This window comes from Berghia stephanieae, chromosome 3 (genome assembly GCF_034508935.2).
Source record: "Berghia stephanieae isolate SIO BIC M18660-M18661 chromosome 3, UCSD_Bste_1.3, whole genome shotgun sequence".
Taxonomy (NCBI): Eukaryota; Metazoa; Mollusca; class Gastropoda; order Nudibranchia; family Aeolidiidae; genus Berghia; species Berghia stephanieae.
Window position 1 is genome coordinate 64,141,077 of NC_088362.1, and position 144,179 is coordinate 64,285,255.

Below are 144,179 nucleotides of genomic sequence, written 5' to 3' on the forward strand. Positions count from 1 at the left end.
AAAAAACGGATACCATCAGGAAAGAACTCTCATCTGAATCGATCCAAACAAAATTTGACAAGTGTCATGGTGATTCATTAATATTTTTTCCAAAGATCACTGAAGCTGACTAACGTGACTGCATTATGTCGCCTCAAACTAAAAGTTGTGATTTAGACCTCGTAAATACTGCCATGCTTTAAAAATGCATTGATGTAATTTTACAATAATTCGTTGCAGTCAGGTGCTGTACCAGACATTTACAAAGTTGCTCATGTCAAACCCCTTGTGAAAAAACCTGATCTAGATAAAGAGAACTTTAAAAAAATGATCGCCCTGTCTCTAATCTTCCTTTTCTAAAATCTTGGAAAAGCTTGCTTTGAACCAATTACTGTCTCATCTTAAAAATACAAAAATGTAATTGTCTTGAAGAAAAATTTCAGTCGGCTTATAGGCAATATCATTCGACGAAAACCGCACTGGTACCGCGCTTGATTGGTTTGGGTCATATTTGTTTTATCGTAAACAGATTATTACGGTGGATGAATATAGATCTGAGGAAACCATTCATGATTGTGGGGTTCCCCAGGATTCAGTACTTGGACCCTTTCTTTTGCTTCTGTACTCTCTGTCTAAAATCATCAGAAGTTTCGGTCTGTCTTACTATCAATACGCTGAGGATACGCAACTATACGGCGCCTCCAATACGAGAAAATTACAATAAGTATCAGCCATTAGTAAGAATTGTATCCAAAATGTTAAGAAATGGATTAATGAGAACAGATTGAAACTGAATGACGATAAGACGGAGGTGCTGTATGTGGGGAACAGGAAGTGGAAAAGTAAAACAAATTTGAAGCTACGGGATGCTTCCATTCAAATTGTTGACAAAGTGAAAAAAACCTTGGCACATTCCTAGCCTCTGGACTGTCGATGGGGCATCAGGTTTATGATTTGGTTAGATCTCTCTTTTTCCAACTAAAATAGATTGCTTCCATTAGACGATTCATATCTGAGGATGTGACCAAACGAAATTGGATTATTGTAATGCTCTGTTGTTTGGCGTTTCGCAATATAATCTGAGGCGTGTTCAGATTGTTCAAAACAGCTCAGCCAGACTAGTATTTATGAAGTGTAGGTGAGATTCTGCCAGACCTCTGCTTCATGACCTGCATTGGTTGCCTGTTGAGAACAGGATTAAATTCAAAGCTTGTGCTTTAGTGAATCGTTGTCTTGAATGTACTGCCCCTTCCTACCTTTCAGAACTAATTAAAAGATACTCAAAACCCCGCCCCTTACGTTCGGCCAGTGATTCCACTAAACTAGTTGTCCCTCGAATACGCACAAATGCTGGAATGAGATCCTTTTCTCCTCATTAGGACCCGCTGTTTGGAACGCCTTACCACAGAGCAAAAAAGAATCTTCGTCTATTTTTAAACGTTCGCTTAAAACATATCTGTTTCGATTTTAGATGATATGAGAAGCAAGATAGGTCTAGTTTGTATTGTGGTGTGTGTGTGTGTGTGTGTGTGTGTGTGTGTGTGTGTTGTGTGTGCGTGTTTTTGTGTATGTATGTGTGTATGTGTGTGAACTTGTGTGTGTGAATGAGTATGTTTCAGCCAATGTAATTTGTAATTTAAGTGCTAAGAGTCTGGTGTTTCGGAGTTATAGCGCTGTATAAGTTTTCACCATTATTATTATTATTATTATTATTATTATTATTTATTATTATTATTATTATTATTATTATTATTATTATTATTATTATTATTATTATTATTATTATTATTATTATTATTATTATTATTATTATTATTATTATTATTATTATTATTATTATTATTATTATTATTATTATTATTAAAGCATCTGAACCATAACCGGAAGATACTGGGTTTTGGTCCCACTCGCAACGTGCTTTAGAAATTTTAATTCATCTGCTGTGGTATTTAATTTATGAACCATCAAAATGATTATACTTTATTATAATATGCTAGACTTAGAGTTCATTGTCAGTACAACCCCATAAAATGTCAAACAAAATATTGAGGTTTTAATTATAGGCACAATTATTATTCTTTTTAATCCACGAAAATCCACTTTACATCATTTACATGACGTACTTCGATCGCATGAAAGAGGACAGTACAGTACTTTTCCGTCTATCTAGAAATTAAAACCAGATGATCAAAGGTCTTAACTAACATCAGCGGTTGAAGTTGACATCAGAGGTTTGATTATCTTGAAGTTGACATCAGAGGTTTGATTATCTTGAAGTTGACATCAGAGGTTTGAATATCTTGAGGTTTGATCAGCGGACTGGCAAAAACGCTACTTTAGAGGTTCGATAAACGGGCCATCGATATGAAGTAAACAAAAATGTGTTTTGGGTCGTTTTAGGCAGAGCTGTTAGATCGGCGATGTTTACGTAAATTGATTTGAAGACCCAGTAATAAAAGTACTTAAATCACATTTTCATGATCTTTAGCTCATCAGTGATAAACTTACAACAAGAAATGAAGTGAGTAGGAAATCAGAAGACGAAGGGAGAATAAAAATTTCGCGGCGGCGACGAGGGCTTGAACCCGCGATCTGACTGGCACGACAACTCCGCCTGGCCGGGGAGATCGTGACTCTACCGAATGAGCTATCCACGACCCCAAGAAAGGTCGCTTCTAACCCTAGTCTTATTAGAGCCTTTTCTCCCCGACTTCTTGAGGTCATGGGTTCAACACACACCAACGCCGCGAAGTAATTTGGCCAGCATTTAAGCTTAATAGCCAATATTCTCAATAACAAACATGTAACATAGAAACGATTGAGACATTGAGTATGATAACCTTAAAGGATCATCACCTCAGTTCACTTTCCAATTTTGTTCATGATAAACAGTCTTAAGTTTTATATCTCAATGATACGGATGCTACGTAATACCGGAAACGACCGGAAATGACCGGGAATGAGTGGAAACGAGCGAAAACGAGCGGAAACGTTATGAAAAGTTGTCAGCAGTGGGGAATGAACCAGGGAGTCCGGGAAGTGTAAACCAGCTGGGAGTGAACCTGGGATTTTAAGGAGGAAGATATCAGAGGGAAATGAATCTGGGAAACATAGGAGATGGTTACCAGTGGGGAACGAGTGTAAATGACCAGAAACGACCGGAAAGAAGATTATGTAATGATGCTATGCGCTGAGGTAAAAATTTTCACAACATCCGCCAGCCGGATATCACGCACCAAAACAAAACGGGTGATTTTTTTTTACGAATCTCGCTAAAACCTGACGAAACCGACCAAAGTTATGGGAAGTGTACACCAGTGGGGAGTGAACCTGGGACTATGTCAAGAGGATATATGAGGGAAATGAACCTGGGACTATAGAAGACGGGTACCAAAGGGAATTGAAGCCGGACTATGGGAGGTAGGCATCAGAGGAGGTACTTACTGTGTCTTCTATCCCCCTGTATCCTGGGTGGGGTTCCTGACCTCCCATAGTGGGCAGGGAGGTACTTACTGTCTCTTCTATCCCGCTGTATCCTGGGTGGGGTTCCCGACCTCCCATAGTGGGCAGGGAGGCACTTACTGTGTCTTCTATCCCCCTGTATTTGTTGTCCAAAAAGCTTTCTGTCATTATCTTGGGATGAGATTACTTGATTTTGTCCTGGCCCTGGCGGGATACTCTAGCTGGGAGGGAAACAACTGTTTAGTTAAGTTTTGGGAGATGATATTTTTTGTCTTGTAAATCATCAAATGTTCGGCAAGTTATAAAGATAACGATTGATACCAATATATATATATATATATATATATATATATTATATATATATATATATATATATATATATAAATATATATATATTATAAAAACAAAAACCATGATATAATGCTGCTCAACTTTTGATAAAAGGAGCTATTTACAAAATATTTCAAGTATAATTATGATCAACTTCTACAATATTGCTTCGAGCGTTGGTCAGGGATTCCTTGTAAAGCGCTTTGAGCACATTTAGTGGATGTTGACCTATATAAATGCTCCAGATTTTTTTTTTTTTCGTCTTTTTCTTTGTTTGTTTGTTTGTTTGTTTTATTGCAACATATTTTTAATTTCCTAGAACGACGTATACCCATTTTGCAGGTGGTCCGATCGCCCAAATTAATATTTGCCATGGTTGTATTAGAACTACTTTCCAATCAACAGAAAATATTGTCCATTACACCAGTGTTAATTCAAGCCCATAGTTGCACTGGGGTATCAGACTTGCAAAATATGTAAACGTAATCTTAGAAAGTTTCTTCTTTTGGTAGCAGACTTTTATTTCTAAAATCAATTAGTCATTATTTAACCCAGGGAAAAAATTTATTAAAGGCTACATTTTTTCGGTGAACCATGAATTCCAGTTTATTTCTCGGATTTTCTAAAGGCAAAATATCTTGACATAAATATAAAAACACACAAGCCTGACGCGGCAATGCTACACGTTCCCATTACTGTGTATCCAAATGAGTAGCCTTGGTGCTGAATCAGCATTGAGCCTATAATCAGAGGCCCCGCAATGGCTCCGAAGTTATAGGTGATATTAATGATGGTTGACACAGCAGCATAAGTATCTGTGTTGTCCTCCCAGCCACATTCTGAGACTCCTAGTAACGCGGAATTAACTGTTGGAGTAAGACAACTTGGGAAACTTATCCCGATGAAAACTAACCCAATGACCGCAGTCCACTCGGCTATCTTCAAAAAAGGAAACATAACGCCTGGTCCGAGAAAGAAAAAAACCTAAACTGGATGTGAGTTGTCCAAACACATAAAGATACGCTTGCCCTCCTTTTTCATCCGTGAGATAGCCACAAATCGGGGTCGTGATGATAAAAAGGCAATGGATTATGGTAAAATATAAACCAATCGTCATTGTCGACAGGTTCAGAGAAGCTAAATGACTGGCTAACGTTGCTTCTATGAAACAGAAGCCACAATACGCAGTAGTCGTATTCAAAATGGAGGCTTTCATTAATCCGTTGCACAAAAATGAACGTTTAGTCACTTTTTTCGTTTCTACTGTTGATGTAGAAAGTTCTGGTACAACCTTGATTAAAACCAATCCGTTTAGAATCATGACAGCTCCGGCAATGAAGAAGGAAGAACCATAACCACCGAGTTCGTACAAAAACCCTCCAACAACTGGGCCTAACATTAGACCCACTTCACTTGCAGCCATAGTGAATGACAGTGATGTTGAAACATGGCCGGGGAACTCGCTGGCTATAATTGTCAACGCTGCATTCATATAGGCAGAAAACCCGATCCCTTCTATAAAACGACATCCCAAGCTGGTCACAATGAAAGGCGTCCACGGGGGAGATTTATCCAAGAGCCCATACAGACCATTACAAACGCCTCCAACAATTAAGCCCGAAACGACCAGAAATTTTGGACCAACTTTCGCCATGTAGAAACCAAAAATTGGAGCTGTTATTAAGTTGAGGGCTGGGAAAAGGCTGAATGTGACACCGATCAATACAAACGACATCCCCTTTTCCTGAGCCACTTCCGGAAAGAATGGCGCCAGCAAAGATGTTGAAAGTCCGGACAAAAAATGACTGAATATGCAACTAAGTAAGAGATATTTTTTATAACGAAAGAGATCTCCAAATTTGAATCTTCCTTTCAAATTTTTCTCTTGTCCAGAATGACACATGACTTGATTACAATCATTTTCAGGGTTAACCAAGCCGCTTTCTCCGTCAAACGTTCTATGAGAGACGGCAGCTCCACCAGTCGATAAAGAGCATCCAATATTATTCTTTCCATTAGGAACCGAGTCATCCACATGTTGAACATTATCTATGTCCACATTTGATGTTGTTTGATATTGATTGAACGGTTTATCAGACTCCCTGTCAATTAAATTATGTTCATAATTAAGAAGACATGAAGTTTCATTTGTCTTTAAAAGTTTTGCTTCCATTTTTAGTTCTGATGTAACTGATGTCCTGATTAAATTAAAAAATTAAAAAAAAAATAATTAAAAATTAAAAACTGATTAAATTATGTTCATAATTAAGAAGACATGAAGTTTCATTTGCCTTTAAAAGTTTTGCTTCCATTTTTAGTTCTGATGTAACTGATGAAAAGATTGTGAAAATGAACAAAAAACAAAACAAAAAATTAATAATATTTTGCGTTTGAACTGAATATAACACTAGACCAGATTCATACATTTATACATATGACAATAATAAGTAATCCATCACTTCATCACGATAATTCACGCCCATTCAACAATAAATGGTGATAATTAACCATTATACCAAATTAAAATAAACAGTATTACAAATTAAGGTCTTCTTGCACAACAGAAGCAGCTACGCCATCATAAAAAGTAATAAACAAAAATGAATATAACAGCTTCAAAAAAAGAACAAAATACCAAACATGGAACGTTTCGGGCTCAAACCCTTCTTCAGCCAACAACAACAAAAAACAATAAAGACATAAGTACATTACTAAATTCCAGATAGACGACAATTTTTGGTATTTTGTTCTTTTTGGGAGCTGTTATATTCATATTTGTTTTTTTACTTTTTTACCGTCCACAGCTTCGAGCAGCCTTGTATCACTAAGCCATCATAATAAATGCACTGATCACCGTGAACAGTTCATGTCAGAGACTTTATATAAAAAGAAATCAAATTAATTTGTAACAGGTGGTTGTTCTGTAATGACGAAAGTGAGTTTAACTTTATTACTATTAGTTCCATTCAACAGTGTATATTGTCAATCTGAATAGGATTAAATAGTCTGACGTCACGTCCAACCAGCAGCCAGTACTGCTACTGGTTCTAAACAAAGAAAATCGATACTTTTTATTCTGATCTTCATGCTGGCGAGAACTTTTCCCATGTCATGTGATCAAAATGTATAAAAGTCAAAACAAGATCAGCTTTATAATGATTTTCTCCTCTGGATACTCTTTTATGTTCGTCGAAGTATTTCATAAGGGCGGTGATGGAGATAATGGCGTCCGCCACTGTTCCGATAGTTTAGAACTAGTTACTATGCGTCATTACGAAAGAATTGACGTCACGAATGTTGAACTCTATTGAAATGGTTCATGGAAATTGAACAAAATATGGAATAAATTTGTGATGATAAATAAATGCATAATGAATTTTTTGCCTATAATTTTTAATTTGTCTATTTAAAAAAAATTGTTGGTTACTACCTAGATACTTTGTTTTGTTTGTGCGTTGATTTTTTTGTTTTGTTTTGTTTTTTTGTTTTTCTGCTTTTGTTGGGGGGTTTCGTATTCGTTATTTGGGATTTTTATTTGGGGAGGGGATGTGTTTTTTGGGGTTTTTTTTGTTGTTGTTTTTGTTTTGTTTTGTTTGTTCTTTTTTATTTCTTTTTTTTTGTCGTCGTTGTTGTTGTTGTTGTTGTTGCTGTTGTTGTGTAAGCAAGCAGAAAATAACCCATGTTTCATTTCTTTAGCACTAAATTCAATTTTCCTTCATCTATTATATATATATATATATATATATATATATATATATATATATATATATATATATATAAAGACATTTCAAGTATAATTATGATTATTTAACTTCTACAACATTATATAATATTTCAAGTATAATTAAGATCAACTTCTACAATATTGTTTCTCAACACTTAACATTTAGGTTCGGTGATAGTACATATTTTTCAACAGAGACGACGCTGTTAACGGCCAGGTCCTCATTTTACACCTGAGCACGGTGAAAAAAAATTGAGTAAAGAGATTTTTTCCAAGGAATCAACTATGCACTGCTGAGAGCGGAACTCAAACCCTGGAGCTTCCGATCCGAAGGCGAGTGTAAAACCACTAGACCACATAGCCACACATAACTGCCTCGTCTTCACTTTTTGACATGTTGAGGAGTTGCCTTAGCTGGTCGTTCAGACTTTGATTTACGTGTAAAAAAAAAAAAAAAAGAACTTGAGCTTTTATATAGGGCAATATCCACCAAACATGCTCAAAGCGCTTTACAAATTTTAGGCCACAAACCTGTGTTATGTCGGGGCCGACGTCTACTTATTTACAGGTCTGATAACCCATCTTATTTTGGTCTCATTCTAGAAGTGTGTGATGATGATATGTAAAAAAGTAAGAAACAAACGTGAATATTATACCAGTTTCAAAATAGAACAAAATACCACACACGATACGTTTTGGGCTCAAAACCCTTCTTCAACCAATGACAAAACAAACAAACAAACAATAATAACATAAATATATTACTAAAAGACAAAATTGACGACTAAATGTTTCGTACGTCCTCTTTGTTGAAGAAAAATCTTGGAATGTAAACTAACGGACGCGGTCGCTGGGTAACTTTTATTTTTTTTTTTTTTTAAATGATTCCTTTAGAGCCATTGGGCTCAAAGGCCGGAGTTTATCCCGGCTTCTATAGTGTGAAACGGGATTTAGTGGTGCTTTTGCGAAAGGGATTAATTATTATTTATAAAATGCCATCAATCACAAAGTGCTTTCCGTCAGATCGAACAGACCTACAGACCCACGAGATACCGAATGACTATTGGGTGGATATGAGGGGTGAGAATAGCATTCATGTTTACTCCTAGACAAGAAACCGGGTTCTCTTTGGTTTGGAGGCAAGTGTTGTATCCACTGAGCCATCTAAAACCTCTTTTTATCTTTCATGTAATCGCAAAACGCCTTTTCTTCCTTTTGGCCAGAAAACTCATAGAATTGATCTCACATCTTTTAGCCAGCCATTTTTGTAATTCGTTCTCACTAAATTGTATCAATCAGACAATAAACGTTTAGGGTTACACATTGTTTTGTGTGTTGGCACGTTATATCCGCCTGGCGTAGTTATTAGTTGTTTTTTTAATAAACGCATAGCATCAATAGATAGTTCGAAGATGACGTCACTCAGGTCTTTGTTATTGTTTTTTTTTTTGCCATCCGCGTTTATGAGTAATGCTCACTGAACTGTATTAACCCGACTATAAACTTTCATGGATACACACAGTTTTGTGTGTTGGTCCGTTATACTTCCGGATGGCAATGTTATGAGCTTCTCAGTCAAGCGCATACTATCTATACTTCATACTACAAGGTCTGTCATGCAGCTATGTGACCTAGTGGTTCGGACACTCGCCTTTGGATCGGAAGGACCCTGGTTCCAGTCCAGCTTTGGGCGGTGCATAATTGAGTTCTTGGAAAAAGGTTCTCTTACGTTTCTCTCTCAGCTCCCAGGTGTAAAATGCTTGGCCGTTAACAGTGCTGTCTCTGTTCGAAAATCTCTAATATCATCGCCTAACAGGCGTCATGTTTCGCCTCACATGTTAGCTAGGAACCCTTTGTAAAGGTCTTTGAGCACGTTTTGTGGATATTGCGCGATATAAAATCTCAACTTTTTTTTAATACGGACACTTAATGGGTACTATAACGTTAAAGTAAAATCTGCACAATGTAGGTGTGTATATAGATATTGTAACAATGATGATGATGATGATGATGATGATGATGATGATTATGATGATGATGATGATGATAATAATGATGATGAGGTGATGGAGAATAACACATTTGAAGTGCGATAGTCCTTGATCAAAGTGTTGTAATAAGACGACGTTGCTTCTTCGGTCTTATGTGTTACGTTTTTGTTGTGATTTTGAGAAATTTCTGTTCGCCATTTTCTTTCAGCACGACGGCGCTCAGCTTTTGCTTTTTTGATGTCGCTGTTCATTCATGGAGCAGATTTTCTACTTGTGACGATGAGCGTCTTAATGGGGACAAGATTGTTATGGAGATTTCTCAATTCATTGTTGGAAGAACCGATCTTGTCTTTGTTGACCATGAATTTTGGAATTTTATTTATTAGTTCTTTGCTGAAAATTTCATCGTTTATTCTTTCTCTTGATACGATTGCTCTTCCTGGTTTCGATTTTTCTGCGTCTACCTCGAAAATGATGGCAGAAATGTTCGGAGATACATTTGTCTGTTACAGTTATGTTGTAGAGCGAAGTAGTTTGGTCGGTAATAATCCAATCTAAAGTGTGACCTAATTTGTGAGTGGGAAAATTAATGTGTTGAACGAGGTTGTGAATATTTATTGTCGACTTTATTTCTTTCACTTTTGAATCTTGGTTATTGTCAAAATGCATATTAAAATCTTCGACAATGATCGGTTTTGTCATATTAGTTTCTTTTCAAGTAGATCCTTGAACTGGGGTATTAATTTCGAAATTTTCAATCCAGTTTTAGAATTTGGTGGAGGTCTATATAAACAAATAAATTTGATGGACTGTTCTTTTAGGTGGATTGTGCATTCACAACATTCGAATGTCTTGTACGATTTAATTTCTTTAAATTTTGGAATTACATTTTCTTTAACTACAACGCAAATATCCCCACTATTTCTCCCACTTCTTGACATTGATGTAGGATGATAACCTGGTGGTCCTAGATCTGCTATGATGACGTCATGTCCTTTGGGCCGCAGCCATGATTCAAGAAATAATGCAATATCAGACTCTATATCTGTGATTAGATCAATTAGTAATGAGCTCTTATTTCTGGCTGATTGAGCATTTAGTACGGTGAGTGCTTTGAGGCGGTTTCTTGGTCTTTAGTAAATTTTTAATAAGGTTTTTTTTTGGTTCGACGCTTGACGATCTCGCGTTTGTCAGGACTACTTTCAGCTTGTTTACAAAAGTAACCGTATGTTGCTGTTGTTTTTGTTGTAGTTGTTGCTGTTGTTGTCGTTGTAGTTATTGGTAATGTTGCATTGTTTATCATGTGTAATCAAATTTGTCACCGCCGCTTCTTTTGTTGTTGGTGGCTGCAGTGAGACGGAAGTTATTGACGAAGGTGGTGGTGGTGGGTGGGGGGGGGGGGGGTATCTATAACTTTAAGTGTGGATATTGGACGAGGCCTGCGTTTGTGAGTATTGGTCGATGTCCATGCATAATTAAAACGCTATGATGGAGCTGTTGATGTTGTTGTTGTTGTTGTTGAAAACGATCTCCCACCATAACATAAAAAAAATAAATTGATTCGTTGTTTGATTGGTCAGGTGAAGGCCGTCGCATTCTAGATGGAAAAAACATTTTTAAATTCAGTGACATGCCTTGGTGCTAAATCATTGAGGCATTTAAAACAGATCTTATTATTCAACCCTTTGTTTTGTTACAGGTAACCAGTACCCCGTTTATTCAATTAGGAAAAGGTAATGAATATTTAAATCTCCTTTGTTTTGGTATCAATTTTGCAGTTGACAAGTAAAGCCCATTTTTTTCAGTTTTATTTTTGAAACGTCCCTATTACTATTAATCAAGTGAAGTAGTTTTCTTGATCCAAAGAGGTTCTATTGATTATATTATTTTTTTGTCAAACCAAAGTCTGAACATCGGTAATCAATGAAACACATCACGAAGTCACTCAACATTTTTACCAAACAATTGAAAGGTCGTCAATATTTCACTGGTGTACATTCTCGTCAATATTTCATTGGCGTCGAGCCTCGTCACAAGGAAATTGTATTAATTGTTACCCGACACCTAGGTGAACAGACAGTAGGTCACATAGCCCGGAAGAGAATCGATTCTATTGGAGGCCTAAAAACTGGGCCTCAATGAATCTGTACGAATTACGAAACGTTTAAAACGCTTTTTAAAAGTGCCTCTCTACAACTATTTTTATTGAGAAATTATATTTTTCATGATTCTAGTTTAAATACATATTACTCTGATGATAGCTAACCTTGATTATAATTGCTTAAATCACAGATGGGTTAATTAAGGGCAATTCAAATTGATAGTTATTATTTTGTAAACAGTACGAAATATCAAGAAGAAACCCCATAAAATCTGAATATTTCTAGTTCTATGACACATTGCCATATTTATGGACAATAAAGATCTACTATATTATTATTATTATTATTATATATTATTATTATTATTATATATAATAATAATTAATAATAATAATAATAATAATAATAATAATAATAATAATAATAATAATAATAATAATAATAATAAGGATGATTATCATGACATGATTACTACTTATTTCTAAGAAGACTATATCTATTTCATATTTCATTGTTATTAGTTGTTAGTTCATATTCTCCATTAGCACTGACATGTACTTTTAATCTAAGTCTATTAACTTAAGAGTAATAGTAATGAGGGATAGAAATGCTATTATTCACATTGTTGGAATACAACTTGACAAGTAGTCTAGTAAGAAAAAGAAAGTGAAAAATATCCAAATCTAAGGGTGTCTACTTACATGCCATGAATATCACAACCACAAATTAATCCTCAGAAATATTTATCCAAATAAGAAACACACCATAATCTTAATCCATTGGAAGAATAATCCAGATGATTCCATTTCATGATACAATTTGTCCCTCACTCTGCGTTTAACGGGCTTGTGACCGTCACAATCAAAATGTGGCCGCATTAAGGTTTTTTTTTTTTTTTTTTTTTTAAATTTTTTATTTTTTTATTTATTTTTTTAATTTTTTTTTTTTTTAAATAAATAAATACATAGAAATACATACATGGCCCTGTAAGTAATATTGGCGATTCTGAGGATATAAGAAGAAAATTATTTGAGGGTGTCTCTGAAATTCGAGAATTAATATTCACATTCATGGACATAAAAATTTAACATTGGGGCATGGGGGGGGGGGGGGGGGGGAGAAAGGATGCTTGATAATGATGTCTTATGTTGAGGTCAGCTTTCTTATCTTCCTTGCACTCCGCTCAACATTTCTTTCCTCCACATTTTCCCTGCAATAATTCTTTAGCAAAATATTAACGAGTCTTGAAATTGCAGCGTCTGGTATGGAACAGTCCAATCTGAAAAAACGAGGAAATTCTTTGAATAAATTAAGATATCTACGCCTACATGATAGCTCCACTGTCTGTCTGAAAAATCCAAAACACAAGAGAAATTGAAAAAGTCCTTCTGAAGGACAGCTCAAACCACCACGAGAAAGCGTTGCTGTAAAAGAAGTAGTCTCAGTGGGAAACGATGACATGTTACCTTGGAGATCCGGGTGTTTCGATGCAATATAACCTGCAATATAAAAAAGAGGCATTGTCTCATCAGTTGACAGTTTACTAGGAAAGTCTGGAAGTGAATCTAAAAGCAAATATCATTGTCATAAAATGGAAGGTCACATAAATTACAAGCATGCGGTGCTCCACTGTAATCAACATCTGTTGTCATGCTCTCCAGCATGAGCTTGGCACGATCAATGGTATTGGTATGTGAGGCATTCTCTACTGAAATGTAATAGTTACACCCTGCTGATCTGCGTAAGTGACCAAAATGGCTTTCAATATCATCCTGTTGAAAAAAACCAAGAGCGACATAATCATGATGGAGACTGTTATCTGAGGACAATAGAAAATTTGCCAAATCAATAAAGCACTTGCAGGTCCAGAAGAGAGCCTTGGCTGTATCTGCTGTAAGAGAATGCATACGAGGATTAGAAAGTGGAGTAAGACGTAATGCGATATCTGCCCATGAGTTCAGAATATCCAGCTGGTGATGCTCCTCATCCCTGATTACTGCCATATCAGGATCTCGAAGTCGAGTCTGTCGGAGAGGATCTTTTGTATTGAAAACTTTCCATAAACATATCACATTATCAATGAATATAGCCGTATCTTTCCATGACTGTGTCGAAGCTGATGAAGACTTGAGGGCTGCACTTGTTTTTTCTGAAAAGACATCAAGAACAAGAGAAACTTTCTGCTTTTCGATGTTAGAAGGCCTAAGACAAACATTATTTAATTTAGACATGCGCAATGAAAATTCAGATGTTTCATGATCATATAGTGCGATCAAATCAGACCATTTAGCCATCTTCTTGTCTGTGGGGTCAGGACTATCTAAAGGTGAAAAATCAATGGTACCAGTTCTTTCTGAAATCCAATTATTACGTATGTTCTTTAACAGGTGAACTGGATCATAAATCAAAAAAGAGGTTTGTGATTAGTTGAGATTGGGGATTTAGCAATCCAAGGCTTTTGCTCATCATCTCTGTCAAATTTCTGAAAAAATGACTGATTTACTCTATTATTATCACATACAATGGCGACAACATTTCCTCCACATTCCTCCACAGTTGTAATGACTTCAGCAACCTGTTGAAATTGAAATTCAGAAGTTAATGAATGACACGGAACAAGTCTGGCAAGGAAAGATTTTGAACCAAAAAAACATTTCACCATAATACCAAGCATTGTTGTAGCTGCTCTGTCAGGATAATCATGAGCATAACCAAAGACTTCACCACCACGATACGACAAAGAGGCTTTGATGTAAATTTCATCCACAATCAATATACATCCCCGGTTGCGCTCACTGATGCTCCTGAAAATAGAGGTAAATAAAGCTGCATCACTCATATTTTTGCTGACAGCAGTAATTTTCTGTAAAGTAGAAATGGATGGTAATTGTAAATAATTCCTAAGCTGTGAATATAGAGAACGAGACAATGAATACCAACTAAAAGCAGTAAAAAGGTCCTCTGTGGAGTAAATGCGTTTATTTTTAGAGGCATTAAGAATGTGAACATTACGTTGTAGAAATTTCACCTGTGGAACATCTTCATCATTGGAAATGACATACTTAATCAATGCATCAAGCCCACTCCAACACTTCACTTGCTTGTCACTAGAAATAAAGTCTGGATAATTCTTTATTTTTCTGACGCCCTTGTAGCATTCAAATGATAAAGCCAGAGAACCTGAGGAAGATAATATATTAAAAAAACATAGAAAAATCACAGATTGGACCATCTCTACGTATACTACAGAAAGTGTAGAGCCCTCTTGCCTTTTCAAATCCAACAACACCTCCTACAGGATGGTCAAGAAGCATGTCAATAAAGCGTTCATGAAAATCCTTTCCATCAAGCGAATCTCTTGCACGAAATTCAGCCATTTCATCAATAACAACAGCTCTTGACTCTGCTGTTGCTCTGTCTGTAGTACGACAAGTATGTCTGCCAGCCTGTAGAGGGATACAAGATTTTGGAACGTTAGGGAAAATAGAAGGTGGATTAGCAGGTCGAAAGGCTCTTCCGACGGTTCGAATCATTTCAGTGTCTTTCGGCCAATGTAAAGAACACACGCCCATGTTATCAGTCACATCCTCAAATTTCAATACATTAGGCAGACGTGAAATCCAAAGCCTTTTTGTTTCATCGTCAGTTGGAAAACGATAAACAGAAATCTTTTCATCTGATGCGGATGGTGGATTATGATCGCGAGTGGGACGATATCCACTTCGACAATTTACGACTGAGCACTTCCTCCCCATTTTATATTAAATCCTGTTGGAAATCACAAACAAATTAATCCTGAAATGTTAGAATGCTGTGGAAATAAGAATCATTTCATAAAAATCATTCTAAAAAGGGAAAAAAAATCAAATTTAACAGACTCTCATCAAAACACGCCATGTCTGATAACATTGGATGAGAAAGAGAAAGTAGAAATCTTGAGCCTTGACAAAACGAGGTTTCACTGCGGATTCTATGTCCGGTATGTAAGAGCTCCCTGCCCGACACCTGTAAACGGTTTTGTGTCCATGTGACCAAAATGTTGAAAATTGAATTCATAGACGAAAATATGAAAGTTGGTTTAAATTTGTGTGAGTTAGTGACGTGATTAAACAAAATGTTATTCTTATTGCCTATGAAATACAAACATTTCGTATTTCTGTCCATTTTAACTTAATAATCTTTTTCTTTTTAATGAATCCTGACATATGACAACACCGAGGTGATGGGTCACATTTATGATGGTCGTTACTTTAGGCATCTCTGCTATTGTTAGTTTGTGTCTGGTGTTCTTGGCCCTGGCAGCTTTGACTGAACGTGTTAAGATTTCTATCTGAAGATTTCAGAAAAGTGAGTGGAGCAGGAACTTATCTTGATAATAACCAGCGGCGAATAGCTCAGACAGTAGAGCCACGCTCTCCCCGGAGTTGTTGTACCAGTTAGGTCGCGGGTTCGAGCCTCCATCGCCGTCGCGAAATTGTTATTCTCTCTTGTCTTCTGGAACATTCCTACTCACTTCATTTCTTGTTCTCTGCAGAGTTGTAAAATGTTCAACCGTCACGTTATAAATGTTGTGGTATATTTGATATTGGCTCCGTTTTCTTGGACTGAACAAGTGAAATATATAAATGTAGCGTTGAACTAACCAACCCATCAATCCTCCACCTATGAAAACAGTAAGTTATATATACAATTAACATTAAAACAACAAGAAAATGCTATCAGATTATTTATTTTAAAGTTCATTTTTGTATCTGACTCAACGCCTCAATGTATCAATCTGTTGTGAGGAGCAACATGGCGAAACATGAATCATATCATATTATATCATTACTTTATAGCAAAAAATATCAAACGTAGTCGTTTGGAACCAATGGGCCCATGGAGTCGGAGATTATCCCGGATACGATAGCGTTTATTTGCTACCCATTGGATAGGACGCGAGTCTGTTGCAAAGTACTTTCCGCCAAATCTAACACCAGCAAACCTAGCTACCTAATCACTACTGAGTGGGTCAGACATTTATTTTGACTTCACCCTGGATCACAACAACAAAGCTTTGAGGAGACATCTCTCCGTCCGCTTTGTCACGCCAGCCTGATGTCACCATCAACAAACCTTTATGAAGACATCTCTCCGTCCGCTTTGTCACTCAAGCCTGATGTCATCAACAACAAACCTTTATGAAGACATCTCTCCGTCCGCTTTGTCACGCCGGCCTGATGTCATCAACAACAAACCTTTATGAAGACATCTCTCCGTCCGCTTTGTTCTTGCAAAAGGATTATTTACTCACATTCTTTACAATACTGATGTGTAAAACGAGTACCTTACCGTTTACAGCGTAATCTCTATTGGAAAAAATGTCATATTGCGTAACAGCCGTCATGTCTCGTCCTCCATGTTTTGTGTTGTAGTTGGCTAGAGATTATTATATAGTAAATATTGCGCTATTTAAATCTTTACGGGTTTTTTATCCTCACAAAATGGATCTTACTGCATCAGGTTTATACTGTATAATACCATTTTGATACAGTCAGCGTGCACTTAGTTGCAAGTCTGATAACCCAAGTCCTTATGAGCTCATTGTTGTAATGGAGATCCCCAAAAAATGACACAAAATACTGTCCATTACAATAATCTTAAACTAGGCCCATAAGTGGGTTCGGATGTTAGCCCTGCATATATGGAAATGTCAGTTACGATGAATTAAATACGTCACAAAAACAAAACCCTGCAAAGATAATGGTCCTTGGATAAAGAACCGATGACCGGTAATCAGAAGTTCTGAGGTTTGATCCTCAGTCGAGGCCGACTGACTTTTGGGATGTTTTTTTTCCTTGTGTTTTTCTTTCCTTTTTCTTTGACACCTTTCATACTCACTGTTCAGTTCTTTATCTTACACCAGTGCCTGCTCCTTAATTTCTAAATGATCCTTGGGCATATCATTGGATCGTTTTTTGTTTTATTAATTATTTGTCTATGATCAATTTTCAGGATATTCTTATCTGGCAGTCGATGGTAACAAAGACCCTTTCATGTCGAACAAGTCTTGCACCCATACAAGGCCATTTGCTAGCGCGTATTGGATTGTGGATTTGATGTGTTCATATCCAATCCGCTCTATCAACATCACAAACAGATTCCACAGCAGTGAACGTCTGAGTGATTTCTCTATCTTCATCTCTAAAGAAAATCCCAACCCTATCCGCTTTGGAGAAGGAGAGACTGTTGAGGGAGAACTGTGTGTGGATCTTCCTGGAAGTTTTCCGGCAGGTGGACCTCATTCCGTGGAATGTGCGCCAAAAGCCATTTATGGTAGATATCTGTACGTGTACAAACCCCCGAAAAAAGTACTTTCTCTATGCGAGGTTGAAATCTTCGTAAAGGAGACAGAAATGAACTATAAGGAGATAGGTTTTTATGTTGTTCAGGGAAAGAAGAGCCCTATAACTCCTTTTTTTCTCTACCGTAATAGAGAGTTCTTTAAAATTGGACTGCGTAAGAATGTGCTTGTCGTTGTCAAGGGGGTGTGCTACCACCGTGCAAATGGAGAAAGCAACGAGAAAATGTGAATGTATTTAGGAGAGTCGCTTGAAGCCAGTTGACACAGACATTTCTAGTGTTGGCTGGTCTCTAATGAAATCGACAGGAAATTGATTTTTTTAAAGATAAAAATTGAAAAGACGAATCCTTTTCTTCTTCTGTTTGGTTTGTTATAACATAACATAACATATGGCAAAGGGCGAAATAGGATAAAATCCCCTGAATGCCCTTAATATTAATTGTAATTCTAGAAACCTATTGATTGAAAGATTACAATAATTAAGCACGTGGTAAAGATAGTTTATCAACTTAAATGTACGCATGTATGTATGATGGACAAAAATATATCTTTAGCCGTGCCATTCAAAGCACACACACACGCACGCACACACACACACACACACACACACTCATGCATCCATACATATAGAATATAATCATAATAAGGTAACAATTCATAATATTTACATACAAGATTGAAAGCCATGTCAACAGCAGAGCAAACAAGTTTAGTATTATTCGTCATATATAAATCTCTCATCATATAATTCCCTGTCTACTAACATCTTGAAATAATCCATAGATTTTGCATTCTTTGTTTCAAAAATAAAATTGTTCCATTTCTTGACAATACGAATACCGAACCAGTTTTGTCTTATGTTTGGTTTGCATCTAGTGACAAAAATCTTCAACCTGTCCCCTCTAGTAAAAGTACATTAAAATGCGAAAAAAAATCTGAAAATTCTATCCTATCCAGACCATGTACCAATCTATAAACCTGAATTAAATCCCCACGTATTCTTCAATATTTCAAACTTGGTAAGTCAAGAAATTCTAACCTTTCCTTAAAAGATAAAAACTGTATGGCATACATCTTTTAGGTAGCTCTCCTCAGTACACTTTCAATACTAATAGATTGTCTTTTATATAATGGGCTCCAGATGCAATTTCCGTATTCTAGAATTGGTCGAACGAGCGATTTATACAAATATAAAAATGTGGTTTTATCAAGACTTATAAATGTGCTATATATTATTCCCATCATTCTGTTTGCACGGCTTACACAATTATCAATATGGACATCAAAATTAAAAAATGAATCAAAAGTAACTCCCACATCCTTTTCATAAGGCACACCGCTAAGCAGAATTGATACATTTGGCACATTCATGTGCCAATGTACAGTCATACTTTTTCACAGCACCGCTACCGTCATAAAAAAGTCTCGCGCCGCTACCGTCATAAAAAAAGGTTACGCACCACTACCGTCATAAAAAAAAGTATACGCACCGCTACCGTCATAAAAAAGTCTAAGCACCGCTACCGTCATAAAAAAGTCTACGCACCGCTACTGTCATAAAAAAAGGCTACGCACCGCTACCGTCATAAAAAAAGGCTACGCACCGCTAACGTCATAAAAAAGTCTACGCACCGCTACTGTCATAAAAAAGGTTACGCACCGCTACCGGCATATAAAAAGGCTACGCACCGCTACCGTCATAAGGCAAAATGGGGGACAGAGAGGTCTTATCAAAATTTGAGAATTACGTCAAAGACTTCGATATGGGATATTTAAAGCGTGTCTAATAAAACAATTGTCAAATAAATATTTCTCAATAAATGTTTCTGAAATTTTGTGTACAAAAAGTTTAATAAATTGGTTTGATTATGGTGAAATGTCAGACTTGCATAAGTTATGGTCGGCAGTTACACGTGTTTGTTTTGTGTTGTTCCCTTATATATGAGTCACATTTATTCGCTTTATCTTTCTCTCCATTTTATTGGCTCATTTAGGCAACTCTAGTTTTGGTTTTTCTACTTAATTTGCCTACTACTCCTTGTATTCGTATGTGTGATACGTGTTCAATTTATATGAAACCTTCTTTATCTACATACCAATCATGGTGACATCTACATTGTTTCCACATTTGACAAAATGTGATATTTTGTAACCTGACATATTTGTGTTTTTTTTTTTGTTTTTGTTTTTTTTTTTGTCTCCTGACGAAGTCCAATGGCCTAAACATTGTTTTGTGTTGTTCCTTTATATATGAGTCACATTTACTCGCTTTATCTTTCTCTCCACTTTATTGACTCATATAGGCACCTCTAGTTTTAGGTACAGGCTTCTAAAATTTCCATTTTCATTTTTCGCACATGATATACGCGTCATTATTCATGTGGATAGCGTAGTCGAATGGATAAGATGTCTCATAAGTCTCATAAGGCTTGCCGAAATCAAAGCTGTGGGTTCAATTCCTGTCATTTTGGTCATAAAAAAAGTCTACGCATCGCTACCATCATAAAAAAAAGTCTACGCACAGCTACCGTCATTTAAAAAAAGTCTACGCACCGCTCCGTCATAAAAAAAAAAAGTCTACGCACCGCTACCGTCATAAAAAAAGTCTTCGCACCGCTACCGTCATAAAGCAAAACGGGGGACAGACAGGTTTTATCAAAATGTGAAAATTACGTTAAAAAACTTCGATATAGGATATTTGAAGCGTGTCTAATACAATTGTCAAATAAATATTTCTCAATAAATGTTTCTGAAATTTTGTGTGATATTTTGTAATCTTACATATTTGTGTTTTGTTTTTTTGTCTCCTGACGAGGCCAAGGGCCGAAACATTGTTTGTTTTTGTTGTTCCCTTATATATGAGTCACATTTACTCGCTTTATCCTTCTCTCCATTTTATTGGCTCACTTAGGCACCTCTAGTTTTAGGTACAGGCTTCTAAACTTTTCCATTTTCATTTCTCGCACTTGATATATGCGTCATTATTCATGTGGATGGATAAGATGTCTGTCTCATAAGGCTTGCCGAAATCAAAGCTGTCGGTTCAATTCCTGTCACTTTGGTGGTGGTGGTGGTGGGGGGGGGGGGTGGGGCAATCGCTTCACAAGCTAAGGGACTGAGATTATCCCAGTTGTAATCAAGATTGTTTTCTGACGTCCCTGGCCGCCCAGCAGTGATTGGGTAGCTGGGTCTATTTGAGTGGAAAGTACCTTTGCGATACACTGGCAACCTATCTAAAGGGTAGCAAGCAATTGCTTTTGTCCATTTCACACTATAGAAACCAGGATAAACGTTAGCTCCATGGGCCTAATGGGTTTGAAGGACAACTGCCCTGAGTTCGTTTTGTATACTGTATTATATAAGACAATAATATGAGCAAGAGGCCCATTAGAAAACAAAATTGTCAGCCATAGTGAATTGGATAAGGTCATGTTTATGTTTGTTGTTTTTAATGGTTTCACGGCGCTTGCAACACAGGTTATATCAGCGCCAGTAAAAAGGAAGAAAATGCGATAGTAAAAAGTTCTGGAATTACAATTAAAGCACCCAAGAAAAAGTAAGACAAAGGGGAACTAGGAACAAATATGGATCAGATGTAGATTCCAACAGCATACCACCAATGTACTAAGTTTGAGATCACCTATAAGTCTCATCAGGACACAAGCACAAAATCCAACTAAGAGGAATACACTCAAATGCTTACATTATACAATAAAAATAAAAATTATAATAATACATAACAGAGAGATGATTTACAAGGAAAAAAATATCATCTCCCAAAACAATAACTATGCATTTGACTGTTTCCCTCCCAGCCAGGACTCCGACCAGGGACAGGACAAAACCAAGTAATCTCATTCCAAGACAAAGACAGAAAGCATGTTGGAAAACAGATAAAAGGGGATAGAAGACACTCACAGTATGTACCTCCCTGTCCACTATGGGAGGGATAAGGTCATCATCATAGCTTGTCGCACCAACACCGAAACCACTCCACAGCATCTGGATAAGGTAAAATAAGAGAACTGGACTAAAATTATAGATTTAATATAGCGAATTAAAGCGTTTTACAAGGGGTCCCAAGCCAACAGAAACACTGAGCATATAGGACGAGACACGATCCCTGGAAACATTTATTTTTCATCGGAAACAATACAGACTTGTTGTCAACCTGGTACTCATTTTATACTAGAGAGAATCAGAGTAAAGAGCCTTTTCCAAGGACTCAACTCAATGCTACTCATTGCATGAAGAACCCGAACCAATGACCTACAGGTCCAAGGGCTAGCGTCGTACCATTGAGACCACAAAGACACACAAGGGATAGGAAAACAAATTAAAAAAACAAAAAAAACAAAATTGAGCTTTTATATGGCGCAATCTCCACTAAATAAGCTCAAAGCACTTAACAAACAGTCCCTTACTAACAGCAACACGTAACATGTAGAACAGACATGACGTCTGTTAGGTGATATTACAAGTTTTTCCAACAGAGGCAAGGCTGTTAACGGCTGAGTATGGTGAGAGAATATGAGTAAAGAGTCTTTTGCAAGGACTCAGCTATGCGCCGAGCGGGCTGGAAGCCAGGACCTTCCGATCCGAAAGCGAGTGTCATACCACAAGACCACATAGCTTTTTTTTTTTTAACAGTTTTCCGGCGCTTGCAACACATTAAGGTCATATCAACGCCAGTAAAAAGGAAGAAAATGGGACGGTAAAAAGTTAAAAAATTACAATTAAAGCACCCAAGATAAGGTATGACAAAGGGGAATTGGTTCAAAAAGGGAACAGATGTAGATTCCAAGAGCACACTATCAAAGTACTTAGTTTGAGATCAGCTAGAAGTCCCATCCAGACACAAGCACAGGTCCCCACTGAGAAGAACACACTCAAATGTTTTATAACTTATGTAATATGTAAACAAAAATAATAGAGTGCATAACAGAGAGATGATTTACAAGATAAAAAAATATTATCATCTCCCAAAACTCTTACTATGCAGTTTACTGTTTTCCTACCAGTGTATCCGGCCAGGGCCAGGACAAAACCAAGTAATCTCATTCCAAGACAATGACAGAAAGCATGTTGGGAAACAGATATAGGGGAATACAAGACAAGATAATTGCTCCCTGTCCACTATGAGGAGAGGTCAGGAAACCCGACCCAGACATAGCCGCATTTAAGGCATAAAACAACTCAGATCAACTACATAGTTCAGTGTAAAAAGATTTATTCATTCCATCTCCAGACAAAGCCTGAATTAATAAAAGAGGTAAAAAAATATAAATAGTTTGTCATCAATAATTGATATAAAATATTTACAAAATAACTAGCGGAAATTATATGGAACCTTTATGGAACCACTCAAAATGTACATTATATATACTGATATGGTTGATAATATCCTACAGTGCATCTAGAGTTGTATATAGTTAAATAGTCATTGACTAGTCCGATGTGGCGAAAGAGATAAAAAAAGTATGTGACCTTTGAGAAAACAAAAGCTATTCCACACAAGATATATATATTATATATACTATATACCATATATATATATATATATATATATATATATATATATATATATATATATATATATATATATATAATATATATATATATATATATACACACCTATATGACACAGACATTTATAAATGTGGAGAGGGGAAGCAGGATGCCACACATGTTTTACAGGACTGTACAAAGTACAAAGAGCGACCATTTGGACTGAGAAGTCTACACTAAAGTCGAAGTTCTATAAATCTCAGCAAGAGCTTGGGAAGACCCAGCGTTCCTGCATCTTGTTGACCTTCAGCCATTAAGACATCATGAAGGTTTAGAAGAAAATGAAGAAGAAGGAGAAGAAGAAGAAGAAGAAGAAGAAGAAGAAGAAGAAGAAGAAGAAGAAGAAGAAGAAGAAGAAGAAGAAGAAGAAGAAGAAGAAGAAGAAGAAGAAGAAGAAGAAGAAGAAGAAGAAGAAGGAGAGAAGAAGAAGAAGAAGAAGAAGAAGAAGAAGAAGAAGAAGAAGAAGAAGAAGAAGAAGAAGAAGAAGAAGAAGAAGAAGAAGAAGAAGAAGAAGAAGAAGAAGATACTTATAAATGTTGACCCATCCACCCACTACAGTGTAAACTCAGTATGGTTTGTGTGTACAGAGAATCAAACCTTAATCATTAGAAATGGATATTTGACACAATATCGTTTATCGAGTTTTCAATCCACTCAAATACTGATGAAAAGGTGAAAATGAAAAGCATTTGGATGGGAATGATACAGACAATGGACGTTTTGGGTAAACTTGTACTGCAATTTATACTCTATTTTATTCTATTTGTTTTCCACCTTCCTTTGTTTATTGTTGTGCTGATGAAGGGTTTGTACCCGAAACGTCAATTGTCTGCACCGTTCCCATCAGAAGCCTTCCCATTTTCCCCTTTTCGTTAGTATTTGTATTTTCATGATCCAAGGCTTCAGGCAGCTCCCATTGCTATTAATCCATTCAAATAAGTTCATGCCACAGAAGATAAACTATTTTTTTTACACAGTATCAGTAAACAAAGACAAACAAACGAACCAAAACCTCAGCAACTCTTGAACTCTTTGTTTCGTTTTGACTCATAAAATATAGATAAATATTGACGCTGTTTTAAAGTCTTTGATCGCAGCTCCCAAATGAAATACAGAAATCAAATGAATCACAAATAAATTATGTCATACATTTTCTCAAACAAAAGGTCTGGAATTACATTTGAAATAAATTTTGGCGGAAGATGATCTCTCAAAAAAAGAAAAAAAGAAAATAAACGTTTATTTTTGGCATTAAAAATATTTTTAAAAAACAAAAAAGGAAAAAAAAACTCAATTTAATTTGTCCTATCTTATTGGACAAAGACAAATGGTGTGGACGTTTCAGATTTCTCCTTTGTCAACAAACTGGACAATGAATTAAAAGTACAGATCTGTAAATTGTCACACCATTGACTTGAAACACACACACACACACACACACACACCCACCCACACACACACACACACACACACACACACACACACACACAGGTGTCATACATTCCCTAAAAAAATTTCAGACAATTTTGTCAGCTGTCACTTGTAAGTCTGAATATAAATTACTTATTATTTATTCCACCCCTCTCCCTAAATAGTAACACATAATGATAATATTTACAATAGTAATTTACGACATCAGATTATAAATCGTAAATTTCACTAAAAATCAGATTCTTTCAAAAGAAGTATTATTTAAATGTTTTCAAAGATGTCTTGCATTCAATGACGACAAAATAGGAATTGATTGGGGGATAGAATAAATTATTTCTTACACTCCTGCGTGATGGAATTAGAATTTGTTCCCAACGCACAGTCGCAAGTGTACAGCGGTTGGGATCACATCCGGAATTCCAAAAACCAAGAGTGTAAGAATCATAAAATATTTAATGTAAACAAATTTGTTGAAGAAGAGGAAATTCATGGCGTCCACATCATTTTTATTTGATTACAAACTACATTCAATATATTCAATTTCTTCATTTTAAAATAAAAGCCACGTTTGCATTAAAAACTTAAGTAAAAGTCACAAAATCGTAAAATACAGACATGCAAAATGTCAGACAATTATCAGATGTCTGATGATATCAACAAACACAATCTTTTTACTTTTTTCGTCCTTAACATTTTACGATCTTGACTTGATACACACATTCTGTCATTGTTTTTAACAACACAGAATCTGCAATGTTAACCGAATAGCGCATACTGTGTTCTTTAAAAAAAAAACCTGGCAGCATAGGTGTCGTATGTTGTGTGAAAAATGATCGAATTTGTTGGCTGTCTCTTACAGCTTTGTTAATATGAAGTCTGCCTTCCTTCTTTAACTGTTATCAAAAGTCTGGACTCGAACACTATCACCTTAATAAAATGTCTATTTTGTCAACATTCTTTCTGAGATGATACTGGAAGTCTCGGGTTTGAAACATCAAAAATGCACGGATGTATTTTGTACACACAGTGAAGTCTATCACGTTTATGTGGGGTGTATTTATTAATTCCTACCATGCTCTATGCGCTTTATTATGATTATTATTATTATTATTATTATTATTATTATTACTATTATGCTATAAATTATAATCACCACACAAGAATAACTTAAATGACCAATATTTGATAATAGAAAAATTATGCAAAAAATAAATAAATATATATATTTATTTATTTTTAAAGGAAGAAAAAAAAATGATACGGTTTTTTTGTATTTTTTTTCTCCACCTCGGCTTTCCCAGCTGTGAAGTCTACTCTGGAATGTTTATGAATGAGATTTTTAAAAGTTTATATCTGTTTGTTTATGGCATCTCAATGTCCTACGGTCATGTTTTAACAAGTAGTCTTCCATACAGCCAGAAATTAACTCCAGCTTCTATAGCATTATACAGAAAGTAGCAACTATAGTCTATCGCAAAGTACTTTCCACCAGACCTAATTGGCCTAGCTACCCAATCACTGCTTATGGGACAAGGGTATCAGAAATCGGGACATTGAGAGACAACATTTCTCAATTCTTTTCAGTATTAACTGTTTATCTAATGATCTAATGTACAAACTATACACTATCTGTATTTGTATAGAAAGATAATTCAAAGATTAAATGACATCTAAAAAGTAAAATCGTGCCAACATTTCAGTATTTCATTTCTCAGCATTCTAATATTGACATGAAGGGCATGGCATGGATGCTCATCGTGACCTCTGACCTAAGTAACACTGGCACTGTGGCTACCGTAACAAGACAACAATCTGTACACACATCACTTCTGGACTCATCAACTGTTACTGGCGCTATAATGTTGGTGGTGCTGACGTAGCCATTCCTTCTGCTCGTCAAGCCGAGATTGGATGGAAGAGTAGGCAGGTCTGGAGGAAAGATGGAAATTCTCTCTGCAAGGGGAGATAAGAAAACGTTTTAAGGGTTTAAGTAACATGGCCATTTGTAAAACTCCTCTTCCTGAAATGCACAAATCACTTAGTAGTATTCAAACCATTTATGATGTGTTCAAACCACTTATGATGCATGCAAACCACTTATGATGTGTGTTTAAACCATTTATGGTGTGTTAAAACCACTTATGATGTGTTAAAACCACGTATAATGTGTTAAAACCACTTATGATGTGTTAAAACCACTTATGATGTGTTAAAACCACGTATAATGTGTTCAAACCACTTATGGTGTGTTAAAACCACTTATGATGTGTTAAAACCACTCAAGATGTATGCAAACCATTTGTGATGTGTTCAAACCACTTAAGATGCATGGAAACCACTTATGTGTTCAAACCAATATGATGAGTTCAAACCACTCATGATGCATGCAAACCACTTATGATGTGTTCAAACCACTTATGATGCATGTGAACCACTTATGATGCGTTCAAACCAATTATGATGTGTGCAAAACCACTTATGAAGTGTTAAAACCACTAATACATGCAAACCACTTATGATGCATGCAAACCACTTATTATGTGTTCAAACCACTTATGGTGTGTTAAAAGTTCTACAAAGAATTTGTCAGACCTACACTAGAATATAGTAGCCCTGTCTGGGACCCTCACCACAAATCAGAAATTTAAGAAATCGAACAAATACACAACAGAGCAGTGAAATTTATAAATCAAAACAACAAAGATAAAAAACATGAAACTGAATTGAATCTCGAACCACTACAACAAAGAAGAAAGCATGACAAAGTAACAATATTTTGCAAAGGCCTACACGATCAGGTTAAATTACTCCTCGGTGATATTCAACCAAATAAGAGGAAGACATCCAAGTTTATGGTTCTCCACTCAAGAGTTGATGCCCACTTGTACTATTAATTCTTCGGGTTCATTTTCTTTTATGTATTTTTGTTGTTCTTGATTTTTTTTTTTTTTTTTTTTTTTTTGTTTTCATTTGGTTTGAAAAAAAAGATTAATTGGTAATACAAATCACCGCTTAAATGCCAAGAACTAAATATTTAGTCAGAAGCCAAAAATATACTTTATTTGGATGGTATTAGAGGATAAATAGGCTAGTCTATAAATTTTCAAAGCTTTTGTGTCAACTTTCTCTCCCTTTTTTAAAGTCGTCCAAACCAAGTTTCAATCATCATGCAATGTCAGTGTCAGTGTTTCATGACAACCCTCAGAATCTTTAAAAAATGTCTCATCTTTATATAAAAAAAGTCGAATAGTTTTGAGACTATTTGGACATATTCTAAGGAGAGACAGAAATATTCCAGCTAATAAGGCAATGGCATTATTCTTTACACCAAGCGGACATAACAAACACAAACACAGACTCACAACAAGCAAAAACACTACGATAGATAAAGACCTCAAGGGCCTCAGTGACACACAAGAACTGAGATGCGAAAATGATTTAGAATGCCTGAGATCCATCCATCGCAGCAGACAGTCATCAGTGGAAAGCAGAGAAGCTGCCAAAGTGTCCCAGTCTGAAGATTAGGAGGCGGTTGGCAATAAGTCAAATCTAATATTAATATGAAGTTAAATACGTGTCCAAGTATCTCTGCCATAACTTTTTTATAATGCAGGCTATCCCTCTCCTACTTTAGACCAAACATTCAACAACAGCCAAACAGTGGAACCTGCATTAAGTTAACACTCTTAGTCAACTTCTGCTTAAACTCAACACCTCTTGTTGTCCCAAATTTTCTGTTTTTATTGCAGTGCGTTCCACTGATAATGAATAAAATCAACCTTGCTTCAAGTCAACATCAATCCAGCAGGTCTGGCAGAGTTGGCTTTATCAGCATCCACTATATTTGCTTTTTTTTGTTTGTTTGTTATGGGGTAGGTTTTTTTTTTGTTTTTTGTTTTTCTGTATTGAAAAAAATATATATTATTATTTGACTTGTTTTTGTTTTTCTTGTCCCCATATAAATGTGTGTTACCTGGAAAGGCTGGAGGTGGAACCAAATCCTTTGATGGAGGACAATTGGGAAGGTACGGCTGTGAAAGGAGGACGTCGGTCTGGGTTGGATAAGATGGAGAAGATAATAAATATATAAGATGACTGGCTATGTGGTCTTATGGTATGACACTCGTCTTCGAATCGGAAGGTCCTGAGTCTGAGCCTCGTTCAGCGCATAGTTGAGTCCTTAGAAAAGGCCCTTTTCTCACATTCTCTCACCATACTCAGGTGTAAAATAAGTACCTGGCTGTTAACAGCGTTGTCTCTGTCGGAAAAAAATTGTAATATCACCTAACAGGTGTCAAGTCTCATTTTACATGTTAAGGGTTATATCTGCTAGGGACTCTTTGTAAAGCGCTTTGAACACATTAAGTGGATATTGCGCTGTACAAAAACTCAAGTTTTTTTGTTTGTTTATTTTAAAATAACAAATATATCTGACCATCAATGAACGTTTTACATATAAAGTTGCAGTAAACAGTTATGGCTACATCGTCTGAATTATAAAAATGCATTTTTAAGAACTTTGTCAGTAGGATAAATCTTCTATTTTAAATGCTAATGTTACAACTACAGCAACATATTTGCTGTATGTTTGTCAAAACTTTTTGAGGTTTCTACAATCGAAAAAAGAAGAACATCTACAACGACAAAGACAAAAACAGCCATCACCACCAGTATAATTATAACCATCACCACTGTTGTTGTCTTTATCATACAATATTATCATATACATAACAAGTGATACAAAATATAACTCACATATGATAACACTATTTTGTTTGTTTTTAAGGGTTTTTACGGTGCTTGCAACACATTAAGGTCATATCAGCACCAGTAAAAAGGAAGAAAATAAGATAGTAAAAAGTTCTAAAATTACAATTAAAGCACCCAAGAAAAGGTAAGACAAAGGGGAATTTGTTCAAATAGGAAACAGATGTAGATTCCAAGAGCACACCTAAAAGTCTCATCCAGACAAAAGCACACGTCCCAACTAAGAGGAACACAAATGTTTACTAATCATATACAATATGTAAACAAAACAATACAGTGCATAACAGAGAGATGATTTACAAGACATATCATCTCCCAAAACTTTAACTATACATTTGACTGTTTCCCTCCCAACTAAGGTATCTGGCCAGGACCTGGACAAAACCAAGTAATCTCATTCCAAGACAAAGACAGAAAGCATGTTGGAAACAGATATAGGGGGGATAGAAACGACAGTAAGTGCCTCCCTGCCCACTATGAGAGGTCAGGAACCCCACCCAGAACAATATTTTATAACAGTGAAAATGTGTATAAATATTTAAAGACAGAACGTACCACCGAAATACTTTCTCCATTTCCTCTCTAAGGAGTGTTCAGCAGTAGCTACCAAAGTGGAATAATATTTGGACGGGGGTTGACTGGAATGAAGAGAAAACGTATAAAATAATTGGAATTTGAAATCAGTAAAGATAATAAATCGAAAATAATTCATGGAAATGGAAATTATAATTTTGTTGAATTGGGGAGAAAAAAAGGTCACATACAAAACCGGGTAAAAAAAAAATAAATGAGATTTTAGGCAACGCGATATCCACTAAATGTGGTAAAAGCACAAGGGGTCCAAAGCTAACAGTAACACTCATCATAAAGGATGATAAATGATGCCTGTATGGCGGTATTGCAATTTTTATATTCTTTTGGGGAGAAGGGGGGGGGATAGAGTCAATGCTATTACTCGCTAGCTACTGATTTTACACCTGAGTGTGGTGAGAGAATGTGAGTAGAGATCATTTTCCAAGGACATGATTTATTGAATTTCAGATGTTAATTTGGTCTGCAGAAGGAGCTAAAATTCGTATTTCTACGGAATGTTCATAAAGTTGGCAGGTCTGCATGTCTTGTCCTAAATCTTTAAAATACGCTGCTATGTCATCAGAATTTTTTTTTAAATTGTAAAATGCTTTTAGAGCAAGATAAAAAAATAAATAAATAAATAAATAAAATTCCCTTTATGCATCCCAGGGGAAATTCATCTCTAGGGTCTATTCCAATGGAAGACTGAAATAACCCAGGCGTCAGCTGCAGTGCAGTGCCGCAAATTAAGCTAGGGCAAGGTGACTTGCTCAAGGCCACACTGCACAGAGGTGGGTGATCGAATTCGGTACCTTTCGGATATGAAGCAAGGACAGTACCGCTGAGCCACACTGCCCCAAGATGTTTACATTTGGTGAACAAAATATAAATCTAAACTTTTAAAACAAAAATAATGTAATCAAGAATTTAAAATAGCTAAATAAAATTCTTTGAAATAGTTTCTTCAATTTTTGTTGTTGTTGTTTTTTTTTGTTGTTGTTACCTTGGGGGATGAGGTGTCCATTGGATCCCTTCAGGTAAACCCTGGTATGGAACCTCAGACCGCTGAGTAGAGGGAGGCCTGGGGTGGTGGAGCGGTGTACCTGGATGGGGGTGACAGTGATATGAGATGACGTGAATCTGACTGAAACAAAAGCTGTAAATTCCAACAACATTCCTAGAGGGTTCCAAATGATTTACCAAATTCTTCCAAGAACATTTATATAGTTTATACCAACAAACCAAGTTACAATGATACAAAGATGCTAGAAGTTGTGGACTTTAAAGACTCATAAACAAAAAAATGAATAAAACAGCTTAAAAAAGAACAAAATACCAAACACAGAACCATTTGGGCTCAAAACCCTTCATCAGCCAACAACAAAAAAACCCCCACATTTTAAATGGTATAAATTTATGTCAAAATGCCAATAGAACAGAGAAAATATCTCTGCATGTCCGGTCAGAATATACGATGGTGGACATCCCATCATCTCATCCCACATTCAGCTTTAGTGTCTTATTCATTTTCTATTCTGTCAACAAAGGGGGAACCCGAAACATCCACAACATATTTTAAAATTAAGGTTCTATTCTACCTTTTCCTTATTTTTTTTCTAGTTTGTACAAGAGTTTTGAGCCCAAAAACTTTTGAATTTCGTCCTCACCTAAAACGGATTCGCCGTCTTTTCCTATGACACTGAGTACGTGTGACAAGTCATGGTTGATTCTTAGAAGAGCTCGAGATAAATCGTCCCCAACTGGTCCAGCACTGGAACCCAGGACATCGTTTGTTCTGGTGGTGCTAGAAAACTGCTTGTGACGCCCAGCTAAGGATATGGAAATATAAATAAAAAATACAAACCATCAAATGATACGACATTCACACACTTGTGTTTTTATTTGTTTTGTTGTATTTGCTTTTTCTTGCTATATCTATGCAGATATAATCACTCTACATAATATATAATATCTTTTTTAAATAATTTATGTTATAGATGCACTCTTATTTAGGACCTTGTTTAATAAATTTCTGTAAACATGATAATTTATAATACTTATATATAACTATTCTTGAATTTCACATTTGTTAACTCCATCTCCTTAATAAGAAATAATCTATTTATCTATTCATTTATTTATTTATCTCTCTATTTTTTGTTTACCTACTTTTTTATCTACTTATTTATAAAAATGCTAGTAAAAACAACAAAAAAACAAAACAGTGCCTAGCGGGTGACTTAAACTGTATGTCACGAAAATTCAATTCAATGTGAACTGCTGAGGTTATGAATAAAGCATGTTAAATTTTCAACAACAACATTTTTTTCATGCACAAAATAAAAGCACACATTTCTATATCAGCAATAAAAGTGAATATCTCCTAGTTCTTACCATGGAAATATCCATCCAAACTGGCCTCAGAGCTGCTCACGCCACTACTTTCATCCTCACTTAGGTCAATGTTGGGAATTTGGACTCCGTGGAAAGGACGACCAAAGGGATTGTACTCTGATTCATCTTCACTATCATTCTGTGTTGCAGTTGTAGATATTTAAAAAAATTAATTAATCAATACAAAATAGATTATCATACTACCAGCAAAACAACATTTTGGAATTCAGAGAATGACTGTTAAAGGATTTTTAAAAATTGATTGAATAGTTGACTATACAAAACATAGAAACAAAGAATAAAATATCTAATGATGAACAAAAAAAGACATGCAACCTGAAAAGAAATTAAAGAGTGATATAGATTTGTGATGGATTCAATAAGGTGATATTCTTGTTCCTGACTTATGATTCTAGTTCATGTTTTTTTCAGGAAATCGGAAATAACAACATTGCACTGTGACTCAGAAGGTCCAGGGTTCGAGTCTTGCTTCAGGCACTTTCATTTTTTTCCCTTGGGCAAGATTATTAGCCCCCGATTTGCTCACTTGGACAACATGGGTGATTCCTGTTGACATCACACATCTTGTTTGATGAATTATCTATATTCCTTTGTGGAATGCCTAGACAGCGATGTCTTATGATGTCGTGGTGGAAGGGCATAATTATTTTTTAAAATCTAAACAATCCAAACTCATTATCTCATGATTACCTCTTTTGTCAGACCTTCTAGACGACTGTAGTTTTCCTCTTTCTCCTTCAGCAGTTTAGAGTCCGTGTCCAGCTTGGACTGCAATGCATCGATTTGAGCCCTTTCGGATTCCAGGGTGTCTCTCACTTTGTCCAGCATTTCTGTCGCTTCATTGGTGGGATTCTGGGGAAAAGGAAAAGGAGTGACAAAATTGTAAAGTAGTCCTTCAGAACCATAAGAATTATAGAACTGATAGCCCGCAACATACAAAAGCTATTGCTTGTAATCCTTTGGATAAGACACAAGTCTATCACACAAAAAAAAAAAAGATCTAAAAGACCCAGCTACCCAATCCCTGCCAGCTGGAAAGGGAGAATGAGGTCAGAGGTCAGGAAGAAATCTCAACTGAACCTTAGATCGTCTTTGGTGTTTCATTCATCAGGTTTTGTTGACAAACGGCAAACTCGAAACACCCACATCATTTATCTTTGTAAAATAAATTGCAGCTTACATTTCATGTTATCATTGTTATTGATTTCTTCAAGCTTTAAGCTGCAACATTTGTATTCATTCCCCCTGGTCACATTTTAAACATTCAGATTGAGAATCTATTTGTTTTGTTTATTTTTAAGGGTTTTACGACACTTGCAACAAATTTCGATCATTTCAGCGCCAGTAAAATGGAAGAAAGTAAGATAGTTTAAAAAGCTATAGATTTACAATTAAAAGCACAAAAGATCAAGTAAGACAAAGGCGAATGGTTCAATTAGGGAACAGATAAAATTTCCAAGAGCAACATCATCAGTGTACTTAGTTTGAGATCACATAAAAGTCTCATCCAGACACAAGCACAGGTCGCCAATAAGAGGAACACACTCAAATGTTTACAATTCATGATATATATTCAAAACAAAAAATACAATAGTACATAATAGAAAGATGATATACAAGGAAAAACTAATATCACCTCCCAAAACTAACACTATACATTTGACTGTTTCTCTCTCAGCCAAGGACTCCAGAAAGGGCACAGAAAAAAAAACAAGTTATCCTATTCCAAGACAAAGACAAAAAACAACTGAAAAGACAGATATCAGGAGGATAGAAGACACAGCAGTGACAAAAACACTACCCAGAGATAAAGAAACTTATCAGAAGAAAAAATATATAACATGAATCCCACAAGTTTTCACGATGTGCTTTCGCACATTCTGCTCCCTCTATATGGAACGCTTTTTCAGCAGACACCAGACACCGTAATTCCCTGTCATCCTTTAAAGCCTCTTTGAAGATGGAGTACTTCCTTTCAGTTTTCAATGAGTGAATTTATATATATATGTCTTTGTATAAGCACCTCTGAGCACATTTTGTGGAAAGGGGCGCTATGGAAATTATGATTTATTATTATTATTATAAATGCCAAAGTGTAAAGGACTTACAGATTGTTGAAGAACACTACTGTCTTTATTCAGCTCTTGTTTAGCTGCAGCCAATGCAGACTGTCGTTGTTTTAGAGTGCGTCGTTGTCTTTGTAAAAATGTTTTGGCCCGAGCTATGACCAAGCCTTCCTTGTGCATGTAATTCCTGATACCACTGTGTGAAATAGAAACAAAATAGAAATTTTCCATGAATTTATCACTTTTATCCGTTCTCAAAATAATTCCAATTTTTCTCTTTTCAGCTATCCCTGTCTTTCTTTTAATAATATGGATGACCATGAAATAAATAAATAAATAAATAAATAAATAAATAAATAAATAAATAAATAAATAAATAAATAAATAAATAAATAAATAAATAAATAAATAAATAAATAAATAAATAGATAAAAATTAAATAAGGGTAAATTTCGAAAACAGACTTTAGATTATATACATATTTGTGAAGACAAGTATAGCAATAATTCTACCGGTGTAAAATGACTATAAAATTAGAAGGTTTTTTAAATAGATAAACAGGCGGTACTCCATCTGACTGTGTCAGTCGATTGTTTAAAGGGAGAATTCATTCAGTGGTTCATGATGACTCACCTCCTGTCGTTCCTGTCTACGTGGACACTCAGGTCATCGGGCTCCATGGACAGACTGTTGTACCATTGGCTGGACAACTGGGGAACCAAGACATACGAGTTGTAAATCAACAGTTTGGATGGATTTAGACTGATCATAATATTCTTCTGCATCAAAATATATGTGTTTTTTTTAATATTTTAATTTTTTGTCAAGGTAGTAAGGTAAATAATTTTTCTTTTCCTTTCTTTTAAAAAAAAATAATTATACTTTAGAAAATAATGATATCTTAAAATGAAGCAGTGAGAAAGTTCTTTTAAAGGAATTTGATGTTTTCCTAAAGAAGTAAATGGGGTAATTATAAAATTTCACTAAAACAAAATAAACACACTGGCAATGAGAAAGCATTGATATTATTGTAAATAGAAGAAAAAGAAGAAGAAGAAGAAGAAGAAGAAGAAGAAGAAGAAGAAGAAGAAGAAGAAGAAGAAGAAGAAGAAGAAGAAGAAGAAGAAGAAGAAGAAGAAGAAAAAGAAGAAGAAAAAGAAAATTATAATAACAAAAACAACACATTTGTATTGTGATCTTTGTCAAGGCCTCGGAGGACATCATATGGTATATATGTGTCAGTTTTATTATATAATTTGGCCTCGGAGGACATCATATGGTATATATGTGTCAGTTTTATTATATAATTTCATTTGTATGAATGTTAATGAGGAACCCCTGTTCATTTGATAATCCGAGACCAAAATTTAAAAGCAAGCACAGAAAACATGAAAATGAGAACACAAGAAATGAATTTATGTTGAAAACAGAAATTGAAAAATAATAGGATAATAATTGACAGTACCTTTAAATCTCCAATCCTTTGAAGGCCTGTTGGACGAAAACAGATGAAACACATACTTTAACTCATGGAGGCCTTTGAATATTATTTGTTTTTTTTTTACATATTTTACAGTGAAAAAAAAAAAGATTTTTTTTTTTGGTCTTGTTTTTAACTTAAATTATGCTTAAAGATATTCAGTATGAATATTAGCAAGAATGAACAAAATTTGCATTGCACGACACCTTTTGAGTATAGGCATAGGCTATAGGCATAGAATCAACACAAAAATACAAATTCAGAATTAAAGATGGCGTCTCATCCTGTCATAGTTTTCATTGTTATTATATTTACAACTTTCACATACATAATTTCCTGATCTCTATTTACTTTTATAGTTTAATAGCAAAATGCCAACAATTTCCCGGGCAAGAATTGGAAGACTTCAAAACTGAAAGAAACTAAAGATGAGCAAGTTTTTTTTTTTTTTTTTTTACCACCAACCTCTGACAGGGTCTTCATCGTCCTCACTCAGTAGTGTGTTCGTCTCATGAAAGTTGTGTTTAGCAGGGGATGGAGGGGCGGTGGAGAAATTAGAGTTGATGGTCCATGCTCTTTGACCTTCTTCTGCTGCCTCCCTGGCAAATCGGTCTTGGAGACCCTCAAACTCCTTCAGTTTAGACTCGACTCTTTCTCGTATTTCACTGTGGATTGGTAGGACAGATTTTATGAAGCTTCCCTCGCACCTTTTACAAGAATCATGTAACACTAAATCATAATTTTGAACAATATATGGAGCATTTAAATTACTTGAGTTTTGTGACTACAACAAGGTCAAAGTTCTATGCTGATGATGCAAAATCTACACGAGAATAACAAAGAGAAAAACTAATATCTAGATGTGCCATTATCTTTTTTAAAAAAGGAATGAAGACACACAGATAGGTGAGAGAAAAAAAAAGGTTGGATATCAGTCACGTGGACAATCAGGCTATCAAAATGGACATAAAAAGTTGTATTAAATTAAAATTCTTCTTCTTAATCAGCGCTAAGATTTTCACTTCAATACGTTTATCCATCCAAGTGTTCTAGACACAAGACAATGAAACTGTCATTATATGATGATTGCTGGTGAAAATTTACACAATTTTCATTTCTCCTATTCACTTTGTCTCATTTCACTGTCACTTCCATACAGGCACACCTGTCCACCTACCCATGCCTCCCTCTACCCAGTGGACTGACATCATTAATCAAATAAAGTTTTATGGAAACAAAATAAAATAAAACTCACAACTGTATATTTTTTTAAAATAAAGCATTTATATTGCCCAATATCCACTAAACATATTCAAAGCGTTTTACAAAGGGTTCCTGACCAACAGCAACACCTAACATGTAGAACAAGACATGATGACACCTGTTAGGCAATATTATAATTTTTTTCGACAGAGGCAACACTGTTTATGGCCACAAACTCATTTTACACCTGAGTATGGTGAGAAAATGTAAGTAAAGAACTCAACTATAAGCTGAGTCAGGCTCAAACCCGGGACGTTCCGATCCTAAAGTGAGTGTCATACCACAAAATCACCTCGCCGCACAAAATCCATACATATGTAAAATTGAGTTGACAGCAAATATAGAATGAAAAATTCTTACGTTAATTTTTTATTTTGTTGTTCCCGAGCCATCTTCAGCCGTGTGACGTCCCCTTCCAACGTCTTCCTCTCCTGCTTCACCTTATCCAGTTGATTCTGTTCCTCTCTTGATTCTTGGGATAGCTGACGACGCTCCTCACGCATGCGTTCTAGTTCTGCTGCTCCAAGACTGGACACCCTTGACCCTAAAACCTCCTGTAAGGGACATTAATTCCTGTTTGTGAAAAACTTACACTTGGAAATGTTCAAAACCTTTATAATAAAATCTTCATATCCTTTGAATTACATGATGAAAATATTGCTGCTTGAAGCTTGAAGGAAAAAATAACGATAAGTGTTGATTTGTTTGCGTCAATTTACTAAACTAAGACAGATACTGTGGACATTTCGGGTTTGCCTTTTATCAACAAAACACGATGAATGAAACACTAAGGACGAATGGCGTAGTTAAGGTGAATAAACAAAGACAATGATAGAACAGGAAATAGCATGCCCCTTTGTAAGGAAGCTTGAAATAAAATATAAATGGGAAACCCGAAACGTTCACAATATCTGTCTTCGTTTAATAAATTGAAGCTTACATTTCATTACTTATCTTTATTTTTTGGATTGCATAAAAACTCAAAATGTAGTCAAATAATTATCCTTAAACAAAAACAAATACACAATTCATTGATATTCAAGTAAACATCATTTGAAATCCATTTTCCTATTCTTTCATCTGCAAAAAGTTGAAGGAAAACTTGTAAATAATAAATCATCACGAATGAAGACAGGACTTAAAATCACATTTTTCTTTTCAAATTTAAAAAAAAAAAAAAATTTCATTCATTGCCAAAGAGATAATACTCTATATTTTCTTTCTTTCTTTTTAAAAATAATTATTTTTAAGCTGTGATTTTGATAAAGAAAAGAATAAAATGGATTTCAGCCACAAATCTCTAGATGAAAAAAAAGCAATAAGAACAAATCGTTTCAGTCAAAATTGAGAGACATTCGACCAACAAATCATTTACATACAATTAAACAATCCTGCTGAAACTGTTTTGTTCTAAATATTTCAACGCATGAAAGCATCTTTCTGCCTACTCACATCCTGTTCCTGTTCCAGTCTTTCCTTATCCGATGAAAACTTCTTGCGTCTTTCTTCTAGTTTTAATTCCTGAAAACATTCAATGATTTGGTTGAGGTAAACTGAACATGATATAACCCTTCCCCTAACATTTTGATAAATCAATAAACCCTTCAGTGGTTGAACTATCTTGAAGTACTTTCTGTAAGTTTTAACATAGAATCAGACACCTAATAATTGTTGGATGGACATATTATGGTCAGAAAAATGCCCTAAATTTTATGACAATTCAACCCAGGCCATTTTACTTGTTACTAACGTGGTCTAATAATTGGGAGTCTTTGGAAGGATGAGGAGGATAGTTGATAGGGTATTGCTCTAACGCCCAAAAGAATCTGGTTTGAGTCATGAAGTCAGCATTTCAAGGCTTCATATTTTCTTCACTCAAGAAACTTAGCCTCTGATGCTCAATTTGTTGCAGGGTACAGTGAGTGGTGCTAGGGTTGTCAACACCTTTTTGTTTTCAGATGACCCAAAAAGATTAAAAAGTTTCCCTGGCAATGAATAAAGGGATTTCCAGTTTAAACTACAATGGGTCATTATAAAGTGGTGACCAATAAAGTTGATATATTATCACAGACACAAATTTTAAATCCCATTTGACAAGTCTTTAAAATTTGATACAAAGAAATCAACAATACTAAAACAAACAAAAATAAAATCAATATTTATCAAAATTTATACAATGGATATTCATAAAAAATATAATTTAAGTCATGAATAGTGGATACATGATTTATTATATTATTGATTATTCACAACGTTTATAAATGCAACAAAAAAAATAATTAATATTCTACCTGTGACTCTAGAATTTTCATCGATTTCTCAACGTAGGCCATCCGTCTTTCAATATCAACCTTTTTCTCCTTCATCTCTTCATCCTGAATCAAAACACATACATAGATGTACGGATAATTTGAGATAATTAGAGAGAAAATTCCATAGGTAAACTAATTTTCAGTCAAACAACACCCCCTCGCCCCCCCCCCCCCCCCCCCCCCCCCCCCCACAAAAAAATAAATTAAAATGAACAAGTAAATTAATAAAACCACATTGGTAGCTATCGTTGTATTTTTGAATCTATCATAAATTATTTCGACTTAAAAGAGAATCCCCTTGAATCAATAACAAAGGAGAATTTACAAAGATTTTGAATGTGGATGAGAGCAAATATTGAAAAGTGATGAAAAATTATTGCTGAAAACCAAATTCACATTTTGATGCTGATAAAAGTAGGGGAATTTTGTTATCAACACAGAAAGAAAATAGAGAGAATGAGCATAAACTGAAGTGTTTGGCTTTCTACTTTCTGACAATTTTACTTTCTTACATTCATATTCCTAGGACAGGGCCTGCTTTCTCTTTATTATCATATTGAGACATTAGGGAGAAGGCACTGGTGTAAGACAAAGATCTGAAAAAGTGTGTATAAAACAGTGTCAGACAAAGCAAGAAAGAAACATACAAGAAGAAAAAAACATTCCAAAAAATCAGCCCGCATCCACTGCAGTCAAGTCAGGATAAATTTTTAGGGATGGATTTCTTCTTGTACATTTCTTTCTTGCATTGTCTGGCACTGTTTTATACCCCACTTTTCAGATCTTGATTAATATGCCAAAGAAACATCAGTATAGAATACTTCGATCACCTCATCGTCCAGCTGGTCTTTCAGTGCCTCCATTTTGACAGTGAATTTCTTCTTCATGTCCTCCACTTCCCTGTCATGTTGACGTTGTAAGGTCATTTTCTCGGACTCCAAGGCTGACGTCAGGCGCTGTTGCTCTGATGAAATCTGAATAGCAAAAGTGTAAGAAGAAACTGGTGACAATTATCTCACCATACTCAGGTATAGAGTGAGTACTTAACCGTTAATAGCATTGTCTCTGTCGGGGAAAAAATGTAATTTCACCTAACAGGCATCATATCTTGTTCGACATGTTACGTGTTGCTGTTGGTCAGGGATCATTTGTAAAATGCTTTGAGCACGTTTAGTGGGTATTGTTCCACATAAAGGCTCAAGTTTAAGTTTTTTTTAAAAAACCATAACAATTCTTTCATTAATGCACTCTATAAAATTATTTTCAAATATTTCCCTATTCCCTATTGGGTCAGAGTGGCTCAGCAGTACGGTCTTTGCTTCATACCCAAAGTGTACCGAGTTCGACTACCTGCCTCATTGTGTGGCCTTGAGCAAGTCACATTGCCCTAGTTACTTTGCAGTGCTGCACTGCAGCTGAGGCTTGGGTTATTCCAGTCTTTCATTGGAAAAGACCCTAAAGAAAAATTTCCCCATGGGGATAAATAAAGGGAATTTACTTATTCATTTTTTATTAAATGTAAGCTGGCGTCAGGTTATCCTTCATCCTACCTTCTGGTTGAACTCTTCTTTCATTTTCTGTAACTGTGCATCCTGCTCTTTGGCAAAGTTGCTGAGTTCTGCCTGATGATTCTGCTTCAGTTCGTGTTTCCTCTCACTCAGGATTTCATCCAGCTAAAAATGAAAATTAAAGAAAAAAAGAGCATAATGGGATGTCAAAGATGAAATTGGTTTATCAGTATCTAAAAGCCTAAAGATGGGGGCCGGTCATCTTGGAACATTCTGATTCCAACTTTCTGTCTTTGGTTAAGGCACTCAACATACATTACCCCATTTCTCAACTCAGATGTGAATGAGTATCTGGCTATAGCAGTGATGGATATTACAAGAGTGTTAGTACAAAAAATACACCTAACAGGAAACTTGTAATGAAGGAAATGAAAATCTGGTTGCATATAGCCTGCTGGGGGAGTCAATTAAATATTTTGAAATGCGCTGAGCATGGTTAATCTGTAATTTATAAATTTCAATCCAGCATTCATTTGATAGGGAGAGTCATATTTTGATAGCTATTCAAATTTACCCCATAGAAATTAGGTCCCAACTTACCCCTCGATCTAAATCATTGATAGCTTTTTGTCGTAACCTCGCTGCTTCCAATTCTTTCTCCTCTTTCTCCCGTTCTTCTTCATTCAATTTTTTCATCTCTTCATGAAGTTTTTCCAAACTCTGTATGGAAGAAAAAACATGTAAGATTTTATCTACAGCTTCAAGTTTAGAAAGTTATCTTAATAAATTTGCCTATACAGAGACAAAGCATCTAATTTCCCTCTAGCCCCACATGGAAAACTTCTGATTTAAAATGAAAAATAATAGTCACTGTCAATTGTTATTGCTATCAATTTTTTTAAAAATAGATCTCTAAAAATTTTTTTTTTTTAAAGCAAATCATATATATATATATATATATATATATATATATATATATATATATATATATATATATATATATATATATATATATATATATATTAATATATTCTGAGAACGATATGAAATGGTGAAAATTTTTTTTTTTTTTAAGGGATGAGGCAAAGATTCATTCAAAATAATTGTAAAGTACTCGTTCAGGGTATCATCATAAACTGCTCTCTCTTCCTCTGTGTGTGTGTGTTTTACTTTGCACTTTTTTTTTTATTACCACTCATTCATCCATTCATTTATATAATTTATTCATAATACATATTTATTTATTCATGTATTCAATTATATTTGTTTGTTTTGTTTTGTTTTTAAGGGTTTTACGGCGCTTGCAACACATTAAGGTCACATCAGCGCCAGCAAAAAGGAAGAAAATGGGATAGTAAAAAGTTCTAGAACTACAATTAAAGCACAAAAGAAAAGGTAAGACAAAGGGGAATTGGTTCAAATAGGGAACAGGTGTAGATTCCAAGAGCACACTGTCAAAGTACTTAGTTTGAGATCACCTAAAAATCTCATCCAGACACAAGCACAGGTCCCAACTAAGAGGAATACACTCAAATGTTTACCAATCCTATATATAATATGTAAACTAAACATAATACAATGCATAACAGAGAGATGATTTACAAAGAAAAAAATATCATCTCCCAAAACTATAACTATACATTCGACTATATCCCTCCCAGCTAAGGAACGCCGGCAAGAATCAGGACAAAACCAAGTAATCTCATTCCAAGACAATGACAGGAAACAATTGAAAAGCAGGTACAGGGGGATAGAAGACACAGTAAGGACCTCCCTGCCTCAATTATATTTATTCATTAATTAATAAATCATAACATGTGTTCAATGGTTGGCCATTTATTCCATTCATCCAAGGGCCATTACCTGTCTGTGTGTCTCAGACAATTCAGATCTGACGTTTTCCTGTTGATCTCGGTGTCGTTTCTCCATGTCCTCCTTCAACCTGTCCACCTCCTCGTTGTGTCTTTTACGAAGAGCCTCCATCTGAGAATGTTGACTCTCTGTCAGTCTGGCTTTTTCTGATGCTACAGCCAGGTCAACCTGCAAATAGAAATAAAAAGTTTTAAAAGTGAGCTTTTATACAAAGTTATAAACAAAAATGTATATAACAATTTTAAAAAAGAACAGATTACCAAACAAGTAACTGTTTGGGCTCAAAACCCTTCTTCAGCTCATAATAAAAAACAATGAAAACATAATACATTACGTACTTTAAAAAATGGATCGATATCTTAGAAATATTCTGCATGTTTTCTTTCTCTCTATTTCTCTGCTGTCTATCCGGGTTTTTTTTAGTAATTAATTTATGTTTTCATTTTTTTTTGTTGAAGAAGAGTTTTGAGCCTGAAACGTTTTGTGTTTGGTATTTTGTTCTTTTTTTGAAGCTGTTATATTCATGTTTGTTTATTACTTTTGACAGTCCACTTTAGTATCACTTTAGCTTAGTTTCACTTGCCTAAAGCTTTTATACAGAACTATATCCACTAAATAGTTTTTTACAGATTAAAATAAATAAATCATTTCCAATACATCCCATTCTCACAAACCACATGAAAATCATCACATTCATTACGATACAACCAGCAATTTTCTCAATCCAATTTGTTTTGTACATCACAGCATTTAAAGAAATTTTTGTTTTTGCTACAGCTATAAAAACTGACACTGTGTTGTGGAGCTCATTCTACTGAACAAAATTATGTATGGAATGTATTTGTTACTTTTCTGTTTGAGTGTTGGGTGGATGTGAAGTCTCGTGGAAAATTCTGGAAAAGGCTGGTGAGGAGAAACTTATAGAAAGAACGGCCAAGTGTGAGGGGGTGGGGGAGGAGAGGGGTGATAAAGAAAAATAAAATACCTGATGGGCCAATCTTTCTAGTGCCTTCTTTTTCTCCTCATCTAACTTATCTTGTTCCTCTTTCTGAAGAGCGCTCACTTCATCTCGAAGCTTCTGTAGGGCTTTTTCCATCTGGGCCCTGGTGACGAGTTTAGGATGGAAGGTAAATGATTGGATTAATATTCCTTTACAACTGAGTTTTTGATTGGAAATCAGACTTACAGATGGCAGACCTGTCAACTTGAAAATTTTAAAATTCGAAGTTTTTAGGGGATAAAAATAGTTATCGCTATAAATAATTTTACAGATCAACAATTTACCCTCACAATGATTAGATAAAACTCAAAAATCCTTATAATTTTGCACGCTGGCATCAACTTTTATTTTCAATGTGTTTTAATGACTTAGAATTGTTCAAGGAGTTCTGAAATTGAAGCCAAAATTTCCTAATTCTACAGATTTTTCTTAGTACTAGAAATGTCTGAGATGGTGAAAGTTAAAGAACTAATGGAGGGCATCAAAAAATGTAGTCAAATGTATGGAGAAGGGGATAGAAATAATTATAATAATAAACATGAAAAAGAACATTTACATGGATTTAGGGCCAGGGGGTTTCAATAGCTCAATTGGTAGAGCGCTTACTTCACACCCCAAAGAGACCAAGATCGATCCTGAGTGCAGTCAAGATTTTTTTCGGACCCCGTCTGTCCACTCAGCAGTGATTGAGTAGCTGGGTCTGTTAGATCAGGTGGAAAGTACTTTGCAATAGACTAGCATCCCATGCAAAGGATAGCAAGCATTTGCTGTTGTCCATTTCATGCTACAGAAACTGGGATAAACTCCAGTTCCACCATGCTCAATGTGCTTCTTGAATTCTTCATTCAGGAAAAAAAAAAAGTCCTTTGGGAGTCATTAGGTCTATAGAAATGGAGTTTACCCCGGTTTCTAAAGCATGAAATAGTCAGTATCAATTGCTTGTTACCCTTTGGATAGGACACTAGTCTATCGCAAAGAAAGCATTTTCCACCAGATCTAGCAGATCCAGCTACCCACCACTGCTTGTCAGAAAAAAAACTTGACATCACCTGGGATCAATCTCGGTCCCTTTGCGGAGAGTGAGGAGAGTGCTCTACAAACTAGGCTATCAGGACCCCCACACCATGCAATGCAGGGTGATTGTTGGAGTGGTCATCCAGATTGTTCTTACAATTATCTACAGATTTTGAATTAATCACATGTTCTGGTTGGGGGTCCCGTTAGCTCAGTTGGTACAGCACTCGCTTCACATGTAAAGGGACCGAGATCAATCTCTAGTGCAGTTGAGAGTTTTTTTCAGACCCCCTGTCCACCCAGCAGTGAATGGGTCGTCAGGTCTCTGTTAGAATTGGTGGAAAGTACTTTGCAATAGACTAGCGTCTTATCCAAAAGATAGCAAGCAATTGCTATTGTCCATTTCACGCAATAGAAACCGGGATAAACTCTGGCTCCATAGGCCTAATGGCTCTGAAGGACTACTAAAAAAAAATGAAAAACATGTTCCGGTAGAATGAGGAAGAGGTTAATATTCTCTCCCCTCATAATTTCTTCCAGGCACTATTTTTATGATTACAATTTAACATCCATGAAGCGTAAACCCCATCGCATTTAGAAAGATAAAGATGTGCATTTATGTCGTGTATTCCCATGCAGTCACCAAGGGAAATGAACTTCATAAATTGTTTTTGTTGCAGCCTGATGGTTCTGTTGGGTTTTTTAAAAAGCTGTTATATTCCCTTTTATTTTTTCAATACCATTTCCACACATCTACAAAATGTTATTAGTTGATATAATTACATTAGTTAAAAGGGAAAAAAGGGGAAAAAATCAAATCAAATCAAATACCACACGTCTATAAATTGCATATTGATGAAATCTATCAATGGCACCCTTAATGAAACAAAGAGTTTTAAAGCTCAAAAAAAAGATTGAGAGAAAGGATTTATATATTTTTCGTTTCATGCAACGTTAAATTAGATTATTGTTTTTATGAATCCATATGCAGAGAAATTTCAGATCATGAAAACGAAAGAAAAATCAATACAGTAATGAATGAAATAAAAATTGCCTGACATAATATCTATGATAAATTTCGTTAATACAGTCCAAGCTAGTTAATTGCGACAGCTCGGTTCCCAACAAATCGTCCCAATAAAGCAGCATCCCCAATACCGGCTTGGACTGTACTCATATATCTTGAATGAATTTTTTTTTTAACTAAAAAATTGCCAAATGGAACCGAAGAGTGGTGTGTGGTTTTGTCCAATGATTTAAAGGACTGGGTGTTACTGAGATAAGATAATATTTGAGAAAAGAAAAGGGAAAGAGGAAAAGGGGATGTAGGGGGGAGGGGGAGGGGTGGTGTGGTTTTCAATCTTTTAAGTCTAATCTAAAACAACAATATACAATAACAAATATAAATTGCCTACTTCAATCTTTAACATAAACAGTAAGCGTTTAACTTTTAATTATATTCACGGTTTGAAAAAGATAAGTGTTCAGATCAGATCTAAAAACTTGGGGAGGAGAGTCAATGTGTCCTAAATTTCGGGACTTCAAAACCCAAATGATATTTCCCCAATCGTTCCCAAAGTTTGAATTCCATAAGCTCCTCACAGCTCTATTATCGTTATTCATCAGGACTTGTGTATTTGAATTTAATTACAAATTTGAGAAGGGAAATTCTGGTTTGGAATATGGGATGGCATTGGCATTAGGTAGATGTAATAAATAAAATAAAATATAACTGGCAACGCAAAACACACAGAAGAGAATCGTATTGATAGAATGGGTGAAAGTTGACATAAATCATTTGTTGATTGATTGACAGGTCTCAAAATAAATGTTGTTGTTATTTATATACAATAATAAAAGGCGAAGCGTGTGATTTCCCAGGAAAATAAGAATTAAATCCAAAATTTAAGGGAAAGAAGATTAGAACTCTACAATTCCTTCTTTCTTTATTTTTAAACTTTGACCGAGTGTAGTCACAAAATATAAATTTGAATTGAAGACATGCATATCTTAGAAAAGTAAAAAAAATATATAGCAATCAAATTTTCAGATCTTATTGAACAAATCTAGAAGCCAAAAAAAAATAATTAATTAAAAAAATAATTATAAAAAATAAAAAACCAAGATAAAAAAACAAAAAAAAAAAAAATATAAAACATTAACAAAAAAAAAAAGAAGAAACAAAAATTGCATTCCAAAGTTATTTTCATGACATCTTTCCAATCCTGAAGCTGCGATAAAAATGAATTAACTTTAGATTGTTTTAATGAAGAATATTTTGCATTCGTTTGAGAATAATTCCATTACAAAAATGAAATCATTAAAAAATTGGGTTATCGGCTTGAAATGGAGAAATATACGAGTACAGTTTTGTGATACGGCAATATGAAATAACATGTGAAAAAAGTGTCATAATGGGGAAATGGATATTACCATGCTGAAAACAAGAAGAGTATAAGAAGCTGACAAAGTAATATTGACCATCAAACATTTTCTGGATGGAAAACAAGAGACAGGATTGCCCTTCCCATGAGACAACTAGAAAAATAAATAATTTAAATTACGTGAAATATGTTGCTGGTGTACCGGGAAAAAAAATACAATATTAGAGTCGTAATGAGATCAGAGAAAAACTTTGGCATCTCACAGATAGAAATAATTTCATCAATGGCAGAGGTGACCAATCTGACAACATGACAAACAATTTGCTGACAACTATAAAAGCTACACAATTCAGCCACAGACACAGACACTCACTCACACACACACACACACACACACACACCCAAACACACACTTTATTTCCCCAATTCACATCACTAAATTACCAAAATTGCTTTTGCTGAAAATTTTGTGAAAAGAAAAGTGACAGTATTTAAAAGTCAATTTTCCCACTGCTCCAATTATATGTTACCACTGATAATAAAGATCAAATGGAAAGATTGGAGGATTCTCAAAAACTGGACTTTGGCTCCTGACACGTAAAGGGCAACCCTGAAGAAATAAGATGCAATGCAAAAAGGAATCACGGGTAAATACAAAAAAAAAAGCCACAACCAAATATAATTTGGAAAAAAGAAAGTTGCAAGCAAAAAGATGAACAGGTAAATAGATTGAATTCCACAACCCACAGATAGGATTTGACAACATCAATGGCACAAACCGTAGCTCTTCTTCCTTCTCCGATTGGATTCTTTCAAATTCCTCACGCAGTTCTTTCAGATCCTCATCTTTTTTTTTCTGTAGAGTTTCTTTCTCCTCGATTGCAGAGTCTTTCAAATCGTCTTGCAATTTGCTATTTGTATGTTATATCAAAACATAATCAATCAGAAGGTCACTAGACAACTAGAACTATCAGGTTTGTTGATACAAAATAAATATTGAATCTATATTACGTTCATTTACAAAAGAGACCTTTTAGAATAACTAATTCTATTGTCTTCATCTTGACGAGAAAGTAAAAAATGTTATTTTTTTGTTGATCATTGTGACTAAAACCATCAAAGTTCATGATGCAATACATTGGTTAGAAAAAAAGGAAGTCTACTTTCATTTTTCTACACTTTTCAAATAAATCAAACAAAGAAATAATAATAACAACCCCCCTCCCCAAAAAACAAAAAAAACAAAAAAAAAACAACTTTGTTTCCAGAGAACACAAAAGGACATTTGATTTTCATATTACATCGTGTCATATCCCTGTCCATATTATGGTGGAAGGGAGCGGGAGGATCAGAAAACTGAAACCCTGCATTTCGTCAGTGAATTCAAATTCAACAAAATAATGTCCAGTATAGACTGTAGGATTCATTCAAATCAACACTAACACGGTAGTCTACAAGAGATTGTCTAAAATAAATGAACTAGGATGTAAAAAAATTATTAATTCAAGTGTTGTTTCTATATGAAGATTATAAACATTCTCATAATGAATATGAGCCTTAGATAAATCATCTTAATCCACCACTGAATATTTCTATGGATGTCTTTTGTTATTTTCTTGTAAATTATATATTTTTTAAAAATAACATGTGGAGAGAGTCACTAGAATTTCTGTATGCATAACAGTTAAGGTAAATAATGTCGTCAATATAAAATGAACGTGTGCACATTCAAACCACAATCAAACTGTGCTTAGTTCACAGCACAACTCAAGCAACTCATGATATCCTATTAAAGTGTTACTTATTCCATCTTTGAAAGATTGTTATATGTGACACTCGATTGACTTTTAGTTTAAGTCACAATACAAATGCTGTGGGCTGTTTGCGTCCAATTAAAAAATTAAACAATACAACAACAAAAAACTAGAGCTTTGGTACAGTACTAAACGTACTCAAAGCACTTTAAAAGGGGTCCCTGACCAACAGTAACACTTAACATGTAGAATGCCACATGTTAGGCAATATTACAATTTTTTCCGACAGAGACAACGCTCTTGACAGACAGGTATTCATTTTTACACCCTAGTAAGGTGAGAGAATGTGAGTAAGAAGCCTTTTCCAAGGACTCAACTAGGCGTCGAGTGAGGCTCAAACCCAGGACCTTCCAATCCAAAAGCAAGTGTCATACACACTTTTTCAGATCTTTATCTTACACCAGTGCCTGCTCCCTAATTTGTCAAAGTTTAAATAAACAAAATTCCCTTTATTCATCCCAAAGGGGAAATTTGTCTTTCGGATCTATTCCAAGGGGAGACTGGAATAACCCAGGCATCAGCCACAGTGCAGTGCTGCAATCTGAGCACAGCGGGATTTCAAATTTTGGACCTTTTGGATATGAAGCATACCACTGAGCACTCACTGTCCTCAAACATCATGTATTTCAATCAAATCCTACAAACACTTGTCATCCTTGTTGCTTTGGTTCGTTTCTACTATTATGAAAATTGCCATAGAGCATGATAACTGTGGATGTTAAGCACTTTTAAATTCGTTATTGTTAATTTCTGCATTAAACTTGACATCCAATGTTATGCGTGGCTCAGCAGTAAAGTCTTTGCTTCGTACTCTAAAGGTACTGAGTTAGATTACCCACTGCGCTGTGGGGCCTTGAGCAAGACACCTCGCCTTAGCTCAATTTGCCGCGCTGCACTGCGGCTGATGCCTGGGTTATTCCAGCCTTTCCTTGGAATAGACCCTAGAGACAAATTTTCCCTAAGGGATGAATCAAGGGATTTTTTTTAAAATTATTAGATTCCTTCTGACATAATACCATTTTGAAATAATTGCTCACACTTGTTAAGTGATAAACGTGCAGCCATATTTGAAAACATATTTTTTTAGACATGTTATTTCTGTCATTTGTTGCTATTTGTTACTCGACATAAACCTTACTTTATCAAATCTTTCTTTTCCAGGCGCAACTTCCTTTCTTCTTCATCCGATTCTCGTTTGATGTCATCTCTCAATTTCCTCAGCCTTCTGTCTTTATCCTGGAATATTGACAACAATCAGGAATCTTCATGCTTTGACATATAACATAAATATGAACATTTAAATATGAGGCGGAGGAGGAGAAAGAGAAGAAGTAGAAGAAGAAGAAGAAGAAGAAGAAGAAGAAGAAGAAGAAGAAGAAGAAGAAGAAGAAGAAGAAGAAGAAGAAGAAGAAGAAGAAGAAGAAGAAGAAGAAGAAGAAGAAGAAGAAGAAGAAGAAGAAGCCCCCATCACATCACAATTATCATCCCCATCACATAACCCAGCCCTATCCCATACATACCACCATCATCACCATCACCGTTATCCCCATCAAATAACCCAGCCATATCCCATGAATACCTCCAACAATTCCAACTTGGCATTCTCCAACTCCCTCTCCATTTTGTCCTGCATGTCTTGTAGAACTTTTTCATGTTTGGAGGAGATTCGAAATTCCTCCTCTTTCAACATCACGTCTTGAGCTCGCCTGGAAAAAAGTTTTTTAAAAAGACATTTTTTTTTTAATTAAAAAATAAAAACAAGACAAAAAACAAAAATGTTTTCTAAATGACGAGTACATATTTCATAATTGTCAGAATTTATCAAGTTGCCAGGAAGGAAATCCCATAACATTATTGTAGTTGGACAAAAATGACTAAATGTGTGCATTCCTTTGACAGTGGGGGTAGCCTACAGCTTTGCTCCCTTCTCAAGATTTTTTGGTGATCTTTAATTGGGATTAAACCTGCGTAAATGGCAGATCTGCTTTCCTATGAAGGATTAAATTACCTTCATAGAGTATATTAAAGGGATATAACTCACTTGTCATCATTACCTTCATAGAGTATATTAAAGGGATATAACTCACTTGTCATCATTACCTTCATAGAGTATATTAAAGGGATATAACTCACTTGTCATCATTACCTTCATAGAGTATATTAAAGGGATATGACTCACTTGTCATCATTACCTTCATAGAGTATATTAAAGGGATATGACTCACTTGTCATCATTACCTTCATAGAGTATATTAAAAGGATATAACTCACTTGTCATAATTACCTTCATATAGTATATTAAAAGGATATAACTCATTTGCCGCAGCAATAGCCATCATTACCTTCAAAGAGCATATTAAAGGGATATAACTCACTTGTCAGCAGCAATTGCCGTCATTACTTTCATAGAGTACATTAAAGGGATATAACTCACTTGTCATCATTACCTTCAAAGAGCATATTAAAGGGATATAACTCATTTGTCAGCAGCAATTTTCATCATTACCTTCATAGAGTATATTAAAGGGATATAACTCACTTGTGATCATTACCTTTGTAGAGTCTATTAAAGGGATATAACTCATTTTCCAGCAGCAATTGCCGTCATTACCTTCAAACAACGAATATATTAAAGGGATATAACTCACTTGTCAGCAGCAGCAGCCATCATTTCTGCCTTCTTCTTCCTGTCCAGCTCCATGTCCAGAGGAGACATCTTGCCCCCATGTTGGGAATCATCCCTGGCCGTGGATTTCAAGGACAATGTGCCATCAAAATCCTTTGGGAGGCGTCAAGGAGGAAAAAGATGACAACAAAATAATTATACAAATAAATAAATAACATCAAGAGATGACATAATAAAAACAAACAGTGTTGAAAGCTTATCGTGCAGTAAAATTGAATTGTTGCAAACATCAATACAGAGTTAAAAAGACAAATTCAGGAGCAGGAGCCAGTGTAAGACAAAAATCTGAAAAGTCTATATGAAACAATTCTAGACAACAAAGCTGAAAGAAAAATACAAGAAGAAAATAGCCCGAAGTTGAGCTTTTATATAGCGTAACATCCACTAAACATGCTCAAAGCTCTTTACAAAGGGTCCCTGACCAACAGCAACACACAACATGAAGAGCGAGACACGACGCCTGTTAAGCGATAATACAATTTTTTCCGACAGAGACAATGCTGTTACCGGCCAGGTACTCATTTTACACCTGAGTACAGTGAGAGAATGTGAGTAAAGAGTATTTTCCAAGGACTCAACTATGCGCTGAGCGAGGTTCGAACCCAGGACCTTCTGATCTGAAAGCGAGTGTCATACCACAAGACCACATAGCTACAGAAAAAAATCGCCAAAAAAGTAATTCTGCCTTGACTGGAGAATGCTGACTTTTTGAGATGATATTTTTCTTGTATTTATCTTTTTACTTTGTCTAACACGGATTCCAATAGCTTAGTTGGTAGAGCACTCGCTTCACACACAAAGGGATTGAGATCTATACCCAGTGAAGTTGAGATTTTTTTCTGACCCCCCCCCCCCCCCCCCCCCCCCCCCCCCTATTTCCACCTACAATTAGCTGGGTCTGTTAAATCTGGTGGAAAGTAATTTGCGATAGACTAGCGTCCAATCCTTAGGGTTGCATGCAACTGCTATTGTCTATTTCACAGGCGAATGCCTCTGAAGGACCACTTTGTCTAGCACTGTTTCACAAACATACACATACACACACACACACACACACACACACACATCTTTTCCTAGTTCGAGATGGTACTTTATAATACAAGAGCTGTAAAAAAAAAAAAGAACTATTTAGGACTAGGTCAGAAATCATTTCACAAGATAACTGGTTAGAACATTTAAAACAAATCTGAATATAAAACAACTCAGACATTTTTCATTCCTTTTTCTTCTGGCAAGGATGAACCAGTCTTGGTCTGCAAAAACACCACAAGCGCTATTGCCATGCTCATATTTTCAAAATACAGAGTGTTATTTTCAAGTCAAATATGTTTAAGGCAATAAGCAAAACAAAAACAAAAAAAGTTCTGTTACAAATTAAAATGGCGACTTAAGCTAGACTAATTGATACAAATATGTTTTAATCATGTAAGTTATCATTTCTCTGATATCAAAGGTAAAATGTGCACACTGCAACCAATTAAAGAATTAACTTGATATTTATCAAAATCAAATAAATTTTAAAGTGAAAGAGGTGAAATTTACAATTTCAAAAAGCCTGAGGACAAAAGTTGGGGAGAGAAAAAAATACACACAATTGTCTCATCACGTAAAACAAATTGCGAAAACAGTTGTACAAAACAGGTGGAAAATGTGAGAAAAAATTGTGATTTAACAAAAAGCACATGTGATTTCTATCATCAAAAAGACAGTTGTGTTCATTGATTTTTGTGTCAATATCAACGTTGTTTGTTCCTGTTTTACCACACGCTATTAACTACATGAGAGAGAGAGAGAGAGAGAGAGAGAGAGAGAGAGAGAGAGAGAGAGAGAGGGAGAGAGAGAGAGACAGAGAGAGATAAAGAGAGAGATAGAGAGAGAGGCAGAGAAACTGATTGATAAAAGACAAAGATTCCAGATTAAAGAGACATTAAAAAAGAATAAACGACCAATTCAAAGAAAAATCTAAAATGAATTAAATCTTAAAATCTCTGGTTAGAAAAAGTAGTCTCTCTTTTGTTTTTCACCAAAATGTCTCACATTTATCTATCCAGAAATGGGATCGGCGTGTCATGATTTGAACTATATTGGCAATGGGGCAATGGAGCAATAGGGCAATGGAGAAATAGGGCAATAGGGCAATGGGGCAATGGAGCAATAGGGCAACGGGGCTGTATTGTTTTCTTTTTCACATCGCTATAAAATGTCATGACAACTTTTCAAAACTTTTATCTCAAGACAGGAAAATTCGCTCATGAAATGAAACAATTTGGATAGAAGTCAAACTCGAGATGAATGTATTCGGTTTTCAGTTGAAATCGGAATCAATTCATACAAGGAAGAGACCGATTAGATTTGCTTGTAAAATAAAGTTGATTATAAAATCGAATTGCTAGCATATCATAAGTAAGCTACATGAGAACAATTTTCACAATAGTTTTTGTTCAACCATTTCATAAATGCTTTTGTTCAATCATTTCATAAATGGTTTTGTTCAATCATTCTATCTGCAATCAGATTTAAATATTCACATAAGGCCAAAGCAGCTCTAGATAGATGGTGAATTTTCAATCATTTCAACACAAGAGAGAAGGATATTCAAAGGGATAAAGCCATATTAAATGAAACCATGGAAGCCCCTGTTAGATCTTTATTTATAACATTGACATAATGGCAAACAATGGACACGAAAATAACTGAAAGCAAAACCAAAAGAGACAAACATAGACATATTGACATAATGGAGGGAAAAAACAGACAATCTGGAGATTAAAATACAAAGTCTGGCCAGTTAAATAAGACAAATGATAAATGAACAGCTAGACGTCTAAATAATCTTTTTAATATAAACAACCAAATAAACTTGCCAGACAACGAACGATCCTATGAATGTTGAAATGACTTGTGGTGTTTTGAAGGGAAGAGATTTTAACAATAAAAACACAGAGAAAATGTGCAGAAAGAGATTGACGGAGAAATTGATTTTGTATCCTGACACCTTGTGTTATCAAAGTAAACAAAGAAGGAAAGAATCAAATGAAATAATCAATGCAAACTTTAAACAAAATAAAAGACGTCTAAAAGCAAAGATTAAAGCGCAATTTATAATAGAGGCAAGATAATCGCAGCCAAAATTTAATGAACATCAAACATCGATTTCCTTAGTTGAGATATTAATTTCATTTACTAATTGATTAAATAATGAAAAGTATTGAATTGTAAGCTTCAATTTATTAGATGAAGACAGATACTGTGGATGTTTCGGGTTTCCCCCTTATCAATAAAACAGGATGTATGAAACACTAAAGACGAATGAGATATCTCATTCATCTGTAGTGTTTCATACATCCTGTTTTCCTTTGAGCTTCAAGCAGCAACATTTTCGTTATACTGATTAATTATATGTGAATGAAACATACAAAAAAAAAGTCAAAAGACAAAATCAAACAAACGAAATAAAAACTAACAATTAAACAAATAGTAAAAAATGAAAAGTTTGCTTGGCTACGTTGAGTTGAGGTTTTCTACAAATGGAGCATGTGATTTACATGCATATATAGATTTATAGATCTTATCACCACTTTGTTCACTCCTACTGAATGAGACGTTTAGTTGGTGCCATGTACCCTCCATAAGTCTAAGTATGTTCAATGCAAAGTACTCTTATTTCTAAAAGTGGCGAAAACTTTAAGATTGTAGAAATACGGAACAAGGAAGAATAAAGATGGCAGGATTAAAATGTTTGTATTGCATTCATTTTTCACTACCACAAATTTACTCAGTATAAAAGCACATCTCTTTAAAATAAAAAAAAAATAAAAAAACGAAAAAAACAAACAAACATATTTATCAAATATTTTCGTGTTCAAGCTTGTTTTAAGAATAAGAGCAAAATTCTATTAAAAGAAGGAAAATTGTACCAAAAAATTCTAATTCACACGAACACACTGGGAGGGGATGCAGTAAAAAAAAATATTTTATTAATTTTTTTTTAAATACACACACAGCAAATAGAAAAATAAAAAAGTAAAATCAGAAAGGTGATCAAAATGATTAGTCCACTCCAGTCTTACCTGGGTCATACTACTTCCAACACGATTTATCTACAATGGAATTATTGTTTGCAATGGGTCAAAATGAATGCCATTTATCTGTCATAGTCTGAACAAATTTTGGCCAGAAAACTCGTCCTTCAAATATCAATTGATTAAAATGAGCTTCATTTTGTCAAAAGCTCTCAAACCTGAGACTTCAAGAAAGTCTTCATGGAAGTCTCAGGTTTGAGAGTTTTTGAAAGATTTGGGTCATTTTAATCGATCGATATTTGAAGAACAAGTTTTCTGGCCAAAATATATTTACTGTGTCTATTTTTTTTCTTCAGAGTAGGACAGTGCTCGTTACAATGAATGTTAAAAAATGTTTAATCAAAATAATTTTATTTCATTTCTCACTTATTATCAAGTTTTACAATCCACAGCTTCCCCTTAAATTTTTATAAAGTGAATACGGAAAAGAATATTAGACAATATTGAGAAATACTACATATCATCACAGGAAAGACTATGCTACAATATAAATGCCATTAATAATAATAGCTTTACTAAAAAAGTGACATCTACACTTTCAGCTCGAGCCTGTGACAAAAATCAACCTCTAAAGAAAAGATTATGTTTACAAAAAGAATATTTAATGAGAGGTATATGATATTGCATAAAAAAGCGTTTAAGCAATGTATATATAATTTCCTGACCACTACCTTATTCTACTATGAAAGGATAAAAAGTTACAAGAATATCAAAACCGCCACAGTGGTTCATTGGAGGAGCAGTGGAAGATATCGGAGAGGAAAAAGAAAAATGATAGGTTTTTTTTATATACAAAATTTAATAATGCGAGAAAAGCAAGTATATTTTCCTAACGTTAGTCCGTAGCTACTTGTTTTAAGAAAAGCCATACAATACGTATTCGAAAAAATTATGTTAATTAAATAATAGTTTTCAAATCCTCCATATATATAGTAAAAGTCATTTACGAAATGTGACATGAAGGGAAGACAACTGTCTGAACAAATTGTGATTGTTGATTTGAAATCAAGACGTTTACATTCTACTATACATTACTTTTAAACAGACATGTGTCTGGTATAATCCAGTCGTTGATATGAAAAGGCTGATAAAGTATATGTAGTCCCAATAAAAGTTAATGTCTCAATATCATCCATATCCATAAGGCTTATAAAGTATATGTACCCCAACATTAGTTCATGTCTCAATATTATCCATCTCCACAAAGGGAATGATAAAGTATATATGTAGCCCCAACAAAAGTTAATGTCTCAATATTATTCACATCCACAAGGCTGATAAAGTACGCACAATATTCACAACAAATGTTAGTGCCTGAATTTATCCATATCCATTCATTGATACAAAGGCTGACAGAGTATACATTTCCATAAACAAAAGTTAAAATCCTAATCTTATCCAAATCCACATGGGGATCAAAACACATTGTGGACCCTAGGGATCCAAATCACACATGCTGATGCACAGAAGTAAATTGTAGAGTGACCTCGGACCTTTCACAAACGGTATTATGTCAGAAATGGTCGGATACTGAAAAAAGATTTTAACTTTAATGTGACCGGACAGGTGAGATTACAGTCTTTGTCACTTTTAAAGACTATATTTAGTGTGTGTCTTTGTGTGTGTGTGTGTTTATGTGAATTTCTGTTGACGCATTTGTATAACAACAGAATGCATACAGATAATCTTGTATCGAGGTTTTGCATGTGTATTGCATGTGTGTGCACAGGTTTATATACATATATGTAAATACCATGTGTATTGTATGTGTGTATTGTTCATATACCTATCTATATCTGTTTATGTGAATGTATTTTTTTCCACATCATAACCAAAATTGTTCGAGCAATGTTTACCTCACATGAACTGCCATATAATCACGATTATTTTCATCATTACATTTCCTTTATATATATATATATATATATATATATATATATATATTCAACTTTCAGCATCTCTATATCATGTCGACATATCACCATTTTGAGATGGTAGACCACATCTTATATTTGACGTGAATGTCTTTGAATGTTATAGATGTCTCCACATGATAGACCAAGATTTACACAAGAGTTTACGATATACTACAATTACAATGTACTACAACGCATCCATCAACCGTGACTAGTCAAAACCTCACCTTTTCTAAAGACCCTCTCAAAGCAGGCTCCAAGTTCTCAAATTCCATCAGCTTTTCAGACAAGTTCTTGTCAAGGCCGAAATCCTGATAGAGAGTGTAGAATGTAAATATTATGTGATCACTAAAAAAAACAAAAAAACTTGAGCTTTGATATAGTGCAATATCCACTAATCAATCGTGCTCAAAGTGCTTTACAAAGGGTCCATGACCAACAGCACCACATTACATATAGAACAAGACATATTAGGCAATATTACAATGTTTCTGACAGAGACAACGCTGTTTACACCCAGATACTCATTTTACACCTAAGAGTACAGTGAGATAATGTGAGTGAAGAGCTTTTTCCAAGGACTCAACCATGCGCCAAGCGAGGTTTGAACCCAGGAGCTTGCAACCCAAAAGCGAGTGTTCTACCACAAGACCACATAGTCGCACTATCAAATATCAGTTTTTTTAAAAAACAACAAAAGTTGTAAAATTAAGACAGGAGTTTGTTTAAAAATCACCTTGATGTGATCGACTTCTCCATCGGGACTCAGTGATTTCACATCAATTTTAATTTTAAACTGGATAAATAATCTTGTTGACTTGATGTATTCATACACAGACTCAATTTATCACATTTATTGTTTGGCAGATGAAGAGTTTGTACCCAAAACGTCCATCGTTTAAATCCGAAGCCTTTCCATTTTCACCGTCTTGTTTGTATTTTTTACAATTCAACCAGGTTTCAGGCAGCCCCTTATCTCTCTCTCTCTACTTTACTCCAGATTTCAGTCAATATCATTCCTAGGATTTTGTGGAATCAAAAAAAAAAAAGAAAAAAAGAAAACAAAAGCCCTGTAAAAGAATAATTCTAAATACAAGACTTATTTCTTTTTTCCTTTCAATTGTAATATTCATCGAACCAAAAATGAGAAAACGTCATGCTTTATCACTCAAAGTGAACCCAAAGCTGATAGACGCTGTGGCCGTGGGATGTATAAAGTAAAGTATATAAATGAATATAACAAGAAAGAGAAGAAAAAAACAAACATGGAAATTTTGGACTCAAAACCATTCTTCATCTAATAATTATTGGCTGAAAATGGATTTTGAGCCCAAAACATTATATATTCAATGTTTAGTTCTTTACTTGAATCTGTAACCTATATTTTTGTACATTCCTCTCTTATTCTTTATTTCATAAGAGAGCCAATATCTTAAAATTAATTTTGTCTAATATGTGGCCTGTGGTAGAGAAAAAAATGGATTGTCTGAGTTCAGGCAATTGCCTGAGAGTTTAAAGGCCTGTGTTTATCTGAATTATTATTTTTTTTCACATTATGATCAAATTCTCCAACTCACCACTTCCTTGTTGTAGTCATCGCTGTCACTCTCCGACTCTTCCTTGATTCTCACATTCTCATCTGAGTCAGGGTCGGAATCCTGTAATCATCGCATTGGGGTGGAACGAGGGAGTGGGGTGGGGGGTAAAAAATAATAGCATTGTCAAACATCATCTTTCTAGAAAATAACAGAAATGACAACATTCAATACTTTCAAAACCCATTTACAGACATTTACAGTAAATAGGCTACAATTTAGTTATGATTACTGAACAAATCAGCACACGCATAAAAACCAAAAAAAATGTAATTAAAAAATTGAACTTTTACATGGCACAATATCTACTTAACATGATCAAAGCACTTTACAAGAGGTCCTAAGACAACAGCAACATTTAACATGTGGAACGAAACATGACACCTGTAACTGTAGGGTGCTATTATAATTTTTAAAGTGTTGCTGTTGGCTCAGTACCTGTATAAAGCACTTTGATCCCATTTAGTGAATAAATATCATAACTAACTATACCCTAACCCTCAGCTCTTCTTATGTTCTATATTTTATGAGTGAATTGCCTTTTATCCAATGATAGCAACTGGCCTATTGACACCCATCATTAAATATTATGAGGCATCAGTAGAAGAAAACAAATTTTAAAAAAATAAATAAATAAATAAATAAAAACGAAAAACAAAAAAAGAAAAAAAAAATCAAGAAAACAAATTTTCCAAAATGCCAAGAATCCGACTTACCTCATACCCTAAAGCCGCCATGTCGTGCATGTTGAAATCAATGCCTTTATTGCCAGGTCTTTCATTTTCCTGACAGAAGAAAAGCCAAGATGACAGTTTTGCATTTTATGCGGTTTTTTACTTATTTTTAGAACAATGCGGGAGAATTAGAAGTTGGGTCATTCAAAGGTACAATCCTAGCAATGCTATCTTATGATGGATATCTCCTTCACTGTCAATTAGTAATTTTACTTTGTATGTTTGTTTTTTTTTGGTTTTTAAAAATTATATTTGTTTTGTTTTGTCTTTTGTTTGTTTGCTTTTATTTTATTTGTTATTTTTTTTCTGAAAGAGGGAGGGGGGGGGGGGGGGGGGGGGAAATGAGGAGTGAATGGAGGAGGGAAGGGATTTCTGAATAGCGATTGTAGTGTCTATAAACTGGAATTGAAATGTCGAACAATATCAACAGTTGACATCTCCAATCTAATGAAACCATCACAAATAATTTACTTATGTAAAATGTTTTGGAGCAAGCACTGGTGTTAGGAAAAAAATCTGAAAAGGGTGTCGATGAAACAAACAATGGTAGACAAAGGAGAAAGAAAATGACAAGAAAAACATCAGCCTGGACTGGGGATCAAATCTGAGTGGCCAGAGTCTCAGGTTCGATGGATGATCCAAGTTGAGACTCTCAGGTCACAGGCGTTTATTGCTTTCAGTTTAGTTCGCCAGGTAAATCTAGCCAGTCTAGTGATGATGAGTCATAGCTTTACACTGAGAGAGGGAGACAATTTTTTCGCCGTTTTGATCGATTTTCTTCTGAATTTCAAACTAATGTAGTATTGCCGTTATTAAGTGTAGCAAAAAAAAAATTATACTACCAAACAGTTTATTAACAGAGTTTTCATTGATTATTTAATGATTATTATGATGTTGTTAAAAATCAAGAGGGATAACCCATGAAATTGATACATAAATTTAAGTGAATTGAAATTTTTAAGAGAATATTTTAACATGTTCAACACTTAAGATTTTAAAATTAAAGTAATGGAAATGATGTTGAATATCTGTAGAATGTAGACATATAAATTTTATATCAGTAGATTGAGGCGTTTTTGAGATATCAGTTCACCTGTACGTAAAAGTAAGGATTTTGAGTAAGGTAAAACTGAAATCCAATCACAGCATTGTCTTAATAGACATTTTTTAATAAACCAGAAACATAGTCAAATGTGATTCATTTATATTTATCCCAGAATCAACGAATTATAAGAATTCCATTAAAAAATGTTATATAAGGACACTCATTTAAACACAATCAAAACCACTAAGAAAATCTGAAAGAGTTCTTATAATTTTCATAACCTTATTTTTGAGATATCCATGCCCATTACTTTTTTTATGTACTTGACTTGCACCTCTTTTAATTTGTGTGCCATATAGACTGCATATAGCACATCACTGGTGAAAGATTAGGATCATATTCACCTCATTAAGTATTTTTTCCTTGTTCAGAGTTTTCTCATTGAACCAAAGGTATCAATACCTGCATCGCATTTCTTTAAATTATGTATCTACCAGTGAGATACATTTCTCGCAAATTGAAATATTTAAATATGTCAGAATTTCTCATTTATATTTATAGTCAATTGTTGATAACGTCTAGAGTCTTTTAATCCTCTCAGCACGGCTCTGTACTCTTTCGCAACAAATTCGAAATATTTCATTTGTACTGGTGTGATGACCGTCTTCAGTGTGTCTCTCCACGACCCGAACAGAACTTAAATAAGTAAATTTAAGAAATATCTAAAATTTCCGCTTAAATTCAATGAAATCAAATTAAATAAATGTCTCTTATCATCACTATCTAGTTTTATTATGGGGTTTCAAAAATATCATGAAATATTCTCCTCTTTGTTGGTAACAAAAATAATTATTGAGATTCCTTTCCACACTCTCTATTCTTAAATCCCTGAATCTACATAATAAAGTATATATCATATGAAAGATAATTTTATCTACTTTTCTCTGATCCCTCACCCTTGATGGTAAAAAGTGTTGGTTTTATATTTTGAATTTTTAAATATTTCTTAAACTTATAATTTTAATATTTATTTCATAAAAAACTCTGATTATTCAAAAGAGCAAAACACAAACTTATCATTTAATGATGTAAACAAAAATAATTGCGTCTTGTAGAGGAAAAGCTGATCTTTGTATCCATATATGTTTGAAAATTATGAAAAAGATACTGCGTCCACAATAGGCTGAGAAAATTGAGTATTTTGATGAAATTTCTACTACTCTCTGCCTGAGAGAAATTCAAAGCGATGAGATTTACCTGCAGACATAATTTATTGCCAGTGCACCCTGTCTTGACAGGTGTTATCACTGTGGTTGACGGTGGATGTTTACATTACTCGACGGTAGCCAGTGAGGGAAGAAGTAACTAAAATGAAAGTTTGGGCCCTATTTAAACGGCTGTGAGGTTTGACACCAGTCATGGCAGGCTGATGTTCTGGGTTACTTTAGCTTTTATATATGGTAATATTCACTAAACATGCTCAAAGCGCTTTACAAGGGCTCCCTAGCCATTAGGAACACTCAACATGTAGGACAAGGCATGATGCCTGTTAGGCAATATTACAATTTTTTTACCAGACGGAGACAGCGCTGTTAATGGCCAAGTACTCATTTTACACCTGAGTGCAGTGCAAGAATGTGTGTAAAGAGCCTTTTTCCAAGGACTCAACTATTCACCACTGTGGACTCGAATCCAAGAACTTCCAATCCGAAGGCGTATGTCATACCACTAGACCACATAGCCTCACAACTCCAAGAGATGATATTTTTCTTCTAGGTTTCTCTCCGCCTGACAATGTTTCCTCCACAACTTGTTTTGATTTCAAGTGATGAATACATTCATTACTCAGACAGACTCACATCTTCTTCATCGTAATCCACGGAATAAACCGGAAGGCTGACACTACTCGTCATATTCAGGCTTTTGTTGGATTTCAAGGAACCTGTTGTGGTGTTCATACTTCCACGCATCTGATTGGACAGTCAAATAATGCACAATACATCAGTAAAAATGTCATCACATGTTGTATACAAGATTTTAAAATTATTTATTTGTGAAAAACAGAAAGTTGGAAACTTACATTTGATTCATGATTTTGTGACACAGGAGAGATAAAAAGTCAGCACAGAATATATAGACTATTAAATCATAACTCTACTCAGGTTTGAAGGAGTACCTGACTATAGGCAGTGATGGATATTGTAAGAGGTAGTACAAAAAATATGCCTAACAGGTGACTGGTTCTGAATGAAATGAAAATATGTTTCCCTATGACCTCCTGAATGAATAAATGAAATATTGGGCAATACAACCTCACGTATCTCATCAATGGCTCATCGTTTCTTCAAACTTATTATTTTATTTTTGTACATAAACACGACTCTCATACACATGAACATAGAAAATATATGGTGAACAAGAAGTGTGATATGGGACAGAAGTTGATGTGTATCAGATTCCAGCAAAAAATGAAGCTCACGATAAATAAACCACATAGGCTATGACTATGACACGTGTATATGTGACTTATTTTTCAGGGAAGATAAAAAGCAAGGCAAGAAAAGAATTCTTTTTAAAAAAAGAGAGAAAAAAGTGGAGGGGAAGAGGGACAAAAGATACACCAAGAAGTTTTCAAAATTTGTAGAACTTTGACCCTGAAATGGCTCCGATTTTTTTCACTTCACAAACAATTTTTTTTTCATGTCTATAAAGCAGAAACAAACCTCCTAGTGATAATATTATCTTTGATTTAAAAAAATGTAAAATAAAATGTTTAATGTCCAGAAACAGACAAAATCATCCTTGTAATAATAATAATTAATGGCACGTTTTAAAATAACATAATAGCACTTGTAATATCATTTATTTAAAAGGGGGAGGTGGGGGGGGGGGTCTCCATAAAGTAATCCTTCAGAGCCATTCAGCCCATGGAGCCGGAGTTTATCCCAGTATCTATAGTGTGAAATGGACAATAGCAGTTGCTTGCTAACCTTTGGATAGGACGCTAGTCTATCGCAAAGTACTTTCCACCAGATCTAACAGATCCAGCTACCCTGTCACTGCTGGGTGGACAGGGGGGTCCGAAAAAAATCTTGGCTGCAGCCGGGATCAATTGAGATCCCTTTGATTGTGAAGCGAGTGCTTTACAAACTGAGTTCCGGGGGGGGGGGGGGGGGGGGGGGGGGGTTCCATAAAACAGACCATAAATAAGTACACATTATCTAGGAAAACAATGTGCCCCTAAAACTGACACAATCCTCCCCAAAGCCATTTCATCTCACCTGCTGTGATAGATTTGTAGACCCTTTCAAACCGGATGCTGAATTGTCAATAGATTTGATACTTCCCATCGGTGTCATGCCTCCCTTGTGCATGGAGGGCGTGCCCAAACTTGGCTCTGCTTTCAAACTTAGAGGATTCAACTGGGAATTTAAAAAGTAGTAAGCATAGAAAAGTAATGAAAAACTGAGAAATTCAATCTTAATAATCAGTCTCTATGTGAAAAATGTGTTTTAATTGATTTTATATGAACCTTCATTTTTAAAAATAATAATAATAATAATAATAATAATAATAATAATAATAATAATAATAATAATAATAATAATAATAATATAATAATTAATAATATAATATATAATAATACTTATACTACCACTACTACTACTACTACTACTACTATACTACTACTACTACTACTACTACTACTACTACTACTACTACTACTACTACTACTACTACTACTACTACTACTACTACTACTACTACTACTACCACTTCTACTAATAATAAAACTAATAATCCAACCACTGACCAGTTTTAACAGCTTGACTTTTGTGACAAGATAAGACACACCTTACAGCTGGGCAACCAAGCCACAAAACAAAATTAGATTAATCAAAACCCGATGACCATACTAGGACATCATAGAAAACTTCTTATCATTACTTTTTGTCCGGGTGCCTTCATTAGAGGTCCAAGTTCTTCCGCTGCATTGTTGCCTTTTTTCTTTTTGCCGCCTTGTGATTTCTTCTTGTTTCCTGACAAAAATTGAAGTTTAAATCTCAGTTGTAGAGACAAAATCAAAAAGAATGGGCATGATCTATATTACACTTCCATGTGCTCAAGGTCATTGGTCACAATGGAATATGTGCTCAAAGTGACCCACATAGTGAAAAGTGCTCACCGTTTTTGAAATATCTAACATCACGATTGGTCATTTTGTTCAGCTTGACACATGGGTATGTTTACAATTTTCATAAACAAAGCAGCGTGTTTACATTTCTGAAGAAATATCCAATCGTTGTACAGCAGTTTATCATGTGATTGGTGACTTGGTTGGACGAAATCATGAATATAGATCGCTCCCATTGACACTAAAATTCTTAATTTGTTAATTAATAGCAATATGGTATATTACTAACATATATCTAATGAAGACAGGAACTCTCTTGCTTTATTAATTAAAACAAAACAAAAAACAAACAAAACTTGAGCTTAAATGTAGAGCAATATCCACAAAATGTGCTCAAAGCACTTTACAAAGGGTCTCAAGCCAACAGCATCACTTAATATGTAAGACAAGACATGACACATGTGCGGCGCTATTACATTATTTTTTTCTGATAGCTACCGGCCAGGTACTCATCTTACACCTGAGTGTGGTGAGAGAAAATGAGTAAAGAGCCCTTCAAAGTACTCAACTTTGTGCAAGGCTCGAACCAAGGACCAATCAGTCTGAAGACAAGTGTCCTGCTTTTTGAAGGAGAACAAAATACCAAACATAGAACGTTTTGGGCTCAAAACCCTTCTTCAGCCAACAAATAGAAAAGATGTAACAAATATTCCTCTTCCATCTATCTACATTTCAAGTAATGTATTTATGTTTTTATTGTTTTTGTAATTGGCTGAAGAAGGGTGTTGAGCCTGAAACGTTCCGTGTTTGGTATTTTGTTCCTTTTTGAAGCTGTTATATTTTTGTACACAACTTTTTACAGTCCACATCTTCTAGCAACTTAGCATCACTTAGACATGACGTGTTGTCCTCCTACCCAGGTGAAAATGATTAAACAAATAAGTAAAAATGGAGGAAAATTGCTCCATGAAATGGTGAAAATGTTTGTGGCAAACAATATAATCAAAAAGGAATAGAAGGGCTGTCTCAGCATAATTTACTATTATGAAAACTGGGATTGACAGGTTGAAAAGAATTCAGTAGACTTTTCCAGTCAGCTTCCTCGGGAAAGTGGAATCCTTCAGTGGTTGGATTCGGTTCAGCAGATTTCTCTCCTCTGCAAAACCAAGAAATCGAAATCAAAGGAAATCCAAAAATGGGTGATCTCAATTGGAAGCAAACCGTGAAAAAGCTGAAATTGTTAAATTCCATCAATTAGCCTAAATCTATATCAATTATTAAAAGGCATTGCTATGAATAAAACTATACTCTGCTGGAGTTTAAGAGATGATCTAATCGGTACCTTTATCCATGACAGACTTTTTCCTTTCCTCTGACACCATCTTCTTGTAGTATTCATCACAAGGGTGATCCCAGATGCTTTCTCCTGTGGCAAAGTTAAAATAGTAAACATCTCCTGTTGGGGTTTGGCTGAAAAATAAAACAAAATATTTGATTGAAACCGTGATATATGATAGCAAAAAACTTATAAAAATCTAACATCAAACAAGATCTTGGGGATTTTTGGGGGTTTGAAAAACTCATTTAACTCTCTTGAATTCAGCAGTAGTCCCTCAGAGCCATTAAGCTCGTGGGGCTGGAGTTTATCCCAGTTTCTATAGTGTGAAACACAAAAATAGCAATTGCTTACAATCATTTGGATAAGATGTTAGTTTATCCAATCACAAAAACAAGAAAAAAACCCAAACACTTGAGCATTTATTATAGAGCGCCAGATCCACTTAATGTGCTCCAAGCAATTTACAAAGGGTCCCAAGCCAATACCAACACTGACCATGTATGACTGTAATGCAATATCACAAAATATTTTTTTTCAACAGAGAACACTGTAAACAACCAGGTACTCCTTTTGCACCTTAGTATGATGAGAGAATACAAACGGGAACATCATTTTCCTTGTTGAAGCTGATATCTTGTTGGACATCAGCTAAGTGAATCTACAGTCAAATGCATTTTTGTAAATTTCATTGTTGACCATTTTGAGGTCTTGAGGTCGGACACTCATCTTGGGACCTCTTGGTCCTGATTAGAGTCTCACGATTATTGACACAAAGTTGAATCCTTGGAAAAGGCTCTTTATTCACATCATCTCACCCAGACACCACTCAGGTGTAAAATAAGTACCTAGCCGTTAGCAACTTTGTCTCTGAAAAAAAAAAGTAATATCACCTTACATGCATCATGTCTTGACCTACATGTTGCTGTCAGCTTGGGATCCTTTGTAAAGCACTTTGAGCATGTTTAGTGTGGAAAATGCATTATATTCAAGTTTTGTTGTTTTCTTCTTGCTTTTTGCTTTAAAAGTACTCACCAAGGTTTCCAGTTTTCTGGCAATGGAGCGACGATTCCTTCCCGTGCCACCCACAATAAGTGACTTTCCAAATTCACATCGATCCCGATGGACTGGGCATATTCAATAATTTCTAGAAGATTTTTTTTTAAAAGGTGATACATGGTGTTAGTGATGACAGAAAAGTACAAACTGAATAGGAAGACAAAATGTTTCATTGCTTCTAAAGCGATGAATCAATGCACAAATTTGGAAGAAAACCTTTTCAATACTTAAATTTGTATTTTTCATCATGAAAAAGAGATCCTATAACATCCTCATTAAGTATTAAACATATGGCATTGACATCCATAATCAAGGTTGCTCAACAGATATTCTTTATGATTTGATTGTAATAATAATGTAATTGATTTATATAGCAACTGTCCAGCGACCCAAAGAAAGCACAACGAATGTAGACTCCACCTCACTAGTTCACATCGTATTGAGAATGCATGTTGGGAAGAAGGGGGGTGGGGGGGGGGGGCGGGTTGGAGGTGTTAGCGTTATGTATGTATGTGTGTGTGTGAGGTTCGTTCATTGAAGCCAATTTAGACTTCAAAAGTGACCAAATAGAACCTCATGTGGCCAAACACTTCAAACACTCTGCCCTCCTTAAAAGACATTGATTTTGATTTTTTTATTGACTAACCTAGGAAAAGTCTTGTTTTTATTTTTTTAAAGAAAATTTTAATTAATAATATATACGTGATTCGCTGTGTGTATCACACACTAAATCTGACTTAACTGTTTGACACTTCTTCCTAGTAAAATAGCAGTATTCTACTAGTTGCCTTTCCGTTTCATGCTCCAAATTGTAGATATGGGTGAAATTTGACCGTTTTTATGTGGGAAATATTATCTTTGTAGTAAATAGCAGTATCTTAACTGTATCCATTACTTTAAAGACAGCATAGTCGGGAGAACTGCCGTCTTACTGGTGAGACGGTCAGTTAAGGAATTTCTTTGATGACGTAAAAGCAACATCACTTCCCCACCCAATGGGGAAACGGTTGGGGTAAAGATGGGAAAGGAATGCCTTTGATTAACACCAACATCTGCATATCATTATAGCCTGATGACAGGGGGACTGTTATATAGAAAAAAAACAAAGGCCCCATAGAGTGTATCTAGTTTTGGCTGTGATCAGACCAGTAACTATTAGTAGATGATGCGACTGTCCCATACAATATAGCTCTAGGCGCACAAAATACATGGCAAGCAATATATATCATTTCAAAAAAATAAAATTACTCTATCATTTTATCAACCACATTTAAAAGATGAGAATACAGAATTATTTTTTAAATGTAACTTAGGGTAAATATGTTCTATGAGGTGACACTAAAAAATAATGTAGATTCTTTTCAAACTTTTTTTCCATAACAGTACATGCATTTATGGATGTCTTGGTAGCTCAGTAGGTAGAGCACTCGCTTCTCATGCAAAGGTCCCAGGTGATGTCAAAATTTCTTTTTGGACCGCCTTGTCTATGCAGCTGTGATTGGGTAGCTGGGTTTGTTAAATCTGGTGGAAAGTACTTTGCAATTGACTTGCATCCTGTGAAAAGGGTAGCAAGCAATTGCCATTGACTGTTTCACACTATAGAAATCAAGATAAACTCCTGGTCCATGGCCATTATGGCTCTGAAGGACTTAAAAACAAAATATTTGCATTTTAAACATTGTTGATTTTACTTCCAAAAGCACAAGAATGTCAAAATATTGATGAGGGAAAGGGGGAATGAAAAATATATATCAAAAATAAATGATAAAGAAATGTGGTACCATTCTCAGTTGGTTCATAATTTTCATCATAATCCTCTTCAAGGATCATTTGATCATTGACCATCATCTTGGAAAGTTTTCTTCTGGAACCTTTTTTTTTTTTACGAAAATCCTGACATTGACAGCACCATCATCCCAAACACCTGAAACGAAAGCGAATAATTATTACTATTTCACAGCCATAACTTAATTAATAAACTAGAGCGCAATATCCACTAAATGTACTCAAAATGCTTTACAAAGGGTCCAACAGCAACATGTAACATGTAGAATGAGACATGACGCCTGTTAGACGATATTACAATTTTTTCCGACAAAGACAATGCTGTTAATGGCCAAGTACTCATTTTACATCTGAGTATGGTGAGAGAATATGAGTAAAGAGCCTTTTCCAAGGACTCAACTATGCACCGGCCTGGACCCAGGACCTTCCGATCCGAAAGCGAGTGTCATACCACATAGTCGCATTTTAAATTAATAAAATACACCCAGCCAATTCTAAATGGGTAAATGCCATTCTTCCCCATAAAATCAAATGAGGGCGGCTATGTGGTCTTGTGGTATGATGCTCGCTTTCAGATCAGAAAGTCCTGGGTTCGAGCGAGTACATAGTTGAGTCCTTGGAAAAGGCTCTATACTCAATTTCTCTCATTGTACTCGGGTGTAAAATGAGTACCTGGTCGTTAACAGCATTGACTCTGTCAGAAAAAAATGTAATATTGCCTACCAGGCATCATGTCTCGTTCTACATGTTATTGTGTGTTGCTGTTGGGCAGGGACCCTTTGTAAAGCGCTTTGAGATGTTACATAGATATTTTGCTGTATAAAAGCTCAATTTTTTTTTTTTTTTTTTTTGTTTTTTAATATGAAACTTCTAATGAAGGTATAGTACACCAAAGACTCTTGCATTACTACTTTAATACAATGATGAATGTATAATGAATTATAGGAGAAAAAAAAAGTAGATATGGGCATCAGAAATCACTGTGATTATTGAATTCTTGCAATTTTGCTTTTACCACTCTAAATCTTAACTTAAAGTAGTAAACACTCATAACAAGATTTTGGTTGCCACCAAACGTTTCCAGAGGTATGCAATCTGGATTCGATATCATAAGTAGAAGGGCTGGTAATGTGCTCAAATTAAGATTAGAGATCTTGACTTTACTTTGTTGGACAAATTATAGTTTCTCTTCGACTTTGGATGCAATCTCCATGAACATGAATACCAGTATGAAAAAAAAATTGTTTCTCTTTGAATTTGAAACTGAAACGTGACCACCCTCCACCCCCCAAAACAAACAACCCCCCCCCCCCCAAAAAAAAAAACAAAAAAAAACAACAAAACATTAGTACGTTGATTCGTAAAGGAAAAGACAATCAAAATGATATATAAATTATAAAATGCAACCTTAAGTTTAAATGACCAAGAATATAAATTATCATACTGCCGACTGGAGATTCTGCAGTTTAGACTACCTTGCCTATTTAGAGGTTTTCTATTGCCTGTTGTTTGATGGTACCACGATCCGACCAAACCAATTTTCTCAGTTGACGTCTGCGTCAGATCAATTAGCCGGGGCTAAAACGGTTGACCTTAAGATTACGACCCTGCTAACCTAAGACGGCTTACTAAGAAGTAAGAAGACTGATTAAAAGTAAAAGTGGAAAACATCTCTGATCAAGTTCAAGCACAGTGGCAGTGGTTTGTTTTCGAGACGTACGATCTAATTCAACTGAATTTTACATAGTTTTATAAGCAACCATTTCTAACAATAAAAGACAAACTGGGAAAATTGAGCCACCAACTTAAAAAAAACATTCGCACTGATTCTAAAATTTTAAAAACCTGTTTTCTGCTGATTTCTTCTTCGTGTTCAGGTTCGGGCATGTCGAAAGGCACTTTTTAAGTTAAAACGTTTGATGAAAGCACAATCTAAAATAAAACAAAAACAGTTCAAAACAAAAAAAAATTCATGATCAATGGTTACTGATAAAAATGAGCTGAAAAAATTCTAAAGTTTTGTTACAAAACCAAATTATTTAAATGTACCTAGAAAATAAATCTCACACGAATGTCAGTTTCTAAGTTCAACAAAAGCGATGCCGGAAGCGGAAGTAAGAAATTAACAACAAACGGATCGGTGTTAGGTATAAATGTTTCCCTGCAATAAAGTCCGAAAAGTGAGTGGAGCAGGCACTTATATTGGTAACAACAAGATATGAAGTGAATAGAAAAGTGCCAGAAGACAATAGAGAATAAAAAATTTTTTCGCGGCGGTGGTGGGGTTTGAACCTGCGACCTTATTGGTACGACAACTCCGCCTGGCAGGTGAGAGCGTGGCTCTACCGTGTGAGCCATCCACGAACACAAAAATATTCGTTTCAAACTCAAAGTCATTACTAGATCCCTCTCTCACCCACTTCTTGAGACCGCCGATTCATTCGTACACCACCATCGCGAATAATTTTGACCAGCAGTTAAGCTTAGTAGCCAATATTCTCAACACAAACATATAACATAGAAACGATTGAGACATTGAGTATGCTCCGGTGTATGGGGTGAATTTTTTTAATTCAGAAAAGTGAGTGGAGCAGGCACTTATATTGGTAACAACAAGATATGAAGTGAATAGAAAAGTGCCAGAAGACAATAGAGAATAAAAAATTTTTTCGCGGCGGTGGTGGGGTTTGAACCTGCGACCTTATTGGTACGACAACTCCGCCTGGCAGGTGAGAGCGTGGCTCTACCGTGTGAGCCATCCACGAACACAAAAATATTCGTTTCAAACTCAAAGTCATTACTAGATCCCTCTCTCACCCACTTCTTGAGACCGCCGATTCATTCGTACACCACCATCGCGAATAATTTTGACCAGCAGTTAAGCTTAGTAGCCAATATTCTCAACACAAACATATAACATAGAAACGATTGAGACATTGAGTATGCTCCGGTGTATGGGGTGAATTTTTTTAATTCAGAAAAGTGAGTGGAGCAGGCACTTATATTGGTAACAACAAGATATGAAGTGAATAGAAAAGTGCCAGAAGACAATAGAGAATAAAAAATTTTTAATTCTCTATTGTCTTCTGGCACTTTTCTATTCACTTCATATCTTGTTGTTACCAATATAAGTGCCTGCTCCACTCACTTTTCTGAATTAAAAAAATTCACCCCATACACCGGAGCATACTCAATGTCTCAATCGTTTCTATGTTATATGTTTGTGTTGAGAATATTGGCTACTAAGCTTAACTGCTGGTCAAAATTATTCGCGATGGTGGTGTACGAATGAATCGGCGGTCTCAAGAAGTGGGTGAGAGAGGGATCTAGTAATGACTTTGAGTTTGAAACGAATATTTTTGTGTTCGTGGATGGCTCACACGGTAGAGCCACGCTCTCACCTGCCAGGCGGAGTTGTCGTACCAATAAGGTCGCAGGTTCAAACCCCACCACCGCCGCGAAAAAATTTTTTATTCTCTATTGTCTTCTGGCACTTTTCTATTCACTTCATATCTTGTTGTTACCAATATAAGTGCCTGCTCCACTCACTTTTCTGAATTAAAAAAATTCACCCCATACACCGGAGCATACTCAATGTCTCAATCGTTTCTATGTTATATGTTTGTGTTGAGAATATTGGCTACTAAGCTTAACTGCTGGTCAAAATTATTCGCGATGGTGGTGTACGAATGAATCGGCGGTCTCAAGAAGTGGGTGAGAGAGGGATCTAGTAATGACTTTGAGTTTGAAACGAATATTTTTGTGTTCGTGGATGGCTCACACGGTAGAGCCACGCTCTCACCTGCCAGGCGGAGTTGTCGTACCAATAAGGTCGCAGGTTCAAACCCCACCACCGCCGCGAAAAAATTTTTTATTCTCTATTGTCTTCTGGCACTTTTCTATTCACTTCATATCTTGTTGTTACCAATATAAGTGCCTGCTCCACTCACTTTTCTGAATTAAAAAAATTCACCCCATACACCGGAGCATACTCAATGTCTCAATCGTTTCTATGTTATATGTTTGTGTTGAGAATATTGGCTACTAAGCTTAACTGCTGGTCAAAATTATTCGCGATGGTGGTGTACGAATGAATCGGCGGTCTCAAGAAGTGGGTGAGAGAGGGATCTAGTAATGACTTTGAGTTTGAAACGAATATTTTTGTGTTCGTGGATGGCTCACACGGTAGAGCCACGCTCTCACCTGCCAGGCGGAGTTGTCGTACCAATAAGGTCGCAGGTTCAAACCCCACCACCGCCGCGAAAAAATTTTTTATTCTCTATTGTCTTCTGGCACTTTTCTATTCACTTCATATCTTGCCTGCAATAAAGTCCGAAAAAAGTGCTCTTTATTTATTTACTTATTTATTTATTTGTGTGTTTGTGTGTGTGTGTGTGTGTGTGTGTGTGTGTGTGTGTGTGTGTGTGGCTCGGTCCTCAAGCGGTATGGTGTCTCGTCGTGTCATGAAGTTAAGCAGTATTAATTATTGGTCTGTGGTTGATGAGTGGTAGTAAAATCATGGAAACTTTTGGTTCAGACGTCGTGTCCTTGGGTAAGGTTCTATACACACATTACCCAACTCGACCCAGGTATTAATGGGTACCCACTGACTATAGGCAGTGACGGATATTGTAAGAGTGGTAGTACAAAAATGACGTCTAACAGGTGACTAATACTGTTTGAAATGGAAATAGGGTATGTGACTACAACAGCTCAATTCGGTATCATGCTGGATATTGTGTCTTACTATCCTGATGTCAAACATGAATTTAAAGTTGACATTTTCGGATACTATATTAAGACGTCTAACTTCTACGTCATGGCACAAGACCGAAAGGCTAGAGCTCAGCTGGTCGCTGGTTCGGATGAGTAAGTATAGATAGTGTGCGCTTGGCTAAGAAACTCATAACTTTGCCGTCCAGAAATATAACGGATCAACACACAAAACTATGTGTAACCTTGAACGTTTATAGTCTGGTTAAAACAGTTTAGTGAGAATTAGGTACTCATAAAAATGGATGGCTAAAAACAATAATAAAGGCCTGAGTGACGTCATCTTCGTTCTGTCTTTAAGCAAGTTAACGATTACGTTCACAACCTGCAGCGATCGACGAATGACGTGTCATCGACATATCTTCGTTTTCTACCACGTCGTTCGTCAGTCGCCGTAGGTTATGAACGTAGGTAATCGTTAAATGAACAATATAATAAAATAAATTCCCTTTATTCATCCCATAGGGAAAATTTGTCTCTATGGTCTATTCCAAGGGAAGACTGAAATAACCCAGGCGTCAGCCTCAGTGCAGCGCCGCAAATTGAGCTAGAGCGAGGTGACTTGCTCGAGGCCGCACAGCGCAGCGGCGAGTGATCGAACTCGGTACCTTTCTGTTACGAAGCAAAGACCGTACCGCTGAGCCACGCTGCCGCCTATCCTGATAACTTGATATCGTATCAAATTAAAGTTTTCTGCGAGTCACAAGGCTCAAACCATCATTGACAATAAAACAAATAATTATAAACTCAAGGCGAATCCTGTATATATTTTCACTATTAAAGATTTCCAGCATGTAAACCAACCCGACATAACAGTGTTTTGAGGCGCTGGGTCACATAATAACATAATATGGCTCCCCTCTAGAAGAATAAATGGAACACTGGGAAGCACATTGTGGGCACGACAAGTGACTGGAAAAGCGTGATAAAGCTGTTCAATTTTATTTATTTATTTATCTATCACACACCTATATTATAGTTATTTATATTCCTTTATTCCTCCATTTGTTTATCTATTTATTCATTCAATCAATCAATTATTACAGCGCCCAACTTATTCATCGTGCAGTTCCACACCGTCCGCTTCGATTCAATCGAAATTCATTTCGTTTTTCATGTTATGACCAAGTTTATAGCTAAAAATAAACCTAATAACATATTAATACAATAAATAATAATAATAATAATGATGATGATAATAATAATAATAATAATAATAATAATAATAATAATAATAATAATAATAATAATAATAATAATAATAATAATAATAATAATGATGATGATGATGATGATAATAATAATAATAATAATAATAATAATAATAATAATAATAATAATAATAATAATAATGATGATGATATAATAATAATAATAATAATAATAATAATAATAATAATAATAATAATAATAATAATAATAATAATAATAATAATAATAATAATAATGGAAGCTTACATTCAATTTCACATTGTTATTTATGAACACAGGTCTGGAAATCTTGTAGAAAAATATTTAAAAAGTAGTCTATAGCGTGAAACGGACAACAGTAATTGCTTGCTGCCCTTTGAATGTGACGCTAATCTAGCGCAAAGTACTTTCCACCAGATCTAACAGACCCAGCTAGCCAATCGCTGCTGGGTGGACAGTGGGGTCAGAAAAAAACCTCGACAGCACCCGGGATCGACCTCGGTCCCTTTGATTGTGAAGCGAGTGCTTTACCAAAATGAGCAATCGGGACCCCCTTGTATCTATGGTTTAGTCTAAATTTAATGTCTATCATGGATGAGTAATTACCTACCTTGGATAAGTGGGATGGCCATCAATAAATGTTTTGTTTTGTTTTTGTTTATTAAATTATTTAGTCCTTTTAGACAATTATTCTTCTCATTCTTCTTCGTCATCGCCCCCCCCCCCCCTTCATAAATTTGTTTTCATTTTTTATTGTCTAGTTGGTGAAGGAATGCGGTTGTCTTCCTTAACAAAGTCAGGGTATACAGTTTAGTCTGCACATGCACCCGTTGTGATAACGAGCCTGAAACCACAGAGCATCTAGTTGAACGGTATGTTGTGACGAAGCTTCCGAGTCGGTTTGCGACGGTGCACAAATGCGGTAAAGAATTTGCTGATTGGGTCGATCGTCATAACATAGTGGTGTGAGCACCATTAGAAGCTGCTGCTGATTGGGTCGATGTCATAACATAGTAGTGTGAGCACCATTAGAAGCTGTAGAGGTTTGGTACCAGGCCAAAAATCCCTTTTCACAAATATTTGGTCCCTTATAGAATAGATTTCACAAGAGCAGTAGCAAGTACCCCAAACCACACATTAAAAAAAAAAAAAACAAAAAAAAAAAAACAAAAAAAAAAACAAAACAAAAAAAAAAAACAAACAAACAAAAAACAAAAAAAAACCCCCAACAACTTGAGTTTTCATTTTGCGCAATATCTACTAATAAATGTACTCAAAGCACTTTACAAAGGGTCCCCTGACCAACAGCAACACCTAACAAATAGAACGAGACATAACGCCTGTTAGGCGATATTACAATTATGTGTTTCTGACAGAGACAACGCTGTTAACGGCCAGGCACTCATTTTACACCTGAGTATGGCGAGAGCATGTGAGTAGAGAACCTTTTCCAAGGATTCAACTATGCGCCGAACGAGACTCGAACCCAGGACCTCCCAATCCTAAACTTTAAAAGTGTGTATACGAGCCCCAACCCCATTAGTCGTAGCAGTATTTCCTCCGGATTCTATCCATATATTATGGTGCTCTCAGTAACTTGTTTTTTTTTTTTTTGTTTTGTTTTTTTTTTTCTTTTTGTCGTAGCTTGTTTGTTTGTTCCTGTTTTTTTATTTAATGAGAAAACTTCAGTTGTCATAATTCGACAATGACAACACGCAAGCACAGCACTGTGTCATCATCCACTTGTTACAGGGCATTCACACCCTTGATAGCCTTGACTTCTTACCATACACAATCTTCCTCTCTAATTCAACTACCACGGAATCGAACAAGCTGCCAGATGAAACAGTGACATCACCAAGTCATGGAGAATTCCTGGCCTTTTGAACGCATAAAACACGGTGCAGCGCTTGACGGCAGCGTGAAGGCGTTGACTGCTCTGAGGACGGAGAAGATATAAATGAGAAACAGGATATACTATGATAATAGCCATGAATTACACCGTCTTAGTAGGTGGCTGGACTTTCAGCCTTTTAACCTTAGTTGAGCATCCTTTTCCGTCGTATTGGTTACAGACGGTGGGGGCCACAATGTAAGCGGTAGGGGCTACAATGAAAGCGGTAGGGACTATAATGTAAGGACTCTCTAAAGCTTGCATGAGATATGTTATTTTGGTCTTATTTTAAATAAAAAAAGAAGAAAAAAAATACTATAAACAAAAAACAAAACAAAACAAAACAAGAGAGAGAGAGAGAGAGAGAGAGAGAGAGAGAGAGAGAGAGAGAGAGAGAGAGAGAGAGAGAGAGAGAGAGAGAGACCCCAACTTGAACATTTACGAACGCAATGTCCACTTAACGTGCTCGAAGCGCTTTACAAGGGGTCACTAATCAGCAATACACTACTTGTAGGAGGAGACATGACGCCTATTATTTCAAACTATTTTTTTTCTGGCGTAGACAACACTCATTTTGCACCTGAGTACTGTGAGAGAATGTGAGCAAAGAGCCTCTTTTAAGGAATCAAGTTTGCGCCACTCAAAGGAGACTTGAACCCTGGACCCAGCGGTCCGAAGGCGAGTGTCATGCCACTAGACCACATAGCCGCACATCCTTTTACATTTCAGCAAAGAAACCCGCTTTACTTGCACTGACTAATGTTTGATGCATTTAAGATCCTTCTCCCCTTCACCCTCCACCACCACTACCAATAACTCATCTTACTCTTCCTCCTCCCACCCATGACGTCCTCATGTGTTGGTACGTTTTATCCTGGTAGGCAAATTAATTGTATGAGTTTTCTACTAAACTATAGACCCTATTCCTTTTCACAGTTAATTTGTCTTCCTCTACTCCTCCTCCCCACTCCCCCACCTTTAGTCCCAAGGGGAACTAACGTTCTGTATCTATACATGTCGTCAGGGTGTTTATGGTTTAATCGAGTCCATATTCCATTTAGCTCAAGCATGATGGTCTCTAGGGCAGTGAATAATATAGATGGCGAGACATTTTACGGATGTGAATAATTAATAGACAATGGGAAAGTTATGCGGCGGTCGATAGTGTGAGCAGGGTGAGTAGTGAGTGGAAAATCCCCTCTTCATGCGACTGAGGACCGAGATCAAAATAGTTTGCCATATTATATGACATTAATACAACTTGTATCGTTTCTTGTTTGGATCAGTGTCAATCGTTTTGATTTAGAAAGCTTTGATTTAAAAAAAGTCACGATTCTATTTGTGATTTTAGAATTTTGTTAAATTAATATGAATAAAAATCTAAATGTAAAAAGTTTGTCGAAAATATAAACCAACCCCTTCTCCCAAAACCCACCGATTGGGCAGCTTAGTATTTGGCACCTTTTCATTTTCATAACGTTCTGGCAATTTCATCATCACTCTGTGTCACTAGGGTTGCCATTTTGGCCCTTTTTGGGACCAAATCCGAGATTTTTGGCCCTTTTCAAACACAGTTGGCCCCCCCATATATCATTTGGCCCTTTGGCCCTTTTTTGGCCCCTTTTGGAGAGCGATTGCCCCAAACGAACCCAACTACATAGCCTTTACTTCAAAATGAATTTTGTTCAATTTATCCACATCATGAAAACTGATATGTGCATGCACACATCGATATTCGTAGTATTACTGATTCGAGTGTTTGAGACATTGATCTGACACCAAAACCCTCCTCGACCTGTCTCTGCAATGAGCTTGCATGTGCTGAGTGCTGATTAATTACACGAGGCAAGGAATCTGACAACGGACGGCGATGACTTGGAGTTCGGAAATTGAGAGGGGGGTTGCGTCCGGTCGGCACTTAACACCGCGCCTTCCCACTCCCCAAATGCCTGTATGATTGAAAAAAAATGGAACTGCCTTGTTCGTGGAATTTGGGTACACGTTCACAAATGAATGTAGTAAATATGTACTGGAGTTTGTAGCCAATGAACAGCAACGCCAAAGCGTGGAGGAAAGGGTGCGTCACACCAAAGAAAGGTACCTGTCCATGTTAGAGGTTGCTTGTGAGCAAGTCAAACTAAGACTTCCATCGACAAAGGACATGTTCAAAGGACTCAGTCAGCTTAGTCCAGCAAAAGTCCTTAACCAAGTGGACAAACCTGCATTCAGCAGCCTACTGTTCCTTCATTTAGTTAAATCAGATTTGGTAGAGGATCAATACAGACGTCTCACTTTTATTGACTGGTCAGCAGATGTGGAAGCTTTCAAAACCACAGAACTCCCAAGTGACACCCATAAATTTTGGTTTGGAGTTATGAAAACACCTGGATTTGAAGAGCTAGGTCAATATGTGATGAATTGCCTCATTGTACCGAGCAGCAATGCAGTCATCGAGCGTGTCTTCTCATTGGTAACTGCCACAAAAACAAAGCCCCGCAACCGAATGGGAGTACTTTGTCTTGGTGCAATAATCAGGATCAAATCTCATCTTCAGCAACGATCCAAATACTGTAAAGATTTTGTGGCCACAAGCAAGATGATTGCATTCCATAACACAAAGGTGTTGTACACCAAATCAGATGAGAAGGATGAGGAACAGCAGGAAGAGTGCATTCAGCAATTCCTGTAGATTGGATAACGAATATTTAAGTTAAATGTAAATACTTTATTTTCTTTTCCACTTTGAATGTATTTAAACGTAAATAGAACTTTATTTCAGAATTATTCGTTCGTTCATATAAGTTGTGATTAATTGGAATGACATGCGGTGAAAATATACAAAATTAGTATCAGGAGCTACGGAAACCACAATGTCGTCGAAAAGCACAGGATCACTCAGGTCTGTGATAAGGAAAATGTGTCCCAAGTTGAAACAATGGAAGAAATCACTTTAAAATTTCGTTGGAGTTAGGTAGGGCAAAACTGTACACTTTGTGGACCAAGACCACCCACCCCAACCATCCTTCACCAAGAGCAGTTATGGCAACTCTTTGGATATGTACAATCTGAGTCTGGCAACATGCATACGACCCCCTTTGCACGTAAGTTCACTCCTCTTTATTGTTCACACATGTTTGTATGATTATCTGTATTCGGATATACATTCTGTAACGTTTAGTGAACATTTTCCGTATTTTGGCCCCAAACCGTCTCGTTTGGTCCTTTTCTTGTCAAAATCTGGCCCCACGACAAAAAATTACCTGGCAACCCTCTGTGTCACTGCTTCCAAGTAAAAGTTAACCCAAGTTTGTCAACAAGACAAACGTTGTGTTGTGTGTATCCTGTCAGTTGTGTAAATGGAATGGTATTGAATTGAAATAAAATGCGAACATATCCTTAGGAAATGGAATCGGGTGGTGGTGATGAGTGTAGTGTTCGAGACACAACAAAGGATTTCTTACGATCGTTTTCAATAATTGGAAATGATGATTCTGATGCTGAATCTGACTTTGCCGAACTGTCTCCTATTCCCGAAACACCAGATAATCTGGATGAGGAAGACTTAACAGATGCAGGTGCTTACAGCCAGGGAAATCACCATCATGGTATGATATACATGTTATCTTCATTTTTTCTCCATATTGGTTGAAATTGCACACATTAACCTCAGTAAACTTCACACGGAACATGGTATAATGATATGACATGAGTATTAGTATTAGATAGTATTATTATGGGCATGGGTTGAGATTATGAGATTGTTATCCATCGACTACTTGGATGAAATTTCAGTTCTCAAGTCTGAAGAAAAGTTTTAGTTTTGATTTTAAAATTTGAATTACACTCAATCACAAGACTTTGATTATGAATTGCTCTGAAAAAATGACTTATTTTAAAGTTCATCATCATCATCATCATCATCATCATCATCACTCATTATTACCACTACTACTAATGCCACCACCAGTACCAGTCAGGCCTTTACATTCTCAGGCGATTGCTTGAAATCAGACAATTCATTATTTTCTACCAAGGGACATAATATTAGACAATAGTAAATGGTGGCGTTTTTATGCACCTCCGTTGGAGGTGTACAAAAACGCACCGTTTTTATGCACCTCCGTTGACGGTGATGGTAAATTAATGAAAATGTTGCTGCATACGTCCATGAGGTTTAAATAGTTTTAGATTGTAGTTTAGCACGCTGCTTAGTGATTACCGATGTACGTTTATACAATGACAAGAAATTAAAGAATAATAACAATAATTATAAAAATCAAAAGTAAAAAGAAACATGGGACACAAATACTGATCTCAAATAAATAAATAATTTTAGAAAATTAAAATCGAAGTTTTTTAAAAACATGATAAAAAGTTTTTGAAAAAAAAAAGAGAGAAAAAAAAGCAAACAAAAATAAAGTAAATTTAAAAATGAAAAAAATGTCTACAATAGGAATCGAACCCGGTACTTTCAAGGTTAGAGTCTGACTGCTTGTCCGCTGCGCTACAGAGCCACATGACTGTTCATAACATTTAACTAGGTCTTTCTAAAACATTATTTTACCTTCAATTTGCAACTTCTATTTTCTGGTTTTATTTTTCGATTTTTGAAATTATTATTATTATATAAATTTATTAACAAAAACATCCTACAGATGTCACAATATAACTTTCGCCATGTCCAAATACAGAAACACAATATCGCTGATGAAATTGGGTGGGATAAACCACCACACGCTACAACCACCCGACTGACATCACAGAGGTGTGACCAATCTCTTACTTATATCAACATAAACAGCTCAGGAGTTGAAAAGTTGCTGAAAAACGTCGACCCATCTAAGGCGTCAGGTCCAGATAACATCCCCAACACAGTGCTAAAGGAGTGTGCTGAGAGTTTGGCCCCCTCATTATGCATAATTTTCCAAAAATCGGTTGACACCGGGATTCTCCCTAATGACTGGCTGAAGGCAAACATCGCTCCTGTATTAAAAAAAGGCAACAAAAATAAAGCAGAGAACTACCGTCCATTCTCACTGACGTCTGTAATATCCAAACTATTAGAGAATATAATCTGTAAGAACATGATGAACCACTTTGAGAACAATGGCATCCTAACTAACCTGAACCACAGGTTTTGCAAAGGATACTCATGTGAAAGCCAACTCCTAATAACTGTAAATGACCTGTTGAGACTCCAGAATGCCAACACTCAGGCAGACATCGGCATCCTCGACTTTTCCAAAGCATTTGATACTGTGCCCCACCAAAAACTCCTGCAGAAACTAGAAAATTACGGAATTCGTGGCTCTCTACACACATGGCTTTGTAATTTCCTCACAAAACGTACCATGAAAGTAGTCCTAGACAGCACGTCATCGGATGAATGTCCAGTCATATCAGGAGTACCACAGGGAACGGTGCTTGGACCCATACTATTCCTTTGTTTCATCAATGATCTACCTCTACGAGTAAAATCTCAGATTAGGTTATTCGCCGACGACTGTCTAATATACCGACCAATAAAATCTGCAAATGATCAAAAATTGCTACAAGAGGACTTGAATAGTCTCAAACAGTGGGCTAATGATTGGGGAATGAAATTTAACGCAAACAAATGCTACATCCTCAGCACAGCTAAAAAGTACAATGAGACTTACAAGTTAAACAACACCGTCCTGAAACAAGTCGACGATAACCCATACCTCGGCATCACCTACTCAAAGGACTTGAAATGGGGGAAACACATTAACAAAATAACCCAAAAGGCAAGCTGCACCTTCGCATTTCTCCGACAAAATCTTAGCCACGCCCCAACATTATGCAAACAAAACGCCTACCTCGCACTTGTGAGATCACAATTGGAATATGGAGCAGTTGCTTGGGACCCCTACCTGAAAGAGGATATTCAAAAACTTGAGAGAGTCCAGAGACAAGGCGCCCGGTTCACAACTGGGAACTATAAGAGCAGAACCCCAGGATGCATGACAAAAATGTTAGAAGAAAGAAGCCTCATCAGCCTCCAACAAAGAAGAAAAGAAACCCGTCTGTCATTCATGTTCAAGATTATAACCGATCAAATACAATCAATAAAGGCAGACTCCTTTTTCACGCCACGACCAAACAAAAGGAAAATCCGAGCACTCACTTTTGCCAACCACATAACCGAAAACCCCATTGAGAGATACGCCACAAACAATTCGAACTGCTTCAAAATCCCACAGACAAGAACACAAAACTACAGAAATTCTTTCTTCATTAGAACTATCTCGGAGTGGAATGGGCTGGATGAACTGGTCATCATGGCACCACACCTAAACGATTTCAAGGCCCGACTGACATGGGCCCGCACCCAATGAGGACGCTGCTGAAATACAACCAGACCATTGGTTTCTTCAGCACCAACCATACAGATACAGGATGTGCATGCATGACGGAGGTGTATAAAAATGATCCGTTAAGATACACCGTCAGCGGAGGTGCATAAAAACACTACGATAATAAATTTAAGGGAGAAATGTGGGATTCTACAACAACACTGTTGTTTATAGTAATGCGCAGTTACATTTTTTTTTCCCTGACAAAGAAAATACTGTAACTTTGGCCAGGTATTCATTTTACTTCTGAGTGCAGTGAGAGAATATGAGTAAAGAGCCTTTTCTTAGGACTTAATTTTGTGCTGCTCACACGGGGTCTTGGACCGGGACCTACAGGATGGAAGGCGAGTTTGATAGCACAAGGCCACAAAATGGCAGGGGTCAGTAATACAAGGATTGCTTCACCTTTACTGTCTGGTTTGGAGTACCGTGGTTGACTAAGACCAGCCCCAAAATGTTTACCCAGATGGAAAATCATTAAATATGGTAAAATGTGTAATGGTAACAAGTCTGAACGGTAATCAGAAAGTCTTGAGGTTCGACCCCCAGCTGAGGCAGACTGATTTTTTGGGATGTTTTTTTTCCTTGTATTTTTCTTACACACTTGTTCAGATCTATATGGTAAAATGTACATCATTTGATATACTTTACCCTTCCTCATACTTAGTTAAGAAAAAGAACATCAGACAGGTTATTTTAATGTCAAGATATATCCATATATAAAGATGTTTAAAAAGTGATATAAAGGCATCTATTTATGATCTATCTTGACACTGAAATAACCTGTACGATGTTCTATCTCTAAAGTGTTAGGTAAGCTAAATCTATCAAATGATGTACATTTTACAATATTTGTTTATTAATTTGCAATCAAGGGAGGGGTGGGGGTGGTCTTAGACACCCACGGTAAGTCTTTATTCCTTCTTTGAACTGTTGTTCTCAAGGCCACCCAGAGAAGTTCTTTTTTTGTTTTTCACTCTCACAATGAAGACTTGTTCTTTCATTATTTGACAAAAAAGGCTTTTTATACTATTTTCTTTATTTTTTTATTTTTACAGAATCATTTCAGAAATTTGTACCCTTTGAAAGTATATTCCAGCAGCCAATACCTTTCTCAGACATACGTGACAACTGCTGGATTCCAGGACAAAAAGTACTGGTGCAAATCACAGAGTTTGACCGACAAGCAGCTCTTAAAATTCTCAACCCCAATCTGTAAGGAAACGTTAAGCACAGATCTTAATCTTATTTATTTATATATATATTTATTTAAAATTTTTTTTTTACTGGAAAGGATATGTTTGCCATTTGTATAGCTGGTCACTCCCATTTTTTCAAGGGATGATCTCCTAAAAAGAAATACAAAAATCTTCAGCTTCTATATAATGCAACATCCACTTCTAAATGTGCTCAAATTGCTTGGCAAGGGATCCCAAGCCAGGGCAACCAAAAATAATAATAATAATAATAATAATAATAATAATAATAATAATAATAATAATAATAATAATAATAATAATAATCGTCTTCTTCTTCTTCTTCTTCTTCTTCTTCTTCTTCTTCTTCTTCTTCTTCTTCCTCTTCTTCTTCTTCTTCTTATTACTATTACTGACTTGAGAATGAAATTGTAGATAATGCTACAAAACAAACAAACTATGACCAAACCAATATTAAAATGTCATGGATACAATCATAGATTCTTCTAAGGAATTTCATTTTAATTGAAGTGACGATTCAATTTTGTATAGAAGCATGTATCAGAGATCCCTACTATTACGAAATATTTGTAAAATGACGAAATTTTGGCTTCAATGTCAGAACATAATGAGCATCTTGTGGTTATTACAACTTATTGTAAATGAAAGTTGATGTCAGACTATGTAATTTTAATGATTTTGAAATGTTTTTTAATCCTTGTGAGGGTAAATTGTTGATTTTAAAAATATTTAAAATCAACAATAGCGACTACAATTTTTATCTACCAAATAATACAAATTTTTATATTTTCAAGTTGACAGGTTTGATGTCTTGTTCTCCTGGAGTCCATTTTTTATTGCATTTTTGACAGGTATACAATTAAAGTGAAGCATGGAGAATATGAATGGACCATTTATCGTCGTTACAAACATTTCCGACAACTTTATGAGCATCTGGCATTGTTTCGAACCAAGTATCGACTCCATTTACATTTCCCTAAAAGGGAGTAAGTCTGAGTTTTTATTTTCTTAGCCAAGATAATGATGATGATGACGATGATAACTGATAATGATTCTAATAATCAAGCCTGTAAATCTTCCGACTATTGTCGGATTTCTGACAGTTAGATTTTGCTCGATATATTCTGTTAAGTGCAAGTATTTAAAAAAAAAAAGATAATAGTAAAAATGAAATTCGTAACATCAAAGAACAGAACCAACAAAAAATAAAATAAAATAATTTTATTTCATTCCTCGAAAAAAATCAGATTTTATTCCGTTTCAAACGCCGACTTAAAAAATCTTTTTTTTTGTCGCATCAGAGACAAAACAAAACTAGGCCGCCTATCAGTTAGCTATATTATCATGCCACCTACACGCTCTGCTAAACGTGGATGTATTAACTGCCTGCCTACTGTGCGACAGGCAGCGAGAGAGGGTCGCGAAGTTCGCACGAGTCGTTGAGCACACACCTAGTCAGTAAATAACTAGCACGCACAGAAGTGTATCGGACCGGACCGTTTCTCTCTATTTTGCTAAAAAAAAAATTTAAAAAATAGAGCTTTTATATAGCGCAATATCCACTTAACGTGCTCAAAGCGCTTTACAAGGGGTCCCTGGTCAACAGCAACATTTAACATGTAGGACGAGACATGACGCCTTTTAGGCGATATTACAATTTTTCGGACAAAGACAACGCTGTTAACGGCCAGGTACTCATTTTACACCTGAGTACGGTGAGAGAATGTGAGTAAAGAGTCTTTTCCAAGGACTCAACTATGCGTCGAGCGAGGCTCGAACCCAGGACCTTCCGATCCGAAAGCGAGTGTCATACCACTAGACCACATAGCTGCTACTGACACACATGCATTTCTCCGTCCCTCGTTTCTCCATCCCTTGGATTCTTTGGTTCCATCTAAATGTCAGATGGAAAAAAAATAATGGGAAATAATTATTTTTCTTCGAAAGCTCTCACAGGACCACACCACCTCCTCCTCTTCTTCTTCTTCTTCTTCTTCTTCTTCTTCTTCTTCTTCTTCTTCTTCTTCTTCTTCTTCTTCTTCTTCTTCTTCTTCTTCTTCTTCTTCTTCTTCTTCTTCTTTTATAAGAATTAATCCAAATAAACGAAAGAATCAGCGTAAAAATTTAACACAAAAAAACAGGAGCGAAGATACGCAGCTTCCCATGTCTAGCACTAGATACACAACCTTCAAAAGGGTGGGAATTGTTCTCTTCCTTTCATTTTACAACTATCTCAGACCTGGGCCCACAAATGTGGGTACTCTCTCAAATAATTGGGATTTTTTTTTTTTGGTACCATAAAATAAGGACCTCGTTATAAGTTGGGGAAAGTGACAGGATTTGACTAGTCACTCGACATGTCATATCTGTGTTGTGTTTATTAATTAATCCATATTTTTGTCCTGTTGTGTCTATTTTCGTGTGTTCAAAAAGTTCAGACAAATTTTTCACTAACCATTTACAGGTCTGAATAATGTATATATAATAAAATACAACAAGGGAGAAATAGTCAAACTAATGCAAATCAATGATGCTTTTAATAAGGAACAGTAGTTTGATGTCACATCTTTCTCACTTCCGGTTCTAAACTTCCAATTCAACTATTTTCTGTTTCCATCATGGTATGAATGAGTACCTGGTAGCTCTAGCCAGTGATGGATATTGTGAGGGTGTTAGTGCAAAAAAGGGTGTCTAACAGGCAACTGGTACTGTATGAAATGGAAATATGGTTATATGGTCTGCTGGGGGAATAAATCAAGCATTTGACTTACATTGAACACGGCAAAGCCGTGGAAAATGCTCTTTATAAATATTCATATTTATTTATTTTATGGACTGTTCATAACAATATTCTATTTGTATAAAGAAAATGTCATCAAATGATCCAGTTTACCAAATTTTGTCTCTCCACTCTGAGGACACCTTTGAGTTCATTATTGAGATATAATGCAGCAATGTGGTCTGTTGGTATGACACTTTCCTTAGAATCAGAAGGTCCTGAGTTTGAGTCCCGAATGGTGCATAGTTGAGTTCTTGGAAAAGGCTATTTACTCACATTCTTTCACCGTACTCAAGTGTAAAATGAGTACCTGAGTAACAGTATAGTCTCTGTCGGAAAAATGGATATCGCCTCATAGAGGGTCATGTATCATTCTACATGTTACATGCTGCTGTTGGTCAGGGAAATGTCTCAATATATGAATGCTGCAAATGTCTCACAATGTCGATGCTGCAAATGTTTCATTATCAGTCATGGCAGCCTCACTAATCTCTTGTCTCATCCAGTGCTCCTGCATGTTGGAGCATCATTGAGACAATTCCTATTTCATGAAACTTCCATCTAAAATGTTCAAATATAGTTTGTTTTTTTTTTGCCAGTCTTACAGAGAGGAGACGCACCATTGCCGCTGATTTGAGGGGAATTCAGAAACAGAAAACGTCTGTCAGATTGCCTCTTCGTCCTGAGGCTTTGGTCAGTGAGGAAAACATTCCACAACGAATGGTCAGTTAATCTCACTGTACTGCTTTGCATATATCAAAATATATAAAATATCAAAGGGATTTTAATTGATTTTATTGCCATTTCATAGGCTCAATTTCCACTACCCCCGTTTTCTACGCTATGGTTCCGCTAAAAGAGATGCTTTCTAGCCAGTAACACTGATCATGGTAAATCCATGGAAATCGGCTGTAAAAATGTTTGTAGTTCTTTATGTATTTATTAATTTATAAGCAATGAGGGAAATTCCATAGTTTACAAAGGGTAATTCTCCTGTCCATCTGGATTTTTTCCAATCCCTCGTAATGGCCAAATCCCAGTCAAAGAAAATTATTTGAAGATGAAGAGTTGGATGTAGAGGAGAGAGAAGAAAATTTTCATTTTGAAAATGTCTTTAAAGTTTTAAAAATTAAAAAACATTAGAGACTTTCCTTTTAATTGATATAAAATACTTTTTTAGTATTCACTTGTGTAATTTCGTTATTTGCTTCACTTTGAATGAAAATATCAGCACGATTTTGAACCTTTATAGGTCATCAATTTATGAATTATTTTGAAATTCAAAATGGAGAAATGACTCGCTGTCCCCTCTATTTGTATGAAGATATCTGGTCATAGTAGACTATACTACCAAAAGCTCATTTTTGTGAAATTCCCTGAAAGAGGTCATTTTCTTGGTAGCAGCCTTTTCCCAATCTCGAATCTGTTTGGATTGTCACAAATATTTGCTGACATCATTTTCATAATAAATTGTTAACGTCCCTGCCTTTTTGAAAAAAACTCTAAAGATTTGTCAGAGAAAGGAGTTGATGAAAATTTGAGATTTATTTCCTAGACATTTGTTTCTCTGCCCTTTTATTAACATTGCAAGTATGTTTTTCATCAAAATAATGTTGTTCACCTTTTTATTTAAGATTGATTTTTTCTATTCAACCATTTGTTTTCAATTTTGATTATAGAAACAGCTAGAACAGTACTTACAGAATTTACTTAAATGCAAGCCATATCGGAACCACCCGGAGACTGTGAGTTAAGCTATTAATTGCTACTTTTGCTTTGAAATTTCATATCATTGAATTTATTCCCTGGCAACCCATAAAGGCTGTTTAGCTTTGACTAAGGTATAAAAATTTTTCGATAAATGAACTCAGACACTTGTACTCCATATTTTAAAAAGTATAAAAAGTGCAATCAGTGAGTGTTAAATAAATTTGTTTAATCATTAAGAGCAGGGTCAAATCGAAATTATTACAGAATTCATTTAGAAGAAAATAGATAATCTCAAGGTATTTTTAAAAAACTTATTATAAATAACGCCAGTCTGGATATAATAATAATAATAATAATGGTATAGATTTATAGTGCGCCAAACATCCCTTCATCAGGAGGGCTCTGGGCGCATAACAAAGATTAACTTAATAATGAAGCCCTAACACAGTACACGAACAACGCTAATTATACACATAATCAAAAGAAAGCCTGTCGGAATAAGAATGTCTTCAATCGACGCTTATATTTAGATCCGACCCACAATGCCATCAATCTTCTTCATCAGGGGAGACCATTCATTGTGTAGTGAGATAAGTGTCAGGCGTCCACCATGGTGGGGATATGTCCTTTTGTTGTATGACACTAACTTTCGGATCGGAGGTCCTGGGTTTGAGCCTTGCTCGGCGCATAGTTGAGTCCAAGATATAGGCTCTTTACTCACATACTCAGGTGTACAATGAGTACCTGGCCATTAACAGTGTTGTCTCTGTCGGAAAAAAATTGTGTTATCGACTAACAGGCGGCATGTCTTGTTCTCTATGTTATGTGCTGCTGTTGGTCAGGACCCCTTGTAAAGCGCTTTGAGCACATTTAATGGATATTGCACTATATCAAATCTCACTTTTTTTCTCTCCTTTTTTTAAATAAACTTCATGAGGTAAACAGTTAGTGTCCCATCCAAAACAATTGCTAATGTCCATTTCATGTAATAGAAACCAGGACAATTCGCCTAATGTCTCTGAAGCACTGCTTAAAAAATATTTATATATATTCTAAACAGCTGAAGTTCCTGGAGGTCAGCAACGTGTCTTTCATCCACAAGCTGGGTATCAAAGGCAAAGAAGGGATGGTAGAGAAATGTTCTGGTGGGAGACGGTTAAAGATCCAGTGCTGTGGCGGCCTTCAGAACCTGCATCTGTTTGGAACCTGGAACAAACGGTTGGTTATTTTCTGGGCACCTGGCCTCTTATTTTCCTCACCCTTAATACCAGTCTCCCCTCATCCATCCATCTGACAAACCTGACACTTATATAGGTTTCATAATTGTTCCATCCACTTTAATGCTGAATGGATCCATTTGAAGGACGTGATCACATTTAGCGTGCGTCTTTCAAGTGATCAGTTAATTGATTGGAAGGTCTGTGAATTGATTATTATTTTTTCTATTTCTTGATTATAGATATAGGTTTCATAATTGTAAAAACAAAAATAAATATAACAGATTAAAAAAAAAATACCTGACACAGAACAATTGCCCTCAGTAGGGTTAAATAATTTTCCATGTATTTATTTTGGCTACAAGCTTTTTGTTTTCTTTAACAAGTTTGATTGAATTTTTGTGCGCCGATGTGGTCTTGTGGTATGACACTCAATTTCAGATTGGATGACCCCTGACCTCCATACAATACTGACCCCTGACCTCCATACAATACTCGCCCCCGATCTCCATATAATACTCAGCTCTGACCTATACAACACTGACCCCTGACCTCCAAACAATACTGTCCCATGACCTCCCTCACTCTTTTTTGTCTGTTTGCTATCTTTCCATTTGTTTGTTTTGTTTTTGTCTATTTTTTCCCCATTTAATATTCTTTAAAATTTCATTTTCACAATTCCTTGACATTATTACAATATTAAATCCTCATCTTACTTTCATACTTAATCCTGGTCAAGTCATGGGGACCATTAGGCATCACCAAGGTCCTCCATTTCTGTTGCATGGACACCGATGTTATTCCAGGCTAGGCCAGCTTCTTTCAGCTCTTTGATCATAGGTCATATCCATGTTTTTTAAATGTTTTTTTTTTTTGGATCTGCCTTTTCGTCTTTCGCCATCAGACCAGCCAAATTCTCACCATTTTCTGTCCATGGATTTTCCAGGTGGTTGTTGATCAAGGACAGTTTTCTGGCGTACATCCGACCTGAGGATGGTCACATCAGTGATGTCATGTTAATGGATGCTGCCTTCACTGTTACTTACGGCTTGGCAAAGACTGGGGCCAAGCATGGAGTTCTCATTGAAAATTACAGCAGGTAAATTGTTACGGCACTTTACTCAAGTTTTGTGCATGAATAGACAAGGAGTTATACATACATACTGTTGTATTTTGTTATATTTGTTTGGTTTATTTTTAAAGGTTAAAATGTAAACAAAAACACAAATAACAAAAATAGAAAATACCTACTTGATGTATCGTTTTTCTCACAAATTTGACATCAATCTTGTTTTAACCAAGTGAAAAGTGTTAGAAGACAATGGAGAATAAAAACTTTGTGGCAATGGGGGTTCGAACTCATACCTCTACTGTTACAACTTTGTCTGGCTGCAAGAGGGATGCTCTTCTATTGACGTCATTCACTAGATGGTGTCAATTGCAGAACATCCCTCTCGCATCCAGGCGGAATGTCGTAACAGTAGTGGCATAAGTTCAAACCCCCATCACTGCAAAGTTTTTATTCTCTGTTGTCTTCAGGCACTTTTCTACTCACTTCCTTTCTTGTTATCATCAACATAAGTGCCTGCTTCACTTACTTTTCTTTCACATTGAATGTGCTGTGTTGATTCTAGAGCGACTTATCTTACAACAAAAGCTTTTATGAGTAGTACTAAATTTTGTTTGTTTCATATTTTGTCTTTCAGAAAACTGCTGGTCAAGTCTTGGACAAGTCGGAAAGCCAAAGAGTGGGCGGAGAGTTTAGAACGTGTGGCTCAGACCCAAGCCTTGGAATACACCAAGGTCAACCGTTTTGGCTCCTTTGCTCCCGTCAGAGAGAAAGAGTTTGCAAGATGGTCAGTGAGAACTTATTTCATGATATCAACTAACTTTCCCTTTGTAATTGGATTAGTGTCTAGTGGTATGACAACCGGCTTCGGATCAGAAGGTCCTGGGTTCGAGTCCTGCTGTGAGTGGTGCATAGTTGAGTCCTTGGGAAAAGGCTCCTACATTTTCTCACCGTACTTGAACGTAAAAGTAGTTCCTGGTTGTTAACAGCGCCGTTTCTGTCAGGCAGGTTCTCATTTTACACCATTGTAGGGTGAGAAAATGTGAGTAATGAGCCTTTTCCAAGGATTCAACTAAGCGCTGAGCGAGGTTCGAACCCAGGACCTTCCGATTCGAAGTGAGTGTCATACACAAGATCACATAGCCATACTTTCATTCACCTGTTGAAAGTCCGTCAAAGCCATTAGGCCCATAGAGCTAGAGATTATCCCGGTTTCTATAGCGTGAAACGGACAATAGCAATTGATTGCTATTCTTTGGATAGGACGCTAGTCTATCACAGTCAAGTGTACTTTCTGCCAGATCTAACAGACCCAGCTACTCATGGGTGGAAAGGGGGGGGTCAGAAAAAAATCTCAGCTGTACCCAAGATCGATCTTTGTCCCTTTGTGTGTGAAGCGTGTGCTCTACCAACTGAGCTATTGGGACCCTGACCTGTTGAGTTGGTTCTAAATTGTCAACCTGCCTTCTGATCTGTAATCAGAAAGTCTGAGGTTCGATCCCCAGTCAAGACTAATTTTTAAGTTAGTTTTTTCTCTTGTGTTTTTCTTTCTTGCTTTGTATGGCAACTTTCATACACACTTGTTCAGAATTTACGTAAATTATAGTCAAGATCCATTGATTATCTTTCAGGTTTGTGGATGGCCGGTCATACTTTGAGGCCGTGGCCGATGCCTTGGAGAGAGCAAGGGAAGAAATTTACATCACAGATTGGTGGTGGGTGTTTTTCGGATTTTCATTTCTTGTTTTTGAAAGAATCTCAAGCTTTGGTATTTGAGTCTTTTTTCGGGTTTTTTTTTTTTGGGGGGGGGGGGCAGGATGTTTTTGGATGTCCCATGGTGGTCAGAGGGGTCACTTTTGCTTTGTCTTCTGTCCCTCTATCTTTATTTTACTACTTTCTATGTCTGTCTGGATTTTATGCGAGGTGTTATTGTTGTAAATATTTGTGAGGCTGGCTGAAGAAACCCGGGAAGATGCGGCAAGCTTCGATTCGAGATATGAACCAAAATCGAAGATAAAGTGTTTCCCATAGCAACAACTTTTATTCAGAAAAAAATTCATAACTTGGGTTCTAATAGACGTAGAAAGAAAATTTAAAGTGGTAAACAATCAGAAACATGTGGTCTACACCATTGCATACATAACTCAATTGATGAAATTTGCACATCTTTCCGGGTTTTCTCAGCCAGCCACACATTTTTGTTGTTGGCTGTAGGAGGGTTTTGAGTATGAAACGTTCTGTGTTGAGTAATTTATCCTTTTTGAAACTGTTTTATTTGTTTGTGTATAATTTTTGTTTGTTTTCCAGGCTGAGTCCTCAGATCTACTTAAAAAGACCAGTTGTTGATGGTGAGAAGTGGAGACTTGATGTCACGTTGAAAAGGAAAGCAGTAAGAATCGTTGTCTTCATCGAATCATTGTCTTCATTGCACACACGTGTTGTAAATGTGTGTTATTCCAATTAAAAAACTGGTCTCATACTTCTTCATTTTTTGGGGGGGTACTTTGAGCATCTTGGGGGTCCTGATATGCTCAGTTGGTAGAGCACTCGCTTCACATGCAAAGGGACTGAGATCAATCCCAGGTGCAGTCAGGATCAGTGATTGGGTAGATGGATCTGTTAGATCTGTTCTTGGAAAGTACTTTGCGATAGACTAGCGTTCTGTCCAAAGGGTAGCAAGTAATTGCTATTGTCCGTTTCATGTTATACAAACCGGGATAAACTCCGGCTCCATGGGCCTAATGGCTCTGAAGGACTATTTTTTTTTGGGTGCATATTGAATATTGTGGCACAAATGACGTGGCATTTCTATAGAATTTTGTATCAATTTGTTTTCATTTCTTATTCAATCCTCCTGATCCAAGACAATGAATATGGTGTCAAGGAATCTGTAATGATCGACTTTTAGAAATAATGTATGAATGGTCAAAGGGAGACAATCGTGTAATATATTCATTAAGAATAGTTTGTCATGAATTATATTCCCTTACATAACTTATTAGATGATGATTACATATGTTTACCTATATTGTTAGTAGTTCATTGCCCTTGTAATATGTAGTTGTTCACCCTTTTGGGTGTAAATGTTCCTAAAATAAAGTGAATGGTTGAAGGGAGACAATCGTGTAATATATTCATTGAGCGTACATTGTTGTGAGTTATATCCCTTTACTTACCTTATTAGATGATCATTACATGTGTTTACCTCAATGTTTCATTGCACACGGAGAATTGTATATTTGTGATTAAATCATGTAAGACAGTATCACACTTCAGGTGGTGCTCAAAATTAAAGCCAGTAGATCAAGGTTGCACTGTGAACTCAAGAATGAGGAGTATTTTAAAAATAATTTCCTCTCAGATAAAAGTTTTTGTGGAGCTCTTCAATATAAAAAAAATTCATTCTTTTGCTTTTGTCAGGAGCAAGGTGTGAAGGTGTTTATATTGGTGTACAAGGAAGTAGAGGCAGCTCTAAGTTTGAAGAGTATTTACACTAAACAAGTCTTGATGTCCCTCAGTCCCAATATCAAGGTGAGATTTGTATTCAGCGTTTTAAAAAAATACTAAAGTTTTGTTTTGAAAACATTTTTTAAAAAGCATTTATATAGAACAATATCCACTAAACATGCTCAGGGCGCTTTACAAGGAGTCCCTAGCTAACAGCAACACTTAACATGACGCCCGGTAGGCGATAATACAATTTTAGTGGACAGAGAGAATGCTGTTAATGGCTAGGTACTCATTTTACACCTGAGTACAGTGAAAGAATGTGAGTAAAGAGCCTTTTCCTAGGACTCAACTATGTGCCTCTCAGAGCAGGACTGGAACCCAGGACCTTCCGATCCAAAGTTGAATGTCGTATTATAAGACCACATAGCCTACTTGGTTCGACATACTCATTTTTTAAATACCATTTTTGTCATCAAACACAAATGTATTTTTTCCTTTTAGGTACTCCGTCACCCTGATCACATACGAGGCACTGGTGTATTATTGTGGGCCCATCATGAAAAGCTGGTCATCATTGACCAACAAATTGCGTTTTCTGGAGGACTGGATTTGTGCTACGGTCGATGGGACGATCACTCACACAAGTTGGTCAAAATTTCTCTCTTGATTTTAAGTCTTATTTGTGCAAACTCTCCTGCTTTAAACTCGAAGAAATAGATAACTAATGTAATGGAATAAGCTTCAGTTTAATTTACAAAGACAGGTGATGCACACGTTTGGGGTTTGCCCTTTGTCAACCAAATACGATGAATGACAGGTTAAAGATGTTTATTGAGTTCAAGGTCAAAGTCATCAAAAAGAGGAAATTTTAGGTTTTTAAAAAGTTTCAGGAGCCAAAACTCATCAAATTTCAGTTCAAACAAAAGCTGTTTTTGTGGGGATTAAAAATACTAAAAATTTCTTTTGCTTTTTATTTATGCTATTTTTTTCTTTCTCATCTATTTTTTTCTTTTTTAGCAATTGATTCAGGGGCGTTAAAAGATATATATGTTTTTCATTCTGCTAGAATGACAGATTTAGGGTCTGTGACCTTGAAATCTCAATCGGAAGGTGACCTAGCGGACAGGACAACTCTGTCAGTCAAAGTCAAACAACAACTATCTGGCCACACTGTAAGTATTAAGAAAAACCTAAAAACTCACCTGTTTGATAAATGTCTATCCTGTTGACATGTTGCCATAGTTGTGGAGGTGGTCAGTTTATCTTATGTTTTTTCGATAATATAAACATAAAGATCATTCTTAAAATCCATAAAATTTTGGAAAGCATTCACAAAAATCATCAAAGTCTTTCCATGTTTTACAAACCATTTGCAAAACCGGCTCTCATTCTGTGATCCTGCAGTCAAGGCTGGTATTCCGGTTTTTGACGACACTAAATCCATGAAACGATTTTGCTGTCTGACCCATTCAAATACCAATGGTTTAGTTTCCTTGTTTCCTTGAGCTTTTATATTGCGAAATATCCACTAAACATGCTCGAAGCGCTTTACAAAGGGGCACTGTCCAACAGCAACATGTAACGTGTAGAACGAGACATGACTCCTGTTAGGCGATATTACAGGGTTTTTTTTTTTCGACAGAGACAACGCTGTTAACGGCCAGGTACTTATTTTACACCTGAGTACGGTGAGAGAATATGAGTAAATAGTCTTTTCCAAGGACTCAACTCTGCACCGAGTGAGGCTCAAACCCAGGATCTTCCAATCTGAAAGCGAGTGTCATACCACATAGCTGCACGTGTTTGGTGAAAAAGAATCAAAACCTTTCTTTGAGTAATCGGAGCACAGCAGTTGATGTCTGAGTTATCTCGGATCTTTTCTGTGGATGAATACAGATAATTTAATTGTTTAAAAATTCTTTATTCTATTTTATTTCATTTTATTTTAATTTATATTTTCCCTCTATAGAATGCAAACGGAGATACTCCTGAAGTCATGGTGACCCCTCCAAGCCCAGACCCAGATCGCACAGAGGCCTCAAAGACCAAATTTTGTGCCAAAGACGAGATATCAGATCAACATCGTATAGATCATGAAAAAGTATCTAATAATATTCCAAACGAGATTGAAATGGACGAGGCTGGGAAAAGTGGTGGAGATGGTAACAGAAATGAAATTAGATATGAAATGTCAAAAAGTGACAACTTTCAGTTATCTAGAAAAAATTGTACAGAGGATTCTATTGTGAAAACTGTTGATAATGTCGAGACTGATTCTCCCAGCAATGGTGATAAGGATTCTGCATCTCCTTCCTGTGATAAAACTGATGCCCTTGTTGACAGTGATTTATCCAATTCTATCCATCAAAATTCTACCTTTGAAAACCGAGGGCAGCCGATTGAAGCAAACGTTTTGTTTGATACACCCAAGAACATCAGGGGGAAAAATTTAGCAGGTGAAATCACTGAGACATTTCCAAACAAACATGTTGAAGGGGAGAATAGAGAGGAAACTGTGACCGAAGTCCCCAAGTTTTCAGAAAATGTTAATGGGAAGAAAGGGGGTGAAAGTTTTGATGAATCGGAGGTGCAAGAAATTTGTCGCTCCATGCAGCCGTTCAAAGATCTTCACACAGATGAATCCATTGATGAATTCAGTAGTGTTGCCGATGAGGGAGATATCGACATTGGTCTTGATTCAACAATGGACAAGGAAATAATCTGCCTTGCTGAGGTTGAAGATGTGGAACTGCGAAATAAAGGAAAGGAAAAGAAGAAAAGCAATGGGGACTACAAAAGTGTGACAAAAAGCTCCCACCTCTGGATAAAACGATCCAACAGGAAAAGTTTGGAGGTCACCATTCCAACCTACAAGAAAATAAACGTCGATAGTGCTGCAGTTGCAACTAACAATGTATCTCCACCCAAATCTGCTCAAATACATTTAGAGAAAATAACACTCTCAGAAACTGAAAGATTAAGAGCTAGCAACTCGTCGACAGAATCGAGAACCTCGACAGAAAGGGAACCCCTGAGGAAAAGGGGCTCGAACTCCAATTCTCAGACTGACTATTGCTCAACACCCCCAACAGCTTCCAGTGGTGGCATGGGACACGCAGCCAGTGCAATCAACGCTCTAAGGAAAATGATGCAGAAGAAAGAGCACAACAATAATACGGATGAGGCTGGGAAGAGAGAGACCTCACCAGGCACGTCGTCCAACTCAGCTCGACGTCGCTGGAAACTGGCACTCAATGTTTCTAAGTTTGAAAATAGCATGCGGACCCCACAAGTGCCAGAGCAGCTGGATGAAAAGCTGTTTTATAATTGGAATGCAAAGAGACCGAGCTCAGCCCACAAACTAATAAAGGCTTCAAAACTTGTAAGTTTTCAAATCTTATTTATTGAGAAATTTTCTTACTTTTTAAATTTTTTTATTTCATAATTTTTTTGTTCAAATATTTTTCCTTTAAAAAAACTCTTATTAAAACTCACTTCTGCTGCCTATTTGGCCATTCACATATTAAGCTATTCAATTTCATTCATGGCCTAGATTGATGTTGCTGTTTCTGTTTTTGTTTTTTTTTTCTTTTTAGATCTCAGAATCAGTATTTTATTTTGTAGAAAAATCTACATGATATTATGCACATTGAGCTGCCACTTGTAAATTGGTGAGCGCTTTAGATATAAACTTTATTTTTTTGATGATGATGATGATTATTGATTTTCTTGTTATTAACGTTTTTGTTATCATTATCATTATTATTGATATTATTATCTTTCACACTCTCTCTTATAAAAGATTAAAACTCTGAAAGATGGATTCAAAGGAGAGAGAAGAGGGAGCATGGATTTCACTTACGAAAGTACAAGGTAAAGAGAATAGTTTATAATCATGGAATGTTTACGGTTTTACATTTTGTCAACACTTATGACCAGATATAACCATTGTACCCTGGCACAAGACTGAAGGGCTAGAGCTCAACTGGTCACTGGTTCGGATTGAAAAAACCCCAAAAAAACTTGAGCTTTTCTCTAGCGCGGTATCCATTAAACATGTTCAAAGCGTTTTACAAGGGGTCCCTCACCAACAGCAACATGTAACATGAAGAACAAGACATGATGCCTGTTGGTGATAGGTACTCGTTTTACACCTGAGTATGGTGAGAGAAAGTGAGTAAAGAGTCTTTTCCAAGGACTCAACTATGCGGCAAACGAGGCTCGAACCCAGGACCTTCGATCTGAAAGCAAGTGTCATACCACAAGACCACATAGCCGCTTGTTCGGTTAAGTAAGTAAGTATTGTACCCTGAGATGTAAGAAAGAAAACCCAATCACTGCTGGTTAGACAGGGGGGTGGGGTCAGAAAAAAATCTTGATTACACCAGGGATCGTTCTCATTCCCTTTGATTGTGAAGCGAGTACTCTACCAACTTAGCTATCGGGGACTCCCTTCATGCTATAGAAACTGGGATAAACTCCAGCTCCATGGGCCTTATGGAAAAAATAAGGATAAGTAATAAAATGTAAGCTTCAATTTATTTAACAAAGACGGATACTGTGGACGTTTCAGTTTTCCCCTTTATCCTCTTCATGACTCATTTGTCTTTAGTGTTTCATTCATCGTGTTTTGTTGACAAAGGGGAAACCCGAAATGTCCACATTATCCGTCTTTGGTCAATAGATTGAAGCTTACATTTAATGACTTGTCATTACTTTTTCCTTATTACGATAGTACGTGAAATCATGGGTGATACACAAGTTGGAATATGTTGTATATTTTTAGAGCTAAGCTCTATAATAATAACACACAATTCCCCGTCATTGTCTTCTATCTTTTCAGTAACTTGCCATTAATTCCTGAAAGTCTCACTGAGGACAATATACGAGAATTTGGACTAGATGGGTCGACCAAGCTGTGGATTGGCAAAGACTATGTCAACTTTATTCACAAAGACTTTGAGAATTTGGAACAACCGTTTGAAGGTAAATCACTCACTCACTCACTCACATACTTACGTACTTACTAACTTAATCACTCACTCACTCACTTACTTACTTACCTACCACTCTTTGTTCCTTTTGAAAGGCAATGTTTGTGTAAAATTTAATCTTCAGTTTATCAGCAGAGGAAGGAAGGACCCAATAGCTCAGTTTGTGGTGTATATATTGTGAAAGATTGCTTATAATTTCCAAGTATTATGGGGAATCAACTGGACGAAAAAAATTGAGTTTGAGTTAAAATCAAACAAATAATGAATTTCAATTTTTTTTTTCTTGAGTTAAGAAAGGAACGTTTATCTCATTATATCAACTTTTGTATAGACAATATATTCATTAATTGTGCTCAAAGTCCTTTATAAGAGGTCCCAAGCCAACAGCAACATTTAACATGTAGGACGAGACATGATGGGTTTATGGTAGTTTTACTATTTTTTTCTGAGACAGTGCTGTTACTGCTTAGGTATTCATTTTACAACTGAGTGCAGTGAGAAAATGGGAGTGAAGAGCCTTTTTCCAGATACTCAACTGTGCGCTGCCTAGAGCAAGACTTGAATCAGGTACCTACTGTTCCAAAGGCGAGTGTCACACCACTAGACCTCAAGTTTTACAAGTTCAGCTTATAATACAATTTTAAACTCTAGGTTTACTCTAGCATAATACTCTTTGGAGACAACTGGTCACATATTTGTGGCTTTGTGAGTTAAGTGTTGCTGTTGGCTTGAGGCCCCTTTTAAAGTGCTTTGAGCACATTTAGTGGATATTGCTCTATCTAAAAGCTGAAGTTGTAAATATTTTAATTTAAAAATACAAACAATAAAAACATTAAATTATAAATAGTATATATAGATTTACATACATTTTCATATATATATATATATATATATATATATATATATATATATATATATATATACATATATATATATATATATATATGTTATATACATTTTTTTTCTTGCCAGATTTCATTGATAGAAATACAACACCACGTATGCCCTGGCATGACATTGGATCTGTTGTCACAGGGAAAGCAGCCCGAGACCTGGCGAGGCATTTCATTGGAAGATGGAATGCAACCAAGGTATCGTTGACTCCATATTTGGATGTGTTAAATAAGATATATATATATATATATATATTGAAAGAAACTAAAATAGAATGAGGATTCTGCAATGCTATATTAATTGAACGGATATTGACATACTCATGTGACACATGGACTCTGAGCAGGCAGATTGTATAGGGACTGGAAGTGGCTGAGTTGTGGATATTGAGGAGAATGTTGAGGATCCCATGGACTGACCTAAAGACAAGTAAGGAGGGATGGAGATGGCAGTGGAGAACTCGTGATCGTTGGTGGCGAAGATAAGAAAGAGACAGATAGGTGTCATGTCTTGTCCTAAATGTTATGTGTTGCTGTTGGCTAGGGACCCCTTGTAAAGTGCTTTGAGCACGCTTAGTGGATAACCATGCAAATAACTGAAATAATGGTTTTTTTTTAAACTGAAAAACTTGAAAACTTTTTTTGTTTTTCTCATCTCCAGCTTGAGAAATGTAAAAAGAATTCAAATTTCCCATGGCTTGTCCCCAAGTCAACAACTAAGTCTCACACCATCGCTGCCTTCAAAGATTTTAGTTTTGAAGTCCAAGTTCAGGTAAAAACATTAAATAATTTATTTTCCATGAAAATGAAATTGCCTTGTATTTTGATAGATTAACACATTCAATCCAGACATCCACTAAACGCTATCGAGCTGTTTTTGTTTGTGCTCAGCGTGTAGTGAGGAAGGCTCTTTACTCACATTCTCTGACTGCTCAAGTGTAAAATGAGTATCTGACCGTTAACAGCATTGTCTCTGTAGGAAAAACAAAATTGTAATATCACCTAACAGGCGTCTTGTTCTACTTGTTACGTGTTGCTGTTGGTCCGGGACCCTTTGTAAAGCGCTTTAAGAATGTTCAGTGGATATTGCGCTGTATAAAAGGTAAGGTAGAAACGTTACATATTTTATTTCCATGAAAATGAAATTGCCGTGTATTTTGATAGATTAACATATTCAACCCAGACACCGACTAAACGATGTCGAGCTTTCAGGTTTTAGTTAGTTGCTATTTTTTTATATCAATGGTCAATGAACACTGCAATGTGAAAATCATGTTTTTAATGTTAAATCATAGTCGTTTTATTTATTTATTTATTTTCTTTATTCATCTTTTGTACAAGGTTCTGCGAAGCAGCGGGAATTGGTCTGCAGGAATTGCAGAGACGGAGCAATCCATTCACGAGGCCTATGAACATTGTATTGAAAACGCCAGGGAATACATCTACATCGAGGTAATTTTATTCCATTTCCATCATATCTAAGTCTGAGTAGTTATTCAGGTATATAGCTGGGTGGGGTTCCTACCTCCCATAGCTGGGTGGGGATCCTGACCTCCCATAGCGGGCAGGGAGGTACATACTGTGTCTTCTATCCCCTTATATCTGTTTTCCAACATGCTGTCTGTCCTTGTCTTGGAATGAGATCACTTGGTTTTTTCCTGGCCCCGGTCGGAGTCCTGGCTGGGAGGGAAACAGTCAAATGCATAGTTATTGTTTTGGGAGATGATATTTTTTTCCTTGTAAATCATCTCTCTGTTATGTATTATTATTTTTATTTTGAATGTATAATGTAGGCATTTGAGTGTGTTCCTCTTTTGGATTTTGTGCTTATGTCTGGATGAGACTTGTAGGTGATTTCAAACTAAGTACATTGGTGGTATGCTCTTGGAATCTACATCTGATCCCTATTTTTTCTCAGTTCCCCTTTGTCTTACTTTTTCTTGGGTGCCTTAATTGTAATTCTAGAATTTTTTACTATCCCATTTTCTTCCTTTTTACTGGCGCTGATATAACCTAAATGTGTTGCAAGCGCCGTAAAACCCTTAAAAACAAAAAAACAAAAAACATACCTCCCATAGTGGGCAGGGAGGTACTTATTGTGTCTTCTATACCCCTATATCTGTTTTCCAACTTGCATTCTGTCTTTGCCTTGGAATGAGATTGCTTGGTTTTGTACTGGCTGGGAGGGAAACAGTCAAATGCATAGTAATTGTTTTGGGAGATGATATTTTTTTCCTTGTAAATCATCTCTCTGTTATGTATTATTATATTTGTTACAATTTATAATGTAAGCATTTGAGTGTATTCCTCTTAGTGGGGCCGTGCTGTGTCCAGATGAGACTTATTGGTGATCTCAAACTAAGTACATTGATGGTATGCTCTTGGAATCTACATCTGATCCCTATTTGTTCCCAGTTCCCCTTTGTCTTACTGTCTCTTGGGTGCTTTAATTGTAATTCTAGAACTTTTTACTATCCCATTTTCTTCCTTTATACTGGCGCTGATATAACCTAAATGTGTTGCAAGCGCCGTAAAACCCTTAAAAACAAACAAAACATCAGGTATATAGGACCCATTGAGTTGTTTATCCAGGTTTCTGTTGTTTAAATTGACAAAAGCAATTGCTTGCTACCCTTTAGATAGGACATTAGTCGATCTCAAAGTATTTTCTGTAAGATCTAAAAAATCCAGCTACCCAATCACTGCTGGATGCATAATGGAGTCAAAGAAATTCTTGACTGCGCCTTTGTAAATCATCGTCACCACCACATCATTACTATCATGACTGTCATTAATATTATTATGATTTTTATTATTATTATTATTATTATTATTATTATTATTATTATTATTATTATTATTATTATTATTATTATTATTATTATTATTATTATTATTATTATTATTTTTTATTCTATGAAAGTAAACAAATAAAAAATATTTGAAAATCTCAGTTATAATGATCACAATTGTAAGATAGTTTTCCCGCCAAAAGTTTTATTGTTGTTTTATTTGTTTTTTTTTTCTCCACACAGAACCAGTTTTTCATAACTCAAATTCAACAATCCAAAGGGACCAACCCCGTGAGCAACAACATTGGAAATGCCTTATACAAACGTATATTACGAGCACACAGGTTTGTTTCCATCTCGGTCAAGTATAGGGACTCAGAGTAAAGGAATTATATTTTTTTTCATAATATTAAGCATTCCATCCAAGCCATTAGGCTCATGGAGCTGGAATTTAAGCCGGTTTCTATATTGTTAAACGGACAATAGCAATTACTTGCTACCCTTTGGATAGGATACAAAGTACTTTCTGTCAGTTCTATCAGACCCAGCTACCCAATCATTGCTCGGTGGACAGAGGGGTCAGAAAAAAATCTCGACTGCACCTGGGATTGATCTCAGACCCTTTGATTGTGAAACGAGTGCTCTACCAACTGATCTATCAGGACCCCTTTTTTTCAGAATATAAAAGGTTTTCATCGATTTTCTTTTTGAATTTTCGTAATAATATTGATGATAAAGTGACTGTAAAAAGTATCAAACATCAAAGAGTATGACAGCTTCACAAAAGAAAGATATTTAACACAGAACACTTCAGGCTATAAACAGATAGGCGGAGTTTGTCGTTGTTTATCCCATCTGGAAGTGCATTTTCTTGTGTCTATTTGGATTTTACATGAAATATTACAGTTTTAATTGTTTATGTTGTTGACTGAATGATGGTTTTGAGACCGAAATGTTCAGTGTTAAGTATTTTGTTCTTTTTGTTCACTAATATAGATGATAGAAATGATGTTACAGAGATGGAATGTTTCATCTTTTAAAAAAATTGTTTATTGGAAAAATATAGAAGAATAATCTGGATGGTTAAATTTTCACATATTTATTTATTCTTTCTTTCTTTCTTTTTTTTCTTTTTTTTTCTTTTTTTTCTTTCTTTCTTTCTTTCTTTCTTTCTTTCTTTCTTTCTTTCTTTCTTTCTTTCTTTCTTTCTTTCTTTCTTTTTTTCTTTCTTTCTTTTCTTCTTTCTTTCTGTCTTTCTTCATTTATCTATGCATTTATTTATTGACGTATTTCTTCATATATCTATTTATTGTTTCCAAAGGAGTGGCAGTGACTTCAAAGTGTATGTGGTGATGCCATTGCTGCCTGCCTTCGAGGGGGAGTTTGGCACCAGCTCTGGTGCTTCCTTACAAACCATTACCCATTGGAACTACGCATCCATCTGTAGGGGAGGCAACTCGTTGATGGAACGGCTGGCTAAGGAAATTCCTGACCCAAACAAATACATCGTCTTTTGTGGGCTGCGGACCTGGGACAAACTGGGTGATAAATTGGTGAGGCAATGAAGGATGGGAGTGTTTTTTGGGGACGGTTTTCTAATAAATAGCAAGGGCTCATTGAAATAATAGACTGTAAAAGCAAGAGCCATCCACAAATTTGGATTTAACGTGTAAGAATCTTTAATTATTTTGCCTTTAGATATAATCAAATGAGCGTAATACATAAAAACTTCACTTTATTAAGAACTTTCTGTTTATTTGGTCTCTTGTTTTTTGTTTGTTTTTTGCAGTTTTGTATGTGTGCACAAACCTTCCACTTTTTTTCTTTATTATCTTAAACATATACTTAAGGGAAGGGGTATGGTTTGTGAATACTTGGAAAATAGTTTGCCTACCTGCAGCGCTGTGTGGCCTTGAGCAAGTCCTAGATAACTTTGCAGTGCTGCACTGTGGCTGATGACTGAGTGATTCCTGTCTATCTTTGGGATAAATTTCTCCATGAGGTTGAATAAAAGGAATTTAATTTAAATTTAAAGTTTATTTTGAGTGCCAGGCAAAGACAAGTGCTTTATTTATCATATCTGTATACTTCAAAATAGAATAAATAGATAGATAAATAAATTTTTATTCATCTATTAGGTAATTGGATTTACAAACGTGAATTACAAGAATGAACAAATAAGTGTTATAATACAGGGTGTCCCAAAAAAAAATGTATACATATTAAAATGATTGTAAACGTGGGATTTAATAGGATATAATTTTTGTTTAAGATGTAGTTAAAATATAGTGAATAAATGATAGAATGCTCCATATAAGTATTTTTATAGTTAATAAAATAATTAAATTTTATTAAATGCCACATTTACAATTATTTTTAATGTGTATACATTTTTTTGGGGTCACCCTGTATATGTATTTACATAATTTCATACGGTAATATTGTAAGTTAGATAATAATAAAAGCAAAAGGGTATCTCAAATATAGATCTAGATATAGGAAATGTTCTTGTGTCACAATGTGGTCTTTTTGTATGACACTCGCTTTTGGATGGGAAGGTCCTGTGTTCGAGCCTCGCTCGGCACATTGAGTCCTTGGAAAAAGCTCTTTACTCACATTCTCTCACCATACTCAGGTGTAAGATGAGTACCTGGTTGTTAACATTGTTATCTCTGTCTGAAAAACAAATTGTAATATCGTCTAAAAGACGTCATGTCTCGTTCTACATGTTATGTGTTGCTGTTGGTCAGGGACGACCCTTTGTAAAGTGCTTTGAGAACATTAAGTGGATATTGTGCTATATAAAAAAGCTCAAGTACTCAAACCTTCCTTCTATTTCACACACGTGTCAGATGACAGAGATTGTGTATGTACACAGCAAGTTGATGATTGTGGATGACGACACTGTGATTATTGGATCTGCCAACATCAATGACCGCAGCATGTTGGGTTGCAGGGATAGCGAGATTGCCGTCATGTTTGAGGATGTCCACAAGGTCAACGTTGACGTGAATGGGAAAAAATACCAGGGTGGGAGATTTGCGTCGGCCCTTAGGTGGACAATATTTAGGTCAGTATGGACAATATTTAGGTCATAGACAATATTTGGGTCATTATTGGACAATATTTAGGTCAGTATGGACAATATTTAGGTCATAGACAATATTTGGGTCATTATTGGACAATATTTAGGTCGGTATGGACAATATTTAGGTCATTATTGGACAATCTTTAGGTCAGTATGGACAATATTTGGTCAGTATGGACAATATTTAGGTCAGTATGGACAGTATTTAGGTCATAATTGGACAATATTTAGGTCATTATGGACAATATTTAAGTCAGTATGCGCTTTGAGCATGTTTAGTGGATATTGCGCTATTTAATTGCTCAATTAGTCAAAAGTAATGAAGTTAAGAATGTCATTGATAAGGAATGTGGTAGTTTAGAATATGAAATCTCTTGGGCATTTATTATACTGCAATAACATGATTGGAAGTTTTTTTTTGGATTTTCTTCTCTTGTTTGTTAAATTTTCTTTTTTTTGTTTTTTAAATACATTTTTTTTTCTCAAATAACATTTTTACTGGAATGTGTAATGTGCTATGTTTTTGTTACTTTTTGTCTTAAGGGCTTAAAGGGAATATTTGGTCCATTCTAAAGCCCTATATTTGATTTGGTTGATATGACGACAACGATGATGATGATGGTTGTTATTATTATTATTATTATCATCATCATCATCGTCATTGTTGTCGTCGTTATTATTATTATTATTATTATTATTATTATTATTATTATTATTATTATTATTATTATTATTATTATTATTATTATTATTATTACTATTATTATATTATTATTATTATTATTATTATTATTATTATTATTATTATTATTATTATTATTGTTATTGTTATTATTATTATTGTTATTATTATTATTAATAATATTATTATTTTTATTATCAATATTAACATGAGCAGGAGGAGGCAGATGGTAATTTTCACAATTGAATTTTTAAATCCTGTTTTGCAACATTTTTGTTCCTTTCCACTGCTGTCTCCACCAGAGAGCACCTGGGTCTTCTAACCAACGTGGAGGACATCGACTTGACCGATATCAGCTGTGACAGTTTTTACAAAGACATCTGGTTCAGGAGAGCTGCCGTCAACACCACGTGTTATGAAAAGGTCAATGTCAAGCTATAATAATTTTTTTATGCGGCCAAGTGGTCTTGTGGTATGACACTCGCTTTCGGATCGGAAGGTCCTGGGTTCAAGCCTCGCTCGGTGCATAGTTGAGTCACATTCTCTCACCGTACTCAGGTGTAAAATGAGTACCCGGCCGTTAACAGCATTGTCTCTGTCCTACAAAAATGCAATATCGCCTAACGGGCATCATGTCTCGTTCTATATGTTACGTGTTGCTGTTGGTCAGGGACCCCTTGTAAAGCGCTCTGAGCACATTTAGTGGATATTGCGCTATGTAAAAGCTCATTTTTAAAAAAAAAAAAATTATTATATATATATGAACTGATATTGGGCGCTGAAATGGCCAAGTGGTTAAGCATTGCATTGTAATCCAATAGGTCCCAGGTTTCCCGCTTCAGGCACTTTCAACGTTTTTCTTGGGCAAGATTATTAACCCCCAATTTGCTAACTGTGACAACATGGGTGATTCCTGTTGACATCAGACATATTGTTTGGTGGATTATCTATATTCCGTCATGGAATGCCTAAGCAACAAAACATTAAAAAAAAATATGAACTGAAGTTTTTATCTCCAAATTGTTAAATCTTAAAATAGAAATTGGAATTGACTCTAGCTCCATGGGCCTAATGGCTTTGAAGGAATACTTTTTTTTGTGTGTGTGCGTGTTTTATTATTTGGGTTTGGTATTTTTTAAAAGTTACTTTTTCATATTAAGGGACATTGACATGTTGAGTGTCTTTTTTTAATATACATTTTTAGTAGAAAGGTTTATATTCTTCTTTTCACCACAGGTCTTCCGATGCCTGCCGACTGACTCGGTCAACAACTTCAACGAATTAAAGCAGTACAGGAGTGAGACTCCCTTGGTTCAGACTGACCAAGCAGAGGCAGAGAAATGGCTGGCCAAAATCAAGGGATACTTGGTGCTCATCCCATTGCAATTTCTCAAGAACGAGAGCCTAACTCCCAAGGTTGGACAGAAAGAGCAGCTTCTACCCACGTATATGTGGACCTAAGGAAAAGGAAAGAAGATTTTTCTCAGCATTTTCTAGTTTTTATTTAGAAATTTGATAACTGCTCGCTGAAGTTTTGAAACATGACAATTGGTAGAGCTATTGGCAGGGTATCTTCTATCCTTTTCTATCGTCGATATTATATATATATTATATAATATAATATATATCTCTCTCTCTCTCCTCTCTCTCTCTCTCTCTCTCTCTCTCCTCTCTCTCTCTCTCTCTCTCTCTCCTCTCTCTCTCTCTCTCTCTCCTCTCTCTCTCTCTCTCTCTCTCTCTCTCTCTCTCTCTCTCTCTCTCTCTCTCTCTCTCTGTCTCTCTCTCTCTCCCCCCCACTCTCTCTCTCTCTCTCTCTCCCTCTCTATCTCTCTCTCTCTCTCTCTCTCTCTCTCTCTCTCTCTCTCTCTCTCTCTCTCTCTCCATATATTTATGGCTTTCTGTCCTTGTCCTGGAATATGTTAGGAGACTTGGTTTTAGCCTAAATCTTTGCTGCAGCTTATTGTTGTGAAGGTGCATTCAGTTGTGTCATTTTCCATGAAACATGTTTGATTTTCTTTTCTTCTGGTAAAGAATATCTTATTGTGCGTATAAGAAACCATCAAGGCGTCTTTCTTTGAATGGAGACCCTGTGTGTGTTGACGTCAGCGTTAGACATTCTAACCTGGGTACAGTGATAAATTTTCTCTGGTACATTAAAAATATCCCCAACCAAACAACCAACTTTCCCCCTTTGTTTTTGCTTACCCGAGGTGCCTGCGACCCTAGATCGTTGCAAACACTGACCACTAAATTCATCTACCAGGTGTGTTATATGTTGTGTGCTATCATCCTTTTCTTTGGCTACTTTAGTGATTGTTAAAAGTGAATATACTTACTTTAAAAAAAAGAACAAAACACCAAACATGGAACATTCTAGACTCTTTTTTCAGGCATTTACAACATCAATAATAACAGAAACATATCTCCTAAAACCAGAAAGACGGCAGGCAGATATTTTGCACATCCTTTCCGTCATGCAAGTGATGTTGGAATCTTGATTATTTAAAAAGACTTGTTGATGAATTGTTCATGGAATCTTCCATTCCGTACTTGAAACTTTCCCCTTTTGTCAAACTTTTTCTTCTGCATTTTAAACATTATCATCTTCCTTTTTACTGGAGCTGAAATGACCTGAAAGGGTCGCAAGTGCTGCCAAAAGCAACAAATCGTGTAAAGCCCCTATGAGCAACATAATGTAAAACTGCTAAAAACAACCAACTGTGTAAAGCCCCTATAAAGCACATACTGTAAAACCCCTAAAAACAACACACTGTATTCAAGCACGTGCCATCTTCATGACTTGATAATGTTGACAGCAAATGTATTTTCCACACATATCTATAGATTGGTGTAATAATTTATAAATAATGACTATTTTTATACTTTCTTTAACGAATGTCATTTTCAATTTGACATCCAATTTCAATGAATGTTCAATGTTTTGCCTTCCAATTATGATATTAATATTCTCCACAGAGATGGGTATTCACAATACATGCCTTCGTGGAATTATTTTCTATGCAGCCAAACTTTTATGTCCCAGAATCTTGGAATTTGCCCTAAAGTGGTCGCATTTAAATGCATATTTCGTGTTAACTAATTACAATTAATTTTTTGAATTTCTCTCTTTTTCTAACATGTGCATCGATGTAAAATATATTTATAAATATTTGTAATTGTTTTTTTTTATAGATCCTCAATCTTCAATGGCTTTTATGTGTAAAAGGCCCCATGGGCCCACGGGCCCATCACTGCAAATATTCTGTTACATTTGATCTGATTATTCACATTCATTTCATTTGTGATAAAGACATAATATTGTAATGTACACATTATTTAACTCCATATTTGTATTTTGTGTGATGAATTATGTGGATATTTAAAGCAAAATTCCTTCCATCGCTTACTGTTTGTAGCTAGTTATTCCTCCTTTTGATTTTCCAAACAGAGTGTATTTTTTCCCACTATTATATCACTGTAATACATTCCTAATATTTTAAAAATCACAATTATACGGTTATTTATCTAATTTTTACCGCTTTCAAGATGCATTGCCGTGAAAATAGTTTTTACTTTCAGCACTATATTTGCCATAAATTTGTAAGATTGCCAGAAAATCTTTTATCATTTTTTCACTGCCATATTTAAAAACTTTACTCTTTCTTATTTTCTATTCTTTATTTTTCTACTTGGAAAAAACCCAATCTATTTTCAGTACTCAAGATTGTTTTTTTTTTTTTTTTAATATGTTTTTTTTCAAGATTTGCATGTTATCATCTGCTCCTTACTTAATAAGATGTACTTTAAACATTCATTACAAAAATAACACACAAAAAAAAACATGTGTTTTTATTTCATTTTTCTTCCTATCTTTCTGTCTTTCTTTTTTTGTTGTTGTTGTTGATCTTTTATGGTAATGATCTCATCATAAATTTTTAAGCAGCAGTCCGGATTGTGTCGAGTTATCATTAGACTAAGGTCATGTGATCCTTACTTTCACCCCCCCCCCTCCCCCCCCTCCTCCTCCTCCAATCCTCCTCCTCTCTCTAAATAGAGTTCCCTTTAATTTTTCATTGAAAACTTGCTCATATTTCCTAGTAAACCACAACCGTGTGTAACGTTTGTCTTGTCTATTTTTATGAATTGATCGAATATCGAAATGCATAAGCTTTGTTTTTCAATTGTTTTTGTTTTTTTCAATTTTTGATTTATATTTTTGGGGTTTTCTGCACTGCCCTGCACATTCCACTTGATAGATTGATTGCACCATATTGTATTCTTTTAACAAATAATTATTTGTCACATAGATATCTGTGGCTGGCTGAGAAAACCTGGAAAGATGTGCAAATTTCATCAATTGAGTTATGTATGCAGTGGTGTAGACCAATCTTTCTGATCATTTACCACTTTAAATTTTCTTTCTATGTCTATTAGAACCCAAGTTGTGAATTTTTTTCTGAATAAAATTTGTTGCTATAGGAAACACTTTATCTCCTATTTTGGCTCATATCTCGAATCAAAGCTTGCCGCATCTTCCCGGGTTTTCTCAGCCAGCCTCACATATTTGTTGTTGTTTCATTGTTTCAATTATTATTCAAGATTTAAGATTTATTTATTATTTAAGATTTAAGACCTACTGACTCAGCCAAACAAAGTATTACTAATTACTGTTGACGCAAATTTAATATGAAAAGAAAGAAGATCGATATTGTTGAAATGAAAAGTTAAGATTGTCTAAGTGAGTCAGTGACGACGTGAATAAAGTATAAAGAGGAAATGTATTGAAATGATACAAAACAAATGATGTTTCAGCCCTTGGCTATCTTTAGGAGACTGACATATTGAACTGCACGATGAGACTTTTTGACTCTTGAGTCACTTGCTGGGAAGACTGACATGTATTGAACTGCTCGATGAGACCTTTGCCTTGACTCATGAGTCACTTGCTGGGATCGACTTCTATCTTTTCCAAGTTCCTTTTGTTATTATGTTATTTTTAAAATTTTCTTTGATAAATGCTTTGTGACCCACGGGTGATGGAGGAATTCAACACTAAATCTGTCCATAATGGCCAACTGTCCTGATTTGGCAATCTGGAGAATAATTATTTTACAAATATATATTTTAAAATTTAGACTGTTTATTTGCACGGAAATGACCCGTGTGTGTCTCAGGATTATGCTTCTTTGGCCAGCAAATTAAAACACGAAACAGAAAATCTCTAAATCTAGATGATATTATATAATAGTCCAAACATAATGTTGTTTTGGGTCATGATGGTGTTGTGGGTTAGGGTGTCCTGTTTTAGCTCTTTGAAAAGTTGGTCACTTTGGCTATCAGTCTTGTCAGATAATTATTTTTTTTTAATTTTAAATTTGCTTTGGATGTAAAAATGAGATAAATCTGTTATTCTAAGTTTGATGAGATTCATTCATTTTTTTTTGGGGAAGGGGGGGGGGGGGTGTAGAATCAATTGTCTTCTAGATGACGGAAAGCAATGCAATGAGGAATGTTTGGGGTGGCTGCTGTTATGAGGTTAGTGCGGGGTTGACATAAGAGCAATTGGCGTAAGTATAAATGGCTGGTATGAATAAATGACCAATCTGAATGTGAATGTTACTTGAAGTCGACTCAATTCTGAGTATTTGTATTCGAGGGCTGAGAAAGTAGTTAGTTGAAAGTGGCAGCCATTGTTGGTGTTAATATTGAAGTAGTTTGATAATCTTCACTTGAAAGTGTCTAAATCTGTTGTGTTCACACATGATTCAGGAAGAGCGTTTCAGTCTTTGATGGTGCGGGTTGCAAATGAATCTTTGAATTTACAGATTGGTGTTTTAGTGTTTTCGAGTGGGTTTTTCTTTGAATGTGTGAATTCCGTAATGTGTCTAGTTGAGTTCTGGTGAGATGGCCGCCATTTTGTCTGTAATTTTGAACATAAGAGTGAATCATTGTTCTTTCTCATTAAGACAGGTTTGACAGTAATTTTTAAAGATCTGAAAAAGTGTCTTGGAACGATGCTAGGCAAAACAAGAAAGAAATATTTAAGAAAAAAAACAGAACATCCCAAATAATCAGCAGGCCTGGGGATCGAACCTCAGACTTCCTGATTACTGGACAGTTGTGCTACCATTGCACCACAGAGGTTACCTGATAGTTGGGAACTCGTTTTTTAACTGAGAACCTTTGCGTGCATCACACAATGCAAACTTTGATTACGAGAGGACCTTTTTTAGATCTTTTTCTCTCACCAATGCCTGCTCTCTTATTGGTCTCAGTCATTTGTAACAAAGAGTTTTTCTTTCCATTGGTGCCCTGTCCTTCACAACTAACTCGATGTACTTTATGCTTTGGTGCCATTTGTTTATTCTAACACGTTAAAAAGGTCAACTCACATGAATCGAGGGAATTATTGTATATGACTGAATATCATTAGCAATAGCCTTATTTTGTAGAGTAGTTATTCTGATAGCTATATTGTTGAGTGGACATGCAGAGGGACTCGGATAGATTTCTTAATTCTCGTTATTTTTTTTACTTTTATCTAAATTCAATATATTTTAGCCTGTGCTTTTTTTTGTTAACGTTTGCTACAAAAAATATTCCAATACGAAGTTAATGGGAAAAAAAAACTAAATGAAAAATCGCTTTCTCAGTTTCTGTGTTTAAATATTTTAAAAAATGAAATAACAACTGATGATCTGGCATCAAATTTATGTTGTAGCTTTTAAAAGTGTCGAAAGTGTGTGGACAAAAGTGGTTCCCTGTCCACCCATTTTTGAACCTTTGAGAAAGTATTTCTGCTATTCTATTGGAGCTAGATCAACAGTCTTTAGTACATTTTACATTATATTAAATAATGAAATAAAATAACATAATAAAATAACTTTCTCTTTATTCATCCCATAGGGGAAATTTGTCTCTTGGGTCTATTCCAAGGGAAGACTGGAATAACCCCAGGCATCAGCCGCAGTGCCAATCCGCAAATTGAGCTACGGCGAGGTGACTTGTCAAGGCCACACAATGCAGTGGCAGATGATCGAACTCAGTACCTTTTGGGTATGAAGCAAAGACCGTACCACTGAGCCATGCTGCCCTAATATACATTGAAACGAATGAAAATGAATTTTTCCCTTAGTTTTTCCAAATTTAGTCTTGGAGTATTTTTGTGGCGAATGTGGCCAAAAATTACATTTTGGCCCATCCTGATATGTTGAATCAATCGGCACAGTTGCCACATCGTATCATTTCCATCTCTTGTCTGTCTGAAAACTAGTTTGTAAATATGTCCGTAATATATTATTATTTCAAATTTATAGTATTTTATGCAAACTGAAAATTGTTTTATTTTGTTTATTTGATTTAACCAGTTAACTGTCACACTCTGGAAAGACATGTATTTAAAAGTCTGACCAGAAAAACTCGTCCTTCAAATATGACCCTCATCTTGGCAAATACTGTTAAACCTGGGACCTCACGATGTCTTCCTTAAAGTCCCAGGTTTGAGAGTTTTTGCCAAGATGAGGGTCATTAAAATCGATGGATATTTGAAGGACGAGTTTTCTGGCCAAATTTTTAAATACACGTCTTTGCAGAGTACATCAGTTAATTGATTAAGAAAACAATGTCAATTGTCATTACTGCTGATTTTGAATGGGGGGTTTTGTTGTTGAAAAAGGAACACTTCCATTTTTGTGATCTCTAAAAAGTGATTGTAGAAAATAGTAAGCCTATATTTGGAAAGGGACCTCCCATGTTGGTTGGTTCTGTCCCCCTTTATATATTTATATAATTTCCTTTTCCAGGTTTCTCGATGGGGTCCTTTGACCATGATGGATGGGGAGGTCACCTTTGATATATTTTCCATCCCCTTTATAATATATTTATATGATATCCTTTTCCAGGTTCCTTTCAGGTTTCCCACTTTGTCTTGGAATGAGATTACTACTTTGTTTTGTCCAGGTCAAGGCCTGAGTCCTTGGCTCAGAGGGAAACAGTCAAATGCATCTACTTTACTGTTAATGGGAGATGATGGTTTTTCCTTGTAACTTATATATGTATTGATAGCTTTTATTGTTAATATAAAATTGTTTAAACGTTTGAATGTTCCTTTCAGTGGGACGCTGAGCTGGTGTCTGGAATCGACTTTTTATGTATCTCAAACTAAATACATTGATGGTTTGCTTTGGAATCTTAATTCTCTTCCCTATTTGTACCTGTCCCCCTTCTCTCATGCACTTTTTATCGTAAATCTATAATTTTTAGACATCCGATTTTTTCCTTTTTACTGGCGCTGAAATGACCTAAAAGTGTCGCAAGTGCTGTAATCGTTTTAAAAAATAACACCAATTATTTTAAAAGGAGAACACAATGGACTTTCTAATATGTTTACCGGTAATTTCTATTGAGCACAACAAATGTGATGTGTTGAGATTTTTGATTTCACGATGCCTTATGTTGAATTGTGATAAATCTTTCCAAAGTCCATGACGTATTTTGATCTATGACTTGTTTTTTTTATTACATGTGACCCCTGACCTCAGTTCAGAATTGTGTCTGAATGAATAAGATTCCAAAAATGGAAATTTAAGATGGGAAAACCTTTAAAGAGACAAAATGTGAGACTCACACAGTTTTAGAAACCATGTTGATTCTTCTGACTTGTGTCAAATGTCTTGAGTTCAAATCTCCACTGCGCTGTGTGCTATGTGTGGCCTTGAGCAAGTCACCTTGTCATAGACTGTAGTGCTGTGTGGCCTTGAGCAAGTCATCTTGCTGTAAACTGTAGTGCTGTGTGGCCTTGAGCAAGTCATCTTGCTGTAAACTGTAGTGCTGTGTGGGCTTGAGCAAGTCACCTTGCTGTAAACTGTAGTGCTGTGTGGCCTTGAGCAAGTCATCTTGCCGTAGACTGTAGTGCTGTGTGGCCTTGAGCAAGTCATCTTGCCGTAGACTGTAGTGCTGTGTGGCCTTGGCAAGTCATCTTTGATGCTGCAATGCAACTGGTGCTTGGGTTTTATTCCAGTCTACTCTTGTAATGGACCCTAAATACAAATTTCCCCCTTGGGGATGAATAAAAGGAATTTTATTTTCATTTGTTTAAAAAAAAATTAAAAAATTTCTATATTGAGATGGTGGGTTGCTTATTATTGTTTCTTCAAAGATTCAGGTCCAGTTGATTTTGCCATCAATTGTAAATAGGCTTACATGTGTGGCTGCTTAAAGCTGGAAAAAATAAATAGCAATGGAAAGATTGGATAAAAGCTTTGATTTAAGTCACAAGACAATTTAATTCACGTCACTTTACTTGGGAGCCCTCTATTTCCTGTCTTGTCACAAAGTACATCAGACAAACAACATCCAAGCCACGTCATCACCGTACAAATATATGGCTTTATGTGTATGTCTTTTTATCCTTCGATACTTTTGATGTTTCTACTTTGGGCATTTACCAAGTTTTAGACCAAGAAAAAATAGCCGCCATAATTGATGATTCTTTAGAAATACAACAGGTTTTTTTACATCCCGAAACTGACTTTTTAAAAAGTAATAAAAATGAGGTGATTTCTTTTCTTTTAAAAAATTTATTGTCTTTTTTTTTTTGAAGTGTTTGAATTATGAAAGTGATGTTTTCAGAAATGCACAAATCTATAATTTTTTGACTTTCCCATTTCCTTCCTTTATTTGGTGTTGAAACGGATAGTGTCACAACGCCTTTAAAACAAACAAAACTAAAACTTTTAAAAATATGATCTGATAGATTCTATTTTTTACTTTATACTCCAATTATTATTATTATTATTATTACTATTATTATTATTATTATTATTATTATTATATTATTATTATTATTATTATTATTATATATTATTACTATTATTACTATTATTATATTATTATTATTATTATTATTATTATTATTATTATTATTATTATTATTATTATTATTATTATTATAATATTTTGTGTGTGTGTGTGTGTGTGTGATGTGTTGACATTATAAAACAGATGTTTTGGATAATAATCAGATGAATTCTATTTATTGCGTATTTCATTCTCATATTTTATAGTTTGGTTCCCAGGGTAACATGGTCACAAGATGACGACATTGATGATGTTTTCTATGATTCTGTTTTTGTTATTATCTGGGGATATTTAATGCATTGATTTTTATGCAACGAAGGTATGCATTTTATAAACTGCTGTGATGTGATGGATTATGAAATATCATGTACGGTTTTCTTTGATGGATTTCAGTCATATTTTAAAATATATTTCTTGGCCACTTTTTTACATAAGCTTTATAAATTATTATTCATACAATCTTTTACAATGTTATATAATGAGTGGGATTCCACAAAATGACACATTTACAAATGTTTGATGCTCCATTGATCTTATCCGTCTGCTTGTGTTGACTTCCATATTTTGATATTGCTTTCTTGTGATAAAGGATGACTGAGATATGTATCGTTACATTTTTTCTTTTGTTTGTTTTTGACATATATTGGTTTGTAAACATTTGAATGTTTTCTTCTTTGTGGGATCCTGTGCTTGTGTCTGGATGAGACTTTTAGGTGATCTCAAACTACGTATTTTGATTTCCCTTGTCTTACCTTTTCTTGGGTGCTTTAATTGTAATTCTAGAACTTTTTACTAACCCAATTTCTTCCATTTTACTGGCGCTGGTATGATCTTAATGTGTTGCAAGCGCCGTAAAACCCTTAAAAACAAACAAATACAAAACAATTTTTTAGACACGAATGTCATTTGCTTTTAATCATGTCCATGTTTTTATGATGTATTTTTATAAAATGGAAAAATTAAGTCAATGAGTTTTAATAAAGTGTAAAAATTAGGTCAATTCTTATCAATGTTTTCTTTTATTCAAGTTATATTCTGTATTCCATGTTTTTTATTTTACTCCCTGATGTTATAGGAATTGTGTTTACCGTCCACCGTAAGATATTTTACGGGCTAAACTGTTTGACCGAGCGCGAAGGTAAGTATAGATAGAATGAAGTTGACGTCACTCGGGTCATTGTTATTGTTTTTTGCCATCCGCGTTTATGAGTAATTCTCACTTAACTTTATTATCAGACTATAAAAGTTCATGGTTACGCATAGTTTTGTGTGTTGGTCTGTTATACTTCCGGATGGCAATGTTGTGAGCTTCTTGGCCAAGCGCATACTATCTGTAGACGATATTTGGTCCTTTTAAAATATTTTTATTTCCGGTGGACTGAAAACACAGTTCCTATTATATTATATATCGATGGGCATGAAAGGGTAAATAATCACGACATGTCATCTCTTTCACTTCTAGTTACCTACCCTTTTATTTGTCATCAAGTTATTCCCTCTTGATTTGGATATTTCTATATTTGGATAAAACCATGAAACTTTACCTCTGTGTATTTCTATATTTGGATAAAACCATGAAATTTTACCTCTGTGTATTTCTATATTTGGTTAAAACCATGAAATTTTACCTCTGTGTATTTCTATATTTGGATAAAACCATGAAATTTTACATCTCTGTATTACTATATTTGAATAAAACCATGAAATTTTACATCTGTGTATTTCTATATTTGGATAAAACCATGAAATTTTACATCTGTGTATTTCTATATTTGGATGAAAGTTTGAAATTTTACCTTCCTCTTGTTGTTGTTGTTATTATTATTATTATTATTTATTATTATTATTATTATTATTATTATTATTATTATTATTATTATTATTATTATTATTATTATTATTAGTGTTATTATTTCATATAGCGCCAGTATCCACTAATAGTGCTCAGAGGTTTTTTACAATAGTTTTTTTTGGTATCGCACAAGTTCATTCATTCGACTACAAAGTCACCACAATTACTATTATTATTATTATTATTATTATTATTATTATTATTATTATTATTAGTAGGCGGGTGGTTGGATGGGAACATCACCCTTGAATCATATACCTATGATGTTCGCATGGGTGTACGATCCGACAGTGATGTCGTTTCTTCTTCTCTTTACTAGCCTATCCTGCTTCTTTGGTTTGTGATTGTATTTTTGACAGGGGATATTTTTTTTTCTGTAAATCTTCTGCCTGTTTGTTCTTGGTTATTTATAATTTAGCTTATGATATCTTTAGGTTATGATTTTGATTTACATTTGTACTATTTTTGTTAGATTGCTTGTTTTTTTGTTTCAGCGGTCTCTCATATAACCTCAATTGTGTTGGAAGAGACCTAAAGCAACAAACAAACAAACAAAAAAAATATTATTAGTAGTAGTAGTAGTAGTAGTAGTAGTAGTAGTAGAAGTAGTAGTAGTAGAAGTATAGTAGTAGTAGTAGTAGTAGTAGTAGTAGTAGTAGTAGTAGTAGTAGTAGTAGTAGTAGTATAGTAGTAGTAGTAGTAGTAGTAGTAGTAGTAGTAGTAGTAGTAGTAGTAGTAGTAGTAGTAGTAGTACGAGTAGTAGTAGTAGTAGTAGTAGTAGTAGTAGTAGTAGTAGTAGTAGTAGTAGTACGAGTAGTAGTAGTAGTAATAGTAGTAGTAGTAGTAGTATTGTTATTATTATTTCATATAGCGCCAATATCCACTAATGATGTTCAGAGGTTCTTTACAGTAGTTTTTTTGGTATCACACAAGTTCATTCATTCGACTACTAAATCACCACAATTATTATTATTATTATTATTATGATTATTATTATTATTATATATTATTATTATTATTATTATTATTATTATTATTATTATTATTATTATTATTATTATTATTATTATTATTTTATTATTGTTATTATTATTATTATTATTATTATATTATTATTATTATTATTATTATTATTATATTATTATTATTATTATTATTATTATTATTATTGTTAATATAAACTGTTTCATCTTGCATACTGACGTCAAATCATATCTATAGTTGAATTGGATGCAACTGTCTCTCCCATCATTGGGTCAACATATCCGATCTTTTCTGATATTCCATTCATTGTCTTTCCGCTGCTGTGATTGGCTGATGCACTTTGTATAATCAAGATTTTCTTGGACTTAAATCTGCTGTATCTATTTGGATTTCTCTCATGGAAGTGAGTGTATATTGACATGTTATTATATTTAAAATGTTACAAGCTCTGTCAAGCAAACAATATGAAGAAAGTGAAGTTTCTAAAGAACTGAAAAGTTTATACGAAATAGTGCCAGATAAAGAAAGGAAGAAAAATACAAGGAAAAAACCTGAACATCTCTCGATTAGGGATCGAACCTCAGACCTCCTGGTTACTGGTCAGACATGCTACCGACCATTACACCACACAGGTTCCCTGATAGTTTTGACGATTTAATGGAGGTCGAATTTTACCTATGCTGGAACATGGAGAAGAATTAAAGAGCTGATATACAGAGAAGTGATAAGACATGGAACGAGATAAAAAAGTTAGCTCAGGATAGAGAAGGATGGAAACTATTTGTTTGTGGTCTATACCCTGACCCAGGGTGAAAAAGGCAATGATGATGATGATGATGGGTAACGTTTGTTGTTGTCACTTCTTGTTTGACATTTGGAAATATTTTCAGATCACATTTGATAAAAGTTCTAGCTTTTTTCATACTGAATACTATTCTTTATTCTGTCTGTTTCCGCCATATCACATCGTACTCGACTGGTATTCATTTGTGATACCGAATATTTTCCTTAGTCTCTCTTATAAAACAAATGCTTCTATTTTTATGGCTTTTCATCGCTTCTCTTTTATCACATCAATTTTTAATGTTTACAATTTCTACAGCCCTTTTAAACATTTTATAAATATCATTGTGAAATTGAATGTAAGCTTCAATATAATCAACGAAAACAGACATGTGGACTTTTCGGGTTTCCTTTTTATCAACACAACATGATGAATGAAAGAAACACTACAGTACAGACGAATCTCAATTGTCTGTAGTATTTCTTTCATTCATCCTGCTTTGTTGATAAAGGGGAAACCCGAAACGTCCACATTATCTGTTTTCGTTTATTAGATTGAAACTGACATACAATTTCACATTGTTATTTATTTCTTTGAGCTTCGAGCAGCAACATTTACAAACATTTTTTTATTTAAAGTATGAATTTATGAACTAAAGTATTTCTTCTTTAGTAAATTGAAACAAGCCTCATAACAGTATGAATAAATAACAATAGAAGAGGTTTATTACAGGGGTTCTTTTGTTATCTTTTTTTTCACAAATAACTACAGGGTATACATATCCAGGGTCGGGTCTCTTCACCTCCCATGGGGGGCAGGATGTCACTTCTTCAATCCCCCTATATATATATATATATATATATATATATATATATATATATATATATATATATATAAAATATATATATATATATATATATAATATATATATATATATATATATATATATATATATATCTGTTTTCTCGAGTTGCTTTATGTCTTTGTCTTGGAATGGGATTACACTGTTTTGTCCTGGCCCTTACCAGATTTTTTGGTTGAGAGGGAACCAGTCAAATATATAGTGTTTGGGAGATGATATTTTTTCCCTTGTCAATCATCTCTGTTACGTACTGTTATATATTTTATTTTAAACATATGATTTGTAAACATTTGAGTGTTCTCCTCTTCTTGGGATCTTGGGCTGGTGCCTGGATGAGACTTTTATGTGATCTCAAAACTAAGTACACCGATAGGGTGCTCTTGGAATCTACATCTGTTCCCTTTTTGAACCAATTCCCTTTGTCTTATTTTTTTCTTGTGTACTTTCAATTGTAAATCTATAACTTTTCGACTATCCCATTTTTTCCCCTTTTTACTGGTGGTGAAATGATCTAAATGTGTCGCAAGCGCCTCAAAACCCTTAAAAACAAACAACTATCCATGTGGTCATCAGAGTTACCATGAACCTTTTGGTCTAGTTTGACATTCCCCAATTTCCACTGACAAAACCCTCAAACTGTATTTTGCCTATCTGATTATGTTATGTTTGTAGCAATTGATGCTTTGTGATTAGGCAAAATAACTCACAATATTTGCCAGCCGGTTATAACGTACCAACACACAAAACTATGTGTAACCTTAAACGTTAGTAGTCTGATTGATACACTTTAGTCTAGTGAAAAACTGCTCATAAAATTGACTGGCTAGAAACAATAACAAACCTGACGTGTGGAGGGTTCGTGTTGGCAGGGGTGGGGGGGGGGGGGGGGGGAGTGTAAAAGAATGCCTGGAGCATGGGATTCTAAAAATACCAGCGGAAAGGTGAAATGGAAAAGCTTTGAAATTAAACATTACAAATAATGTTGTACATTTCATGTGTAATCCCTTTGTCAGCAAAATAACAAAGGAATGATAGAAAAATTGTCTACATTAAATTTCACCCTAAATCCACGAATATCTAACATACCTTCATGGTGCTTACTCTCCATCATTTCTTCTATTTACTTGTTGAAGCTTGTTGATTCTATTGATGTTTATTCTTGGTTTATGAGTATGAAAGCAAGTTTATGTTAATCTGTCTGTGTATTGAAGGGTTCGTCTTCCACTATTTTGATACGATGAATGCCTTAGTTGTACTTGGGTGATTTCAAATAAATATGAAATGATTTTAACATCTTTTTGTTTGTTTCTTTTTTATCTTATATTTTTTAAAACCTTTTTTTTTTTTTTTTTGGTTTCTTTTGGGGTTTTTTTTTTTGCAATCCCCACGATGCCAAGATCACATTTATTTTATTTTATAATGTGTGCTGATTATTTTCATCTTTTGTTAGTTCTGCATTGTCAAATAACGTTCCTGGGTGGGGTTCTTGATCTCTCATAGTGGGCATGGAGGCACTTACTCTGTCTTCTATTCTGTCTTTGTCTTGGAATGAGATTACTTGGTTTTGTCCAGGCTCAGGCCGGATACCCTAGCTGGGAGGGAAACAGTCAAATGCATAATTAGAATTTTGGGAGATGGTATTTTTTCCCTTCTAAATCATCTCTTTGTTATACACCATATTATGTTTTGTTTACATATTATATATGATTTGTAAACATTTGAGTTTATTCCTCTCAGTGGGGACCTGTGTTTGTGTATGGATGAAACTTTTAGGTGATCTGAAACTAAGTACTTTGATATTGATAGTGTGCTCTTGGAATCTACACCTGTTTCCTATTTAAACCAATTTCCCTTTGTCTTGCGAATTTCTTGGATGCTTTAATTGTAATTCTAGAACTTTTTGATATCCCATTTACTGGCGCTGATATGACCTTAATGTGTTGCAAGCGCCGTAAACCCCTTAAAAACAAACAAAACATACAATGTTGCTACTATCCAATTTCCATCTTTAAAAAAAAGAGAAAAACTGGCGCAGGAATTACCTTGATTATGTGCGCAAACGTCGTAAACCCATTAAAAACTAAAGCTATGCACTATGCAATGCATACAGCAACCCCCCCCCCCCCCACCCCCCACGCCCAACCCGTCTCTTGTCTCCATTTTCCTCGTCACAAATTATTTGTATCTTTTGCCATGACTTACTCCAGAGAAAACGTGCATTCCAGACCATAAATTATGGGTTTATCTGATGGAAATAAATGTATGCATTATTACATTTCCCACTTGCGTTTGGTTGTTCTATTTTTAAATAATATATGATAATGGTGGTGATGATAATAATAATAATGATGACGATTATGATGATGATAATGATGACGACGACGACGATACTAATGATGGTGATGATGATGATGGCGACGACGACGACGACGACGATGGGGGTGATGATGACGATGATAACTACACCATTAACTCTGAGCGGCGCATAGTTGAGTCCTTGGAAAAGGCTCTTTTTCCACATTCTTTCACCGTACTCAGGTGTAAAATGAGTATAATATGGCCTTTAACAATGTTGTCTCTGTCGGGAAATAATTGCATTATCACCCTACAGGCATTTTGTCTTGTCCTACATGTAAAGTGTTGCTGTTGGCTGGGGACCCTTGAAAAGCGTTTTGAGCACGTTTAGTGGATATTGCACTATATAAATGCTCAAGTTAAAAGAACTGCGAAATGTTTTTCAATGAAATTAATTGTTCGAAAAGCACATTTAACGAGCAAATGATATTTTGATAGGATTTCCACTTTGGTATTTTAATGCCAAATTCACTTTTGTATGTTTTCTTTCTCTCATTCATTTTCTTTTCTTTTCTTTGATATGGGGTCTTGATTCCAATGGCAACACTATAAATGTAAGAAATTTGACGCCTATAAGGCGCTATAAATTGTTTTCCACGTGTCTGGGGATAACCAATTTTTGTTATCCCCAGACACCTGTCTGAGGATACTATCCCCAGACGCATTTAGCATGTGGGCAGAAAGATTTTATGCAAAATGCCAAACTAGGCGTGAAAAATACCAAATATTCTGGAAAAAATACTAGTGGTTGTGTCCCAAAACAGTTAATATATCAAGTGATATTTAACACAAGATGAAAGTAAATAGTGATCAAATGTCAAATCCAGCTCTTTTAAAAAAAAATATTTTAAAGCAAATGGATCAATGAAATTTCTTTTGTTACTTTGATCTGAAAACGTCAAACTGGCAATTCGACTTTTTATTTTCAACCAGGAAGAAAGTTGTTAATCATCAAATCTGTTCATAGTCCACCAACCATTTAAATTTTCATTACCAACCTACCTGTTAACTTTATTGATCATCTCTTGTTTCTATAATTTGCTCATTCTGGCCACAATTTTGGGGATGACCGGGAATAATTTTTATGTCGCGGACGAATTCCTAGGCCATGGTGTTGTTCGCCCCAAAGCCCAAAACCCACACCTGTTATTTTCCTGTCTGCTTCGCACAAGACAATACTATTTAGTATCACACGTCCACAAAACTAGATCCAACAACATATTTTTATTCGAATCAGAGATGAAAAGCAAAACTGGTGGAAATATGTTTAGCTCATATATGAATTTAAAATATTCCGATAGCGGTATGGATAGGCAGCTCAGTGGGTAAGGCCACCTTTCATTTTACTCCTTTTAGCTGCACAGATTCGACCCAGTCGCGACCGCCCCCCCCCCCCCCTCCACTCATTTTTTTTTTTTTTTTTACTTTTCTTTCTTTCTTCCCAATTGATTTTCATTGTTTTCACTTTTGTTCCGAGTTCCGAGCAAGAGGTTTTTTTTAATCAGTTGAATTTTTTATTTCTCCGATAATATTATTTCATTATTTAATTTGCTCTAGATCTATTATTGTTTTTGTTTTTTTGTTTTGGTCAATGATAATAATAATAATAAATAATAATAATAATAATAATAATAATAATAATAATAATAATAATAATAATAATAATAATAATAATAATAATAATAATAATAATAATAATAATAATAATTGTAATATTTGTTATTATTATTACTATTACCATCATAATCATTATTATATTATTATCAATAATAGTATTATTTTTATTATTAATACTCTTATTATCATACTATTACTATTATTATTATTATTATTATTATTATTATTATTATATTATATTATTATTATTATTATTATTATTATTATTATTATTATTATTATTATTATTATTATTATTATTATTATTATTATTATTATTATTATTATTATTATTATTATTGTTAACACTATTCCCTGCTCCGAGGGAAATCTCTCTTTTTCTTTTTTTTTTATATTTTGACCTAAACCTTAGAGTTTTTTGTTTGCTAAACCTTTATGTAAATGTTCCATTTCTGAGCATGACTTTCTTAAATTGTTTTTATTCTTAAGACAATTATTGTTTTTATTTTTAAAACAATTATTGGTTTTTTTTTCTCCTCTATCTGGCCATTTGGTCGCTCTCTGAATATTTCTGTTTGTTTTCTTTTTAATTATTTATTCTTTTAGACACTATTTGAGATCGGAGTGGGGGCGAATATATTTGCTAGAAACTAGAAAAAAAACAAGAGAGAGAGAGAGAGAGAGAGAGAGAGAGAGAGAGAGAGAGAGAGAGAGAGAGAGAGAGAGAGAGAGAGAGAGAGAGAGAGAGAGAGAGAGTTTAATAATAAAAAAAGAGGTGGGGGGAGGATGGAGGGGACATTTATCCCTTTCAACGTTTTGTAAAAAGAAGACGGAATTTTTTTAAAAAAAAAAAAAAAAAAAAAAGTGACGTTACCAGGATTCGAACCCACAACGTCGATTATGGTCAAACTTCCAGGGCAGACGACTAAACCATTCGGCCATGACACCCACTTCGAAGTCGACGCATATTGTGTATATGTAGTAACAACTGATTTTAATGTTGGTTTTAATTTTTTGTTTTTATAGATATTTTATTAACTTTCCTTATTTCTATGTGCATCTGGAAACATTCCATATTCTGGAATGTGGATAATTGTTTAAAAGAGCGGAGTTTCAAATATGCGTCTGGGGATAATAAAAATTTGTTATCCCCAGACAGGTGTCTGGGGATAACAAACTTTTATTATCCCCAGACAAGTGTCTGGGGATAATCACAGCGAAAAACAAATTATCTGGCAAGTTTGCTAGGGTCATTTCAAAGATCACAGATCAAGCAGGGTTGCCAGTTTGGCATTTTAAATGCCAGATTCCAAAAATCTGGCATTTTGAAAACCGTTTGGCATTAGAAAAATCATTTGGCATTTGGCATTTTCATTTGGCATTTTCTTTCTTGTATATTATACTTCAAATGACACCTTTTCTTAATTATTTCTAAACGCGTAAAAACAAACATCTTCACATTTCTTTTTCATTCTTAAAATCCAACCGTGGTGTAGTGGTTTAGCACTCCACTTAGTAGTCAGTAGGTAAATAATTACCCAACAGGAAATTTAGTATAATTAAAAAAAAAAAAAAAAAAAAAAAAAAAAAAAAAAAAAGAAAAGAAAGAAAACACGCAAGCCACCAGGATATGATAGTAAATTGTCTATCAAAGTGAGTAGTTTTCTTAGTGGGGGTGGGAGTCAACAGACTTTGGCATCTTTTTGAGTGTTTTGGCATTTTTTGAGTCTTCCCCTGGCATTTTGTTGAAAAATAATCTGGCAACCCTGAGATCAAGTTCATAGGTCAATAAATTTTTGTAAAGTCACTGTCGGCTAGGACTTTGTAGTTTGAAGGTGTTGACTTCTTGAATCATCCTGCTTGCTATTTTCTGGAATAGAAAGTTTTCAGGAACCTTCTGCTAAAATGGCTGGCACCCTTACACTTCAACTTCATGGAGACTATGGCTATGTTGTCCTGGTTGTGGTTGCAGGTTTCTTTGTCCTCAATTACCTCGCAATGAAGGTGGTGGGTGCTCGCAAAAAGTACGGCGTCAAAGTAAGTTGTGTGGCTGCGAAGTTGTGTTGCTTACTTAGGGTGAGGCTTAGGCACTTAAGTTTATCAGGGCTAGATATAATATTACTGCTATCACTAGGCTATTACGTGCACACATAACTTGTGCAGATCTGATAACTCAACGTTTATGGGCTTGATCAAGATCTAAATCTTAAACATTTTTTTTTTTGCGTTGGCTTGAGAGTATTTCTCCATTGACATTGCCCATGCCCATACATACAATTATTGAACATTCCAACTGCAACAAATGTCAATGGTCAGTGATCCAATAAATAACTTATTACTTTAGTTATAACAAGATGGGTTACCAGTATCAGACTTGCAATAAATAATTACACGTCGGCTTATAATGATTACGTTCACATTTCATTAGTTAGAGTCTAACGGAGTGAGAGTGAGAAAGATATGTTTTTCAGATGATGAGGCCAACTTAACCCCGCTGTTAAGTCCATATAAAACTTCAACTTATTATTATTTTGAAATTTCACAAGCCTTTGCTTTTCTTCAGTTCTTAATGTTTTGTTGTTTTTTTTTTTTAATGAGAAAGACGTATTATATTTAAGATTGTAAATGAATGGGAGGGACGTTGATTTAAGATTGTAAATGAATGGGAGGGGCGTTGGAGCCTTCTGGGGATAACTAACTACACGTCTGTTTTTTGAGTTATTTAACAACTAGCCTTTTTAAGTTGGAAAACTATAAGTTAATTAAAATGATTATAGAACTTTACCATTCCTTCTACAAGAGTATTTTTCATGATGTATTTTCATGGAGCAGATTACCTTTACTTTTACCCTTGTCGATACATTCCTCTGACATAGCTGCCAACCAGTACGATAAAATCGTACTTAGTACGATTTGGCCAATCCAGAAAAAGAAAAAAAATCAAGAAAAAAAAAAAAAAAAAGAAGAAGAAAATCTGATAAAAATTATCCTGGGAGAAACTTTTTTGTTAAGAAATTCAAGGTGCTACTTCTGGTGGAAGAGGGTGAAAGTTTCAATGCAGCCATTGACTCACTGGAGTCTGAATTCAATGCTTATGCTGTTGAGGACTTTCCTTCAGACTTCCTGGTGCAGTCCTCAGATGAGCAGTGGTTTACAATGGCAAAGATTGTAGACTCTTTTGGGAAAAAGAAGTTTAAAAAGCTGTCATATTTCATGCTTGGCCTTCTCACAATCCCACACAGCAATTGTGAGTGTGAGAGAAAAATAAGACTGACTTCAGGGGCAGCCTGAGCACAGACATGCTTTCAGGACTTCTCATTGTCAAGTCTAATAGCACTCGATGCTATGACAGTGAGTTCAGCTCAGAGTTCCTGAAGAGGGCAAAGACAGCCACAAAGGAGGCTGTAAGCCCCCAGTAATCTGCTTCTATCACCACCTCCCGATCACTTATGCCTACCCAGTATGATGATAAAGGTAAGCTTCTCTTAGTATTACAGTGCTGACCATTCTAGTACTTAAGTACATTAATAAATATGCCATTTTAAGACATGACTTGGGCGTCTGCGCCGCACCGCGTATAATAATACGTTTTTGCATTTTGAAAGGTTGGCAGCTATGCTCTGAACATTGAATTTGGAACACATTAAAATTTACCACAAGGAAGTCCAAGAAATACACATTTCATTTATGTGTATGTGTTTTTTTTTCAATTTGTGTTTGTGTGTGTGTGAGTGAGAGAGAGAGAGAGAGAGAGAGAGAGAGAGAGAGAGAGAGAGAGAGAGAGAGAGAGAGAGAGAGTGTGTGTGTGTGTGTGTGTGTAAAGGGCTAGTTGCTGTTCTAGTCAGAATTTCGATTACAATACAGATTTTATTTAATAGAAATGTTTCTATATTTTCAGTATCCCAAAATGTACTCGGAGACAAACGACACTTTCAACTGTTATCAAAGGGCCCATCAAAACACGTAGGTCATTCCATTTGAATCATTTTTGTGCATTTTGATAAGTCGATGAACTGCTATAACATGATTAAAATGAACAGGGTTTTCTGGGTAGGGAGGGGGTTGAGTTAAAGAATGTAATTTTAAATTTTAATTTCCCTTATTTTGTCATATATACATTAAAACAAGTGAGAATTGACATTTAAAAAATCTGTTTGAAGATGGTTTCATCAGTGCTTATACTGATGACTGTTATAATTATTTGATTCAATATCCAAGGTATCAATTTGATTTTTGAAAAAGTATTGATGAAATATTCATCCTTTTCAGATTGGAGAGTTATCCATTGTTCTTGGCTTTCTTGGTGATTGGAGGACTTCAGTTTCCTGTAAGTGATTCAACGTTACATGAATGTTACTACTGTGTCTATAATGTAGTTTTGTACTAGTGTATTTTTCTCACCAAGAATATTTATCTTGATGGAGGAATGGATTGCTCCTCAGTATTAGATTGGCGGGTGGTTGGATGGGAGCATCACCCTTGAATCATATACCTATGATGTTCGCATGGGTGTACGATCCGATAGTGATGTCGTTTCTTCTTCTCTTTACTAGCCTATCCTGCTTCTTTGGTTTGTGATTGTATTTTTGACAGGGGGTATTTTTTTTCCTGTAAATCCTCTGCCTGTCTGTTCTTGGTTATTTATAATTTAGCTTATGATATCTTTAGGTTATGCTTTTGATTGACATTTGTACTATTTTTGTTAGATTGCTTGTTTTTTTGTTTCAGCGGTCTCTCATATAACCTCAATTGTGTTGGAAGAGACCTAAAGCAACAAACAAACAAAAAAAAGTATTAGATTGGATTGATGTTGCTAGGGAGGGGGGGGGGGGGGGTGTCAGAAAAAATTGAGTGAGCGCTCTACCAACTGAGCCATCTGGACCGTCAATGGAGTTAGAGACAGTTTTTGATAGTGAACAATTTAAAGAGAATGAGTTGTAAAGTAGTGATGAGAGCAAGTAATACACATAAAAGAATTTGAATATTCAAAACACTTATGTTGCGATCAGCATTTTATTTATGTATATATCATGGTGATGGTGTCTCACCCACTAGGAATTATATGAATTACATTACATTGCTTTTTTTTTCTCTTATGATTTATCAGAAACTCTGTGCTATCTGTGGCGTGATCTACCTGGCAGGAAGAATAGTCTACGCCCACGGCTATTACTCTGGTGGTTCGTAAACTTTTATTTTTAATTTTTAATGTTTCCACTAACTTGGGGTAAATTCAGGAGTCAGAACAGGTAGATCAAAATTCATCCCAAAACTTTCCAGTATGATTTCTGCAAGTGTATAACTGTTCCATAAGATCCCTTTTTAAAATTTAAAAAAAAAAAAATGTTTATTATGGCAATGAAATCAATGGTAATGCTGTTTGTTATGTTGTGACTGTCTGTGGGTTATTATTGTCCCTGAATAAAATTGACTGTGTGGAAGTGTTGAGGTGAATTGTAGTCTAGTAGATGATATAAAGAAAAAACTTGTACAGATATTAAGTTAGCGACATCTACTTATCTGCCGACTCATCATTGGCTAAACAGATGGGTTTTTAAAAAAAACCCAAACGTCTTAAGAGTCTACCCATATGAAAAGTGTGCTGCACCGATTAGTCCAGTCGTGTCCCTGAATATAAAAACAAGGGACAGGAGAAGCTCTTAATCGGAATGATATCATATTATAATTATGATCCAAACTTCTCACTGTTTGAGGTCATGACGGTGTTGTGTGGTAGGGTCTATCATTTTAGCTCTTTGAAAGGTTGGCGGCTATGACTATATATACATTTTTCAGAGATGACTTAATAGGCGTATTATTAAAGCTACTGTTTTTTCAATTTTACATGTTAATAGTACTTGAATAAAATGATGTACATGCCAATTTTCTTGTAGATTGAGTATTTATTTATTCAATTTTGAAATGTACCAAAAATCTCAAGGGAGATCGGACAGCATGGAGGTAGTTGACTAGAGTAAAATGAGGTAAAATTCAATGTTTTGTGGGATCTGCTGGACTCAGATATAATACTAGTATAATAAATGTGGTCCATGGTATCTGCTTGACTCGGTCCTAATACCAGTATATTGATATTAAATGTGTTCGAAGCCAAGAAATTCCAATTAATAATATAATAATAACATAATGAGTTCATATAGCGCTTAGTTCCAATCAAATTTGCTCACTGGTGCTTTACATCACATATCATATTCTTATGTAGACGTCTATAGAACTGACAAGTTGAAAACCACAGTAATGGTTATGATAATAAAATATAATAAAATACATACTAAGAGTAAACAAGGTTTATTTCAATCAATCAAAATCAAAACATGTCTGATCCATTCTTGGCCATCATTCTCGTTAATTCTCAACTGTCATCACACACAATCACAAACTTCTCAATAGGAGAGCGACATAGTATAAAAAGGGGAATAACACTTAAATAATCCATTGGCATAAACAATAACTCGATTACATCCCTTAGACTGTGTAAAGATAAAACAAATCGATGATTTCTTCTACAACCAGTTTAAAACAACTGGTCACTTTATATATTATTATCTTTTCCCTTCCAGATCCAGAAAAACGAATGAGAGGATCCTTTGCCTACATCGGACTACTGGGTCTCCTCGTCAGCACTGTCGTCTTTGCCCTCAACCTCCTCGGTGTTTTTTAATTTGATCATTCTTCAAATTCAACATTTTAAAAACTTCAACGCAGAAAACTAGAACCCTATTTAATAAATCGGTGCTTATGTTTAAATAACAAAATAATTTTTTAGGAACAAATTTTTAAAGGCATGAGCTTGCTAAATCCAAGTATAAGCATTTATTTCTTGCTTTTGAATAACAGTCTGTGATTTGAACCGTTACCCTTTTAAAATTTTATTTGTCTTGATCTTCATTGAAATGTTTGCCATGCTATAGGTTTTCAGGTGTATTATTGCACCAATGCTCAGCTACTATTTTTTTGGAGTTATTTCCCTTTGTTCATAGGTGTCCATGAATTAAATCATCGTTCAATGTTCAGTCAGTAAGACACTTCATTTTATATATATTTAAAAAAAAAAATTGAATCACAAGCCATTAGAGTTCAGACCAGTTCTATATTTTTAAACTTAAAAAAATTTTTTTTTACCAGATATTTAGATTATTATTTGCAAATTGGAATGTTCTAGCTTTTTTAAGATTTTTGACTTGATGATGGTTGAAAGTTGAAAGTGTTTACGATTCATGTTGTGTGTATTGTCGTTGTTACTCATGACTATGTTTGATTATGTGTTGGGAGTCTGTTGTGTTTCTAGAAGATGGAGTCGTGCAGGCCATGCTCAAGTCTTTGTTCATTTCATTTAAATTCAATATGAATTTTGCTGGTGCATTTAATCCTGGTTGAAAAATATTCATAATTAGAAAGATATTTATTGTGTTTTTCCTCAAACAAGAAAGATGATAGATAACGTTATAGTGAAGGACTTATAACAGGAATTTTAAGTCCCAATTTATTCAATGTTAAATATTGTTACATTTACGGGGTCGTCTGACCTCCCATGGAGGTCACTTTTGCTCTGTATTCTACCCCTCCCCCTACCCTATATCTATTTTCTCTTTCCATGTTGCTCTCTCTCTTTGTTCTGGATTGAAATTGCTCATATTTTTCTTGGACCTGGCAGGGATCCTTATCAGAGAGGCTGAGTGGGGTTCCTGACCTGCCATAGTGGGCAGGGAGGTACTTACTGTGTCTTCTATCCCCCTATATCTGTTTTCCAACTAGCTTTCTATCTTTGTCTTGGAATGAGATTACTTGGTTTTGTCCTGGCACTGGCCGGGTACCCTGGCTGGGAGGGAAACAGTCAAATGTATAGTTTTGGGAGATGATATTTTTTTCCTTATAAATCATCTCTCTGTTATGCAATGTGAGTGTATTCCTCTTAGTGGGGACTTCTGCTTGTGTCTGGGTGGACTTTTAGGTGATCTCAAACTAGGTACTTTGATGGTATGCTCTTGGAATTTACATCTATTTCCTATTTTAACCAATTCCTCTTTGTCTTGCCTTCTCTTGGTTGCTCTAATTGTAATTCTAGAACTTTTTACTAACCCATTTTCTTCCTTTTTTGGCACTGATATGATCTTAATGTGTTGCAAGCGCCATAAAACCCTTAAAAACAAACAAAAACCATTATCAGAGAGGGAAGCAGTCAAATGTATTTTTTCTTAACTTTGAGAGGTGGTATATTGTTCCTTGTAAATAATCTCTCTGTTATGTGCTACTAACTTATTTGTTTTGAAATATATTGGACTTTGCTGGTGCCTGAATGGGACTTTTGGGTCATGTCAAAATAGACACAACGGTCAATAGTTCGTGAAATCTTCTGTTTCCTATTGGAACTGCTCCCTTTGTTTTACTTTTTTTTTTGAGCTTTAAACTTCAAATCTACCAGTTTTCCTCAATTATCTTCCGTTTTACTGGCCAGGGTTGCTGATTTTCCGTAGATATTTATGGTATTCAGTAAGCTACGAAATCTCCATATGTTATCCCATCACTTGGTAAACGGAAGTCAAAAGCTCTCAACCTTATGGAATGTGATCCAGTTAGAAAAGGAATCTCCATCCAGTAAGCCTTTCCTTACCAGCCACAGGAAAATCGTCACATTCGTTGCGATAAAATCAATAAATTCTCATTCTGATTTCAATTTTACATCACAAAATTAAAATTTTTTTTTTTTTTTGGTTATCGCTATAAACCTTGAAGCTGTTTGTAGGGCTCAATTTGCTTTAAAATGTTATGTTTAGAATGTAATTGTTGCATTCCTGTTTGAGTAAGAAAAATCTATTTTTGTGTTGGGTGTGTTGGGGAAAATTCTGAAAATGGCCAGTAAGGAAAGGGTTAAGTTAAGATCACTCTCGACCTATTGCTCTCTTTAACAATAATGTCATTTATTTAAAAGTAAGTACGTAATGTATTTTTTTACTGCAGTCTAGTGTTCAGAAAGGGGTCGGTCCCATTTTTGTTTTTCAAAAAAGTTCAGTAATATTTTATCTGCTGCATCGCAACCCCTGAAATGACCTACAAGTTTTACTAGTGCCATTAAACCCCTAAAATCAAACTGCTTTCATTTGTCGCCAGATGAAGCATTTTTCTATGTTTTTGTAATTTTTTACCAGTTACACTTTTTATACAGTTGATGTAAAGTTACTTATATTTTCTCAATAAAGACATTGTAGTGTCATTTCGTTGTTTATGGTTTAAATGACTGGATTACACTTACAATCATGTTTTTCTTGTAAATTATCTGCATAGTACTTAAAAACCCCTTGTAATGGTGTCTTACAGGGATCGTGTCTAGTCCTACATGTTAAGTGTATTTCAATTTCAGTGTTGTGAACTGATTTTTTCATTGTGTTGAGGATGTTTTAAAATAAATATTGTATAATAATAATAATATAGCCAAAGGAGTGGGGTTCAGTACTAAATGGGCAGCTATGCGGTCTTGTGGTATAACACTCGCTTTCGGATCGGAAGGTCCTGGGTTTGAGCCTTGCTCTGCTCTGGGTGTAAAATGAATACCTGGCTGATAACAGCTTTGTCTCTGTCGGAAAAAATTGTAACATCGCCCAACAGGCATCATGTCTCGTTCTACATGTTAAGTTTTGTTGCTCAGCAACCCTTTGTGAAGTGCTTTGAGCACATTTAGTTGATATTTAGCTATATAAAAGCTCACTTTTTAAAAAAAATGGGTGGAGACAAAGTGAAAATCTCCAAATACATAACTCAAGGCCAGAGGTTTTATGGCGTCACGAACACACAGGAAAAAACACAAGAGAGTGAAAGTGAATGAACTCGCACACAGTACAGTGCTTTACAACATGTAAACAGTTATTGAAACTGGAACTGGAAGAGCACAGTTGGGAACAAGAACAAACCAGAACACACAATGATACATTCCTGACAGTTATAGATAGAATGAAGTTGACGTCACTCAGGTCTTTGTTGTTTTATGCCCTCCATGAGTAATTTTCACTAAACTGTATTAACCAGACTATAAACGTTCAAGATTACACATAGTTTTGTGTGTTGGTCCGTTATATATCCAGATGGTAATGTTGTGAGTTTCTTAGCCAATCGCATTCTATGTATATCCAGTTTGAATGCACGGATAAAAAACCACAAGATCGAATTCTGTTCCTTAAATTTCACCTGCTTAACTTTTAAAGAACATTTTCCTATCCTATTATCTTCCCTTTCTCTGGCGCTGAACTCGCCTAAAATTGCTGCTAGCACTGCGGGACTAAACAATTATATAATAATAATAATAATAATAATAATAATAATAATAATAATAATAATAAATAATTAATAATAATAAATATAATAATAAATAATGTAATAATAATAATGATAATAATAATAATATAATAATGATAATAATAAAATAATAATAATAATAATAATAAATAATAATAATAATAATAATAATAATAATAATAATAATAATAATAATGAATAATAATAATAATAATAATAATAATAATAATAATAATGGTAATAATAATAATAATAATATAATAATAATGGTAATAATAATAATAATAATAATAATAATAATCCAAGGTCAGTGTTCGCAAACCGGAGGCTTGAACTTGAATGAATCCGAGGTGTGATTTTGATTGAAACAAGGGACATAACCTTGCAAGTCCCTAACTTTGGTAACAATAAATGGATTACCACACTTGCCACATTTAACGCTGTCACATGTCGTACTCTGGTGTAAAATGAGTACCTGGCCGTCAACAGCGTTGTCTCTGTCTGAAAAATTGTAATATCGCCTAACAGTCGTCATGTCTCGTTCTACATGTTACGTGTTGCTGTTGGTCAGGGACCCTTTGTAAAGCGATTTGAGCACATTTAATGGATATTGCTCTAATATAAAAGCACTAGATTCAGTCGCATATTTTCCGCCTCCAGGTTTGTTTTGTTTTTTTGTTTGTTTGTTGTTTTTTTTTTTTTTTTTTTTTTTTTGGGGGGGGGGGGGTCTCCTTTCTGACCCAAACTGAAACTGAAACTTGTCGCCAATCGGGCATCGGCTTAATTGGGCTAAACATTGTTCACGTGTGACGCAATCTAAGACTGACACAAGTTTCAACCATAATATCTACACAGATAACATCCAACCAATCAGGACTGTGTTCTATATAAATGCCATTTATCATTAACTAAGTTTACGCGTCATTTTTATTTTTAGAAGTCAAAGCGGGTTGCAATCTTAAATAAAGTTAATAAATATGAGCATTTATATATGTAGCGCATTTCCACGAATCAACCATGCGCTATTCATTTCACAATCTTTCATTTATTCCCATAGGTAATATGGAACCATATTTCCAGTTATACTGACCCAGTCGCCTGCTAGGCGTATTTTCGTGATAAAACTCCTACAATAAATGTCACTGTCTGTAGTCAGGAACTCTTTCACACCCGAGTCGAGTGTGTAAAGTACTTTACTCAAGGACAACTTCGGGACAGTAATTTTCCACTGTTACTGTCACCCATCCAGCCACTCATTACGCTTAACATTGCTTGATTTATTGACAAGACGAAACACCGTACCGCTGAGCCTTGCCTAGAGTTCCACAATATTAGTTACCTTGTATCAAGGAGATCACACACTGTGTACAGGTTTTAATTATAAATAATAAATAAATTCCCTTTATTCACCCCTAAGGGAATTTTTTTCTTTAGGATCTATTCCAAGGCAAGACCGGAATAACCCAGGCGTTACCGCAGTGCAGCGCCGCAAAGTGAGCTAGGGCTAGGTGACTTGCTCAAGGCCACACAACGAGGCTGGTAGTCAGTGGCGTACCAGAATCAGAAGAAAATGACTTAAAACATGCTATATTTGTAAATACAAAAGAAAGAAAAAGATTTACTCAAATAAGTAAGAGGCGGTATATACCATTTCTCAGTTTTATTATTTTTTTAAATGCTGTAATCCATTTTTAAAAGATGGATGCGGTGCCAGGCACCAAATCAACCAATATACCCACGCCCCTGCTGGTAGTCGAACTCGGCAATTTTTTTTTTTTTTGGTAGGAAGCAAAGACCATACCGTCGAGCCACGCTGCCCCCTAGATATATGATATATCTTGACATTGATAACCTGTCCGATGTTCTTTTCCTGACGTGACGGGGTGGGGGTGAAATATATCAAATGTTGTACATTTGACCATATTTGTTTCATGATTTTCAATCTGGAGGGCACATTTGGGGGACTGGTTTTCGTCACTCTATTCCACGGAAGTTCATTTCTGCATGTTACCAGATTATAGAACCGATGAGTCGCCTATGTCTTATTTTCGAAAACGTTCGCTACTAGAAAGATAAGAAGACGAAAATAGAAAATGGCGACAAGCGCTGGTCTACCTCAGTCTTAATCTCACGCTATTCAATTTAATTTTCATCATAAACGAAAACTTTCGCCTCTCATTATCATCATTTTGTTTGTATTAATAATTGTGATATTAATAATAATAACAACCTTAATCTATAACCGCAACCGCTAACCGCACACACACACACACACACATACACATACACACACACATACACACAGAGACAGACATACGCTCTCCCGTGAGTACCCACTCACGTGCAAACACATAGACTACCACTCACTCTCACTGTAAATAGCTTTAACAAGGAGGGTGAGTGGTTAAGCCGATATCGCTCCGGGCAAGCGTCGCCAAAAAGACATTAAGGTGCATATTGTCCGTCTGGTCACATTGTCTACTCTACCAGCTAGACTGGACACAGCCCATTGTCCTTCCATCACTTGGGCCAAAGGCCGGCCTATTTGTCCAGGAAATTGCCCCGTTATTATCATTAATATACGCATTAGCCTTAGCACGACCCTCGGAAGCTTGTTTCCAACGGCGATCGTCGAGGCGCGGAGTGATTTGAGATTGGAGGTTGAAGGTGACGGTTTTCAGCAGTTTCCCCATTTCCCCCCAATTTTAACAACCGTGTTATTTGTTTTGTTCTTGAGGTTTGGTCGCTTTTACATTTAATTTATTTCATGCTGGATTGGGAATTAGTCTAGGACAATGGCGAATGTGACAACTTCCTCGCGGGCATCTATCTGTGCAGACAAAGATGTCTCACTCTTGTAGTTGGTGGCATCGGACTTAATGCAAAAATCACGTCGTGTGTGTCAAATCTCCGTCTCAGTGGACAATGGGACGTGACACACATTCACGTCAGTGAGTCTATCTATTATTTTGTGGGACGAATTCGTGAAAGATGGGAATGGTACTTGGAAATGGAAAAAAAAACAAAAAACAACGTCGAAAAATATAAAATATAAATATTAGAAACCCCCTCCCCCCCCCCCCCCATAAAAAAAAAACAAAAAAAAAAAAAAAAAAACAACAAAAAAAAAAAAACAAACAAAACAAAACAAACCCAACAACCCCCCCCCCCCTTTCCCGAAAAATAAAATAATAATTTAAAAAAAAAAAAAAAAAAAAAAAACACAAAAAAACCCCCCGAAAAATATAAAATAAAAATAAAACAACCGACAACAAAAAAAAAAACATAAAATAAAATAAAAAAAAAAAAAAAAGAAGAAAAGAAAAAGATAAACATATGATGCTAAACAGCCAGGGTAGACCTATTTCACGTCAGGAGAGATTCAGTTTTAATCTGTAGCTTCCACAATCTCTCTTGACAAGTCAATTTAACCCTCTCCACACCAACCACAAGAAAATCGTCACATCCGTTAAGATGTAACCAGCAATTTTCTATCTCTGATATATATTTTGTACAATACAAAAACTAGTCAACCTCGGCCGGGGATCGAACCTCAGACTTTCTGATTACCGGTCAGACGTGCTACCATTACACCACAGAGGCTCCCGATAGTTGGGACAATTTTAATACCTCGTATCTTCACAAGGAGGTCTTGTGCGGCTATGTGATCTGGTGGTATGACACTCGCTTTCGGATCAGAAGGTCTTGGGTTCGAACCTCGCTCGGCGCATAGTTGAGTCCTTAGAAAAGACTCTTTACTCATATTCTCTCACCGTACTCATGTGTAAAATGAGTACTTGGTCGTAAACAGCGTTGTCTCGGTCGGAAAAATTGTAATAATATCGCCAAACAGGCGTCGTGTCTCGTTCCATGTGTTACGTGTTGCTGTTGGTCGGGGACCCCTTTGTAAAGGGCTTTGAGCACGCTTAGTTGATATTGCTATTATATAAAAGCTCAGGTTTTTGGTTTTAAGACAAATTACGTCTGCTAAAGACGTGATTAATTATAGACCTTGATTATCACACGTTATAAATTAGAAAAACGTTGATTCATTTTTTCATGTTTCTGTTTGTCCAAAATCAAGTTCAATCAAGATAACAACAATATCAGATTTACATATGGTAAAGGCGACATGCATTGTCCTACATGCTAAGTGTTGCTGTTGTCAGGGACCCTTTGTAAATCACTTTTGTGGATATTGCGCTATATAAAAGCTCAATTATTTTTATTGTAGTTTTCTTTGTCCACAGACTAAGGGACTGAATTTGGTAGATAATGCATTCACTTAATAGACCATGTCGATCGATAAAAATAGCTCTTAACGTGCCAAAAAGATAATTTTTAAAAAGTCTGAAATGGAGACTTCAGAAATTATTTTTCAAAGAAGTCTCAGGTTGAAGAATTTTTGGTAAGTTGTGGGAAATTTTCATCAGTCGATATATATAAATAAGAGAAAGTTGACGTCACTCAGGTCTTTGATATTTTCTTTTTTTTTTTTTTTTTTTGCCACCCGCCTTATGAGTCATTCTCACTGAACTGTATTAAGCAGACTATCAAATTTCAATGTTACACATAGTTTTGTGTGTTGGTCCGTTATACTTACGATGGCAATGTCGTGAGCTTCTTACCCAAGCGCATACTGTTTATATTGGGTAAAAGTTATCTGACCAAATTGTAAAAAAACATCAAACAAAAAAAAAACAACCCAAAAACAAAACATTATGTTCGGTTTACATAGTTCCGCACACGCTGGAAAAAACAAACACGAACACACTTTTAAAAATTTCAAAGATCTGAACAAGTGTGTATGAAAGGTGCCAGATAAAGCAAGAAAGAAAAATACAAGAAAAAAAACCAAACCATCCTCCCAAAATATCAGTCTACCTCGGTGGGGAGTCTTGTATTTTTCTTTTTTGCTTTGTCTGACACCTTTCATACACACTTGTTCAGATCTTTATCTTACACCGGTGCCTGCTCCTTAATGTCTTAATTTGATATTTTTAAAATCTAGCAAATACAAGGTCAAAAACTGTATAGTAATGGATAACTTTTGCATTGGTTTTGATTGTATTTCCAGTACAACAATGAGCCCATATCAATTCAGGTTATCGACCACAATGAGCCCGCAACATCTTAGGGCATCAGAACTGCAAATAAATATACGTTTATCGTTACTCAATCTAGCAGTTCCTCAACCAGATGTCTAATAATTTAAAAATAACCTTCTGATACAAGGGGAGATTACTTTGGTGCTAGAACCAGTCCTCGAATGAAGTACCATTTTGACTACATATTGTTATCCTGGCCTTACCAATGATTATGTGTCAAACAGATTACATCGCCTCCAACCTTCCCAACCCTCCAACCCTCACCCCCTCCAAAGTCTCCAAACCCCCAACACCTACCCCCTTCTACTTTTCCAAATCCCCAACCCCCACCAACCCCCCCCCCCCTTCAACCTTCCCAAACCCCCGACCCATTCCAACGACCATTGTGGTCAGACTAATTAATTTATTAGCTTTATTAATTAAGCCATTGATGTGGAAACCCTTTGGAATGAACAAGTTAACTAACGTAGTCCGGAAAAACACGTCTTTATAAATTTGCCAGAAAACTCGTCCTTCAAATATCGCTCGATTTAAAATACTTTCTCCAAGGTAAAAACTCCCAACCCTAGGACCTAAATAAAGACTTCCCAGGTTTGAGAATTTTTGCCAAGATGAGGGTCATTTAAATCGATCGATATTTGAAGGACGAGTTTTCTGGCCAAATTTTTAGATACGTGTTTTTCAAGAGTACGGCAGTTAACTTGGGTTAATTGTCTTAATTATAAATCGGCGTGTAAAGTGGTCACCAGATGACCAGTGGTCACTAGATGACCGACGATGCCAGATCAACTCGTGAGAATGAATTCTCCCTTACTCTGAATAAACACATTAAAAATATTTTGGCCAGAAAACTCGTCCTTTAGAATAATAATAATAAATCGATGGTTGAAAGTGACCGTCGCCATGTCCAAAGCTATAACACCTGGGACTTTGACGGTCATTTTAATCAATCAATTTTTGAAGGACGGGTTTTCTGGGCTAAATGTTTAAAATGTCAAATTAAGAAATGAAGTAGCAGGCATCGGTGTAAGATAAAGATCTGAACAAGTATGTATGAAAGGCGCCATATAAAGCAAGAGAAAACGGTAGAAGTAAAGACCCACAGACTAGGAGGCGTGTATCCTGTATTCTCTATGTAAAGACCACCCCAAGCGTTTTGAGCACTTTTAGTGGATATTGCGCTATATAACGGTTCAAGTTTTTTTTCTTTGATTTTCGGACCGAAGACCAGCCCGACCTTGGGATGGCTGCCTCCGAGGTTACGAAATATTCAATATTGGTCACAAACTGTAATAATATAACAAACAAACAAACAAACTTACTAAAAACATCACATTGTTGCGTATTATTCCCCTTTGTTTTCATTATTTAATTGACGTAACAAATTATGGTGGCCCAATTCAATACAAGTTCAGGTCTGTGATGAGCATGGAAAATTGGAGTCAATAGTCTGACGTCACGTCGCCCAGCAACGGCGAGCAGCGTGGTTCAAAACAAAGAAAATCGGTAATTTTTATTCTTTATGCTGGCTAGAAGTTTTCATATGTCATGTGATCAGAATGTATAAAAGTCAAAACATAATCAGATTTATCATGTTTTACTCCTCTGGATACACTTTTATGCTCGTAGGAAAAGTATTTCATAAGAGCATCCGCAATTGTTCCGATAGTTTAGAGCCAGTTACTAAGTTACTCTGCGTCATTACGGGGAAGTGACGTCACGACTGTTGAAGCGTACTATTTTAAAAGGTCATTAATTAAATACAACTTCCGTTCAGTGCAGTGTGCGGACAATTATTTTAAAAGGTGACGATGAGACGTTATTAGTTATTCGATTTAAATTGTTTAAGCCAATAACACGATTACGTCACTCACAAGCGGTCAGTCATCTATTTTTCGCTTGATTGTTTTTTTTTTCCTTTTAGAGACTACAAAAGGGTTGTTATAATACAGTGTTAAACCAAGGCCTTAATACGCTTCAACAGTCGTAACGTCACTTCCCTCGTAATGACGCATGGTTACTTAGTAACTGGCTCTAAACTATCGGAACAATGGCGAACGCCCTTATGAACTAGTTCTCCGACAAGCATAAAAGCGTATCCAGAGGTAAAAAAAAACCCATTATAAATCTGATCATGTTTTGACTTTTACACATTCTGATCACAAGACATATGAAAAGCTCTAGCCAGCATGAAGAATAAAAAATACCGATTTTCTTTGTTTCGAACCACGATGGCCGCCGTTTCTGGGCGACGTGACATCAGACTATTGAATCCAATTAATTGTGGTCGGTTATCACATCTGAGATTGTGTGCACGTTGAGAGGCACCGATAGTAATGTCCTACCAATCCCTTATTGTATAAGATGTTTTCCTTTTTTTAACATTGGACATTGCGTTGGGGAAAATTAATAGGAATGGGGTTTATCGGTAGTTATGGTTATTAATGAATGATATTTCTCTGCCATCTAAATGGATTTTAAGTGACGTATCCGTGCTTTTATTGATTTTCGTAATTGGCTGAAGAACGGTTTTTAGCCCGAAACGTGTCATGTTTGG

The 144,179-nt window shown here is 35.4% G+C and overlaps 4 protein-coding genes across 9 annotated transcripts; 3 read left to right on the forward strand and 1 right to left on the reverse strand.

Moving 5' to 3' along the window:
• Positions 1-8,590: 8,590 nt before the first annotated feature.
• LOC144969316 (uncharacterized) lies at positions 8,591-20,506 on the forward strand. The gene is made up of 4 exons (XM_078908424.1): positions 8,591-8,634; positions 9,695-9,815; positions 11,186-11,219; positions 17,583-20,506. The coding sequence occupies exons 1-4, from the start codon at positions 8,591-8,593 to the stop codon at positions 18,158-18,160; spliced, it is 777 nt and encodes a 258-aa protein (XP_078764550.1). The 3' UTR covers positions 18,161-20,506.
• Positions 20,507-26,154: 5,648 nt separating this feature from the next.
• LOC144968196 (uncharacterized) lies at positions 26,155-71,881 on the reverse strand. Of its 6 annotated transcripts, none has more exons than XM_078906298.1 (34): positions 71,821-71,875; positions 69,768-69,910; positions 67,963-68,074; positions 66,934-67,061; positions 65,405-65,496; positions 64,738-64,878; positions 63,316-63,426; positions 60,394-60,462; positions 59,660-59,740; positions 58,310-58,393; positions 56,155-56,184; positions 52,047-52,177; positions 50,978-51,104; positions 50,537-50,634; positions 48,364-48,495; positions 44,172-44,289; positions 43,178-43,354; positions 41,915-42,034; positions 41,357-41,479; positions 40,637-40,780; positions 39,786-39,869; positions 38,947-39,015; positions 37,855-38,048; positions 36,697-36,896; positions 36,217-36,242; positions 35,385-35,461; positions 34,794-34,947; positions 33,376-33,537; positions 32,665-32,803; positions 31,938-32,099; positions 31,274-31,373; positions 30,253-30,335; positions 28,904-28,982; positions 26,155-26,883 (listed from the first exon to the last, which is right to left on the reverse strand). In XM_078906298.1, exons 2-34 carry the CDS (start codon positions 69,832-69,834, stop codon positions 26,769-26,771), a joined length of 3,729 nt encoding a protein of 1,242 aa, XP_078762424.1. In that variant the 5' UTR covers positions 69,835-69,910; positions 71,821-71,875; the 3' UTR covers positions 26,155-26,768. The 6 variants fall into 6 exon arrangements, with proteins under 6 accessions (XP_078762424.1, XP_078762426.1, XP_078762427.1 ...); XM_078906300.1 differs by having other exon boundaries at positions 26,194-26,883; positions 71,839-71,875; XM_078906301.1 differs by lacking the exon at positions 56,155-56,184 and having other exon boundaries at positions 26,194-26,883; positions 71,821-71,881.
• Positions 71,882-80,899: 9,018 nt separating this feature from the next.
• LOC144968197 (phospholipase D1-like) lies at positions 80,900-109,554 on the forward strand. Its single transcript, XM_078906305.1, has 24 exons — positions 80,900-81,234; positions 85,065-85,221; positions 86,075-86,209; positions 88,602-88,725; positions 89,682-89,747; positions 90,773-90,930; positions 91,876-92,028; positions 92,636-92,785; positions 93,630-93,713; positions 94,306-94,387; positions 95,419-95,529; positions 95,950-96,092; positions 96,515-96,620; positions 97,418-98,830; positions 99,251-99,321; positions 100,292-100,434; positions 101,415-101,533; positions 101,997-102,107; positions 102,677-102,787; positions 104,371-104,471; positions 105,449-105,680; positions 106,980-107,197; positions 108,200-108,320; positions 109,134-109,554. Exons 1-24 carry the CDS (start codon positions 81,033-81,035, stop codon positions 109,356-109,358), a joined length of 4,536 nt encoding a protein of 1,511 aa, XP_078762431.1. The 5' UTR covers positions 80,900-81,032; the 3' UTR covers positions 109,359-109,554.
• An 18,424-nt stretch (positions 109,555-127,978) lies between these two features.
• Positions 127,979-135,438, forward strand: LOC144968198 (glutathione S-transferase 3, mitochondrial-like). Its single transcript, XM_078906306.1, has 5 exons — positions 127,979-128,246; positions 130,108-130,172; positions 130,479-130,536; positions 131,317-131,389; positions 132,788-135,438. The coding sequence occupies exons 1-5, from the start codon at positions 128,115-128,117 to the stop codon at positions 132,886-132,888; spliced, it is 429 nt and encodes a 142-aa protein (XP_078762432.1). The 5' UTR covers positions 127,979-128,114; the 3' UTR covers positions 132,889-135,438.
• Positions 135,439-144,179: the final 8,741 nt, after the last annotated feature.

Bases quoted from the DNA above. Each gene is read 5' to 3' on its own strand.
- LOC144969316 (XM_078908424.1), top strand. From the start codon at position 8,591: ATGTTTACTCCTAGACAAGAAACCGGGTTCTCTTTGGTTTGGAG. The intron at 8,635-9,694 runs GCAAGTGTTGTA...ATTTTCTTTCAG, and splicing joins GGGTTCTCTTTGGTTTGGAG to CACGACGGCGCTCAGCTTTT. The intron at 11,220-17,582 runs GTAATGAATATT...ATCAATTTTCAG, and splicing joins GTTTATTCAATTAGGAAAAG to GATATTCTTATCTGGCAGTC.
- LOC144968196 (XM_078906298.1), bottom strand. From the start codon at position 69,834: ATGATGGTCAATGATCAAATGATCCTTGAAGAGGATTATGATGAAAAT. The intron at 39,870-40,636 runs GTGATCGAAGTA...GTTTTGATTCAG, and splicing joins AAGACCAGCTGGACGATGAG to GATGAAGAGATGAAGGAGAA. The intron at 32,804-33,375 runs GTAATCATGAGA...ACTGCAACACAG, and splicing joins TAGAAGGTCTGACAAAAGAG to AATGATAGTGAAGATGAATC.
- LOC144968197 (XM_078906305.1), top strand. From the start codon at position 81,033: ATGGAATCGGGTGGTGGTGATGAGTGTAGTGTTCGAGACACAACAAAG. The intron at 81,235-85,064 runs GTATGATATACA...TTATTTTTACAG, and splicing joins CCAGGGAAATCACCATCATG to AATCATTTCAGAAATTTGTA. The intron at 94,388-95,418 runs GTAAGAATCGTT...TGCTTTTGTCAG, and splicing joins TCACGTTGAAAAGGAAAGCA to GAGCAAGGTGTGAAGGTGTT.
- LOC144968198 (XM_078906306.1), top strand. From the start codon at position 128,115: ATGGCTGGCACCCTTACACTTCAACTTCATGGAGACTATGGCTATGTT. The intron at 128,247-130,107 runs GTAAGTTGTGTG...CTATATTTTCAG, and splicing joins GCAAAAAGTACGGCGTCAAA to TATCCCAAAATGTACTCGGA. The intron at 130,173-130,478 runs GTAGGTCATTCC...CATCCTTTTCAG, and splicing joins CAAAGGGCCCATCAAAACAC to ATTGGAGAGTTATCCATTGT.